Here is a 127,825-nt window from a genome sequence, read left to right on the forward strand (position 1 = left end):
ATTAAGAAGTTCCCATGTGGCAAAGGCCCACACAGAGGCTGCTGGACTGCAGGAGTAACACCCAAGATGGTGACTGTAAACCTGGTATCAACTGCTGTAAAGACCAGGGAAGGAAATCTGGCTTATCCAGTCCGGCCTACACGTGACTCCAGACTCACAGCAATGTGGTGGACTGTCCCTTGAAGTAGGCTTTGAAGCCACTCAGTTCATGGGGCTATAGGGACGGGCAACAAAATCTCAAAATCAGGACGGGCCAGGAGGGGACCAGTTGACCTGTCATCAGTTCTATTATTCAATGCTAATCTCCTGCCCATCTACAAACCCTACACACCACTGCAATCTATAAAACCATTCAAAGTCCCTCTCAAAAGTCTCCATTAACCTGCTCCCTCAACTTTTCCAGGTATTACATTCCTGACCCTAACTAGGTGGCTCAGTGGTTAGCACTGCTGCCTCACGGTGCCAGGGACCCGGGTACGATACCGCCCTCGGGCGACAGTCTGTGCAGAGTCTGCATATTCTCCCTGTGTCTGTGTAAATTTCCTCCAGGTGCTTTAGTTTCCTCCCACATCCCAAAGATGTGTGGCTGGGCGTATTGTCCAGAGATGTGCAGGCTGGATGGGTGAGCCATGGTGGGGGCAGGGGTCAGTGTAGACGATCAGAGAATCCCTACAGTGTGGAAACAGGCCATTTGGCCCAACAAGAGCACACTGACTCTCCAAAGAGCATCCCACCCAGATTCACTCCCCAGCTACTCTATACTTCCCACAGCTAATCTACCTAAACTGCACATCCCTGACACTATGGGTAATTTCCCACTGCCTATCCACCCTAACCTGGGTATCTTTGGACTGTGGGAAGAAACCGGAGGAAATCTGTGCAGACAGGGGGAGAATGTGCAAACTCTGCACAGACAGCAGTCTGAGGCTGGAATCGAACCCAGGTCCCTAGTGCTGCGAGGCTGCAGTGCTAAATGCTGAGCCACTGTGCTGGTCCAAGTGGCCTGCCTTCCACACTTTAGGGATTCTCTCACCTTGCCTTTGCAAGTCACTTTAAGTCTGTGCCCTTTGATTCGTGCTCCCTTTACATTTGGGAACGGTATCTCTTCACCCACTCTATCCAGTGCTCTTACCATTTTGAAAACCGCTATCAAATTTCCTCTTAGTCTTCTGCTCTCCCAGGAGAGCAAGCCCCGATATCCTCAAACTATCTGCAACCACTAAATTGCCTCTGCACTCTCTCCAAGGTACTGGCACCTTTCCTGCAGTGCAGCGAAATGCTGATTTTGTCAGCAACACCCACATCCCATTATAGAATAGAGAAAACCGCAAGAACTGCGGACGCTGCAAATCAGGAACAAAAACAGAAGTTGCCGGAAAAGCTCAACAGGTCTGGCAGCATCTGTAAAGGAGAAAACAGAGTTAACGTTCTGGGTCCGGTGACCCTTCCGCAGAGAAATTTGGGGTAATCTATCGTTCGATGAGCTGCAGCAGTCCTTAAACTCCTGAGCGACATCTCAGCAAAAGACAGCGTTTAGTGGAATTATTGTTGATGACTGGGGAGTTCAGAACCACGGGGGCCACAGTCTTAAGGAAATGGGGTGGATCATTTCAGCCTGAGATGAGGAGAAACGTCTTTACTCACAGAGTGTGCAATTCTCTGCCACGGAAAGCAATCGAGGCGAAAACATTGTATGGTTTCAAAGAGCATTTGGATTTAGCAACTGGGGATAAAGGGTATGCAGGAACGGCAGAAACAAGTTAATAAATTGGAACAAAAACAGAAGTTGCTGGAAAAGCTCAGCGGGTCTGGCAACATCTGTGAAGGAAAAAGAACAACCTTCCTCAGAACCTGGTCAGCCATGACTATAATGAAGGGTGGAACAGGCTCAATGGGCTGAATGGCCTACTGCTGTGCCAATTTTCTCCAGTGAGATACAGTTGGAAGAATTGAAGGACTAAGGTAAAAGAATTACCAGACATAGGGCTGTTCTCGCATTCGAGGGAGAAGACCCAGAGGGTCACCGCGCCTCAAACAGAGGGGAAGTAGTTGAAGCCGGTGTGGGCATTGAGCTTTGGGCATTGGCATTGAGCCAGCGTGCATTACAAAGCAGCCTTCCAGCCAACCGAGCTTACCCCCACTCAATGGTAGGACTACAGAAATAATACAAGTTAAATATAATTCTTTGGACTAAAGCAATCGAAGGATATGGGGATGAAAGCAGGAACGGGGACTGAGCTCGGTGATCAGCCATGGTCATGTTGAATGTTGGAACAGGCTTGAGGGGCCGAATGGCCTTTTCCTAGAATCCCTACGCGTGGAAACAGGCCCTTTGGCCCAACAAGTCCACAATGACCTTAAGAGCATCCTACCCAGCTCCATCCCCCTATAAACCCACCTAATCTCCACATCCCTGAACACTATGGGACAATTTCCCACAGCCAATCCACCCTAACCTGCACATTTTGGACTGTGGGAGGAAACCAGAGCACCTGCAGGAAACATTCCTGCTCGTATTTTCTCCATTCTTACGTAGAAATATAATATAGCTGAATGGCAGAAGATCTAGCCTTGGTACTTCCTTAGAATAGAAATCTACAGTGTGGAAAGAGGCCACTTAGCCCATCGAGTCTGCGCTGACCTCTGAAGAGCATCCCACCCGATCTCCATAACACACACATTTCCCCCCCCCCCCCGCCGAGACACTCACCATCCTGACTTGGAAATGTACTTGGCCAAAATCCTGGAACTCCCTAATAGCTATATCGGTCCGTTTACACCACACAGACCGCAATAATTAAAGGTGGTTGCTGCCCTCTCAAGGGGCAACTAGGGACGGCCAACAAATGCTGACCCAGTCAGTGACACCCACAACCCGTCAACAAATATTATATCTGCCCCTCCCTCCCCCCACCAAATGTGCTGGAGGTAGCCTGCAGAAGAACCTCAAAGCTCGCCTCTATTCCCTCAGTTATGGGGCTAAGGCCAAACAATGTCTTCGGACTATCTCAAGGGATAGCTAAAGGGAATGCAGGAGACGATTGCAAATGATGACTTTAAATTAGATTGCGAGATTGGGTTAAAAGCTCCGAATTTAGGGCCGAAATTGAAAGGTGACACCTTCCTGCTCAGCATGACGACGTGGCATTGAAAATGTGTGGAAACATCAGGCAGCCCTGCCCAGCAGATGAATTAAGATGGGCTGAATTACCTTCCCTAACCTGCGAGCTGGTTACACAGGCAGGAATATTTAACTGCATGAGAAAACTGGTAGCCGATTTCAGCACCGCAAGATCCCGCAAACTGCAATGTGATTAAAAAAAAACTACTTTGACAGGGGGTTTGGAAGAAATCTTCCCTGTTTGTCATCAGCATCATCCAATTAACGTCTGATTCGCATCTCTGATAGCGTGGCACCCCCTTAGTATTGCACTGGGCATGTCAATGCGCTCGACGCTTCTGAAGCTGGGACAAAACTCCCCACTTCTATCTCAGAGATGGGGCCAGCGTTGCCAGAAAGAGGGCTGGGATGACAGAGATTCAGTAATAGTTTTCAAAGCAGCATCTCTCCTAGGGAAGCAATAACTGAGGCATGGTATAAAAATAGCAGTAAATCAGCACAGCCAGCAAACCAGCCAAAAAGTTTCAATACTCTCAGGGGACACGGTGGCTCAGTGGTTAGTACCGCCGCCTCACAGTGCCAGGGACCCAGGTTCGATTCCAGCCTCGGGCGACTGTCTGGGTGGACTTTGCACCTTCTCCCTGAATCTGTGTGGGTTCCCTCCCACAGTCCAAAGATGTGCAGGTTAGGGTGGATTGGCTGCATTAAATTACCCCCAAGAATGTGTAGATTAGGTGGTTTACAGGGGAATGCTTCAGGATAAGTGTGGACTTGGTGGGCTGAAGGGCCTATTTCTAGGGATTCTAATGTCGAGATGCAGAGAGATCTGGATGTCACAATACATTGACACGTATATCGTGTTTTAAAAGATGTGTACACACACACTTTAAAAAACAATCCTTTTTATTTCTCTTCTGGAAATAATTCTGTCAGTGATTCACCCTCCAATTTTTGGACACAAGCTCTGCTGATAAAACCCTTAAACATGATAATCTGTTTCAAAATTAAAAAAATTCTACCACCTGCCCCCAGACGATCACTTGTTGAGATAAATTACTGGAGTGTTCTGAAGGGCAGATGTACAGCAAGGAGCTCTACAGAGTCTGAAATCACAGCCCCAGGGACGTCGGGGCAAGGAAAGGAACCTGGACAAGGGGCTGAGGGGGGCACTTCCACATTGCTTTCCACGTTCCCCACTGTCTTGTTACTGAAGGGTCTCTGTGCACATGTGTACGTCAGCTTGGTCCCTCTGGGAGAGGAGGGTCCTGCACAATTCTTCCTCTTCCTGAGCGGTTTCCCTTCAGGATTCCCTCTCTCCACTTCTTCCTCGAGCAGCCCTGGCCCAAGTTCTGCTGTGGGCCTGGCACAAGAGGGTCCGAGAGACCCAGATCCAAATGTCGCCCAAGGAAGCATCAGCGCCTTCAGCGAGAGAGCAAGAGTGAGAGACGGAGACGGGGGGTGGGGGGAGCAGAGAGATGGTTGGGGAGTGGGGGGGGGAAGAAAGAGCCAGAGACAGAGAGACAGAGACTAAAGGATTAAACTGTGAGGTGACCACCCCTTGGTCAAGTCCCAAGAAATGCTAACTTGGAGATCTGGGCAGTCCCCAGTCACTTGCAGAGTGGTTGGCCCTCACTGGGCCTTGGTGAGGTTCCTCTGGTACTGGTTCGGCCCGATGTAACGTAACGGGCTGTGGGTGGGATAACTGATCAATTCTTTGCCAAGGTAGGGTTGGAGAACCGCTGGCACCCGCACGCTGCCATCCTAGAAGGCAAAACCAGAACTGTTGTGACTGTCAAGGTGAAGCATAACCGGAAACAAAGTTGATACGGCACACAGCACACCAGTCGGCTTTTCAGTCATGAGCTACATTGGCAGAATGAGGGGACACGCTGCCAGGGACGACAACATCTCTGGTAGGAAAACAACCCCTTGGCATGGCCATGAAGAACACCACTCTACCACACCTGGAGTCACAACATCTGGAGGCTAAAATCAAAACCCGGGTTGGTGGGGGGGGGGGGGGGGGAGAATAGAATTTACTGGGATGTTACTGGAACTGGAGATTTTGTGTTTTAAGGAGAGGATGGACAGACTTTTTCCCAGTGGAGCATAGGAAGTTGGAGGGGTGACCCTATAGGGGTTCATAAAATCATGAGGGGCATGGATAAGGTGAATGGCCAAGGTGTTTTCTCCAGGGTGGGGGGAGTCTGAAACTGGAGGGGCATAGGGTTAAGGTGAGAGGGGAAAGATTTAAAAAGGGCATCTTTTTCCATGCAGAAGGTGGTGTGTGTATGGAATTAGCTGCCAGAGGAAGTGGTGGAGGCTGGTACAGTTACAACATTTAAAAGGCATCTGGATGGGGACATGAATAGGAAGGGTCTAGAGGGATATGGGCCAAAGACAGGCAAATGGGACAGGTTTAGTTTGGCAAATTTGGTAGGCATAGACGAGTTGGACCGAAGGGTCTGTTTCCGTGTTACATAACTATGGCTCTAACAAAGCTGGAGAACTTGCGGCTCTGTCCTACACAAGTTTACAACTTTGTAATCAGCTGGAATTTTCCAAAATTAGAGAAAGGGAAGAAACCGTAGGGCAATGGGGAAATGGAACAAATTGGGCTGCTCTCTTCGAGAGCTAACTCCGGCGAGATGGGCCAAACAGCCTCCTTCTGCGCTACAGAGCTCTATGATAATGGAATAGTGTAGGTTAGATGGGCTTCAGATTGGTTTCACAGGTCGGCGCAACATTGAGGGCCGAAGGGCCCATACAGTGCTGTTATGTTCTATGATTCACATTCTCAAGCATTCAAAGATGGGACACTTTATGGACTGCCCGTCTGCGCCTGGGCATCTCTTGGATATGGAACACCAAGAACTGAGAGACTTACCTTGAGCTGGTTACATTCCAAGATAGCGATTAGCGTGCGGGGTACAGCACAGGCGGTGGCATTAACCTGGGCGCAAGCAGAAGGAGACTGAGATAAGCAAGTGATTTCCTTTCAAGGGGCAATTCGTTGAGAGCAAGCAGATGGGCTGTGTCTCGTAGGAAGGCATTAGGAGTATGTGGGCACACAGACTCGGACTGGCCAGGATACATCGTTGCCCAGTGATGGAAGGATGGTCTTTATAGCTCACCCTGGTTAGGGGTGTCACTGCAGAGTGCCAGGTGAGGGGGCAAATCCTCAGCATTCTGTACCTCCTCTTCCATCCCCAAGTGCTCGTGGAGGCTGGAACAGCTATATCTTCCTGTCACCAGAAGGGGCAGTGTGGCTGACTGGCCAACTCCCTGGTCTTTTTCACAATGTGCAACCTCGTGGGAGTTTCAAACTCAGTGGGAGTCATCCATGCACATGTGTCCTGGAGAGACCTATTGGATATTGGAGTCTCTTAGAAACCAAATTTGCTGGAGTATAGCACGAGATTTCATTTAATAGCTGTTACAATGGTAACTAAATTCCCAAAATCCTAGCATGAGGGAATACAGGGGCATGATACCCATCGAACAACTTATCTGATGCCAAATGTACTCTGTTGTCAGTGTATTGTTTTTGAAAACAAAACAGTTTTGCTTTTAACAGGAATGAAAGCTAACCTTCACACGGAGGTGTGCAAGGGAACGTTGGCCATCCAACGTGATGACTGATGTCCCACGGCCTTGGTCCGAACAGAGAAAACAACCTGCCCCTAAAAATGTGAAAATAGCTGCCCCCGGGGCAGAGGGGTGCTCTTGTTCACATGAAGCAGACCTCGTAGGCAGGTGTCATGTCATGGCCCATTGATTCTGCACTGATCCTCAGAAGAGCATCCCACCCAGCCCCCACCATCCTGCCCCCAGGGCCAATCCACCTAGCCTGCACATCTTTGGGAGGAAATCGGAGCACCCGGAGGAAATCCAAGCAGACACGGGGAGAATGTGCAAACTCCACACAGGCAGTAGCCTGAGGCTGGAATCGAACCTGGATCCCTGGTGTTGAGGTAGCAGTGCTAACCACTGAGTCACGTGGCTGTGCTTTCCAGAGTGGGAAATCATGCCTGACAAATTTGTGGGGAGAGAACAAGCAGGACAGATAAAGGCATTTCATAGGTACTTAAATGCTACTTAAGAGCCCATGGGAGTGGTATAGACACATGGAGGGGGGAATTGGTTAGTCAATAGAAGACCCATGAGATAAAAAGGAGGCATTTTCAGGATGACAACCTGTAACTAGTGGAATGCCAAAGGGATCAGTGCCAGGGCCATGATTATCTACAATATCGATAGACAGACAGAGAAATGGTTCCAACTTACAGTGTGAGCATATTTCAGCTGAGCAGCTTCCTCATAATACATGATGTTCAACCTTCTGCTCTGGTAGTCTGTGCAGTTAGATGCACTCGAAATCTTGTAGAATGAGAAATAAAATTACTCGACTGAAACAAAAAAAATTAAAACCAACAGAGTAGAAGAACTTAAAGTCTACACATCAGGAGCTGCTAAATTTATGTAAGATGACATCTGCAGGTGCTTTAATAAATTCATGCATGGGATGAGGAAGTCGCTGGCCAGGCCAACATTTATTGCCCATCCCTAATTGCCCAGAGGGCAGTTAAGAGACAACCACATTGCTGTGGGTCTGGAGTCACATGTGGGCCATTCCAGGTAATGATGGCACAAAAATGGAAATTGCTGGAAAAGCTCAGCAAGTCTGGCAGCAACTGTGGAGAGAAATCAGAGTTAATGTTGCAGGTCAGAACTGTGTGGGGATGGCAGTTTCCTTCCTTAAATGACTTGACGGGTTTTCCCCCTGACAATCGATTTCATGATCACTGTTAGACTCTTCATTCCAAATTTATTTTTTTATTGAATTCAAATTCCACCATTTGCCACGATAGGATTCAAACCCAGGGTCCCCAGAACATTGAGGTAACAAGGTGCAGAGCTGGATGAAAACAGCAGACCAAGCAGCATCAGAGGAGCAGGAAAGCTGTCGTTTCGGGCCTAGACCCTGCTACCTGGTCCTCCGGATTAACAATCCAACGATAATACCACTTGGCCATTGCCTCCCCTGCAAGCGGACTGTGGAAACTTTGCCAGGTCAGCACCACCCACAGCTGTAGTTTTTACCACCTGGAAGGGCAAGTGGACTTGGCTCCCCGAAAGATCCCCTCCAGGTCGCACCCCACCCTGAACAGGAAATATTCCTCACTGTCGCAGAGTCAAAACTCTGGAACTCCCTCCTTCAGGGCACTATGGATATCCCTAGTGCGCTCATTAGCAGCAGCTCACCACAAGCTTCTCAGAGGCATTCAGGCCTGGGCAGGGGGCAGGATAGACACAGATTTTTAATTGTCACATCTCAAAGATAACAATTTTCTTTGTTTAATTGAGCTTATGCCTGCAGTGTGGGAACTAACTCCCACAATGAATACAGATGAGAGAACTCATCACTAAATTGAAAATATTAAATTGCGTAATGAAAGACAAACCATGTTTTATTGTTTCCATTAATATCCAGCTGTCAGAATAGAATGCCAGTTTACAAAGAGATTGGTAAAAGAACCAGAAAATGCCACAACGAGAATAAGTGTTAAACATCTCTTGAAGTGCTAGGATTTCAGTAAGATGGTGGCTCAGTGGTTAGCACCGGTGCCTCACGGCACCAGGGACCCAGGTTCGATTCTAGCCTCGGGCAACTGTCTGTGTGGAGTTTGCACATTCTCTCCGTATCTGCGTGGGTTTCCTCCCACGGTCCAAAGATGCGCAGGTTAGGGTGGATTGGCCGTGCTAAATTACCCATAGTGCCCAGGGATGTGCAGGTTAGGGTGGGATTGGCCATGCTAAATTACCCATAGTGCCCAGGGATGTGCAGGTTAGGGTGGGATTGGCCATGCTAAATTACCCATAGTGCCCAGGGATGTACAGGTTAGGGTGGATTGGCCGTGCTAAATTGTCATACAGTGCCCAGGGATATGTAGGTTAAATGGACTAGCCATGGGGGATGCAGGATTGGGGTGGCGGGGGTTGTCTGGCTGAGATACTCTCCGGAGTGTTGGTGTGGACTCGATGGGCCAAATGGCCTACTTCCACACTGGAGGGAGTTCAATCATTCTAGTCGCTCTGGCTCCAGTCTGTGTGGTGTGACAGGGCCTGGGACATGCAAGTGCACTAGGATCCCAAGGAGACTTGAGCCATAGGTAGGCAGTCGGACCAGGGCTGCCATTTCTGTCAGAATATCCAAGGAAAGAATGGCAGCCATTGAATGTTACAGCAATGAAGGCCATTCAGCCCATTGCAATGGCACTAACTTTTTGATCTCACGTACTTTCTGTACAAATTTCCACACCCCCCCACCCCACCCCTACAATTTTCCAAGGGGAACTGGATGAATACAACTGACTCTATCTTTTCATTTGTTAAAAAAACATTCACAGGATGCTATGTCAGTGTACATTACCCGTCCCTAATTGCCCAGAAGGCAGTTACGTGTCAATCACATTGCTTTGGGTCTGGAGTCATGTGTGGACCAGACTGGATAAGGATGACCGTTTCCTTCCCTAAAGGACATCAGTGAACCAGATGGGTTTTTCTGATAATCATTGTTAGACTCTTAATTCCAGATTTTCTTTTTAAATTAAGTTCAAATTCCACCATCTGCCGTAGAAGAATTTGAACCCAGGTGCCCAGAACATAACCTGGGTCTCTGGATTAACAATCAAGTGATCATACCACTGGTCATCACCTCCACAGTTCCACCAGGCTTTCTGGCAGCCTGCAAGTTACCCCAGACCAACATTCACAGAGTTGGAGCTGACCCTTTGTCACACAACTGCATGGCAGAGCAATGGACCCTCATGCACAGCGCACTCTTCAGGTATATCCACAAGCAAACCCGAAATACTGCTTGGAACAGCCCATGCAGTGCTCATGCTCCTTCAATCTGTCTTCTATCCTAATACTGCAGAGTTGTTTGGGGAGGTCAGTACAGTCAACAATGATCCCAGTGACCTACCTCTCCATAATTACCCCTCCCGGGCATCCATGCTTCGATGTCAAATTTACGATAAGCCGGAAGCCCAAGTTCCTGAGTTGGCATATCCAACACCCTGTCAGAAATAACCAGATAATCAGACTCAGACACAGACAGACACACAAAACACCAGAGAAACTCAGCAGGTCCGGCAGCATCTGTGGAGACAGACAGAAAGAGGGAAGTAACAACACAGGAGCCTAGTTATGACTCTACTTCAGAGCGGGACATCAGCCAGGATCCCCCAAGGGCCGGGATCAGATGGGGTAGATGGGCGGGCTGGAGGGGATCACTAACACCAGGCCAGGAGAGAAGTAAGTCTTTATACAGAGGGTGTCAGGCAGTAAGAATGGGTTTGTGAACGGGCGAGAGATAAGCCCAAGACATGGAAATCCATTTGGGAGGAAGGGAGGTGTAAAGTGGGATTAAAGCACAAAGCTGAGAGCAGATGCATTTTGGGCCTTTTGAGGTTACAGAGTCACAGAAATAGGTCCTTTGATCCAACTGGTCCATGCCTGCCAACCAAACATCTCCAACTGACCTAGTCCCATTTGCCAGCATTTGGCCCATATCCCTCTAAACCCTTCCTATTCATGTCCCCATCCAGATGCCTTTTAAAATGTTGTAATTGTACCAGCCCCCACCACTTCCTCTAGCAGCTCATTCCATACACACACCACTCTCTGTGTGAAATAGTTACCCCTTAGGTCCCTTTTAAATCTTACCCCTCTCACCTTAAACCTATGCGCCACTAGTTTTGGACTCCCCTACCCTGGGGAAAAGACCTTGTCTATTCACCCCATCCATGCCCCTCATTATAAACCTCTATACGCTCACCCCTCAGCCTCTGAAGCTCCAGGGAAAATAGCCCCAGCATCTCCCTACAGCTCAAACCTGAAATCTCCCCAACATCCTCGTAAATCTTTTCTCACCAATTTCAGCAAGTTCAGGAGAGAATGAATCCAGGGTGTTCCAAATGATGAAAGGTTTCAGTAGAAGTACATTGAATGGCGAGGGGTCCACAGAAGGAGGGCCAATTTGGTCAGGAACCAGAAACAGCATTTTCACAGAAAACAAAACTGGAATTGTTGCTGAAGGGCCAGGAGGCATTTTCGACTTCCAGCTGAGCGAAGTAGACGTGATATAGATCAGTCATGACCTAATTGACTCGTGGAAGGGAACTGGAATAAACCATCTGGTCCATTCGGCCTACTCCGCCATTCAATCCCATCAGAGCCAATCTTCGGCTTCAATTCTTCTTTCCCATCCAGTACATCCTTTGATTTGCTGAGAGACCGAATATCTGTCCAGTCCAGTCTTAAATATGGTGAACTTCCTACAATCCTCACTGGGGCAGCTCAGTGGTTAGCACTGCTGCCTCACCGCGCCAGGGACCCGGGTTTGAATCCAGCTAGGGTTGACTGTCTGTGTGGAGGGTGCACATTCTCCCAGTGTCTGCGTGGGTTTCCTCCGGGTGCTCCAGTTTCCTCCCACAATCCAAAGATGTGCAGGTTGGGGTGGATCGGCCGTGCCAAATTGCCCTGTAGTGTTCAGGGATGTGCAGGTTAGTGTGTTAGCCGTGGGGAATGCAGGGTAGGGTACTGGTGGAACACTCTTTGACAGGTCAGTGTGGACTTGTTGGACAAATGGCCCGTTTCCACACCGTAGGAACTCTACTCTGGGGCAGAGGACTCTAAAGAACAACCTCTCAGTGTCGACTCTGTCAAAACCCTTCAGAATCTTTAACATATCAGTGAGATTGCGGCCCGCCCCTTTCCAAATTTCATAGAATAATGACCTGATTTACTCCGTGTTACACAAGGTCAAGCCCCTAATCCCAGGGAAAAGTCTAATCAGGCTTCATTGTACCATCTCCAAAACACATACATCCCTAGACATTCAATGGTGTTACCATGACTGAACACTCACCATCAACATCCTGGGTGTTATCATTGACCAGAAACTCCACTGGACTTACCGCATAAACACAGTGGCTACAAGAGCAGGTCAGAGGCTAGGAATCCTGCAGCGAGTAACTCACCTCCTGACCCGCTAAAGCCTGTCCTTCAACTACAAGGCACAAGTCAGGAAAGTGATGGAATACTCCCCATTTGCCCCGATTGAGTGCAGTTCCAAAAACTCTTAAGAAGCTTGACACCATCTAGATCAAGGTCAGAAATCACATAAGACCAGGTTATAGTCCAACAGGTTGATCTAAAATAAACCCCAGTCCATCACTGGCACCTCCATGCCATCCAGGACAAAGCAGCCCACTTGATGGGCACCACATCTACTCCCTCCTCCACCAAAGTTCAGCAGCAGTAGTGTGTGCCACCCATGAGATGCGCTGCAGAAATTCACCCAAGTGTCCTCAGACAGCACCTTCCAAACCCACGACCTTCTTCCATCTAGAAGGACAAGGAACATCACCTGCTGCAAGTGTCCATCCAAGCCACACACCATCCTGACTTAGAAATATAATCACCATTCCTTCACTGTCCCTGGGTCACAACCCCGGAATTCCCTCCCAAACAGTGTTGTGGGTCAATCCACAGCACATGGACTGCAGCAGTTCAAGAAGTTACCACCTTTTCAGATATATTTAGAGCCAGGCAATATATGCTGACCCACCCAAGAACTCCCACTTCCCAGCAGTAAATATCCTTCCGTAAACATAGAATCTAAAACTGCGCAGAGTGTTCCAGATACAATCTCACTAAAAACCTCCACAATTATAGCAACACCTCTTCATTCCTTACTCCAATTGGCCTTACATGATTGCTTTACCTGTTGTAAACACAATATAAACATCTTTCCACTAGTACCACAGGGCCCCGCAAGTAGTGGAGTCAGATATTTTAGACACTTGAGCGACTCTTGGATAGGCACATGGAGGATAGTAAAATGCAGGGTATGCAGGGTAGTTTGTTCTTAGTAGGATAATAGGTCGGCACAACATTGTGGGCCAAAGGGCATGTACTGTGCTGTACTGTTCTTATGTTCTATAACTACCTGCTGTCTGACAAAATGGTGGCGTTAAATCACTGATTCAGAAGGACATTCTGATCCTTTTTTTAAAAAAAATAATCCTTCACAGACAGAACCAACACCCACCTGCCTCTACTTTGAGAACCAAATTCCAAAAACGATAGATACACGTACCTTTTGTTACGTTCGAAAACCATGATGTACCTTGTTGAAGTGCACTTACCATAGGAACAGGAAGGTTACAGGAAATGTAGCAGCCAAGAGAAGCAAAGTAAGCTCCCAATGTCTCGGTAAGAGACCAACAATACTGTAGTTGGTGGTATCTAAAGTAGACAAACAGGAGACTGGAAGAGCACAAGCCAGGCAGCATCTGAAGGAAAGGAGCAGTCATTTCAGCTGTTAACATTCTTCAGTCCTGAAGATGGGCAATACTCAAAACATTGGCTTCTCCATTCCTCTAGATGCTGCCTGGTTTGCAATGTTTCAGTAATGTTGATTTAGGGATCAATATTTGCAGAAGATGGAGAATCCCCTGTTCTTCATAGAGTGGCCACAGGATCTAGTACCAAAAGAGGTAGGAGCAGAATTAGGCTTTTCGGCTCATCAAGCCATGGCGGGTATGTTTCTCAACCCCATTGTCCTGCCTTCTCCCCGGAACCCTCCTAATCAAGAATCTATCTCTGCCTTAAACACACTGTGATGTGGCCTCCACAGCCCTCAGCAGCAATGAGTCCGACAGATTTCCCAACCTCTGGCTGAACAAATTCCTCCACATCTCAGTTCTAAGGGGTCATCCTTCATTCTGAGGATGTGCCCTTATTTGTCTCCTAACGGAAACATCTGCTCCACATCCACTCTATCCAGGCTTCTCAGTATTCTGTAAGTTTCAAATTAGACTCCTGCCTCCCCCCAATCAAGTACAGACCTAGAGTCCCCAACCCCTCCTCATACAATGAGCTCTTCAGACCCGGGATCATTCTTGTAAACCTCCTCTGGACACCACCCGCCACCCCTCCAGTACCAGCACATCCTTCCTTAGATACAGGGCCCAAAACTGCTCATTATCCCTGCTCTTGTATTCTAGCATTTCCCTTCCTAACTGCATGCTAACCTTACGAGAATCCTGAACCAGGACACCCAAATCTTTTTGTCCGTCAGATTTCCGAAGACTTTCCCCATTTAGAAAATAGTCCACACGTCTTTTCTTCCTCTCGAAGTGCACAAGCTCTCTTCGATATCTCGTCTGCAGGGCAACACTTCAGATAGTGCAGAACTCCCTCAGCATGGCACTGCAAATTTTCTTGTTTGTACCCATGTCATTGAGGCAGTGTCGAGGGGACAGCTTTATCCCCACAGCCACACATCAACTGCCAGATGTGGTCTGGGCTAGGGCCTAGAGACACTCGAGGAGCAGCACGTCTGGGAATGGGAAATGCCAGCTGTGGGAGAGAGGGCAGCGAGTCTGGGAATGGGAATGCCAGCTGTGGGAGAGAGAGAGGCGAGTCTGGGATTGGGAAGTGCCGGCTGTGGGAGAGAGGGGGGCGAGTCTGGGATTGGGAAACGCCGGCTGTGGGAGAGAGAGAGGGGTGAGTCAGGGAATGGGAAATGCCAGCTGTGGGATGGTGGGGGGAGGGGGGGCGGTCGAGTCTGGGATTGGGAAACGCCGGCTGCGGGAGACAGGGGGCGAGTTTGGGATTGGGAAACGCCAGCTATTGGAGAGAGGGGGCGAGGCTGGGAATGGGAGATGCCAGCTGTGGGAGAGGGGGGGGGGAGGTGAGTCTGGGATTGGGAAATGCCGGTTGTTGGGGGAGGGGGGGGTGCGGAGTGGTATTTGAGATGTGAGGAAAGTGAAACTCCAGCCACAGCAGGAGAGGGAAGGAAGAGAAAAGCCAAGCCACCCCCAACCGCCCACCAACAAATTAAGCAAACACCACATTCCTTATGTAACAAGTCAGCTCTCGTTCTCACTTGTAATGGAGTCCAAGATCAGAGAAGATCTCCTTCTGCAGCATCACAAACTCCTCCAGGAGCTCGGTGCTCTCACTCCCAGTCTCTGCTGCAGTCACTCCAAACATCTCAACCTTCAAAAAGAACACAAAGAGCTGAGGGCAGGCCAGGTCTCAGTGCGGCATCTCTGGTCTAATTGTGCCTGCGGGTTGCGTACACCAGGTTTGTATTTTCGTTACAGCAGAAAAGACCAAACGATAAATCTCAGAGATATTGAAGACACTCAAAGGATACACAGAGCGCGAGAGGGTGAGAGAGACACAGAGACAGAGAGAGACACAGAGACACTCAAGCCGGGATAGTAAAATGCAGCTTTCATAACCAAGTACTGTTCCCCGCTCCCCACAACAAATCAAAACATGCAGCACAGTCAAGGTGGTGGTACCTTGGCAAAATGGTGGACTCTGTAGAGTCCCCAGGCCTCCCTCCCAGTGTCTGTCTCTGCTCTGTAGCACGTACTGCAACACACCATCCTGTAACACAACAGATCAATATTCACTTCCATCACACTGCCTTCACTCTCCGCACTAACATTCAACACCAACGTATCTGTACAGAGGGCCAGGCTAATAAAACGGACATCAGAAGTTTACAGGGGGAGACAGGGTGGGGGTAACACAGGAGGGGGGGTGGATGGGGGGGCAGGGGTGAAACAGCAGGGAAGCGGGGGGGGGGGGGGGGGGGAGTGCTGGGGGAAGGAAGACAAAAGAGGGAAAGAGTGGGGGGGAGATGAGTTGAGGGGGGTGGAGAGAAAAGCAAAGCAGAGTGGGGGGGGAGGAGAGAGAAGCAGAGTGGGGGGGGAGGAGAGAGAAGCAGAGTGGGGAGGAGAGAGAAGCAGAGTGGGGGGGAGGAGAGAGAAGCAGAGTGGGGGGGGGAGGAGAGAGAAGCAGAGTGGGGGGGGGGGGAGGAGAGAGAAGCGGGGGGGGAGGAGAGAGAAGCAGAGAGGGGGGAGAGGAGAGAGAAGCAGAGAGGGGGGAAGAGGAGAGAGAAGCAGAGTGGGGGGGGAGGAGAGAGAAGCAGAGAGGGGGGGGAGGAGAGAGAAGCAGAGAGGGGGGGGAGGAGAGAGAAGCAGAGAGGGGGGGAGGAGAGAGAAGCAGAGTTGGGGTGGGAGGAGAGAGAAGCAGAGTTGGGGGGAGGAGAGAGAAGCAGAGGGGGGGGGGGAGGAGAGAGAAGCAGAGTGGGGGGGGAGGAGAGAGAAGCAGAGTGGGGGGGAGGAGAGAGAAGCAGAGTGGGGGGGGAGGAGAGAGAAGCAGAGAGGGGGGGGGAGGAGAGAGAAGCAGAGTGGGGGGGGGGAGGAGAGAGAAGCAGAGTGGGGGGGGGAGGAGAGAGAAGCAGAGTGGGGGGGGGAGGAGAGAGAAGCAGAGTGGGGGGGAGGAGACAGAAGCAGAGTGGGGGGGAGGAGACAGAAGCAGAGTGGGGGGGAGGAGGAGAGAGAAGCAGAGAGTGGGGGGAGGAGAGAGAAGCAGAGTGGGGGGGGGGGAGGAGAGAGAAGCAGAGAGGGGGGGGGGGAGGAGAGAGAAGCAGAGAGGGGGGGGGGGAGGAGAGAGAAGCAGAGAGGGGGGGGGAGGAGAGAGAAGCAGAGTGGGGGGGGAGGAGAGAGAAGCAGAGTGGGGGGGGAGGAGAGAGAAGCAGAGAGGGGTGGGAGGAGAGAGAAGCAGAGTGGGGGGGGGAGAGGAGAGAGAAGCAGAGGGGGGGGGAGAGAGAGAAGCAAAGAGTGGGGGGGGGGGGGGGGAGAGTCGGGGGAGGTTTAGCGAAGGAGCTCTGGGGCTTGTTCCCATGTTGACAGAGAGATGCGAATGATAGGAAAGACTGTACAAAATTTTACAAGAATGATCCAGGGATGAGGAACTTCAGTGATGGGGCTAGAGAGAAGTCAGGACTGTTCTCCTTGGAGAGAAGGCGGCTAAAGAGGGGTTTTTCAAAACAATGAGCAGGAGTGGATAGGGAGAAGCTGTCGCTGCCTGTAAATAGGGCCATAGACCCCCGAAGGAGAAAATGTGACACAAGTAAGACCATTTTCACTCAACGAATAATTCGGGTCTGGAACATATTGTGTGGTGGAGGCAGGTTCGTCTGAAGTGTGCAAGAAGCGAGTGGCCAACTGTTTGGATAGAAATTACATGTGAGGGAACGGGGAGAAAGCAGGAGATGGGCACAAGGTCATGATGCTCACTTGAAGAGCTACTCCAGGCTGAATGGACTCCTCCTACGATTCTGAGCTTGGTGTTGATCAGCGGGGGTGATGGGCAAGTTTGGAGATAGTCAGCCTGATGAACCGGGGCGGGGGGGGGGGGGAACCTCGCAATGACCAGACACTGAGGAAAAGAGAAATGTGAAGACAGTGGTGCCTCATTTGGGTTTAAGCTGCACTGCCCATGCAGCCTGTGGGAGGTGTCGGGTAGGAACTGCTCCGAGTGTTACAATGGGACTGGGCGGCCACACGCCTGGGAGTCACCAAGGCTGCTGGACAGCATGGTCACAGCTGCTGGCTGATGCCTTCCACAGTCAAATAGCTAGTCAACACTTCAACTCTCTCAGCTTGTAGCCCAACATCGGGCTCAACTATGAGTCAGAAGTTGTGGGTTAAAACAAAAAAAAACCACTGGTTTTTGCTGCAGTACTGAGGGAATGCTACATTGGTGGGGTGCCTGTCTTTCGGGATTAGATGTTAAAACTTGGCTCTGTCAAACAACTCCACAATTTGAAGAGGGGAAGGGGTTTCCTTCCAGAATCTGAGTTAAATTTCATCCATAAACTATCACCAGAAAGGCCATTAGCTGGTCACTGGCGGGGCGGGGGGGATGATGGCCCAGTGGTATTAACACTGGAACGCTATTCCAGAGACCCAGATAATGTTCTAGGCAGATTGAGACATCGAGACAAAGGACGGCGATTTCAAAAGCCAGCTTTCCACGCTTACGCCACGCTCCTCAATAATTCATGTTACCTCACAGGCAGATCCTGCAGGTTTACAGCATGGTCCATGAAATAACCTGGAAAACAAGAACATCCTTCAACAGCGAGACAGCTTCCTGGAACAGGTTACAAATTATTCACAGCGTGGAAAGACATCTACATGAGCCTCTGTACATCTGTCAACATATCCTTTTCTCCCTCCTGTTTTTAACCCTATAGCTTCCCTATTAATGTGACCTTGTTTTGTTTTGGTTTAACTGTTTTTCACAGGAGCACCTTTCACACTCAGTGTCCATCAGGGAGAGGAATTCTGTGTTGGGTTTAATAGTCTATATCTCACATCTGTAGGTTGGAACGGGGCAAGGGGGCATCTTGAGACTCAGTGACTAGCGTCTCCGATTCTGTGCTGGAAGCTCTGTGTTCGAATCCTACTCTGGGACGCAATGTGTGTTTATGACATGATCCAGTGTTACTCTACAATGCTTCCTACACATGCCAAAAGCAGGTGGAAAGAGGGGGAGGGGGAGGGGGAGGGCTAAAATGTAGAATGTACAGAACAGGAACAGGACCTCTGGCCCACAATGTTGTACCAAACATGGCACCGAACAAAACGACTTCCTTCCCTCTGCCATTGGTCGAAACCCCCCCATCCTTAGCATATTCACGTGCTAACCTAAATGTCCCTTAAAACATTCCTATCATATCTGCCTCCACCACCACTCCTGGCAGCTCATTCCAGACAACTGCCACAGTAAAACAAAAATTTGCCCCTCATATCTCCTTTGAACTCCTCCCCTCTCACCTTAACGCATCCCCCTAGAACTAGACATTTTGAATCTGGGAAACTCCAGGCTACAAAATGCACTTAAAATTGTCTGTTACTACAAGCAACACACACTCCGAGAGGCCAGTTAGCTGTATGGCCCATTTGGATCAGACTGGTGCCAATAAGATTCAATCCCCATTCTAGTTGGTGTGAATCAGGACCTACTGCCTGGTTCACCAGCCCTTGGACAAAGGCCTTAAGAATAATTAATTCAAGTAAAGGTGCTACATTACTGCAAATAAAGCTGTTGCTGACAGGCATGAAGTAAAAACCAGAATATTTCGACAAATTAAACTGAAATTAAGTCACAGAATCTCAACAGTGTGGGAGCTTGCCATTTGGTCCATCAAGTCCACACTGACCCTCCAAAGAGCATCACACCAGAACCACCACACCCTGGTAACTCCTACATTTCCATGACCAATGGATGGTGGGAGGAAACTAGGGCACCCGGAGGAAACTGGAGCAGACATGGGGAGAACGTCTGTGTGGAGGGTGCACAGTGGCCCGAGGCTGGAATCGAACCCAGGTCCCTGGCGCTGTGAGGCAGAAGTGCTAACCACTGAGCCACCGTGCCGCCAAAAGGTGGGAAAGACTATGCTCTCAAGTTTGAGTGCATTCACGTAAGGCAACTTCACAGTTCGCAGGGAACAGCTCAGTTAAGTTGCACTTAAAGATTTGAGATAGAAGGGCAATTTCTCTGCTTTTGAGTCCAACAAACACTGTTGGGAAACAGAATGAGGTTTTGTTTTGTGGGGTGTTTTAGGATCTATGTTTGAGATATCTTGATATTATATTGTTTCTTTATGTGATAAAGATCTGTTATCAAAGAAATGGCCTTCTGCAACTGTGCTTCAGTGCATGACTACTACACTAACACAAACAATTAAAAAAAGAACCACACGATCTATCAAGCCAGATTTTATTCTGGAATTCTGTTTTCCCAGTAATACTATCAGCTGGAATCATAACACCTCACAGATGGTGAGTGGCTTGCTGGGGTCTTGGAGCTGGGTCTGGAAACTGCAATATATCTCTCTCTGCTACCCTGTCTCAGATACACACAGTTTTCTCTTGATGATTTTCTTCCTGGCCTGGAGAATTGCCCGCGAGACAATCTATTTTACTAAATTTGCTTTTGGCAAGGGTGCATTTGCACGATGTTGCTACAATGGAACAGTCACTGTTTGGTCGTTAAATTATCTCTAATTCTGTTATGTTTTCCAACAGATTTAAGTTATTCTGATTCCTTCTTTATAACTATAGTGAATGAATGAAGCGCACTTTACTTTAAATCTGGTACTTTGACATTGCATCTGGAATGCAACACCTCACACTTGCTTTTATAATAAAAACAAGTTAGGGTCCAGGCTAACATCTAAATATATTTTGAAGGGTTTTGGTCCAGAACACAATAAAACAACCTGGTCTCAATCTTGACTGATAAGCTCCTACACTGTAACTTTAATGTTCTGTCCCTTCTGTTGGCAGCCAGCCTCTCCTCAGCTGAGATCGCTCTTTCCTCTCCATCTTGCAAACGCCTTTATCCAGCTTAAAGATGTCAATGAGATTGAGGGGAATCACAAGCCTTGTTTATGTCGCTTTAACCCGAGCTCGTACCCCACCTCCCCCAACCACACCGGCCACCCCCAACCCCAACCCACCCGTGACAGATTTACCTGCGATGCCAACCTCAGCTGTACCTGCCAGGCACAGATCCTCAAAGCGAGTTGGATTGAGCTGGTAAACCTGAGAGGCTTTGGCATTGGGCTGCATCCCGCAGCCTTCCTGTGAAAACAGGACATTGACATGTCAAAGCCCCACGTTTAACAAACGGGGTCAAGGATTTACAATTGATCGGCAAAATTGGTGGGAAATGCAGAGGAATTCCTTCAGGTGGGGCATGGCTGGGATCTGAAAGGGGAGTGGAGAGAACGCCAGAGGGCAGCTTACAAAGTCGACTGGTCACGTTCCGTGTGGAGGGTGAATTTGCAGAGTTCTGGGGGAAAAGGTTAGGGTGTGAGACAGTTCCTTCAAGGAGCTGGCCTGGTTACGATGGGCTGAATGGCCTGCTTCCATCATTAAGTGTGTACTGCAGAGGTGATTGGATCAATTGCCAATGCAGAGGCATTTGTTATACAGTCAAGTCCCTCAGGAATCTGCTCCATATCAGCCAATTCCACTTGTATTTATAGGGCCTTGCGTAGTGTTGCAGATCATACAGACCTAAGGGTTCAGACACATAATTCTTTGAAGTTTGCATCACCGGTAGACAGGGTGATTAAGGCAGCGTTTAGTGCGCCTGTCCTCATTGCTCAGACCTCTGAGTATAGGAGGTGGGACATCATGTTGAGGCTGTACAGGACATTGGAGGGGCCTCTTCTGGTGCACTGTGCCTAATTCTGGTCCCCCTGCTATAGGAAGGAGATTATCCAGCTGGAGAGGGTTCAGAAGAGATTTACCAGAATGTTGCTGGGAATGGAGGGTTTGAGTTATAAGAGGAGGCTGGGACTTTATTTCACTGGAGTGTAGAAGATTGAGGGGTGACCTTATAGAGGTTTATAAAATCATGAGGGGATTAGATAAGGTGAGCGGCAGGTGCCTTTTCCCCGGGGGGGGGGGTATTTGAAGACCAGGGGGTGTATTTTTAAGGTGAGAGAAGAAAGATTTAAAAAAGACAAGGGGCATTTATTGAACACACAAGGTGATTCACGTGTGTAATGAACTTCCAGAGGAAGGGGTGGATGTGGATTTAGTTACAACATTTGGACAGGTACATGAATACGGAATGTTTGCATAGATATGGGCCAGCAGCAGGCAGGTGGGACTGGACCACTTTGGGATTATGTTCAGCCTGGACCAAACGCTTGTTTCTGTGCTGCGTGACTTTAACTACGACTCCATATAGCACCTCTCATAACCTCAGGAAGACCCAAAGTGCTTACTAAAACATCTTTCACAAGGAATGGGTGCTGTTACTCTGCTGTCACTCGTTCTCCATCCCTAATCACTCCTTGAACTGTCTGCCACACAAGACCATTTCAGACGGCAGATGGGGCCCATTTCAGGGCATCTGGAGCCACTGAATTATAGGACTTAGGAACGGGAGAAGGCTAGAATATACAGCACTACAGCACAGAACAGGCCCTTTATTCAGTCCTTTAAATCTGCTCCACCATTGAATAAAATCATGGGTTATCAGAGACAAAAGCAGAAGTGGCTGGAGAAACTCAGCAGTTCTGGCAGCATCTGGCAAGGAGAGAAGAACAGTCTTAACATTTCTTCACTGGACTTGAAATATTAACTCCACTCTTTCTTTCTCTCTCTCTCTCTCTCTCTCCCCACAGAAGCTGCCAGCCCTGCTGAGTTTCTCCAGCCATTTCGGTTTCGGATTCCCAGCATCTACAGTTCCTCGATTTATTTCAGTGACTCATCCGGTTGTGGTCACTTTCCTTTCTGGGACACCTCAATAGCCCTTGATTCCCATGTCTGTCAAAAATCTATCTAACACAGCCTTGATTGGATTCATTGACACAGCCTCCATTGAGAAGAGAACGCCACAGATTCAATGAACCTCCGACGATAAAGTTTGCCTCCCCCTGTCTAAAAAAGGAAGCTCCTGTGTTCTTTAATTATGTCCCTGCTTCTAATCACCACCCACAAAAGGAACATCCTTCTACAGGGATATGAATAGGAAAGGTTTAGCGGGATACGGGTCAAGTGTGGGCAAACGGGACTAGTCCAGTTTGGGGACTTTGGTCGGGACGGACAAGTTGGACCGAAGAGTCTGTTTCAGCTAAGTCTTTGTCCCAGGAACAAAAGCAGGTGAAATTCTCAAAACAGTTTCTAAAGCACTGTTTCCTTTTTTTAAAACCAGAAAAAGACAGCAAAACTTGGCACAGTGCTCCAGGTCTGATCTCAACAAGACTTTGGATGGGATACAGAAAGCTTCCTGACTTTTATATTCCATGCCCCTTGCAGTAGGCATCGATATTCCATTTACCTTCCTGAAGACTTGCTGCAGCTGCACACTAACTTTACAGGGATCATGTAGCCACACAGGCAGCGCGGGGAGAGTATGGAGCTCAGTACTAACAGCTTTGTAAACAAAGGAGGGGGTGAGAAATAAAATGATACACCAATGGGGTGTAACAATGCTGTCACTTTGAGGTTATAGTGATTTTTTTTGAAGACAGGTTGTACAGCAGAGATGGAAGTCTGTCTCTAAGAAAGTAAATAATTTATGAGGCCTTGGGTTTTATTTTAGAAAGTTGGAACAATGGACGCAGCCTAGGAGTGGCCAGATCTCCCAGAGCAGGCTTTCTAGTTTCTGGGTCTAACTTTAATCAGGAGCCTTTGGGGTGTCAACAGAGTTGGAAGCTTCAGTGACAGTGCTGCTATTCTCTCTGAATCTTCGATATTATTTTCCTCCTGGATTGGAGAACTGCATGTGAGAATCTGTTCTGAGGAAGGGTCACCTGAACCAAATGTTAACTGACATTTTTTCCTTGCAGATGCTGCCTGAGGTTTTCCAGCAACATCTGTTTTTGTTCCTGATTTACAGCAACTGCAGTTCTCTTGGGTTTTATTGTGAGAATCTTGTCTGACTTGCCTTTTTGCCAAGGGGTGTGTTTACGGGATGTCACTATATTGAAACAGTTCATTAGTAATAGGTACTATATCTATTATTCAGTTGAGCTTTCCAGTAGTTAACTTGTTCTAAAATTTCTCTTGCTTTTGCTTGTATTTTTATTATAGCATTTAAATAAATTACGTTTTGCTTAACGTCAAGTAGTTTGATCAGTCGCATTGCATCTGGAACACGGCACTTCACGTCTACCTTTAAGGTAGGAAAAAGTTAGGACCCAGGCTACCTCCTTAAATTATGTTAAGAGAATCTGATCTGGTCCATAACACTGATGGGATGAGACGCGACAGGGAAGGACGATGCTTGCGTGGGGCACGGACGTGATGGGCCGAACAGCCTGTCCCCAAGCTGCACACGCTATAGAATCTTGTACTTACAAACACAGCGCCTCTCAGCATATCTGGCACAGTTATTGGTGTGAAGCCCTGAGGGAGAGGAAACCACAGAGACATGAGAAAAACACCGAATCCATCTGTCAGCACAATTAAAGAGCCCATGACGGAATTGCTAATTACAGTAAAGTTCTGTCACACATTAATAATTGCCACGGCAATCACTCATGCTCTGTGTAATCACATTTTCTGTCTAATCCCTAAGGTGTAGGAGACAAAGACCGTGTTATGTTGCAAAGATTTTAAACAGTCGGGCACGGTTACTTTTGAAAACCGGCTTGGGAATCGGAAATATAATTCCTTCCAACTTTTCTCCAACTATTTTGTGATTGTCGACAGTGTTCTGGGTCTCACGCTGCAGTGTGACTTCAGGGCGCAACCACGTCGGCACTCCCGTTTCAGGCTTCCCCACCACCCCTGCGCCCCCAACCCCCTTTTGAGGTTCGCCGTGCCGAGCCGTCCAGCTCTCCCGTCCGACATCCAGCCCCCTCGACTGCTGTCACCAAAGAAAATGGCATCGCTGCGCACGGGATCTTTCTGTGCGTGAAGTGGCAGCCACCTTACCCTACCCCCACCGCGACGCATACGGCTTGCGTGCAGAGTGCTTCGACTGAGGTCAGCGAGGCTTGGCAGAAGCTGGCATCCGCATAGCGCCTTACGGGGGCTGGAAGCAGGCACAAAGGATCCCACGGCACCATTTGGCAAAACAAAGTGCCTCTCAGTGTGTGACGGCTATTCACAAATTCTTCCTTGGGCGTCGCTGGCAAGGCCAGTATTTGTTGCCCGTTACTAATTCCTCCCTGAGCGGAGTGGTTTGCCCATCCATTTCAGACGGCAATGAAAAGTCAACCACATTGCTGTGGGTCTGGAGTCACATGTAGGCCAAACCAGGTAAGGATGGCAGATTTGCTTCCTTTGAGAACAGTAGTGACCCTGACTAACAGACGTGAGATGGTCACCGTCACTGATACTAATTTCCACTTCCAGGTTTAGGAATTGAATTTGCAGGAAACTTTTTATTAACTGGCACCAGGAGTGTTTCGGTTAATCAAATATTCTGGTTGATTAAGAAGTCCACATAAATCAATGTAAAAATGTATGATAAGTAATAGAAACATAATGCAGGGGGTATATACATTATTCTTACTCTTCACTCACAGCATAAATCACTTAAATAATAATGCAATTTGTCTTCAAATAAAACATACCAGCAGCCAGCCTTCGCACTCACACAATCAACAGACTACCTAGAAATTGTGGAGATTGCAATAATAAAGTAAACTTCCAGTATTTCAGGTACACAATTTTCTTCAGGTGACCAAAAAAGCCGGTTCATCGGGTTCCGGTCAAAACACGGTGGCTCAGTGGTTAGCACTGATCAGAGAATCCCTACTGTGTGGAAACAGGCCCTTCGGCCCAACAAGTCCACACAAACCTTCAGAACATCCCACCCAGACTCATCCCTGTAACCCACCTAATCAACACATCCTTAGACGCTATGGGGCAATTAGCATGGCCAATCCACCCTAGCCTACACATCTTTGGACTGTAAGAGGAAACCAGGTTCTTGGATCTGAGAGGCAGCAGTGCTAATCACTAAGCCACCGTGCCTCTCAGCGCCAGGGACCCAGATTCGATTCTACCCTCGGGTGACCGTCTGTCTGGAGTTTGCACATTCTCCCCGTGTCTGTGTGAGTTTCCTCCGGGTGCTCCGGTTTCCTCCCACAGTCCCAAAGATGTGCAGGTTAGGGTGGATTGGCCGTGCTAAATTGCCTCTTAGTGTCCAGAGATGTGCAGGCTGGGTGGGTTAGTCATGGGAATTGCAGAGTTATAGGATAGTGGGGGTGGGGTGGGACTGGGCAAGATGGTCTTCGGAGGGTTGGTGAAGACTGAATGGGCCGAATGGCCTGTTTCCACACTGTAGGGATTCAAAGATCTATTTATGGTCTAAAACCTTTGCTGTAATTTCAACCAGCTGCCGCAGTCGGATTTAAACTCACATCTTTACAGCATCATTCTGGGCCTCTGGAGTACTAGTGCGGTGACCATTTAATCAAATCACAATCATTCCAATTGCACCAACATTTATCCTTCAATAAAACAGTACATCCCAGTTGGTGGGTGCTTCCTGTGTGCAAATTGGGCCCAACAACGGTGAACACACGTTGAAAATCTCTTCATTGGCTGTGACACAGATTAGGTTATGCTGAGGCTACAGAAGCTGCTACAGAAATCGCGGGATTGGAGAGATTTGCGGCACAGAATGAGGCCATTAGTCCTTCTGGCCCATACTGTTGAAAGAATGCCGTGTAATTTCACAATCTTGGGTCAAACTCATGGAAAAACCCTTCCTCGCAGCCCGACAGTGTCCCGACAACAGAAGGAAAGCAGCGGTACAAGGTGACGGCTCATTCCACCTTCCCCGAAACTGGGCAATAAATGCTGCCCTACACAGCGAACCCCACACCCCATGAACAAATATTGTGGAAAAAAAGAGAATATTCACTTTTTTTATCCTGTAACCCTGTAAAAATTTCTCAGGTCTTAATCGCCTGCCCAATGACCTTTTCAAAGCAGTTACAGGATCAGCTTTCAGCAGCATTAAATGCAAGGATTCTCCACTTGGTTCATAGTTCCTTGAAAGTGGAGTTGCAGGTAGACAGGGCAATGAAGGAGGCATCTGGTACGCTTGGTTTTGTTAGTGCATTGAGTATAGGAGTTGGGATGGTCACATTGTGGCCGTACAGGACGTTGGTTAGGCCAGTTTTGGAATAGTGTGTTCAATTCTGGTGTCCCTGCCGTAGGAAGGATGTTGTGAAACTTGAAAGGGTTCACAGAACATTTACAAGAATGTTGCTGGGTTGGAGGGTTTGAGCTACAGGGAAAGGCTGAACAGGCTGAGGCTATTTTCCCTGGAGCATTGGAGGTTGAGGGGTGACCTTAATAAAATCATGAGGGGGACGGATAGGGTGAATACCCAAGGTCTTTTCCTCTGGGTACAGGAGTCCAAAACTGGAGGGGCATAGGTTTAAGGTGAGAGGGGAAAGATTTAAAAGGGACCTGAGGGGCAACATTTTCACAAAGAGTGGTGAGTGTATAGAACGAGCTGCCAGAGGAAGTGGTGGGGGCTGGTACAATTACAACATTTAAAAGGCATAGATAATTAGGAAGGGTTTAAGAGGGATGAAGGCCAAATGATGGCAAATGCAACTAGATTAATTTAGGATATATGGTTGGCATGGATGAGTTAGACTGAAGGGTGTGTTTCCATGCTGTATGACTGTGACTGTAACGAATTTCTGTTGGGATCAGTATGTGGAAGGGGAGGACACACTCAGAACTCACACAACACCAGGTTAAAGTCCGACAGGTTCATCTGAAAGCACAAGCTTCCTGAAGCACTTCACGTGAAGAAGGAGCAGTGCTCTGAAAGCTTGTGATTTCAAATAAACCTGTCGGACTATAACCTGGTGTTGTACGATTTCTGACTTTGTTGGGAACAGGACTGTGCTGCTGTTGAGGAGGGGAATGTGGGATGCAGACGTACCAGACATCACAGTAAAATATTCTACTGATGTTCACTGTGTGGGTTCACATAGAAAAGTGGGTACCTGGTCATTGAACACAAGTGCGGCCAGTATCCAACAGAACCGTAAGAGATGGGGGGAGGGGAGGTAGGCACTAATGTTGCAAAAGCTGTGTCAAGTGGGTACGTGTTTGCACAGACTTCAGTTGTGGTTTGTAACACCCGGCACTGACAGGGAAAGGAATATATATTTCATCCTGTATCGACATAAAAGATAGATAAACTTCTTTCCACCCATGAAGAGCTGTTTTGTGATCCCCAAGTTCTACTTATTCTTTGTGGAGTATTGAGACTGAATGCTCTGGGGAAACACACCCCAGGTCTCCTGCCTTTGCAGGATGAACAGGTGGTGGAATTGGGGTAAGGACAACTCAGTAGCACTAAGACTGCAAGGCCTCACCTTGTTGAGGAGCTTGCTCATTGTAAACTGGACCAAGGCGTGCTGCAGTTCACTGCCTGCTCCTCGCAGGTAGTATGATCGATGGCCAGAAACATGAGAGAGTCGGCTAGCGAGGAAGAAAAGCAGACAGGTTTAGTTTAACACTTGAAACCAGCAACTGGTTCTTTTTAACCAATATTTAGGGTTGCAACTTAGTGAAGGATCTTAAGCATTATAATTGAGAAACTGTTTCCCTGGCTTGTTGGGGGGGTGGCGGGGGAGAAGAGAAGAGACAGAAAACACAAGGGATACAGTGAGAGAACTCAATGGGGCTTTGCCTTACTATCAGTCCAGCTGCTACAATTTTATTTTCCTTCATTTTTTCATTGGACATGGGTGTTACTGCTAAGCCCAGCTTTTGATGCTCCTCCCCCTTTGTCCTTGAACAGAGACGCTTGCTCAGTCATTGCAAGGGGCAGGTAAAAGACACCCACGTTGCTGTTAGCCTGGAGTCACATACAGGCCAGACTGGGTCGGGTCGGTAGACTCCCCCTCACGACTAGCATTCGGGAACAGCTGCTGTGGCCGGGCTTGAACCCACGGCCCCCAGTCCCTCTGGATTGCTGGCCAAGTGGCATGGCCACTAACCACCGTGTCCTCAGTGAGGTGATGTCAGGCAGCCATCCTTCACACAAAGGTTACAGAAATCTAGAACAATCTCTGCAATCGGCTTACAAAACTAGGACGTCAACTGGAATGTTTAAGGCTGAGATTGATTAATTTTTGGATTAAGGGTCACAGAATAAAACTGGGTGAAAATAGTCAAGAATCACATCCACCGTGATCTAACAGCACGGCTGAAATGGCTCTCTGGACTGAATGGCCTCCTGTCATCCCTATGGAGCTACCAATGGCACAGGTAGTTCCACAGTTAACAGAAATCCAAGGTGGGCCCAGCATTTATCAATGCGTGGGACTGACTTCAGAGTGTCACAGGTTGAGTTTTAAGTACAAAACAGCCAGAGAGTCATACAGCATAGAAACAGACCCTTCAGTCCAGCCAGACCTTAATCCCAAACCAAACCAGTCCCACATGCCCCCACTTGACCCATATCCCTCGGAACATTTCTTATTCATGTGCCTATCCAAACATTTTTTAAACGTTATTAACGGTAACCACATTCACCACTTCCTCGGGAAGTCCATTCCACAAATGAACCCCCCCCCCCCCCCGGATAAAAAAAAGTAAACGTGCCCCTCAGGTCCTTTCGAAATCTTTCTCTTCTTACCTTAAAAATATGCCCCTGGTCTTGAAATCCCACACCCTGAGTAAAGACACCTGCCACTCACCATATCTATATTCCCTCATGATTTTATAAACCTCTAAGGTCACCCCCTCAACCTCCTGCATGCCAGTGAAAATAGTCCCAGCCTATCCATTTAACTCAAACCCTCCAGTCCTGGCAACATTCTGGTAAATCTCTTCTGAACCCTCTCCAGCTTAATAATATCCTTCCTTTGGCAGCATGACCAGAGCTATACACGGTACTCCAGAAGAGGCCTCACCAATATCCTATACAACCTCGACATGACGTCCCAACTCCTATCCTCAAAGGTCTGAGCAATGAAGGCAAGTGTGCCAAATGCCCTCTTAGCCACCCTGTCTATGTGTGACACAAACTTCAAAGGATTATATACCTGAAACCTTAGGTCTCCCTGTTCTACAACACTGCCCAAGGCCCTACTTTTAACTGTATAAGTCCTGCACTTCTTGTTTTACCAAAATGTAAATACCTCACATTTATCCAAATTAAACTCCATCTGCCACTCTTCAACCCATTGACCTAAACAATGACGATTCCACTGTACTCTTAGATAACCACCTTCACAGTCCAGTATACTGCCAACGTTGGTGTCATCTGCAAACTTACTAACCATGCCTCTATATTCTTATCTAAATCATTTATATAAATGACAAACAGAAGTGGACCCAGCACTGATCCCTGTGGAACACCGCTGGCCTCCAGTCTGAAAAGCAACCCTACACCACCACACTGTCTCTTGCTGTTAAGTCAACTGTGTTCCAGTTGGCCAACTCACCCTGAATCCCAAGTGTTTTAACTTTACTAAGCAGCCTACCATGTTGAACGTTATCAAAGGCTTTACTGAAGTCCAAGCAAACAATGTCTACCTCATCGATCTTCTTCAAAAAAACACTCAAAATCAAGTTTGAGAGACATGACTTCCCTCACACAAAGCCATGCCGACTATCCCTAATTGTTCCTTGGCTCACCAAATGCATGAAAATCCTCTCAGTTCCAACAAGTTATCCTCCACTGAAGTCAGGCTCCCAGGTTGAGAGTTCCCAGGCTGCTCCTTATATCTGTTCTTGAACAAAAGCACACATTGCCCTCTCTCCAGATATCCAGCACCCTTACTTGTGGTTATAATGTTTCTGCAAGAAACCCTGCAATTTCCACTTTAACTTCCTACAATGTACTGGGATACATTATTTCAGGTCCCAGAGATTTATGCACCTCCAGAATGTCCTCTCCTGTAATGTGAATTGTCTACAAAACATCAATATTTACTTCCCCCAAGTATCTCTAGACTCATTTCTTTCTCCACAATAAACACTGACCCAAAATATTCATTTAATATCTCCCCCATTTCCTGAGGTTCGACACAAATCCTTCTGGTATCCGTTGAGCCCCTGCCAGAAGAAGCGGTAGAGGCAGGTATAGTTACAACATTTAAAAGACACTAGGACAGGCATATGATAACACAGTGTAGGCCAGGCAGCATCAGAGGAGCTGGGAAGTTGACATTTCGGGTCGGGACCCTTCTTCCAAAAAAAAAAAGGGTCCCAACCTGAAACGTCAGCTTTCCTGCTCCTCTGATGCTGCCCAGCCTGCTGTGTTCATCCAACTCTACACTGTTACCTCTGACTCCAGCATTGGCAGTTCTTACTAGCTCTGGACAATTACATGCATAGGAAAGGTTTGGAGGGACTTGGTCTGAATGTAGGTAAATGGGACTAGATTTTTTATTATTCATTTGTGGGACTAGGGCATCGCCAGCTGGGCCTATCAACCCTAGTTGCCCTTGAGAAGGTGGGGGTGAGATGCAGTCTTGAACCACTGCAGTCCACCTGCTGGGAGCTGACCCACAATGCCCTTAGGGAGGGAATTCCAGGATTTTGACCCAGCGACACTGAAGAACGGTGATATATTTCCAAGTCAGGATGGTGAGCAGCTTGGAGGGGATTTTGCAGTGGGTGGTGTCCCCACACATCTGCTGCCCTCGGCCTTCTAGATGCAAGCAGTTGAGAGTTTGGAAGGTCCTGTTAGAGGACACCTGGTGAATTTCTACAGTGCGTTTTGTAGATGGTACACACTGCTGCTACTGAGCGCCAGCGGTGAAGGTTTAGTTCAGTTGAGGAAACATGTTTGGCATATCCCCGTGACTTAGAGACAATAAGGACTAGAGATGCTGGAAGCCACAGTCTATAGGCGTGAGGCTAGAAAAGCACAGCAGGTCAGACAGCATCAGAGGAGCAGGTACGTCAATGTTTTGGGCCGAAACCCTTTGTTAGGACTGGCAAGGGGGAGGGAAGCCCAGAAATAAACAGAGGGAGGGCAGTGGGAAAGGTAGGAAAGGAGGGATGGTGATAGGTGGATGTAGATTGGGGGTTATTGCGACTGGTCCATGGGAAGGATGTAGCAGATAGCGGAGTAGGAAAACGGACGGGTTAGGTCAGGTCAGGAGAGAAGGGAGAGGGCTGGGCATGGAGGGATTTTGAAGCTGATGAAATCATTATGGAGGCCATTGATAAAAGTGAAATCTCAGGTGTTGCTCCTCCAGTTTATGTTCAGCCTCACTCTGACAGTGGAGGCAGCCAAGGATGGCCATGTCACCGGGGGAATGGGAGGGCGAATTAAAATGGATGGCAACCAGAAAGTCACGGTGCATGCAGAGCACAGATGCTCTGCAAACCAGTCCCCAGATCTGCCCAAAATACAGAGACCACATCGGGAGCAACGGATACAATATATCAGGAATCTTCCAAGGGTCCCTAGATTCAAGAGAGCATTGAATGATTATTTGTATAAACAATGCGCAAGGATGTGGGGAAAAAAAACGGAGGATTGGCAGCAGGTAATGATGCGCATGTAACAAGCTAGTACAGGTACAATGGGCTGAATGGCCTCTTTCTGCACCGTACTTTTCCACAACCCTCAAAAAGCGCTGGAGTATTGGAAAACTGCCAATGCAACATCAGTAATCAAAAATGAAGGAAGACAATAAACAGCTTACAACAAGCAAGTCAGCTTAACATCTGTCATTGAGAAGACATTAGAGTCCATAATAAAGGATCTAATAGGTGAGCATTTATAAATAAACAATACAACCAAGTATGATTGATTGGAACTGCAGGGTTTGAGTTATAGAAAGAGGCTGGGACTTTTTTTTCCACCAGAACGTAGGAGGTTGAGGGGTGACCTTATAGAGGTTTATAAAATCATGAGGGGTATAGGTAGGGTGAGTGGCAGGCGTCTTTTTTGTAGGGTGGGGGAGTTCAAGGCTAGGGGGTTTATAAAGGTGAGAGAAGAAAGATTGAAAATTGTGTGTAGAATGAAGCGAGGAAGTGGTGGATGCAGGCACAGTTATAATATTTACATGACATTCAGAGAAGTACATGAACAGGAGAGGTTTGGATAGGATATGAGCCAAGTGCAGGCAGGTGGGACTAGTTTCGTTTGGCATTATGGTCAGCATTGACTGGTTGTAAAGAAGGCGTATGGTGTGTTGGCTTTCATCGGCAGGGGAATTGAGTTTAGGAGCCATGAGGCTATGCTGCAGCTCTACAAAACCCTGGTTAGACCACACTTGGAATATTGTGTTCAGTTCTGGTCACCTCATTAAAGCTTCCACATCTTTCCTGTAGAGACAGTGCAGAGGAGATTTTCCAGGATGCTGCCTGGACTGGAGGGCAGATCTTATGAGGAAAGGTTGAGGGAGTGAGGGCTTTTTTCATTGGAGTGAAGAAAGAGGAGAGGTGACTTGATAGAAGTGTACAAGATGATGAGAGGCATGGATAGAGTGGACAGAGACTTTTTCCCAGGGCAGAAGTGACTATTATGAGGGAGAATAATTTTAAGGTGATTGGAGGGAGAAAGGTATAGGAGAGACGTCAGAGGTAGGTTCTTCACACAGAGAGTGGAGTGTGTGCGGAATGCACTGCCGGTGTTGGTAGTGGAGTCAGATACATTAGAGACTTTTAAGCGACTCTTGGATAGACACATAGAAGATAGTAAATTGTTGGGTATGCAGGGTGGATTGATCGCAGTAGGATAATAGGTTGGCACAATATCGTGGGCCGAAGGGCCTGCACTGTGCCGTACTGTTCTATGTTCTACGAAAGCCAGCAGCTTGCTACATTCTCTTGGATTGTGTTTCCTTCTGCATTGACCTCCGACACCAGAGTATGGCAGTGACTTTCAAAACTGAAAATCAACGTTGGGAATGGCTTTGAAATGCTGCTTGGCAGCGGGCAAACCTTCGGAGAGGCTGTGCACCCATTAGTGGAGCACTGGCTCCAAGGTGTGCTGAGTCTCTCCAGCATTTTCTGATTTTATTCCAGTTGCCTCGTTTGGTAACATGTCAGGGATTTCAGTCGAAACGTGGTTCGTCGCTTTCAAGTGAACTGACCCCAGTTGCAAAGAGATATGTAAATAAAACACTGCCTCACTTTTCACGTGGAAATGGTGCTCATGCAGCTTACATTGAAGTTTCTACAAATTAAACATCCAAGATCCTCTGTGTAAAAAGGAGCACATCCCTCACAGACAGTGCGGACTTCGAAGACTGAATTTTTTTTTATTAAGTAAGAAAAACCCACAGCTAAGTAAGTGAAGCAATTAATCTCCAGCTGATAAAAGCATCCTAAATCTTTGTCATTCATTTATCTTACAGCCTCCCTGAAGATTCAGTCAGTAATCACAGAGAAACAACTCTTGAATTTAATTAGATCGCAGCACAAGTGTTTGAAGCGAGTCTAAGTGACCTAATACAGCTTCAGCAGGCCGTAACAGAAAGCTGCTGGGCTCACTCATTCCACAGGATTATTTTTGCTAACTGTTTCCCCTAACCCCGAGGTAAGGGGCTGATATCTGCTGGATCACCATTTTCAGGGTAACAGTCGAGTTGCTGCTGCCATCCATACGTGCAGACATTCAGGTTCTGAGGGGGGTGTGGGGGCGTTGTGGCGGGGGCAGAAAGAGGGAGAGCGAGCGGGCGAGAGTGCGAGGGCAGAGTGAGAGAGAAGTTTCCTGCAATGCCTTTCACAAATTTTCCAAAGTACATTTTCAAAGTAGTGTCTCTATTGAACAAGATCTCGTGACACAGTGGATAGTGTCCCTTTCTCAGAACTAGAAGCTCCAGGTTAGAGTCCCTTTCCAGGCCATGTTGGCCAGGGAAGATACGTTCATTTAGTGCGTGAACCCAGGTCCAAAACCGTGCTGGAGGAAAGCAGCAACTCCCCAGTAACAGCAAGGAAACAATTAAATGTTGCACAATCTTTACTGTCACTGTTCCTGGTTCAAACTTCTCTACATCATCTCAGTCCAATTTGCTTTGATGCAACCTTGAATGACAATTATACTAAAAAAAAAGATGCCAATGGGAATCATGGAATCAATGGCAACTCAAGCACAGTTTCAGGATTCAGGTCTCAAACTCCTGGATCAAATCTCTTCCCTGTTCAATACGACCAGCTACAGTTTCAGTGGCACAGTCTCATTTACTTCTAATGTTTGGAATCCCCACTGAATAAATCCAATCACGTTCACTCCCTTCGTGCAAAATTCCGTACCATTTCCATGTAAATTCCATACAAAATCAGAGAATCCCTAAAATGTGGAAGCAGGTCATTTGGCTCAGCAAATCTACACCAACCCTTCACTTACATCCTACCCAGTCCCAGCTTCCCACCCTATCCCTGTAACACTTCACTTCCCATGGCTACCCAACCTAGCCTACCTGGAAACTATGGGGCAATTTAGCATGGCCAATCCACCCTAACCTGCACATCTTTGGACTGTGGGAGGAAACCGGAGCACTGGGTTTTATATCCTTCTCCTCTTACCTTAAAAAGATATCCCTCGTCTCGAAATCCCACATTCTAGGGAAAAGACACCAACCGTTCACCTTATCTATACCCCTCATGATTTTATAAATCTCTATAAGGTCACCCCCGAACCTCCTATATTCCAGTGAAAAAAGTCCCAGCCTATCCATATAACTCAAACTCTCCATTCCTGGCAACAATTCTGGTAAATCTCTTCTAAGCTCTCTCCAACTTAGTAACGTCCTTTTATTAGCTGGAAGGCCAGAACTGGTCACAGCACTCTAGAAGTGGCCTGTACAATGTTAACATAACATCCCAACTCTGATACTGTATACTCAATATTCAGATAGTAGGGAATCTGTGTAATCCTTCACTGCAGAGGGCTGTTGAAGCTGGTTGGTTAAACTTATTCAAGGCTAGGATTGGCAGATTTTTAATCAGGAAGGGCATCAAGGGTTATGGGGAGAAGGCAACAGAGCGGGGTTGAGTGTTATCAGACCAGCTACGACCCCCGTGAATGGCACAGCAGGATCAGTGGGCTGAATGGCCTGCTTCTGCTTCTACATCTTGGCGATCCACAGTTTTGAGGTCTTACCGTTGTCTGATGATGTCCAGGTCTTCACCAATTTGCAAATGGCCCTTGGATTTAAAATCAAACACTGGAGGAGAACAGAACAGGAGAATGGTCAGCAGACTTGAGAGTTTTCAGACACAAATTAGAGTCTTTTCTGGTACTGGCGGATCTGCCAGTATCAATCACAAACGGTTGGTTACTCACAAATGATATTCTCCACCTCCTGACTGCTGACGATGTATGTTGAAACAGTGCCCACCCCTCACCCCACCATTCTAAATTCTTCTACATCCACAATGTCAAGACCCTACAGGATCTAACCTATATCAACCAAGCTACTTCTCGTCCCCAGTGGATACAAGCCTAGCCTGTCCAACCGCTCCTCATGAAACAACCTATTTCAGACATCTACATAAAAACCAAATGAACTGCTGTAAATCAGAGACAAAAACAGAAATTGCTGGAACAGCTCAGCAGGTCTGGCATCATCTGCGGAGAGAAATCAGAGTTAACGTTTCGGGTTGAGAAACCCTTCCACAGAACTGATGGTAATGAGGAAAATAAAAGTGCTTTCTCGGTTCTGAGGAAGGGTCACTCAATCCCAAATGTTAAATTTGATTTCTCTCCACAGATGATGCCAGACCTGCAAATCTCTGCTTTTGTTTCAGGCATTGGCATCCTTCCTTTAGTGAAGAGGCCAACGTTGTGCACTGTACTCCTGACGCAGTCTTCACCATCTCATTTTCAGTACCATTTTCCTGATTACTTCTTGTACTGCATACTAATTACTTTTGATTCGTGCACAAAGAAAGCCAGATCCTTTGCAGTTCCGAGTTCTCTCAGCATGCTTCCCTCCTGCTGAACGGACCATCTCACATTGTCCAACATACTGTCAGACCTTTGCCCACACACTTAACCAACCTCTTTATAGCCTGCTTACGCCCTCTTCACAACTTCCTTTCCTGCCCATTTTTACATCATCAACAATTTTAACCATCATACTTTTGGTTCCTTCAGCCGAGTCAGTTTTATAAATTGTAAATGGCCTAGTCAGCGATGTTCGCATCCCGTGAAATGAATAAGAAATGACAAAAAGAAATGTTGAAGCTCAGCGTTGATTCCTGTGATGCACTGCTCGTGAGAATTGGTCATCTCTGTTTTCTGTTGGCAAACCAATTTTCCATCCATGCCAGTATGATACCCCGAAAATAGGGACTTTTATTTTCGACAATGACTTTTGATACGGACCCTGATCCGATACCTTCTGGAACTTTACATAAGACCATAAGACATAGGAGTGGAAGTAATGCCATTGGGCCCATCAAGTTCACTCCGCCATTTAAATCATGGCTGATGGGCATTTCAACTCCACTTCCCTGCACTCTCCCCGTAGCCCTTGATTCCTTGTGAGATCAAGAATTGTTGATCTCTGCCTTGAAGGCATCCAACATCCCGGCCTCTGCTGCGCTCCGTGGCAATGAATTCCACAAGCCCACCGCTCTCCGGCTGAAGAAATATCGTCTCATTTCAGTTTTAAATTTACCCCCTCTAATTTTAAGGCTGTGCCCACGGGTCCTAGTTTCCCCGACTAACAGAAACAACTTCCAAGCGTCCACCCCTTCTAAACCATACATTATCTTGTAAGTTTCTATTAGATCTCCCCTCAACCTTCTAAACTCTAATGAGTACAATCCCAGGATCCTTAGCCGTTCATCATACATTAAACCTACCATTCCAGGGATCATCCGAGAGAATCTCCACTGGACACGCTCCAGGGCTAGTATGTCCTTCCTGAGGTGTGGGGCCCAAAATTGGACACAGTATTCTAAATGGGGCCTAACTAGAGCCTTATAAAGTCTCAGAAGCACATTGCTGCTTTTATATTCCAACCCTCTTGAGATAAACGACAACATTACATTCGCTTTCTTAATCACGGACTCTACCTGAAAGTTAACTTTTAGAGAATCCCGGACCAACACTCCCAGATCCCTTTGTACTTCTGCTTTACGAATTTTCTCACCATTTAGAAAATAGTCCATGCCTGTATTCTTTTTTCCAAAGTGCAAAACCTCACATTTACTCACATTGAATTTCAGCCATTTCCTGGGCCACTCTCCTAAACTGTCTAAATCTTTCTGCAGTTTCTCCACTTCCTCAGTACTACCTGCCTGTCCACCTATCTTCGTATCATCAGCAAACTTCGCCAGAATGCCCCCAGTCCCTTCATCCAGATCATTAATATATAAGGTGAACAGCTGCGGCCCCAACACTGAACCCTGCGGGACATCATTCATCACCAGTTGCCATTCTGAAAAAGAGCCTTTTATCCCATTTACTGGTGGTACATCCACTGTCTTCCTTTATCAACACCATATGTTATGATTTACTTCAATTCACTTGTGGCACGTGGACGCTGCTGGCTGGGTCAACATTTATTGCCTATCCCTAATTACATGAGAACATAAGGAAGAAGAGCAAGATAAGGCTCATCGAGCCCACTCCGCCAAACCATAAGATCAAGGCTGATTGTTTCATGGACTCAGTTCCACTTACCCACCCACTCACCATAACCCTTAATTCCTTCACTGTTCAAAAATCTATCTTTGCCTTAAAAACATTCGACAAGGTAGCTTCAACTGCTTCCTAGGGCAGGGAATTCCACAGATTCCCAAATCTTTGGGTGAAGAATTTCCTCCTCAACTTGGTCCTAAATCTGTTCCCCCGCCTTATTTTGAGGCTATGCCCCCAGTTCTAGTTTCACACTCCAGTGGAAACAACCTCCCTGCTGCTATCTTATCTATTCCCTTCATCATGTTATGTTTCTATATTCCCCCCACCCCCCTTCTGAATTCTAATGAGTATAGTCCCAGTCTACTCAATCACTCCTCATAAGCCAACCCTCTCAATTCCTGAACCAACCTAGTGAACCTCCGCTGCACCCCATCCAGTGCCAGTACATCCTTCCTCAAGTAAGGAGACCAAAATTGTACACAGTACTCCAAGTGTGGTCTCACCAGCACCCTATACAACTGCAGCATAACCTGTTTTTAAATACCATTCCCCTAGCATTGAAGGACAATATTTCTTGTTGGTAATCTTCAAGTTGTGCCTTGAGAACATGGCAGGGAGCTGCCTTCTTGCACCGTTGCAGTCCATGTGCTGTAGGGGTCCACAATGCCTTTCGGGGGGGGGGGGGGGGGGGGGGGTGGTATTCCAGGATTTTGACCCAGTGACACTGAAGGAACGGCGATATATTTCCAAGTCAGGATCGTGAATGGCTCGGAGGGGAACTTGCAGGGGGGTGGTCTTCCCATACGTCTGCTGCCCTTGTCCTTCTAGATGAAAGTGGTCATGGGTTTGGAAGGTGTATCAGTGAAAGGGTCTAGGCCTGAAACATCAGCTTTTGTGCTCCTGAGATGCAGCTTGGCCTGCTGTGTTCATCCAGCTCCACACTTTGTTATCGTGGGTTTGGAAGCTGCTGCCTGGGGATTTTTGGTGAACTTTTGCAGGGCACCTTGTAGAAGGTACATACTGCTGCGACTGAGCGTCAGTACCGTATGGAGTGAATGCTTGTGGTTTCGATGCCAATCATGTGTGCTGCCTCATCCTGGATGGTGCCAAGCTTCTTCGAAGAGTGCAATAAATTGATTCAATGTGATTTCCTTACACAATATTACGTTGACTCTCCATGAATACCTTGAAATTTTCTAAGTGCCTTTTTGCATGATCTTTCATGATAATGTCTAACATCTTCCCAATGGCAGAAGTTAAGCTAACTGGCTTGTAGGTACCTTCCCAGGAATTTATGGTCAGAAATGAGCAGGAATCTCTCCCGCTCCTACCACCAGCCATCAGCTTGTTTTTGGAAGGATTTGCACATTATGAATACACCTTCCTTGGCCCAGAGCCGAGAGCCGTGGACATTACGCACTGCATCAGAAGCAGCTCCTTGGAACAGAGCTCTTATGAATTGATTTTATAAACTTCATTCAGTTACCCCTCAAGAGGCCTCACCAGTGTCTTGTACAACCTCAAAATGACGTCCCAACTCCTATACTCAAAGGTCTGAGCAATAAAAGCAAGCGTGCTAAATGCCTTCTTCCTTTATTCATTCACAGGATGAGGGAGTCACTGGCCAGGCAGCATTTATTGCCCCATCCCTGATTGCCCAGAGGACAGTTCAGAGTCAAGCACATTGCTGTGGGTCTGGAGTCACATACAGGCCAGACCAGGTAAGGACGACAGTTTCCTTTCCTAAAGGACAGCCATCCTGTCTACCTGTGACACAAATTTCAAAGTCTCATGTACCCGAACCTCTAGGTCTCTCAGTTCCACAACATATTACGAATACACCTTCCTTGGCTGGAACTCGATCCCAGGCCGAGAGCCATGGGCATTACACACTGTAGCAGAAGAGCTCAGCTCTGAGGAGCGTTGCAAGCAATTGAAAAATCAATGTTTTTTGGAAATTTCAGGCTATTCCAAGAATAAAAGAAACAAAGTAGATTGAAACTCTCTCATGTTTTTGTCGCTTCTGGATTGGAGTTGTCAAACCTACCCTCTATAAATCTAGGTGTCATCCAAAAATCCGCTGCCTGTGATCTAACTCCTGCCAAGTCCTGTTATTTTTGCGTTTACTGGTGACGTATTTAAGATTAAAGCACTTTTGACGCTTTGTAACTGTGAATCTACACTCCGATCTGTTTGCCAGTTGGTTTTCTACAGTCCACTGTTAATCTTGACTGAGTCAGAAATCACACAACACCAGGTTATAGTCCAACAGGTTTATTTAAAATCACAAGCTTTCGCAGCGCTGCTCCTTCGTTAGGTGGCTTCACCTCATGTAGTAGCAGTGCTTCAAAAGCCCGTGACTTCAAATAAACCTGGTGGACCATAACCTGGTGTCGTGTGATTTCTGACCTAATCCACCCACAGTCCAACACTGGCACCTCTACATTATGGCTACAGTCTTGACCAAGGGCACGCAAGTCTTCATTTTCCTCAGATTCCTGTCTTTCATCAGGAGAAGATATTACACAGGCCTCAGTTTACCCATCATTTCCATATTCGCCAACCTACACCGGCTGACGGCTAAGGTAAGCCTAGATTTTAACATCTTCATTCTCGATATCAAATCGCTCACCCCTCCTGGTGACCTGCACCCTACATCCCTACGAGATCTCTGCTTCTGCTCGTTAAGCGGCCCAAACTTTAAACTCTCCACCAGCGACAGATATCCCTTACGGCCTGGGCTATAAGCTCTCAAGTGCCTTCCCCAAACTGCTTTAATCGTTTAAGATGCTCCTTCCGAACCTACATCTTTGACCAAATTCTGCTCCTTCAACATCTGCTTGGGGGACTCAAATTCTATTTGACTGATAATGTCCCACAGGACATTTCACTGCATTAAAGGGTGCTACAGAAACGTGCCCGTTATCATGTACATTCTCTGCACTGTCGTTATCGACAGCTGAAGCGTCTCACCTGGCTTCTCACCGACGATTTCAACCGCACGAGCCTGGGTCTCGTCACCTACAGGCTACAAAGAGAGAGACAGAGAGAAAACAGGTAAGCCGACAGAGAAACTGACCTGAACCAGTTAAAAACGGGTGGTAACTGGGCCAGATTTGGTGCTTGTTCTTGCCTTTATTCATTCATTCACTAACAAGAGCAACCCATCACCAACTGCAGTCGCTTGCTATTTCAGAAATCTGTTAACAATCAACTGCTGGGGTTATATAGAGTTACACTCAGACCCCCTACCCAAAAGAGTTACTGGTCAACCCAATGACCTCTGAGTTTTTTTTTAAGAAAAATCAATACTAGCTGTCAAGGTCACTGTTTACTAAGACAAACTTTAAATCCCAGTTTGATTTGTTGAATTCAACTTCTACCAGCTGGTGTGCTGGGCTTTGAGCCCACATTTCCAGACCATTAGCTGGCACCCGTGGATATTGTGACATTGTCAAAATGTCAACACCCTACCACCCAAAAGTAGCAAAAATGGAGAAAGCAGGGTTCCTGTGGGTAGTCTCTGGAATATTGAAATCAGAGACAGCAACATTCAGTACTTAAGTCAATCTCATAGAACATAGAACACAGAACACTACAGCGCAGTACAGACCCTTCCGCCCTCAATGTTGCATCGACCTGTGACACCAATCTGAAGCCCGTCTAACCTACACTATTCCATTATCATCCATATGTTTATCCAATGGCTATTTAAATGCCCTTAAACTTGGTGAGTCTCCTACTGTTGCAGGCAGGGCATTCCACGCCCTTACTAGTCTGAGTAAAGAACGTACCTCTGACATCTGTCCTATATTTATCACCCCTCAATTTAAAGCTATGTCCCCTTGTGCTAGCCACCTCCATCCGAGGAAAAAGGCTCTCACTCTCCACCCTATCTAATCCTCTGATCATCTTGCATGTCTCTATTAGGTCACCTCTCAACCTTCTTCTCTCCAATGAAAACAGCCTCAAGTCCCTCAGCCTTTCCTCGTAAGACCTTCCCTCCAGACCAGGCAACATCCTGGTAAATCTCCTCTGCACCCTTTCCGATGCTTCTCCATCCTTCCTCATACAAGAACAGTCTACCAATTGTAGATCAATGTCAAGATTTGACAGTGAAATCCACCTCTCAGTCAGCGTGGGTAATGGCGAATCAGTAAAGAGCTTAAAAGCCAGGAGGACTGTGGAAGCTGGAAATCAGAAACTGCTGTGAAAGCTGGCAGCATCTGTGGAGAGAAATCAGAGTTAATGTTTTGGGCCCAGTGACCCTTCCTCTCAGTTAACCTGAAACGTCAACTCTGATGACATTCCAAGGAAGGATCACTGGACCCGAAACGTTAACTCCGACTTTCCCTCCACAGATGCTGCCAGACCTGCTGAGCTTTTCCAGCAATTTCTGTTTCAGCAAAACGTTTGTAAGTTTTAAGCCCTGGATCAGAAGCACCAAGAATAAAAGGAATGGTATTTGTCTGAACCATCTGGGATGCCGTGGATAGATTCACTGCAACCAATCATCATTCTCATAAGACCACATGGGGAAGGAGGCTCATACGAAGTCTTCCAGGAAAAGACAGATTCAACCTTGATAAACTGAAAAGTACTTAACAGCTAACTACACCACATCTGAGACACGTAATGACCTCTTATGAGGCATCAGGGCTCATCTTAAGAACAAGTACAAATCACTATGAACTGCATGGATTTAACACTTGCAACAGGTGCTGCAAAAGTGGAACACACAAACACACTGGTTAGCTCATCCCGGGAACACAGTCCTTTCTACCCTGATGGAAGGAACTTATTCCATTCAATAAGATCATGGCTGATGTTTTTGGGCTCTCAGCTCTACTTAGCTGCCCACTCACCCTTAATTCCTTTCCTGTTCAAAAATCCATCTATCTTTGCCTTAAAAATAAAAACATCCAACAAGGTAGCCTCATCCTTTCCTCTGGGTAGGGAATTCCACAGATTCACAACCTTTGTGTATACCTGCTGCACCTGAACTTTTGGTGATTTATATTCCACGTAGTTAACCCTTTGAAGCAGAAACTGGCTTATCTAACAGATACCCGTGCAAATGTCAGCAGAAGAGGGGGAAACTTGCGCTCCACATCTGCCTGTGGTAAATCCTTCGCAGGATTTATGCGCCAGATTTTTCCACTATCCCAACAGATAAAGGAACTACACCATCTTTAGGCTGACGACTCAACACCAGTAATCTGACAGAACAATGAAATGAATTGATTTTGACATTAATGAGCGCACGTTTACAAAAGAAAAGCAGAAAGATAGGCTGAAAACTCCGAAGAAGCGAAGAATTTGAGAGTTCCGACACTCTAGGTATGGAATGCAGAAACCAAACTCAACGACACTCTTGCAGATTCACTTAAGAGACAAAAACAGAGCCAGGGAGGATTGGCAGGGGAAGAGGGCAAGGAGAGACCAAGTGCAGACGCAAACAGCGAGACAGAGACAGACAGATAGAGACAAAAACAAGGGATAGGAATAGAAAAGATAGGCTGCATTTAAATAACACCTACAACCCTGCAAAGCATCTTATGGCTCTTTGAATCACAGAAGCCTTTCAGCCCATCGAGTCTATACCAACCCTATAAAGACCATCTACAGTTCCCACAGCTAACCCACGTAACCTACATATCTCTGGACACATTGGGGCAATCTCCCACGGACAATCCACCCTAACCTGCACATCTTTGGAGAGTGGGAAGATACCAGAGTGCTGGAGGAAGCCCACGCAGACATGGGGAGAATGCACCAACTCACTAAAAGCACAGCTTCCTCTGCTGAAGCAATTATAATCAGACGAAGCTTAAAACCCAAGCACAATCACAGAGTGGAGACAGAGAGAAGAGAAGGAGAGGGTAAATGATGGGAAGAGAGGACTAATGGGAAAAACAAAGTGAAACAGGACAAAAAAAGGATGCAGACACACCCGCAGTAGAGTAAAAGTAATTTTTATTTACCACACTTGGATGAGTCCAGTTGGGTAGCTTCAAGGCCTTTAGATAAAAGTGCTCATCCAGCTGGTTCTCTTGATCATAAAGAAAATTTAATTCCAGGCGAATTTCCTTTCCTCGGTTTCGCAGTCTTGAGAAGTCAGGATGCTGTTTTCAACATTTAAAACAGAGCTCTAAAATCATCCCCAGCTTTCCAGCATCTTGTCAATCCTCTCAACAGGTCACTGTAGCTGATTTGTCAAATTCAATTTACAACCTGAAGTCCCCACAGTTTTACTGCGTGCACAGTACAGACTATACAACCAGGTTACACTTGATGCATTGCATTTATCCCCTTACTGTGTCAGTCATGGCCCAGTGACTAGCACTTGCGCCTCTGAGTCAGAGAGTTCAAGCTCCATTCCTAACGCCCCAGCACAGGAAATGACCTGCATCTTTCCAGTGCAGCACCAAGACACTTGCATTAACGGAGATGGCATCAAGTCACACAGCACAGAAACAGACCCTTCGGTCCAACTTGCCCATGCTGAGCAGATATCCTCAACTGATCTAGTCCCATTTGCCAGCATTTGGCCCATATTGAAACCTTTCCTATTCATGTCCCCATCCAGATGCCTTTTAAATGCTGTAACTGTACCAGCCCCCACCACTTCCTCTGGCAGCTCATTCCATACACACACCACCCTCTGTGTGAAAAAGTAGCCCCTCTGGTCCCTTTTCCCCTCTCACCTTAAACCTATCCTCTCTAGTTTTGGACTCCCCCACCCTGGGGAAAAGACCTTGGCTGTTCACCCTCTCCATGCCCCTCATGATTTCATAAACCCCTACTAGGTGTCACCTCGGCTTCCTACACTCCAGGGAAAATAGCCCCAGCCTATTCAGCCTCTCCTTGTAGCTCAAACCCTCCAACCCTCACAATATCCTTGAAATTCTTTTTTGAACTCTTTCAAGTTTAACAACATCTCTCCAACAGCAGTGGGACAACTTTTACATAAGAGACAATAAAACAGGGGCTTTCTTTGGCTTTGCAAGTGTTGAGACCTTTTCTGTTTTTTTTTGTATTTTTGACAATGGACTGTTGGTGAGGTCTCTTTTGGAGTTCTGCGCCCAGTTCTGGTCCCCCCCGTTATAGAAAGGATGTTATGAAGCTGGAGAGGGATCAGAAGAGGATTACCAGGATGTTGCTGGGAATGGAGGGGTTGAGTTATAAGGAGAGGCTGGGACTTTTTGCACTGGAGCGGAGGCGGCTGAGGGGAGACCTTGTTGAGGTTTATAAAATCATGAGGGGCACGGATAAGGTAAGTGACTGGTGTCTTTTCCCTAGACTGGGGAGTTCAAGACTGGATGTGAGTTCGCTCGTGAGCTGGAAGGTTCATTATCAGACGTTTCATCACCATTCTAGGTAACATCATCAGTGAGCCTCCGGTGAAGCGCTGGTGTTATGTCCCGCTTTCTATTTGTGTGTTTAGGTTTCCTTGGGTTGGTGATGTCATTTCCTGCATTGGTGATGTCGTTTTCTCAGCGGGTGGTAGATGGGCTCCAAATCAATGTGTTTGTTGTCAACGTCTGAAAACGAACCTGCCAGCTCTGCGAGCAAACTCACATCCAGAACCTCAACCTGAGCTACAAATCTTCTCAAAACTCACTAGTTCAAGACTACAGTGCAAATTTTTAAGGTGAGCGGAGAAAGATTTAAAAAGAGACACAAGGGGTAATTTCTTTTTTTTTAAAATACCGCAAGTGGTTCACGTGTGGAGTGAACATCCAGAGGAAGTGGATGTCGGTACAGTTACAACATTTAAAAAGACATTTGGATAAGTACATGAGTAGGAAGTGTTCGGAGGGACGTGGGCCAGGCCCAGGCAGATGGGACTAGTTTAGTTTGGGATTATGGTCTGCATGGGCTGGTTGGACTGAAGTGTGTCTGTTTCTGTGCTGTGTGACTCGATGACTGAAATGGGAGAGGGGCTGTTATACCCAAGGATTGTGGAAAAGGATTGTGACTCTTTTTAATGACAGATTACCAACATTCACTGTAAGCGGCTGTTGTCTTGCTCGCCGAGCTGGCTTGTCCTTGTTCAGACATTTTGGCTCAGTGACATCATCAGATATTGAGGTGACTGACCAATGGGGAGTTCCAAACGTCAGTATACAGTAAAGCAACCCATTTAGATCAAAACCCCAACTTCCATCACAACCAGTCCAACGCCCACAAACAAAGCTGCATTAGGACACTCTTTCAGCGGGCCAGGGCACACCGCAACACTCCAGGATTATGCCGGGAAGAGGAAGAACGCTTATACAAAATCCTGGCTTTAAACGGATATCCCCGCAACTTCATCCACAGCTGCCGACGTGAGAGACAACAGGAGGACACAGTATGCCCTAACACACTGACCACGCTGCCCTCCATCAAGAACACATCAGAACTGACAATAAGACTCCTAAGGCCACTAGGAATCACGGTGGCCCACAAGCCCATAGCCACTCTATGACAAACACTTACAAGGATTAAAGACCCCATTCCCACAACATGCAGGGCCAACATAGTTTACAAAATACCATGCAACGACTGCCACAAACATTACATTGCACAGACAGGAAGGAAACTAGCCATCAGAATACATGAACATCAGCTAGCAGCAAAACAGCACGATGAACTCTCCTTAATATCTATACATTTAACTGGAACAAAGTAACCATAGTCGCCCAAGCCAAACATAGACACGCACAGGAATTCCTAGAGATATGGTTCTCCACTCATACTTCAACCAACACGCACATACAATTGGACCCCATATACAAACCCATACAGATCTAAACTGGAAATGACAGTACTCACCTTAACGGACCAGGCAGTGTAAGTTCCAAACCGGAGTAGAATAATATCATTTCATTGGAGGCTCCACTGATGATATCACCGAGCATGGTGACAAAACCTCTGAACAAAAACAAGCCAGCTCGGCGAGCAAGTCAACAACCTCATTCACAACCCGAGCTACAGATCTTCGCCAATACAATACTCACTGTAAGTGCTGTTTACATTGCTTTTGGTTCAAGCTGGGGGAGAATCGTGGAGCCCGATTTCTAGCATGCTACCCAGTGAAGTAGCAGATTGTAAAAAAAAAGTCACGATTTAAAAAGAGCAAGGAGCTCTCCCCAGTGTCCTAGCCAACACTTATCCACAAAAAAACAGAATTAAAACAAACAAACTTATTTTATTATATATAACACGGTGTGAAGCTGGATGAACACAGCAGGCCAAGCAGCAGAGGAGCAGGAAAGCTTGACGTTTCAGGTTGGGACCCTTCTTCAGAAGAGTTGTAAAGAGCACTGAAGCAGGAAGAAGCCATTCAACCTGTGTCAGCTTCACAATTCAACACAAAACTGCAATGCCTTTTAACCACGCTTCATTTGATTTGATTTATTGTTGTCACAAGTACAGTGAAAAGTTTTGTTTTGCATGCAGTACAGTCAGCTCATAACACACAAAAGATCATGGGGTGATGGAACAGAGCCAGGGATACAATGTTATGGCCGCAGAGAAAGTGCACAAAGAGTAAGATCAACATTAGATTTTAAATTTGAACTGAAGTTTAAAAATGCAGAACGGTTGTGAGAAATGCGAGAAGAAATGTGCTGTACAAGAGAAACCCTGTGTCAGCACCATTTTCAATCCAGTTTTGGTCACTGATGATCAAAAACCGATTAAACTGCTGCGTTAAACTTACTCAAACACAAAACTTCCACAGCCCTCTCAGGCAGACTGCATTCCTAATGCTCTATCCTAATCCCCCAGCAAGCCTTGCAATTTCCTTCCCTTAACGTATTCAACCAATTCCATCTTTTAAAAAGTTACTCAGTGTAACACAAGTCATTTGGTTGGTTTGCTCAGTTGATCGGACGGCTACAGTGTGATACACTCACAGCGTGCGTCCAAACCACATTCCACCAGTGTTTGTTTATAGAGGTCCGATTCTTTGGTTTAGTGTGGAGCAGTGCTCTTCAACATTTTTTAACCAATTGTCTCTTTCCTAATGGTAAGAGAGGCCTCTGTTCCTTCATAAACTTACCGTTACTTTGAATAAACGATAAGACTAGCCTAGTATTTATTTGGGACAGAGCGGCCTTCTGTGTTAATTGCATATCAATTAGGTGGGCATTAACTGAGAAAGCAGCCATGTTTGTACATCTTTGCTTACTGTGAGAGCACGAAAAGTATAAAATGCAGTACTTCACTGGCAATAAAAACTAGGCTCCATTATTCTATCCTTTGCCACTTGGTGTCTTGAATCTGGACCATATTATCTTAAATGAAAATTATTGGTGTCTACGGGAATTGTAACATTGTCAAAACTCTGATAGCCAAGCTAGATGAGTCGTAACGCGATGATTGGAATTTCCTTGATAATTCTTGTCCCGTATTTGACCTGGCCTTTCCAACGTAGGATATTTAGCCACTCAAAGCATAGCATGTAATTTCAGTTGAAGATAAGAATGATGGAAAAAGAATCACAACTGCAGGAGACAGAGTAGATGCACCAAAGGCTCCATTTCTATGTATAAGCTTTAAAGTTTTGGAGTAGATTTGTAGCTTGGGTTGTGGGTGTTGAGGTTGGTTGGCTCGCCGAGCTGGTCTGTCCAAATTTGTCTAGCAGGGTAACGAAACGTCTGTGGAACAACAAACTAGCTTGGCGAGCCAGCCAACCTCAAGTTATAGTGTATACATAATCACCAGACCCACACCCTCTCTGGAGAGCAGATGACAGAGTCAGTACTTACAGATTTAAGGGCTTCTTTATTGTGCTTGTCCTGCAAACAATAAACCAACCAAGTCAAAATGTTGTATTTTTGTTCAAAGAAAGAAGGAAGCATATTTATTTGAATTTTGCTGAAGACAGAGGCAGGCCCCTGAAGATTATTGCTTTGCTGTCGTCAGGACAAATGCAAGAATTTCACATTTCAAAAGTGCAACAAATCTCTTTCAACGAATCTCGGGTATTGCTGAAAAGAGAGATTTGTTGCACTTTTGAAATGTGAAATTCTTGCATTTGTCCTGATGACAGCAAAGCAATAATCTTCAGGAGCCTGCCTCTCTTTTCAGCAGTACTCAAGTTAACATTTACTTTGATAACATTTTTTAGATCAACTTCTTGTGTGTGGTCTTCAGAAATCTAAATCCAGGTCATCCTATCATTTTTGCCCTGTCTAGACAGCTTCTTGCCCTTTCACCTTCATCTGATACTTGCAGAAAACCATCATTGGACATCACACACAGGTAACGCCTCAGTTAACTCAATATTCTCTGATTGTATTCACTGATGCTGTTGCATGTCCTCAATGTCCTTAGAGTCCGACATTTGTATGTCTCAGCCCCGCTCCAGGGACTTGGCTACAAAAATCAATGCTGACACTGCTGCATGCTCTCTCACTCCAATGTCATTTTTCACATCATCCATTTCAAAGATGGACAGAAGTGTTTGCCCAGACTAAGTTAATAATTATTGCAAGCAAAATTACAAAGGATATCATTATCATCACAATGCTACAAATGGGATCTTGTGGTGAACAAATTTGCTGTCATGCTTCCAATAGTGCCCGCACTTTGGAACTAGTTCCATCGGCTGTAACCGTTAATTGTAACAACTGGATACACACTCAACTCGGGTTTGTAAGCTCCGGCACCCGAGAACAAAATTCAAGGCTGGCACTCCAGCGCAGTACTGAGAGTGTGTGCTGCACTGCCAGAGATGCTACCCCTCACAGGAGGTGATAAATCGAGGCCTTCTCAAGTGGACGTTAAACATCCCACTGCACTAATTTTCAAAGAATATGAGCAGAATTATCCACTGTATGTTCTGACCAACATGTATCCCTCAACCATTTGCCACAAAATCAAAAATAGTCCGGTTGCTGCCACATTGAGCTTGTTTTGCTCAAATTGGCTTCACTTCCGGCAGTAAAAGAGACAACACTTCATAGAAATACTTCATTGTTTGTAAAGCATTTTGAGACATTCTTTGTGGCTACTTCAGAATTTGAATTTTTTTTTCCCAAAAAACTCACCAGGAGGGCTTTAACTGAATCACTGATTCTATTTTTCTCATTTTCTAATTTCTCGATTTCCACCTTTGTTTTCACCAATTGTTTCCATGTAGAGACCTGTTGGGAGGGAATAATTGAAACCAAATTCAGACCACTTCATCTCATTCATCAGTTTTACTAGCTTTTCTCTCTGGGTTCGAAACATATCATTGTTCCTTCACTGTGGATGGGTTAAATGTGGGTTCATGATGGTGAAAACAGGGTTAACTCCTTAAGAGCTCCCTACAGCAGATCTTGTTCTTACGTTTCTTACAATCGCCCACACTTTTAAGCCTAAATTCTATGGTAATTTTTACAGACTTAACGTTCTTTCAAATCTATCTACAGGTCTGAGGAATGTTGAACTTGTTTTGCGTATCTCCTGTGCAGTGCCACCTGTATGCCTCATTTCTGTCTAAGCATTCTATGATCTTTATGTCCTTGCTCACTCTGATCTGTCTGTACTGCTCACAAACAAAGCTTTTCACTGTACTTAGGTACACGTGGTGATGATAAATAAAATCAAAGTTCTAGAACTCCTTTAACAACAATATGTGTCCCCCAAAACAACAAACTGCAGCAGTTCAAGTTCATAACTCACCAAGGGACAAGGGACAATTAGGGAAGAGTAAGAAATGCTGGCCAAAGCAGCAAAACTGAATGAATGCAGAAAGAAGTCAGACAATGAATGGAAGATGAAGCCATCAAAATACTTCAAGATCAACATCAAGTTTATCAATTTTGAAGCACAAACACTCCCTTCATTGTATATTACCCACCTCAACATCTCAGGACCTGTCATGAAATGGGTCACTTTCAGCACGGCCAACCCATTTGCAATGGCTCATCATTCCCATTATGACCTAACTCCTCTCCTTCCCTTGCTTACTATCAACAATCCCTTTCTCTCAGCTCCTCCACCTGCCTGCTCACTCCTTCCCTTCCCCCAGCATCAGCGTAAATATTTTTCATAGCTGCTATCAGTTGTGGAGTCATACAGCACAGAAACAGACCCTTTGGTCCAACCAGTCCATTCCGACCGTGTTCCCAAACTAAACACGTCCCACCTGCCTGCATTTGGCCCATATCCTTCCAGACATTTCCCATTCGTGTACTTATCCAAATGTCTTTTAAACATTGTAACTGTACCTGCATCCACCACTTCCTCTGGCAGTTCATTCCACACACAAACTACTGTGTAAAGAAGTTGTCCCTTATGTCCTCTCACCTTTAAAATATGCCCGCTAGTCTCGAAATCCCCCATCCTTGCAAAAAGACTCTTGCAATTCACCTCATCTAAGTCCCTCACAATTTTATAAACTTCTGTATGGTCACCCCTCAACCATTTATTCTCCAGTGAAAAAGTCCCAATATTTTGAGTCTACTTTCATATCTCAAACCCTCCATTCCCAGCAACATCCTGATAAATCTACCTCTGAACTCTCTCCAACTTAATAATATCCTTCCTACAACAGGGCGACCAGAATTGCACACACTACTCCAGAAGAGACATCTCCAACGTCCTGGGCAATGACAACACAGCGTCCCAACTCCTACATATTCACGGTCTGTAGAAGGGTCATGGGACCTGAAAATGTTAATCTTGCTTTCTTTCTTCACAGATACTGTCAGACCAGCTGAGTTTCTCCAGCAACGTCTGAGATACTGAAACCTGGTACTGTTTAGATGATGTTTCAGGGAGGGCAATATATAGAGAAGTCGGGGGGGAGGGGTAATAGTTAAGGATCCAAGGGAACGTGAGAACAAAGGCGAGGAGCACTTACGATGTCAGCCACATCCTCCCCAGTCAGCTCGCCCTTGCGATTCTGCACATTATCGAGCACAGCCTGGGTGTGACTGCAGACCAGCCCCATGTCCAGCTGGGGCCTGTCAGAGTACCCGTCCCTCACGTGGTCATACAGGCTGCTCTTGCGGCAGTAAGCCCGCAGAAAGAGGAAGCAGACGGTACTCTCCAACCGGGTAGCCCTCAAACGGCTTCCGCTCCGCAAGGCCCCGGGGATGGAGCCCGAACAGCAGACCCACCACTGGAGGAGCCGCTTACACCAGGGCGCCGCCATATTGCTGGCCTTTGACCTCATGTAACGCGATGACGCAAGTAAATGTGCGCGCCAGCCCAGCTGCCCCGTCACGTGACGGGTTCCCCTACACCTCAGCGCTCTGCAAAAGGCAGCTTTGCACTGACTGTTTAATCCTAACGGCCTCATTTACCGTCTCCTAAGCCCTTTAAAAATAATGTTTTCCAAGCACAATGCGGAAAATATTTATATCATTGAAGTACAGAAAGCTTACAGCACCAAAACAGACCATTCAGCCCACCATGTCCATGCCAACTCTATAAGAATACCTTATCCGATGTCAACACTATGCCTGTTGCCCTAGACCTGAAACTTTTAGTTTCTCTTAGAACATAGAACATAGAACAGTACAGCACAGAACAGGCCCTTCAGCCCACGATGTTGTGCCGACCATTGATCCTCATGTATGCACCCTCAAATTTCTGTGACCATATGCATGTCCAGCAGTCTCTTAAATGACCCCAATGACCTTGCTTCCACAATTGCTGCTGGCAACGCATTCCATGCTCTCACAACTCTCTGTGTGAAGAACCTGCCTCTGACATCCCCTCTATACTTTCCACCAACCAGCTTAAAACTATGACCCCTCGTGTTAGCCATTTCTGCCCTGGGAAATAGTCTCTGGCTATCAACTCTATCTATGCCTCTTATTATCTTGTATACCTCAATTAGGTCCCCTCTCCTCCTCCTTTTCTCCAATGAAAAGAGACCGAGCTCAGTCAACCTCTCTTCATAAGATAAGCCCTCCAGTCCAGGCAGCATCCTGGTAAATCTCCTCTGAACCCTCTCCAAAGCACCCACATCTTTCCTATAATACGGTGACCAGAACTGGACGCAGTATTCCAAGTGCGGTCTAACCAAAGTTTTATAGAGCTGCAACAAGATCTCACGACTCTTAAACTCAATCCCCCTGTTATTGAAAGCCAAAACACCATATGCTTTCTTAACAACCCTGTCCACTTGGGTGGCCATTTTAAGGGATCTATGTATCTGCACACCAAGATCCCTCTGTTCCTCCACACTGCCAAGAATCCTATCCTTAATCCTGTACTCAGCTTTCAAATTCGACCTTCCAAAATGCATCACCTCGCATTTATCCAGGTTGAACTCCATCTGCCACCTCTCAGCCCATCTCTGCATCCTGTCAATGTCCCACTGCAGCCTAACAGCCCTCTATACCGTCAACGACACCTCCGACCTTTGTGTCGTCTGCAACGTTGCAGACCCATCCTTCAATCCCCTCATCCAAGTCATTAATAAAAATTACAAACAGTAGAGGCCCAAGGACAGAGCCCTGTGGAACCCCACTCACCACTGACTTCCAGGCAGAATATTTTCCTTCTACTACCACTCACTGTCTTCTGTTGGCCAGCCAATTCTGTATCCAAGCAGCTAAGTTCCCCTGTATCCCATTCCTCCTGACCTTCTGAATGAGCCTACCATGGGGAACCTTATCAAATGCCTTACTGAAGTCCATATACACCAACCACATCCACAGCTCGACCCTCATCAACTTTTCTAGTCACATCCTCAAAAAACTCGATAAGGTTTGTGAGGCATGGCCTACCCCTCACAAAGCCGTGTTGACTGTATTTGATCAAGCCATGCTCTTCCAGATGGTCATAAATCCTATCCCTCAGAATCCTTTCTAACACCTTGCAGACGACAGACGTGAGACTTACTGGTCTGTAATTGCCGGGGATTTCTCTATTTCCTTTCTTGAAGAGAGGAATTACATTTGCCTCTCTCCAGTCCTCAGGTACGACTCCAGTGGAGAGCGAGGATGCAAAGATCCTCACAAGTGGCGAAGCAATTTCATTTCTCGCTTCCCAAAGCAGCCGAGGACAAATCTGGTCCGGGCCTGGCGACTTGTCAATCTTAATGTTTGACAAAATTTTCAGCACATCAGCTTCCTCTATCTCTATCCATTCCAGCATGCACACCTGCTCTTCAAAGGTTTCATTCACCACAAAGTTCGTTTCTTTCGTAAAGACAGAAGCAAAAAACTCATTAAGGGCTTTCCCTACCTCCTCAGACTCCACACACAAGTTCCCTATGCTATCCCTGATCGGCCCTACTCTTTCTTTGACCATTCTCTTATTCCTCACCTAAGTGTAAAATGCGTTTGTGTTCTCCCTGATTCCTTCTGCCAAGCCTTTCTCGTGCCCCCTCCTGGCTCTCCTCAGACCATTTTTGAGCTCCTTCCTTGCCTGCGAGTAATCCTCTCTAGCTGAACTTGACCCTAGCTTCCTCCACGTTACGTAAGCTACCTTCTTCCTTTTCACAAGAAGCTCCACCGCTCTTGTCATCCAAGGTTCCTTTATCTTACCCCTTCTTGCCTGTCTCAGAGGGACATATTTACTCATCACTCGCAACAACTGTTCCTTAAACAGTTTCCACATGTCTATAGTTCCCTTACCATGGAACAATTGCTCCCAGTCCATGCTTCCTGACTCGTGTCTAATCGCATCATAGTTTCCTCTTCCTCAATTAAATATACTCCCATTTTGCCTAATCCTCTCCTTCTCCATAGCTATGTAGAATGTGAGGCAGTTATGGTCACTATCACCAAAATGCTCTTCCACCACGAGATCTGATATCTGCCCCGGCTCGTTTCCGAGCACCAAGTCTAGAATGGCCTCTCCCCTCGTCGGCCTGTCAACGTACTGCGTTAGGAAACCCTCCTGAACACACCTTACAAAAACAGCTCCATTCAAATCTTCTGCTCGAAGCAGGTTCCAATCAATATTAGGAAAGTTAAAGTAACCCATTACAACAACCCTACTGCGTCCACACTTTTCCAAAATCTGTCGACCTATGCTTTCTTCAATCTCCCTGCTGCTATTGTGGGGCCTGTAGTAAACCCCTAACGAGGTGACTACTCCCTTGCTGTTCCTAATTTCCACCCATACTGACTCAGTAGGCAGATCTTCCTCGACAATGGAAGCTTCTGTAGCTGTGATCCCCTCTCTGATTAGTAGTGCTACACTCCCTCCTCTTTTTCCCCCCTCCCTATTCTTTTTAAATGTTCTAAACCCTGGAACATCCAGCAACCATTCCTGCCCATGAGAAACCCATGTCTCTGTTATGGCCACAACATCATAGCACCAGGTACTGATCCATGCTCTAAGTTCATCACTTTTATTCCTGATACTCCTTGCATTAAAGCAAACACACTTTAACCGATCCCTTGGTTCCTTTCCAGGAAAATCCTTCCCACTAGCTGGTCTACCTCTTGCTACTGCCTCACCTGCATCAACTCTCACCTCCGGTATACAGCTCAGGTTCCCACCCCGCTGCCATACTAGTTTAAACCCTCTCGAACTACTCGAGCAAACCTTCCACCCAGGACATTGGTCCCCTTCCAGTTCAGATGCAACCCGTCCATCTTGTACAGGTCCCACCTTCCCCAGAAGGCATCCCAATTATTTACATATCTGAAGCCCTCCCTCCTAACCAGTTGCGCAGCCACGTGTTCAGCTGCGCCCGCTCCCTGTTCCTCGCCTCGCTATCTCGTGGCACTGGTAGTAAACCAGAGAACACTGCTCTGTTCGTCCTGCTCTGCAGCTTCCATCCTAACTCCCTGAAATCACTTTTTATATCCTCAATCCTATTTCTGGCTATATCATTTGTGCCAATATGTAACACAATTTCTGGCTGTTCGCCCTCCCCTTTTAGAACCTTATACACCCGATCAGAGACGTCCCAGACCCTGGCACCAGGGAGGCAACATACCTTCTGGGAATCCCGATCCTGACCACAAAATCTCCTGTCAATTCCCCTAACTATCGAGTCCCCTACCACGAGTCTTTTCTATTCTGCCCCCTTCCCTTCTTTGCCACAGTGTCAGGCTCAGTGCCAGAGAACTGACTACTATGGCTTTCCTCTGGTAGGTCATCCCCCCCAGCAGTATCCAAAACGGTATACTTATTGCTGAGGGGAATGCCCACAGGGGATCTCTGCACTGTCTGTCTGTCCCCTTTCCTCCCCCTAACTGTAACCCATCTATCCTTGTCCTGAGCCTTAGGAGTGACCAACTCCCGGTAACTCCTCTCAATTACCCCCTCTGCCTCCCGAATGATCCGTAGTTCATCCAGTTCCAGCTCCATTTCCCTAACACGGTTTTCAAGGAGCTGTAGCTGGGTGCACTTCCCGCAGATGTAGCCAGCGGAGACGTGTGCCACGTCTCCCAACTGCCACATTCTGCAGGAGGGCCAAGCAACTGCCCTAGCATCCATACCCCACTTATCTGAACACCCACTCAGTACTAAAGTAGAAAGCTTACTTCTAATGATTATTTCTCTTTTGAAAGCCTTATTGAATCCACCTCCCTTTTTTAGACAGCTTATTCTAGATCACAACCACTTGTGCAGTTATAGACAATGTACAACAGGAAAACAGACCCTTTGGTCCAATTCATCCACATCGACCAGATATGCTAAATTAATCTAGTCCCATTTGGCAGCATTTGGCCCATGCCCCTCTAAATACTTCCCATTCATGAACACATCCAGATGCCTTTTAAAAGTCGTAATTGTACCAGCCTCCACCACTTTCTCTGGAAGCTCATTCCATATACGTGCTACCCTCTGTGTGAAAACGTTGCCTCTTAGGTCTCCTTTAAATCTTTTGCCTCCCAGCTTAAACTTATGCCCCTCTAGTTTTTGACTCCTTCACCCAGGGAAAAGACTTTCTCTATTTACCCTATCCATGTGCCTCATGATTTTATAAATCTCTGTTAAGGTCACCACTTCTTCCGACAGCTCATTCCATACATGCACTAACGTGAAAAAGTTACCCCTCAGGTCCTTTTCACTACGCCTTCTGGTTTTGGACTCTGCTAACCCAGGGAAAACACTTTGGCCATTCACCGTATCCGTGCCCCTCATGATTTTATAAACCACTATAAGGGACCCCTCGGATTCCAACGCTCCAGAGCCCCAGCCTCTCCCTACAGATGGGTATTCTATGGCAATCAGTAGATTCGCGTTCACCAATACTGAGAATAGCCTTTTATTCCAATTTTATTGAAATAAATCAATTTCCAGATCAATGGACCCAGCCTCTGAGTTGGCAGTCCTGTATCACAAACATTAATCTACCATTGTCGATTTGCAAATGGAGGTGAGATTTTGATCACCTTATTTCGAATAAAACAATCTCTTCCTCTTGCAGCAGACTGCACAGAAAGCTGAGGATGCTCTGAGCAAGTCTTCCCCACCCGGGGATCACGTGATGGGGCGGTGGCCCGGGGCGGGGTTTAAGGGCGGCGGAAGTGACGTCGGGAGAGTGGTCGCGGCTGGGGCTCGAGCGGCGATGGACAATTCGGCCAAGGAGCGGGAGGCAATGGGCCTGATGGCCGAGGCCGAGAAGAAGGTCCGCTCGGCCCGATCCTTCATGGCGTCCTTGTTCGGGTGAGTGGTTAATAAACATGCCGCCTCTTTGCGGGATGGTGTCTGAGCTGGGCCGGGCTGACCAAAGCCTGGGGGGGTGTCCCGGCCAGGGGCAGGGGCAGGGCTGACCAAACCGACCAAACCCTGGGGGGTGTCCCGGGCAGGGGCAGCGCAGGGCTGACCAAACCCTGGGGGGGCGGTGTGTGTGTGTGTGTGTGCGCGCTGGGCCGGGCCGGGCCAGGCCAGGCCAGGCTGAGCTGACCAAAGCCCTGAGGCGACTGGGCAGGGGTTTTGGGAATTTGGGGAGTGTCAGTGCAGGGGCTGGTTAATAAACCTGGGGTGGGTGGGGTGATGTTCCATGTAAGGGCCTGGTTAACACCCTCTGGGGAGGGTGGGAGAGAGATCTATCCAGGAGCAGGTTGATAAGTTTGAGGTGAGGGGTAGTCCTTGCAGGGCTAGGCTAATAAACACTGGTTGTCTGTTCTTGAACTGGTTAGTAAATGTACAGCCTACTGTGGGTCCTACAAGGCTGGTTAATATAAGCTTGCTGTTACTTTTTGAGCCTGATTTACATAGAACATTACAGTACAGTACAGGCCCTTCAGCCCTTGCTGTTGTTCTGATCTGTGAAACCAATCTGAAGCCTATTTAACCTACACTCTTCCATTATCATCCATATATTTATCCAATGCTCTTGAAGTTGGTGAGTCTACTATTGTTGCAAACAGGGCATTCCATGCCCTTACCACTCTGAGTAAAGATTTAACAAACACTAATGTCAGGTGTGGTTATTAAGCCAGGCCTTCAGTGGGTTATCTCATGTTTGCCTTTAGCTCTTGAGCCAGTAATCTAATCTGACAGGTCAACATTGCATATTGAGCAGTGTTGTTTCTTGTCTACAGTGCACACCCTAAGTTTTGTCTGCACAGTCGGATCTTCATGTTCTAATGGTGTGAATCGATCTGTAATTCCTATTTATAATGCTAATTGATCTTGTGTCTTGCTTTCTGTCTGTGTTGATTGTTGCTTCCATATGCTTGAGTGAATTCTTGGAAGTAACTGGTCATGAAATGCCCTCAAAGATGTGATACAGTTTGTTCCTGCTATAACAAATGGACTCAATGGACTTGAGTTCAGAAGCTCCTACGCATAATTATTGAAAGGCCCAGTGCCCCTCAAGCTTGACAGTGACAGGCTGAGGTTAGTGTGATAAATTCAGTAATTTGGATTAGGTTCATCTGTGGATGAATCTGCTGAATGCTCCATTTTGCAGCTGATCTGTTCCATAAATAAATTGTCTAATTTTTTTAATCCAGCCAATTTAGTTTAATAAACATCTTATCCCTTCAGGAGCCTAAAATCAGTGAGTGCCTTTTAAATAAAGTTGTATTTTATTGCTAAAACATTGCATTGGACAGTTTACCTAGGGAGAAGTTTTAATGATGATCAGGGATTAATTTGACGTCTCTTTTTTCCCTGACTACCTTGCAATAAACAAACACTTCAGCTCAGTTGACAGCCTGCATCAATGCTAGAGTTTTATTTGACAAGGAAATGTTGCAATTGTAGGGCTCCTATGACTTCTGGATTTATCAAAGAACATGATAGCCAACAACTGCTTTGTAGTGGCTATTGCAATTTTGGTCATGTAGCAGTCAATTTGCACACAGCAAGTCCCATTGCCAGAGGCAGTGGTTAGGTAGTAACATCATTGGACTAGTAATTAGTAACCCCATGAGCATTCACTAATGGCACCACACTGATGTGTATGTCCCCTCAGTGCTGCAGAAAAGTGCCTATGAAGATTGGATGGCCATGTCTCTAGATTGGGACACCTGTCCGTGATCTTTTGACTCTCCCGTTAACATGTTACAATTTTATTATGTGAACTTTTAAAGGAGCTTTGAACAGTGTGGAGGCCACAAGCTTTTGGTGATACAGTGGTGCAGCTGTCCTGTAATTCTGTCTCTGTCTCCTTCACTATATTGTCACTGAATCCATGAGCAGGTTGAAAACTATATGGAAGCTAACTATGAAAATGTAATTTTTGTCTAGTATTCAAGTTCCAAGTCTTTGGAATGTTGTGTACAGGAGAGATGCTGTATGAATTTACGTTGTGGTTTCAACAGTTTGGATGAGCCATGAATATAAGCTTGTATCTTGTTATTTGATTTGCAATTTTAGGACTGGATTCATCTCCTGAAATGTCAGCCATAATTATTTTTAATCTGTTACAACACATCTCCAGGCCGGTGAAATTTGAACCTCTTTGCCCAAAGGTAGGGGTGCTACCTGTGCATTACAGTGACCCCTAAAGTGAATTATATTCTTTTGTTCTTCTGAGTTGTCATTGGGGCACTTGGGACCAATGAGTTTGACAACCATTGTTTTGTTCTGTAGCAGTTATTGTCATATTCCAGTTTGTTTCTGCAGTTGAACAGTGATTTTTGAAATGGTTTTAAACAACTTTTCAATGGCCATCATTCCAATTAGCTAAAGTTGAATGGCAAACACTGGGCTGACGTTCATACCCACCTTCAATCATAAAGCACTGGCAGCAAGTTACATTTCATGGGCTACCATTCACCATCCAGTGTTAACAAAGTGTGGAGCTGGATGAACACAGCAGGCCAAGCAGCATCTTAGCACAAAAGCTGATATTTTGGGCCTAGACCCTTCATCTGATGAAGGGTCTAGGCCTGAAACGTCAGCTTTTGTGCTCCTAAGATGCTGCTTGGCCTGCTGTGTTCATCCAGCTCCACACTTTGTTGTCTCGGATTCTCCAGCATCTGCAGTTCCCATTATCTCTGATCACCATCCAGTGTTACCTGAATTGAGCATGTGAGGACACACTACAGTACTTAGCTGCTTTTGAATGCTGGTTACTTTTGTTACAAAAGGGCCCAAAGGGGGAGATTACTGTTTAGCTTTGTAAAAAGGTTTTGTCTGTTGAATTTACCAAGAATCTTGACTTCAGAACAATCTGTATTTGCAATGTGTGACCTTGAAGAAACTGCCATCATTTGGTTTTCCTTTTTGAATAATTTACCACCAGAGTGTAAACAAAATATACACAATTCCACAGCAAGGGAGCAGATTTTTTTTGCCATTTAATCTTGTCCTCATATATGGTGGCTGATCTGTAACTTAATTCCATAAATCCAAATTTTCTGCACTATTCCTTTTATCTCTCAATTCTAAAATTAACAATTGTTAATCAGTTGCCGTTGAAAGCCTCCCACTCTTCGTGTGGTGTTCTCTGAACAACTCCTGAAAAGTTTGCCAGTCTCATCAAGACTGTGCTGCCTGAACCACTATGACCCAAACAGCCAAAATGAATGTGGTCTATTATCACTAATATCTTGATGTAACAAAGTCATTGAAACCAACAACTGACAAGACAACAGTGTGAAGCTGGATGAACACAGCAGGCCAAGCAGCATCTCAGGAGCACAAAAGCTCCCTTCATCAGAGAGGTCTGAAATGTCAGCTTTTGTGTTCCTGAGATGCTGCTTGGCCTGCTGTGTTCATCCAGCTTCGCACTTTGTTATCTTGGATTCTCCAGCATCTGCAGTTCCCATTATAACTGAGACACTTCTTTTGTAAATTGAAACTTCCTGTAGCCATCCCTAACAAATAGATGGTGCAATGGCCCCATGGTGTTGTCTCTAGACTGTTGATCCAGAGACACAGGATAATGTTCTGGGGTGCTGGGTTTGAATCCCAACATGGCAGATGGTGGAATTTGAATTCAGCAAGAAAAACCTGAAATTGTCTATTGACCATGTAATCCACTTAATTGTTGGGTGGAGGAGGGGGTGGGGAGAAGAAACCCATCTGGTTTACTAATTTCCTTTAGGGAAGGAAATTTGCCATCCTTAACTAGTCCAGCCTACATGTGACTCCAGGCACACAGCAATGTGGTTGACTCTTATTGCCCAGAGGGCAGATAAATACTGCCTAGCTAGCGAAGCCCTCTTCCCATGAAAGAATTTTTAAAAATCCAGCAAATTACGCTCATGAGGGCCTTCCACTTCACTTGCTCTGAGCTCTCTTGATACCCTTCTTCCTTCATGCAATCTCCTCTGCTGTTTAGCGTTCTAATACAGCATGCTTATACTTCAGATGAATGCTTGGCAAAGGCTGTGCTCTTTAATTAAGAGCTGGCACCATCACTTTTGACAAATGCTTGAGTAGCATTGTTTGTGCCACATTGCTGTATCAGCTATTGAGCTTATTAGTCTGCCTGAGTTGGCAGTCACTTGGCTCAGGAAGTCTAGTTGAGCGTACTTCTGGCTAGAAGTACACTTTTTTAAATTTTTTTTTCTTGCATTCTTTAGCATGCAAGCAGCAAATGGTCAACCCCTAACATTCCCCCTGCTCTGCTCTGTAATGAACTGATATTGCTTGAGCTGTTGTGTTCTTTTGGTCTCATCTGCCTCCTCCCTAAGCTGTGGAATTTCCCCAGTCATCTCCATTTCTCTAGCCAGCTTTAAAATGCTTTCTAAAACCTGCTCCTTTGAGTTTCTAAGCAACTGTGCTAGTTTAAAATTTGTGCTTGGAGTTTTCTGTTAAAGGAGCCACATAAATGCATAAACAAAATGTTTTAAAAATTGCTAGAAAAACTAAGATCTGGCATCATCTGTGGAGAGGAAGTAGATTTCATGCTTCTGGTCCAATGGGTACCCCAGCCCCATCCCTCAGAACTGTAAATGTCTCTTGTTTTGAAATGTTCTAAAGTGAAACTGAGCTTTGGGCACTTGTACAAAGTCTATGTTGGTGCTTCAGTGCAGAAACACCATACATTACTGAAGCTGCTATATTTCAGATGAGGCAGCATCCATATTCAAGTGGATGTGAAAGATCCTTGATTGCTATTCCAGGGAGGTGACAGCCCAGTGATACTCATCACTGGACTGTTAATCCAGAGACCAAAGTAACTTTCTGGGAACCTAGGTTTGAAACCTACGATGGCAGATGTTGAAATTCGAATTCAATTAGGGGGGTGGAAATCTAGAATTAAGCCTAACAACCATGGATCCATCGTCAGGGGAAAAAAAACCCAACTGGTTCAGTAATATCCTTTAAGAAGGCAAACTGCCATCCTTACCTGGTCTGGCCTACATATGACTCCAGACCCACAGCAATGTAGTTGCCTCTTAGAGATGGGCAATAAATGCCTATCTAACAAGTGATGCCCACATATAACGAATTTTAAAATTTCAAGTGCAGGAAAATGTTTGTGCTGACATTCCTTAGCCAAACAGTTAAGCTGCTTTATTTAATTACTTTGTGGGGCTTTATTGTGTACAGATTGGTACATTTCCTTGCATTACAGCAGATGGATAGGCAAAAAATGCTTTGCATGTGTTCCATGAAAACTTTCAAACTGTTTGACTGTTAATTGCTTCAGGCCATCTGTTTGTTTTTCATGAAAATGCAAAGCCTGAGAACAACATTTTGTCTACTATTTTGGTTAACCTGGTAATGCCTAACTAGGGTCAGGAAAGAAGGACAATATTCCCAGTTTCTGTGGTGCTTCAGGTAGTAGAGGAGTTGTGAGCAACAAAATGCAGTCAATTTTTGCAATACTTTGCCTTATTGCAAGTTCAATTTATTGCTGGCATCTTGGATTTGCTTTCTTTCATGCCTCCTACCAAAAGAAATTGATTGAGGCTTCAGCTAGAAATCTTCATCAATTTGTTCCCTCCCCATACCCTCCAGGTTTCAGAATAGCATGGGAGATTGGTAGTTGTTCCAAATTTGTGTTAATAAAGCTGAAAAATGGAGATGGAAAAGTTCAGAAACAAACTCATGTTGGTTTTTATTATGCAATGTTCACTCAAGGTCCAGCTGCCTTAAATCCCTGAGGCCAATGTCCAGATTCACTATGTTGGTTGCTGTTGCTAGAAGCTGAATATAAACTGCTGCCTATCCAAATGTGATGGGCCTGATATTGTCTCATGACATTTCTCATGCTCTGTCAAACGTTCAGCAAAAAAAAGTGTGCTATTCTGTTGAGGATAACTTTGGAGGGCCATCTGAAGTGTGTAGGAGTTGGGGTTATTTCTGCTTAACCCAGAAGCGGTAACTGCCATGTTATCCTTTTTTATGCTTGCTGTGTGCAAGTTGCAGAACTAGGAAGTTTTGTACCTAGGTTTAATTTTGCAACATGTTGAAATACTTCTACCGCCTGACAAATGATTCTTTTGAAATTCTATTAAAACCATTTTCCACTTCAGGAAAACTGCTGTCTGCCAACAAAGGGAATACAATTGTATAAAGTCACAATCTCGGGAAACCTTAAAGTGCTTTACAGCAAATTAAGCACTTTTCAACACTGAAGAGATTTTTAATGCGAGGAGCATGGCAGTCAGTTTGTGCACAGCAAGATCCCACATCAGTGATTATAACCATGACAAAACGATATGTTTTGGTGGTTATTGGCCAAGAGGGAAGTATTGAGCAGAACACTGGAGAGACTGTCCCTGCTTTACTTTTAAGTGTATTATGCGATCACTGAAATATCATTTGGACATGGGCACAGGTCCCTAACAACCTCTGTGCTCTAGTTCTTCAGATGGTCTGTGGAAACAGCAAACTGCAAGAAATAGACTTTGCTCAGACCAATTATTTCCAAAATGTAATCACAATCGAACTCCATTTGTTCCTTTTCTAAAAGAAGTCCTGAGATCAAACAGTATTTTTTTTTTAAAGAATTCAGGTTTACCTTTCAGCAGTAAGTGTTGTGATGATTACACACTGCTTTGATTTCTCAAAATATTCATTCAGTTCCAAATTGTGTATTGCAGAATCACAAAATCTCCACAGTGTGGAAGCATGCCACTTGGCCCATCAAGTGCACACTGACCCTCTGAAGGGCAACCCACCTAGACCCACCCCATCCCTGTAACCCTGCATTTCCCACGGCTAATCCACCTAGCCCCACATCCCTGGATACTATAGGCAATTTAGCTTGGCCAATCCACCTAATCCACACAGACACAGGGAGAACATGCAAACTCCACGACTGCCCAAGGCTGGAATCAAACTGTGGGAATGTGCAGGAGTGCTGACCACTGAGCTGCCATGCTATGCATATATTTGGGAAATGTGACGTAGTACCTATGTTCTTCCTGTGGTAGTGGAAGAATTTTGCTATCTTTTGATGCAAGCCTGTGTTTATAGGGGAAGGGAAGCGAAGTTTACTGTTCTGTGTTAGACCCCTTCATACAAGTATGTAGACAAACTTTTATAAAATTTGTAGGATGAAAAGGATCTTTGTTTTGAAGCTGATTATGTGGACCACTTTAGAAATGCAAACATGTTTGAGAGAGTGGTCATGCACTGAGATGACATCACTCCCAATAAGACTAGTCCTTATTTGAACAAAATACTTTAATTTCTACTGGACAAAGGGCTGATTATCATCCAGTTGCAAACGCCATCTCGGATTGTTCCTGTGCAAAGATCATTGTCCCATGCAGCCTGCTGTGCCAGAACTATTTACCTTGTTCGCTTCTCTATTCAAATTTTTCCTCCAAAGCAATCTCAGCACCTCCAGCAATCAGTTTCCTGAGAGGGTTATGTAACATGTATGTATTTCCCACAAGAAATGGTGATGAAATGTCAGAAGACCTTGTTTGTCATTGGACAATCACAATTTCTTGTCTTAATTGGATTTCCAGCCAGGTGTTGAATTATGAAGCTGGATGTTTAATTTATGCAGAATCTCAGGTCTGCCTCCTGCCTACTGTCCCAACTGTCTGTCCAGGAGTCAGATATTCTTAATCATATGTTCTGGGATGTTGGAACACATTTTTGGAGCCTAAAGGTAGGAGCACTACCAACTAGACGCTAAACTTGTGTTATACTCTTTAAGCTATCAAACTGAATCAATTAAACAAGTCAATCCCTAAAAGACTGTATATGCTCTTTGATCAGCCAATTGATGTATTCATTTTATCCCTATAATGCTTAAAGGAACATTGTAACCAAAACACAACTTTAATGCAAACTTCAATACAAATATCATTTTAGAGCTGATGTACTTCCAACCTTTGCCACACTGGTTGTAGAAGACTTGCAGCAAATTGGGCACAGCGAGACACTATGAAAGAGATCAAAATGGAATCTACAGGCTTAAACTAATTGTTTCAGGGAGGCATTTATTCATTCCAGCTCTTGGTTGTACCCAGTAACCATTGAAGTCTTTCTTTATATGTGCACAGAAACCTAATTGATGCCCTTCACCTGCATATCCTTTAAATGTGATTATTTTATTTTTAAAAAAACCTTCTCCTTTGCATTGTTTTACAGCTGAGCGACTGCCAACTCCTGAAAATATATTTCCTGGACTGAGAAAACAGCTATCCTTGGCTGTTCAGAAATTCAGTTTTTGAAGAGTGTTGTAGGTAAAGGTTTGACATTAGGGAGTCAGTTATAGTTATGTTTTTAAGATAACGTTGCCAGCTCACTTGTTTTCAAGGGCAGTTTTGCAGAAGTCGCATGACTAATAGTTATGGACCAGACCAAACCCCATTAAATTGCATAAAGGAGATAGGACAAAAGTTAGCCTCGACCCTATTTTAAGGCAAGTATAAGGTGCTGCATTGCAGAGTTGATTCAATTGATCAAACTATAGGCTTTAAGCAAAACACATCTTACAACACTGCCAAAATACAAACAAAAAATGTAACTTTAATTCTATCAATAATATATACGTCAAGTACTACCTATGAAATGTTCGTGGGCAACATCCAATAAACACATGCTTGGCAAAGGCAAATTCAGCAAACAGATTTCCCTCACTTACAATTTCTCCAGTCCAGGAGAAAGGAAAAACAGAAAACATTGAGAGATGTATCTGAGTTTCAACTTCAACTGAAATCAAAATGAAATCCCTGGGTCTGTGAGCCTGACTCCACCCACTCATGCTTTTGTCTAGTTTTTTTTTAAGAAACTCAAAGCTACTTACTCTAATGGAGCAGACACCTCCGCACCACATTTACAACATGCTAGACTAGAACAAATCCATCTTTAAAGGAATACTTCATCACGCAATAAACAGCCTTCTCCTAAGGAAAGAAAGGACTTCAGTCATTATCAAGTGTTTGTGAAACTGACTGTGTGGAGGCCTTTCTAAATGAGTTTCCACGATCCTAGATAAAGTTAGTTGGTGTTGAATATTAAAATGCTTTCTATTTTGATAGCATTTTTATTCCATTCCAGGATCCCCCAGATTATATTTGCTGTAGTTCAATCCTTCAGACTTAAATTTCAAGAATGCAAACACTTCTATATATTGTCATAAAGTCCCAAAGCCCTTTTACAGCCAATAAATACAATGAAATGCGGTGACCATTGCAAAGTAGGATGTAAATTGCATGCAGGATACCGCAAACTGCAGTCAGTAATCTTATCAGATGATATTGATTGAGGGATAAACTTTAGCTAAGACGTTGGGGAGGACTCCTGGACTCTTGAGCTATGACCAAATTTTTTTGCCCCCATCTGAGGGGGAGCAACAAACTGGGTTAACATCTCCAAGACAGTGTCACTACTGTTAGTGCAGCATGCCCTCTGTATCTTCGTTAAGTGTCAGCTGAATTGTACAATAAAGTATCCAGAGTAGGATTTCAGCTTGGAGCTTTTAGCAGTGTAGCTGCTACCATGGATTTGAGGCTACTACAGCTCCTGCTCACATTTGAAACATTTTCTAGTCTCTTTATCCTAAATGTCTTGAAGCTCCCAATCTAGTGACAATTTCTTTGTGGACTGGAGACTAAGTTTCTTCCACCTTGTGGCCTTGTTCAGATTTTAACATCTTTCTTGCTTTCTGTTCAGGGGATCGTCTAGATTAGAAGAAGCATGTGAAATGTATGCCAGGGCTGCAAACATGTTTAAGATGGCCAAAAACTGGAGTGGTAAGTTTAGCTACTGAACAGACCATTTGGGCTGCATTGTGATTAGTCTAGCCAGTTTCTAATGTTTCTTGGTTTCCCTTTTTAAATTTTATTTGACTGCTGACTTCACCAAGAAATTAATTATCTGCTGTACCAGGAGCAGGGACCCAGCTGGAACAAGCACACATCATGTTTACATATCCTTTTAAAACATCAAATCCATTGCTGACCTTAAGTGGAGAGAAATGTCAATTGGGTGTTATGCTCAATATCCTAGGATAATCTTGGCCCAGGAAGGGAAGTGTTGAGCTGGCAAACACCAAACATCTATTGGTACTCCACCATTTTGGTGTTGGAGGGTGTAGGATGGGATGGGATGGGATGGTATGGTGTTAATGGCTCTGGATTGGTATTTTTGGTAATCCAAAGGCCTAGGCTGGGGGCATCGGTTCACATGTCACCATGACATGTGGCATTTAAATTCAGCTGACAAAAGTTAGTTTCAACATGGACCATGAAGCTATTATCGTTAGTTGTAAAAACCCATCTGGTTCACTAATGGCCTTTTTAGGGAAGGACATCTGTCGTCTTTACCTGGTCCGGTGGTCCAGACCCACAGCAATATAGCTGTCTCTTAACTGCCTTCTGAAATGGCTGAGCAAACCACTTGCTTCAAGGACAAATAACGACGGGAAACTAGTGGCAGCCACATCCCCTGAGACAAAAGGACTGGAGCCTTGAGCACGTGTAAAGCCTGTGGGCTGGTCTGTCTTTGTGATCTTTGACTGCTCACAGAGTTAGGATACGATTTATTTATCAAACTCAGACCCAGAGCCAACTGCATAGCAGCTGGCTACTTGTTTGATAAATGTATTGGGGCACCTTAGCAACTGGGGTCACTTGATTGTGCAGTGAGCATAACCAGCACATAGAAACACAAGCATCATTCTTTTATTTCCTGGACCTTGAGGGCTAGGTTACCAGAGTTAATGTTTTGGATGCTAAGCGTTAGCATTTAGATTAAAAATAAGAAACCCTGGATGTTCCCATTTGGATTTTAATGTAGATAAAATTGCTTGATCAATTCAATTTATATAAAATGCTTTTTCCTGCACTTTCCTGGTCTGCATATAATCAGGGATAGGAACAAAATTTTTACATGTGAACTGCAATGCCAGCATGCATGCATGTTGTACGCATTTGCTGTTATTTAACAAAGATTATTTGCAGACCCCTCTACACTCTTTGGTCATATGTACTGTTTTTAGTTCTCCTATAATTCTTCACCCCCCCCCACCCCACCGCTTCTAATGTGTGCAAGTTTCTCTTTAGCTGCAGGTAATGCCTTCTGTGAGGCTGCTAAACTCCACCTCCACTTGCAGAGCAAACATGATGCAGCTACAAACTTTGTGGATGCAGGAAATGCCTTCAAAAAAGCTGATCCCCAAGGTAAACACACTCTGCCTCATATTACAAAGTGACTCTATTTGCAAAGCAAAAGTTTTCAAAATAAATTCTAAACACTCATTGCTTAAAATTGCACTTTAATTCACATTCTGATTGTATTTCAATGCCATTATGTTCCTTGCGACCTGAAGTGCAATCTAGATACCCTGCCTTTCTTGTATTTTATTTAAGAAAAGTAATTATTCTGTAAATTTTGAAGCTGTTTTGTCAGGGCATCAATAATAGCAAGTTTAGACAATTAAAATGAGCCTAACTAGCTGTGATTGAATTATTGTACAGGGTCATATAAATGAAGACTTGTTTACTGACATCCAGACAGTAATAGCTGGCTTTAAAGAAAATGTTCCTCCATTTTTGTACCAGCTCAACAATCTCTTCATGTGACTGAGATGAAAGGTTGGAGAGGGAGCTGATTCTAGAGGCTGTGTAAACAGAACAGCGTTACTGGAGAGATTGTTTGTATGATGACGTAGTCCTGGAGTTCTCATGCTGACTAGTGGGGAGTTGGAAATCAATGTTAGGAAATAGGAACAGGAGTAATCCATTGCTTGTTCCGGCCTTTAGCTAGATTGTGGCTGATCATCTACCTTGGCACTCTTGCCCCACACTTCCCTTGATGTTTTTAGTACCTAGAAATCTGTAAATTCCTTAGTCAGAGAGTAGCTTCAAGTCAAAGCTTCCACAGCTACCTGGGTTAGAGAACTCCAAAGATTCACCATTTTCCAAAGAATTTCCTCAGCTTGGTCTTAAATGGTCTATCTCTTATTCTGACATTGATGGGAACCATGGGTGCAGCTGGGAAGTGGGTGGAGAGGACTGGTCAAAGGGGTTATTGACCAGTGTGAGTTGGAGGGGGTGGATAAACATCTCCTGTCTTTGTGGTGTAAGGAGTCTGGGGGAATTGTGGTTAGTGTGAGGGATAAATGTGGGGTCAATCAATTAGTTACTTGGACATTAGGTTATGTAAAAATGATAACTTCTCCTGAAGTTAGTATTTTACTTGATTTGCATTAGAACCCTCAATTCTGGTTTAAAATGGAGATTTGCATGGACTTCCAGGCAGAGAAACTGCCAAGTGGAATCTTCAATTTTCCCAGGGAATTTCTCCGGAGTCTGCTACAGTGGGGTCTCTACAGAGTCCCTTACTGCAGCTCCCATTTACAGTGTAATGATGACTGGCCTTTAAGAAATCCAGGCTTTTGTTCTCCAAAACCGAGTCTCCAGGAACATTGTCTTCCTGCCAGCCCTGTATGGCCAGTGGGGCCAAAAAGGTTTCTAGTGCGTTTGACATTTTAGCCCCCTTTGTTTAATGGAAGAATCCAAACCAGGAATGGACACAGCCGCACCAGTCAGATTAGAAATTCAACTGCCTTGTCACAAGTGCAATCTGGGTGCATGTTCCTCCACCTCTCAGCTCAGTGCTAAGAGAACTTGGTGCCAAATTTTGACAGGCAAGCAATATGCCCTTGCATCAGAAAGAGCAATAACCCTACATCTCTCATGCTATCCATTTAATGTTGGAGAAATTGAGAAGAAACTGACAAATTTTAGTAACGTCAAATGACTGTCAAGCAAACAATTCCTATCAGCTCAGTTTGAATGTTTGCAAATGTTTTACCAGCCCCCTCCAGCTGAATGAGTAACAAAACAGCACGGAGAGAGCAAGATATACTTTCGGGTGAAATTGCTAATTTTTCTTTTTAATGTGATTTGTTTTTTTCCCCCTTCCAGAGGCCATTAATTGTTTGAACAGGGCTATAGAGATTTATACAGATATGGTAAGATATTGAGTTTAAACATTTGTAATGTCACAAGTCATCTGCGTGCCCTCAATCAGAAAACTATGTTCAGGCCCCCACTCTAGAGACCTGGAAGTCAATTCAAGTAGCTTCTAGTTATTCTAATGCACGTACAAATTGGGAGTGGGAGTAGACCACAATCTTTTGAGCCTACTCTGTAATTCAATATGATCGTGACTAATCTGATTATTATATGTTCCTGCCTACACTGGTGACCTTTCACCCCCTTACTTAGTAAAAGCTACCTGCTGTTTTGGAGTGGATCTGTAGCTCAGATTATGGCTGAGGTTGGTTGGCTTGCCGAGCTGGTTTGTTCTGCAGATGGCAACAGCATCTGAGATTCTACACACCCCGATGCACTCATCACACTACCCTACGTCAGGAACACATAAGAACTCAGCACAAGACTCTACGACCTCTGGGCATCAGTGGCGCACAAGCACAAATCAATCCTACGACAACTGCTCATCCAAATTAAACACCCACTTCCCGTCACGGATAGGACCAATGTCATCTAAAGATCCCCTGCAGAGACTGAGAATTACTACATCGGACAAAGAAGAAGGAAACTAACAACAAGAGTACACTGAGTACCAACTGTCTACAAAAAGACAACCAATACTCACTCATCTCAATCCACATGGACCAGGAGAACCATGACTTTGACTGGGACAACACCAAGATCCTGGGACAAGCTAGGCAGAGACAAGCATGAGAATTCAGGGAAGTGGAGTTGAAATGCCCATCAGCCATGATTAAATGGACTTGATGGGCTGAATGGCCTAACTACCACTCCTATGTCTTATGGAGAATCCCTGGAAGCCTGGCACTTCACGAAGCACACTATTAATAGACACTGGGCTCGACTCCGTGTACATTCCACTACGGAGGAAACCCCGGAGGTGAGGCAATCCATCGCAACGGACCCCCAGAGTTTAAAAACCAGGTGGGGAAAACGCCGACACTTCAGAAGCTGCACTGAGGATGTTACAAGCGCGGTAACAAAACATCTGTGGAACAACAAACCAGCTCGGCGAGACACTCAACTTCAAAAGCTATCTACCTCTGCTTCCTGCTCATAGTGGCAATTGAGCTTTGGAATTCTTTCACAAGCAGCAGTGGCTGCTGTACCAGCTATTTTTAAATTTGTAAAGATTCTGTTAAGCAAAGCTATTGAGCCTTTGGGCCAAAAGCATGTTGTCCGGAGTTAGGCTGCAGTCAGCTGTGATCCCAATGAATGATGGGACAAGCTCGCTGAATGGCCTGCTTCTGTTCCTGTGTTAATATTCAAAGACACTGCCCTCATCACCATTTTTAAAAACAAGTTACAAAGACTTGTGACGCTCAAATTTCTCCTTTTCTCAGTCTTAAAGGGGTGCCCCTGGTTTTTGCTCTTCCCACAAGAGGAATGATGCTGTCCACATTCACCCTGTCAAGACCCCTCCAACCTTGTTTCAACCAAGTCAGCTCTTGCTCTTTAAACTGATGGATACAAGTCTGGCCTGTCATCTTCATAAAACGACCTACCTATCCAGATGTTAGACCAGTACACCTGCTTCTGCCACAGTTACGCCCTTAAATAACATGACCAATACTCTGTGCAGAGTTCTAGATAGTGTTATCAGTGTCCTGTGTAACTGATGTGAAACCTTCCATGTTTATATCCCCTCGCAGTAAGTGATAACTTTTCATTAGCTTTTCTAATTATGTGCTGCACCTGCATACTAACTCATCCTCAAGGCCATTGAAACAAAGAAGATAGAGCAGGAATAGGCCATTTGGCCCCTTGAGCGTGCTCCACCATTCATTACAGTCATGACTGATTATTAAGCTCAGTACCCCAATTTAACACCACCTCCCTCACCAAACATCCTTTAGCCCCAAGGTCTGCATCCACCTCTTTCCAGAAAACAATGTTTTCGCCTGCACCACTTTTCTGGGGTAGTGAATTCTGCAGGCTCGTCACTCTGGGTGGGGGTGGGGGGGAAACTCTCCTCTCCTCCTCTGTCTGAAAACATTTACCCCTAATATCTCAACTATGATCGCTTGTTTTGGACTGTCACCACCATCAGGAGCATCCATTCTGCCTCTAACCTGTCTCTACCTGCTAAAATGTGTTGGGTTTTGATGAGATCCCCTCTTCGAAACTCTGAATACAATCCTAACTAATTCGACCTCTCCTTGTATGTCAGTCCTGTCATCCAGGATTCAATTTGTTAAACCTTCACTGTATTCCATCTATAACAAGAACATCCTTCCTCAAATAGGAGACTAAAACTGCACACAATATTCCAGGTGTGCCTCAGCAATGCCCTGTATAACTACAGCGATACATTATTGTACCTGCACTCAAATCCTCTCGGTAACATATAGTTTGTCCTCTTTACTTCCTGCTGCACCTGCCTATTTTCAGTGACTGGTGCATGAGAACACCCAGGTCCCTTGAGATATTCCTGTCTCTGTTTACAGCCATTCAGGTACCTGCCTTTGTGTTTTTGCTACCAAAGTACGTAACATCCTCATTTATCCAGATTATACAGCATGTGCCATGCACTGGGTCTCTGAGCTCTCTAGTCTTAGTGTTAAATGTTTTTCTGTTTGTCCTGCCAAAATGGGCAACTTCACGTTTTCTTGTACTCCATTTGTCAATGCCTGGCAACTTGCCAACCCTTCTATATCTCGCTTTAGTCTCTGCTGTCCTGTTTACAACCTAGCTTATTTTGTCATCAGCAAATTTGACAAACCCATCTCCTGTCCCTTCATCCAAGTCACTTTGAATTTCAAACCGAGGCCAGAGCACTGATCATGTGATATGCATCTTGCTAACCAGAAAAGTCACATTTTCTTGCTAATAAGAAATGGTATGCAAATATGTTACCTCCAGTGCCATGAGCTTTTGTTCCTTTGCAATAGCATTTGTGGCTCCTTTATCACATGCTTTCTGGAAAGCTAAGTACAGTACATCCACTGGTTTTCCTTTGTCCACAGCATATCTTTTTTCCTTGAGGTACTCCAATTAAATTGCTTTCCCTTTCTCACAACCCTACTGACTCTATATAATTATCTTTAACTTTTCAGAATGACTTGCTTTAACATCCTCCATGTGCCTATCTTAAGCTAATGGCTGTAGTTTTCTGCTTTCGCCAATTTTTTTTCTGAATTAAAGTTTTAGCAAGAATACATCCAGTTCTGATGTTAACCAAATGTCACATCTAGGAGGATAATCTTGCTGGTGTTCTAAGCCTAGCCTTTTGCATCTCGTCCTGCTTGTTTTCATGGTTTTCCAAAATGCTGATTTATTTGACAGCAATGTTGTTTGTTTAGGGTCGGTTCACAATTGCAGCGAAGCATCACATATCAATAGCGGAGATTTACGAGAGCGAGTTGGTGGACATCGAGAAGGTAGTTATCCAATTGGCCCTAAGGAGTAGAGCTAAACTTGTGCTGACTGTTCTGTTGATTATTTGTAATAGTCTTTTTAAGTGTCAAACTAAATTTCCATGTCCCTATTCTGTTTCTGTTTTAATGGCTTGAGGACAGAAGATTCCTGGGTGGCTGATGTTTGTCTGTTACTGAAACTTGGATCCAGAAGGCTCCTTTAGTCTGTTACGCACAGATAATGTATAGAAGAACATGTGCTCTTAATGGGAACATAAAATTATCTTCTACTGAAGGACTTGATTCTAGTATGTTCTTCACAGCAGCTGATCAGAAGAGCTTGAATTTGTATAGAGTCTTCAATAAAACATCTTCTGAAGTGTTACCAAACACAATTTAACAGCGAACCATAAAGATTAAGGCTGATGACCAATCACCTAATAAGACTTAAAGCTGATGCATGGGACAGAACCTTCTGGTGGAAATTTCAGGGTTTATGACGTTAAAGACAAATGCCCATGGTGCACATAACCTGAGATGGCCAAGAGACGAGAATTGGAAGAATGCAAATCTCTTGGTAGACTATAGGGCTGGAGGAAACTACTTGAGTGAGGAGGTGAGGGAATGAAGGAAGTTATGAACAAATCACTGACTGCAATGTCATTGAGTAATAGATTGTCATGTGAAGTTGACTGAATCAGCAGGATAATTGAATGAATGGACTGCCCAGGAAAATCCAAGTCTCATGACCTTTTTTAAAAAGTGTGTATGCTCCACATTCCTGAAAAATAGGAAGGACTTGTTTATTGTTTCAAAAGTGTGCAACTTGTTAACTGCAGAATTTCAATCCACTGTGGTCTTGACTGAGATTTTTATTTGGTTGCTTCTGTGAAAACAGCTGAATTCTACCTTTTGCAGGCAATTGCACATTATGAGCAGGCAGCTGATTATTACAAAGGCGAAGAGTCTAACAGGTGAGCAACATTTTCATTACCAATAGGTGAGTTTACAAACAATTTGGGTGAAGCAGTGCCAAGCTGGTAGCATGATGGCTCATAATCCAGAGAACTAGACTGATGCCCCGGAGACTAGTGGTAATTAAATCCCAATAAGAACTCTGGAAATAAAAACCTGTTTCCTTGGTCACCCATATTGAGACTATCATTGGTGTGTGTTGTTTTTTTTTGAAGAAACGGCTATTTTCTCTGGATCAGCGGAGGCTAAGGGGATTGAGATTCATAGATAGGGTTGATAGTCAGAATCTTTTCCCCCACAGTTGAAATATCTAATACGGGGGCCATGCATTTAAGGTGAAGGGGTGCAAGTTCAAAGATATGAGCGGCAAGTTTCCTACACAGTGGCAGAAGTGTGGAATGCACTGAAAAGGGTGGTGGTGGAGGCAGATACAATAAGGGCATTTGAGGGACTTTTAGATAAACACATGAATGTGCAAGGAATGTAGGGATATGGACTAAGGGCAGGCATTTTGGATTCGTTTTGTTTGGCATCATTTTCAGCACAGCATTGTGGACCAAAGGGCCCATTCCTGTACTGTACTGTTCTATTTCACTGTTTTACTACAAGTTTAAAAACCCTAATTCACTAATTTCCTTTTGAGGTTGGAAATCTGTTGTCCCTACCCAGCCTAGCCTGAGACACTGGATCCATAACCAATGTGGGTGACTCTTAACTGCCTCTGACTTTGTCAGAACGTAAATCGGTCCATTTTGGGGGTGGGTAACGAATGCTGGCTTTACCACCAATACCCACATCCCATCAAAGAATAGTAAGAGCATGTGCCTCACTTAGTGTTCTTCAAACCAATTTGTTCCAGTTGCATTCGTTTATTTGTTCTCATTTATTATTACAAGAGTGGGCTGACGGAAGGAACTTTGTACAAAATTATTTTGCTTTGGCTGTCACTGGGAATTTGTACATTGAATGTTCAGTGTTAAGTGCTGACTGAGAGAATGACCAAAAATTATAACATGTGTGAATACACTGCCTGAGCTTGGCTTTTACTTTATATTGAAGCTAGAGGTCATCTGGAGTAGTCCATAAGATATTTTAGCCTGTTATCTTTTGCTCTGCAGTTCTGCAAACAAGTGCTTACTGAAAGTCGCTACATATGCTGCGCAGCTTGAACAGTATCCCAAAGCTGTAGAGATATACGAGCAGGTGAGTGAGTGGCTTCATCCAGACAATGCTCAGGAGAGGAGCTCCATCCTGTATTCATTCCAGCTCTTGTGATAGGTAATTGCTTTTGCTGTGCATTGTAGGAATATAGCAGCAGGACTAGGTCCTTTCACACACTATCCCTGTTTTTCCTTGATCTTGTTGTGTGTTTGTCTCACCACAACGAACTTCCTGTTTCCTTTGTGTTGGGTCATAGCTGGTCTTTCTTCTTGACACCTTTTCTCTAATCTCACCCCTTCCCACCTTGCCTCACACCTAACAAAGATTTACTAGTATAAGTGTGCTGTATGTCATATTCATTGTGGCATTTCACTGTGGCTTCTCTGACAGCGCCTTGCAAACCTGTGATCTGTCATCTAAAGTGATCGGGCTTGTAAATACATGGTACATTACCACCTTCAAGTTGCCCTCCAAGTCACTCCCTTTTTTTTGGGTTTGTTGGGCCAAAATCCAGGAACTCCCTCCCTAACACAATTGTGGGTTTACTGATACCACGCAGACTGCAATTGCTTAGGGGGGCAGTTCCGGTTGGGCAGCAAATCATCCAGTGTCACCCACATCCCACAAACACACTTTTTTAAAAGTACGATCCACTGTGAGAATGTAATCCCTGACATCTGCCGTATGTGTCCCTTCCCGATTACAAACCCACTGACATTTTTTAAAATTCTTTCTTGGGATATGGATTTCAGTGGTGAGGTCAGCATTTGCTGCCCATCCCTAAATGTCCTTGAACTGAATGACTTGGTCTGAGAGGGCACTTTGAGTCAGCTACACTGCTGTGGGTCTGGAGTTACATTGAGGCCAGAATTAGTAAGGACAGCAGACTTCAGTTCCTGAAGGACATTAGTGAACAAGATGAGTTTTTAAACAACAAATAAACGGTGGTCTCTCAGCCACCATTTAGGCTGGACTTTGTTTTCTGGGCTTTTTTTAACTCCCTTAATTTCTCCATCTGCTGTAATGGATTTCAAATCCGCATATCCACAGCATTGGCCTGGAGGTTCCGGTTTACTAGTCTGTGGCAACTTCACTATGCCACTAACTCCCCAAGTGAGTATTTGTTTGGAGAAGTTGTTATAATCAAACTGGATTGATTTGCACTCCTGCCTGTTGTCTTCATCAGTCTATTATATTGACATGTGATCCTTGCGGTGAATGTGTGAATTTTACACCATAGGTAGCCACTACAGCCATGGACAGCCCGCTCCTGAAGTACAGTGCGAAAGAATATTTCTTTAAAGCTGCTCTCTGCCACTTCTGTATTGATATGTTAAATGCTAAGGTAAGTTGGCATCAGAGAAGTAATGCTTTTATCTTTGGCTGCTTTGTATACAGATTGACAACTTTATTGCTGGTATAGTTGGTGGTTTAGTGCTAGTGGAAACGGGAAATGTCCCATCGAGTAACTGGAATGAGACTGAAGACTTGATCTCAATTTCTTTTTTTTTGTATAACTGTTTCCTGTGCTTCTCTCTCTTTGTAGATGGAAAGCATTAGAGCAGTCTGATTTTGTTGTGTTTTTTTTTTGAAAAGCAAGGATAGAAATTTCAACTTGCTGGGAGGTGATGGTTCTTGTGGACTCATACATTTGACACATTTGCTGAAATCTTGCAGGAAGCTGTAACTTATTTTCTTCAAGGTTAACAGTTTGCGAATAAGGCATGTAGAAATCTCTGGCAACTGAGTCCTATCAACATCCACAGGTAGTCCTTTTGAGATAGTTTAATATGGTAATTAAACATCTGCAGACCCATTGTCTTCCTTGCACCAGGAAGAACTACCATACTCTTCTGTCCTTTGTCACTTTGCACTGTAGGTGTTTCTGCATCTGTTGAGAACAGCCCTATCTAGTAGTATGACTGTCTCTGCTTTTCATTAATTCCACAGTTGGCAGTTTCGAAATATGAGGAAATGTTTCCAGCTTTCTCCGATTCCAGGGAATGCAAACTGGTCAAGAAGTTGCTTGATGCTTTTGAAGAACAGAATGTCGATGGCTACACCGATGCAGTAAGTGTTAAAGACTTCAACCAAAGCCATACAGAGGTTGAGGAGTAACCTGATAGAGGTCGATAATTGAGGCATAGATAGTGGATAGTCAGGCTTTTTTCCTAGGGTGGAAAGGTCATCTACAAGACGGCATGTCTTCAAAGTGAGAAGGGGGAAAAGCTTTCACTGGGTGCCTGGAACATGCTGCCAGCAGATGTGCCTGCTTCCACCACATTTTGATACACCTAAACATTGCTAGACACATGAACGTAACAGAGGGAGAGATGCTGTACATGGGCGATAGTTAGTGGATCTAATTAAGTATTAGGAATCTGCATAGGCTTAGTGGGCTGGAGGTGGTGTGTGTATGATGCCTACCGATTCAGTTCATTAATGTCTGAAATGGGTATGCTAAACAGCACAGATTCAATGATGGCACTGTCAAGCCAGAGGGATGAGTGCTGAAGTCCAGCCAAATCTAAAAAGATATTTCAGCTGAGTGCCAAGGGACTGGGTCATTGCCAGGGATGTTAAGCCAGCAATACAGCTATTGAGAATTTGCTGCATTTCAAACGATCCAGGATTATGACATATTTCTATGGTGTTCTATTTTGACAGACCAGTTCACCTCTTGGAATACTGTTTAGTTTGTGTGTGTGCATTTGCCAGGTCCAGAGGACAAATGCTGATTAAATATTTATAACACCTTTCTAATGTTGAGACTGCAAACTGTGCCATAGTTAGAACTTCATACTATAGGAGCTACAACACACTTTCTGGTTGGGCACTTCAGAGCCTTTTGGGGCTTAATATTGTTTTGAACTTCACACAAACACTGGTTTTAATTGTAAATTCCCCACCTTGTTCCCAGTATCTTGTTTTCTCTGCTAACAGCATGTGCACTTTGACACTTACTGTGTCTGTATGGACTTGTATGATCATCAACACTGCCTTTGTCTCTTTGCACTGAGCATTCTTGCCATCTGTTACCATTGCTTCTCCCCCTGCTGTTATCAATTGTATAAAATTACAGCTTCTCAGTCCCCATCGTTTCTAAAGTAGTGTCATACTGGACTTGAGACACTAACTGCTTCTTTCTGTCTCTGCAGGTGCTGGCTTGATTTTTTTTTTCTCTCCAGTAATTTTTTTCTTTTTGTTTGTTTAAATTTCAGATCCTTGGTGCTTTGTGTTTGATTCAAATTTGAATCAAATTTTAAATTAAAATCTAAATTAAATGTACCAGTCTTCAGGGGCTTTGAGTTTCACGTGAGACTGCTTTCTTCTCACTGGTCACTGGAAAGCATGCCAAGTCAAACAGATTTTGACTGTTGTATTTGATAGGTGTAGAACTGAGCTCCAAATCCAGAAATCAAGGGCATTTAGGTATTTATCACCAGCATTTTATTGTAAAGCATTGTTAACTGGCAAAGGCTTTTATTTCCAACAGTGTCGTACAGGATGCTGACAAAGCAGTATAGATGTCCTCCGAAATGTACTGAGGAGTGAGGGTTATATCAACTTGAGGATGGCAGCTTAATTCACATGAAGAGTTCGATTCCATGATACCCAATGTGTTTCTCGAACCTGCATGACCCTGTCCTTGTTTGTCCACTGACTGCAATATTGAATGCAGGACTTGGCTTTTTAATGTCTTTCGCTACTGTGATGTTGTAAAGCCATGTGATTGCTGTTGCACTGGAAAAAGCACGCCAGCCACACTGTGGTAGTATGATAACAATGAGATAATCCCTCAATTTAAGGGACAAAATATTAGCCCAGGACACAGATATCTCCTGCTCCGTGTGAATTTGTGCCTGAAGTGTTGTTTATGCCTGCCAGATGGAGGAAGATGGGCTTGAAGTTTAATTTGCCATCCAGGAGTCAGTGATGTGGTGCTCCCTCTACTGGCTGGAGTTTATCAACTGGCCTAAGAGACAGAGCCTCTGACAGTGTAGCACTCCTTCAGTAACTGAGGGGAGTGTCCATCTGGAGTGGGACTTGACTCCCTAGCTCCAAGGTTAGTGTTCCGTATGAAGTCAAAGAAAAGCATTGAAACTGACTTTGTTCTCTTTTTGTAGGTGAAGGAGTATGATTCCATCTCTCGGTTGGACCAGTGGTTGACTACAATGCTTCTACGCATCAAGAAGACCATTCAGGGAGAAGAGAGTGATTTGCGTTAAGGAGTAGCAGTTCATTATACATGACAACTGAAGCGGGGGGAGAAACGTCAAAACCTAACCAGTGAGGGGGTGGGGAGTGTAGGATGGATAAAAGTTCTAAAAATCAAAAACTATAGAATGCCAATCAGAACTGCAGTGTCCTTCCAAAATTGGAAGTGTTTGGACAATTGTTTTGCATTTACCAGTCATGCTCCCAGATTCACTGGGCACGTGCTCTGCTTCCTGAAACAATCCTGTTGTAAGCTAAACTTTCGCTCCCCCTCTTTTTTTAACTCTCCTTCTCACCAAATTTGTGTATAAATGCTGTTTGCCTGTTTTAAATTTATAGCATTAACTTGACACATAACAAAAATAACTTTAAGCAAAGCTGAGGTCTACAGTGAAACTAGAGAAAGAGAAAAAATGCCTGGTGATTGCACAGTCCATCAGCATGTGTGTTTGATCTGCTAATCTATTAATAAAAATAACTCCTGAAATCCCACCTAAAAACTGGAGTGTGGGCCTTTGGGATTGTCTTTAGCAGTGATTCCAGCTGCAGTCATAGCTAGTTGTCCTTTGCTATCTAAGGCTCATGTGCATTCCTGCTGGGACTGGTTAGCCCAGAGAGTAAGAGAAATGATTTTTGGCGATATTGGCCCAAATAATGGGTGGTGTTGAGGGGAGGGGTGATATTGTCCTGGTGGTAAATTAGACTGCACCCATGTTTTAACCTGAAATTTCTTTGTGTGCTACTCAGCGAGTGCTATTGAATATTTTCTCCAGTATTTAATTGCTCTTTTTGGGTGCATTTAAGGGCAGCAATTTTTCCCAGCCTGTGCAGACATGTCTGCACATTACTTAGAGCCCTCAGGGCAATGTACATTTACTGTGCAAGGGAGTTTAATGGGTGAAGCCCAGATCTTAAATGGGGAAGTGTATGTGTGTGTGTGTGTGTGTGCCGGTTAGACATACAGCTGATTGCAACCATTGTAAAAATGCACAATATCATTATAATTTTTAAATCTGAATAAATGAAGTTTTGCCCAACTCTTGCTTTTTTTTGTGTAATGTTCAGTTCATTCTAACCAACAGCATTAGGATTTTGCATGCCTGACCTGTGATCTAACTTTTGCTGGAAGTAGTTGGACTCGGGAGCTATGAGGGGCCTGGTGGTAGGGAGAATGAGCTATGATTCTCAACCCCCCCCCCCCCAAATGGCTGAAGTAAAATGGAAACCTTTGCAGATGTTGCTGCCTTGATGCCATGGAATCCATATCTTTGATCAAAACAAGTACCAAATTCTGCCAAGACAACAAAGTGTGAAGGTGGATGAACACAGGCCGAGCAGCATCTTAGGAGCACAAAAGCTGACGTTTTGGGTCTAGACCCCCCGAAATGTCAGCTTTTCTGCTCCTAAAATGCTGCCTGGCCTGCTGTGTTCATCCAGCTTCACACTTTATTGTCTCGGATTCTCCAGTTTAACAGTTTAAAATTAAACACGGGAGCGTGGTTGTGGAAAGTGTTGGATCTGCCATGATCCTGAGAATGAAGGAGTATGCTCAAGGGGCTGAATGGCCTAATCCATTCCCATTTCTTACGGTCTTAACCACTTCCAGGCAAGGCACTGTAATTTTCTTAGCCGTCTATTGCACTCATGTAACAATCTGAACAACTTGGTATGTGCATAGAGAAACTGTAATTGATTCCCCATGCGAACTAACAAAAAACTCCTTTCAAAAATTAACAAACACTGGCATGCAATGATGTGGACGAGTCAGACAGAAGTCAATTTCCAGATTGTATTTGTGGAGCAGGCAGACAACGATCTCTTCAATTTCCTAATGTCGTCCTCGTTACACTGAGGTTCAATGAGATGTTTTTGCGACTATCTAACCAGAAGATCTGCATCATATGTCACACTTACCTATCTTGTACTGTCTTCCTTGGGACCAGAGTAGGCTATTCAGCCTGTCGAAGTGGCAGAGCAGGCCCAGAGTTTGGAAACAGACCCAAGCTGACCAGATATTCTAAATTAATCTAGTCCCGTTTTGTCCATATTTCTTAAATCCTTCCTATTCATGTACCCATCCAGATGCCTTTTTAAATGTTGTAATTGTATCAGCCTCCACCACTTCCTCTGGCAGCTCGTTCCATACACATACCACCTTCTCTTGTATAAAAAGATGCCTTTTAAATCTTCCCCACTCTTACCTGTAAACCTATATCGTGTGGTTTCTTTTTGGACTTTCCCACCCTGGGGAAAGAGACATTGACTGTCCATGCCCCTCATGATTTTATAGACTTTTTTCAGATCACCCTTCAGTCTCTGTGCTCCAGGGAAAGTAGCCCCAGCCTTTCCCTATAGTCTGAACTCTCCAACTCCGAGCAAAGTCTTTAAATCTTTTCCAAACTCTCATGTTTTGCAACAGCTTTGCAAAAGGGGAGACCAGAATTCAATGCAGTATTCCATAAGTGGCAAATTAAGTCCTATACAGCAGCATCACAACTTCCCAACTCCTATATGCAATGCACTGACCAATAAAGGTGAGTACCAAATGCCACCTTCGTTACCTTCATTACCCTGTTTACTAGGGACTCTGCTTCCTAAGAACTATGAACCTGTACCCCAAGGTCTCTGGCAACACACCCTAGGACCTTACTATTAAACCAGTCTTGCCCTACCAAAATGCAGCACATCAGTTTTATCTAAATTGAACTTCATCTATCACTCTTTGGCACATCTGATCAAGATCCTGTTGTACTCCTAAGGTAACCACCTTTGCTGTCCACTACACTATCTATTTTGGTGTCATCTGCAAATGTACTAACCATACATTCTTAAGATCATTAATTAATGGCACATCAATGCTCTCTGTACCCATGCTAGTCAATTAACCTTTATGCATCAGCAATCTGGTATCTATTAATTGCTACCTTTAAACATACTCAAAGGATGAGTTTCCACAGCTGTGTAGGCTATGGAATTCCAGTGATGTGCAACTGAGCAAAAAGGGATCTCGGAGATAATAGGAGCTGGAGAATTCCAAGATAATAAAATATGAGGCTGGATGAACAGAACAGGCCCAGCAGCATCTCAGGAGCACAAAAGCTGACATTTCGGGCCTAGACCCTTCATCAGAGAGGGGGGATGGGATGAGGGTTCTGGAATAAATAGGGATCTCTCGAGCTTCAACCTGAACAGTGACTCCTTTAGTTTTAAATTTGTTGCCTTAGTTCCAGAATTCCCAACTAAAAGGAACATTTTGCCCTGATCTATCCTTTATCCTTCTGAGTGTCTGGTTGGTTTCAATGAGATCACCTCTTCTTTCTAAAGACAGGTCCAGTTTGCCCAAACACTCTCTGCAGTAAAGCCCCATCATCCTGGGAACAAATATGATGAGCTTTTTATAGGGCTCCCTTGATGGTAGGAATATCTTTACTGGAATAAAGAGTAGTTTTGTAGGTTGAACTTGTGCTCATTGGAGTTGAAAAGAATGATAAGAGTCACACATCAAGTGCGGGACTTGATAGATGGATAAAACTTGTTTCCCTTTATGGGAGAGTCTTGGACATCATCTCAAAATTAGGAGTGACCCATTTTGGGCACACGAGGAATTTTGAGGGTAGTGAATCTGTGGAGTTCTTTGCCATGGGACTGTAGAGATTGGGTCACTTACTGTATTCAAGGCTGAGATAGATTTTAATCTTTTAAGCGTATTGAGGGTTAAGGGAATAAGGCAAGAAAGTGGAGTTGAGGGCAATCAGATCAACGGTGATCCCATCAAATGGCCGAGCAGATTTGTTGGTCTGAATGGCTTACTTCTACTTATGGTGTTGCAGATATATCAGGTAACCAGAGTGTTCGAGATGGGCAGTCATCTGGCATCTCCTGGAATATATCTGACTGGAGTTAGCACCCCTGTTCTGTCGATTGTTTAAAAGGTGCCATTAGCGACAGCTCTGAGAAAGGGCCACGAACCTGAAACATTAACTCTGATGCTGCCAGACCTCCTGCACTTGTCCAGCAATTTGTATTTTTTTCTGATTTACAACATCGGCAATTCTTTCAAGTTTTTGTCGTGTAAGTTCTGTTGTGTTATGGGGACAGTGGAGGGAGGGAACATTGCATGTGATGGGTTCCAATAGGATGTGGAACAAACTTTGCAAAGACTTTCTCTCCCCTGAACCAGTTTGTATTTAATAGAAACGATAAACTGAGAAGTTTGTACTATTTTTTATGAAATGGTGAGGAAGCCAGGGCATTCGATTAAAAAAATCATGACTGTCCCACAGCAAAATCTCAGATGTTCAATAACACTACTCTTAAAGGCTGATCATAAAGTGAGAGAGCAGAAACAGGCCATTCAGCCCAATGAGTATACCATTACTCCAAGGCTTCATGAATGAAGTGGTAGGAGTTTGGTATTTGTTTAGAAGAAATTAAACCATTCATTCACACTAAGGAACATGCAAAACAGCTTGCAAAAATAGGTTTGCTTATAATTGCATAATTGCTGCAATTTTGTCAAACTTTACATTGTAAGCATAACTGGAAAAATAAAAAGATATTTGAACAGTCCAATTGCAGGTTGTAGACCCAAGGACAAAAAAGGTGTGTGATTTCTAAATTTATTTTAGAATTTAATTGTTCAGTCTCTTTGTCCATTGTAGGAAGTCTTTTATTATAAACACTCAACATTTAATGGAACAACTGTGATCATAAATGATCACCTTACTGGAAGTTTACTATAGCACCCCACCCCCCAGTAATCAGCGAGAAATTGAGAAACAGATATCTGTAAGAATAATAGGGTTGTAATGGTAGGGGATTTCAACTTTCCAAACATAGAGTAGGACTGATGTAGTTTTAAAGGCTTAGATGGGGAGAAATCTTTTAGTGTGTACAAGAAAACGTTCTGATTCAGCATGTGGATGGACCTACAAGAGAAGGAGCAGATCTCGACTTTCTCTTGGGAAATAAAGCAGGACAGGTGACAGAGGTGTCAGTGGGAGAGTACTTTGGAATCAGTGATCATAATTCTGTTAGTTTTAAAATAGTTATGGAACAGGATAGACCTGATCTAAAAGCTAGTTCCAAACTGGAGTAAGGCCAATTTTGATGTGATTAGGCAGGAACTTTCAGAAATTGATTGGGGGAGGCCATCTGCAGGTAAAGGGTCAGTCAGCTCACTTCAAAAATGAGATGACAAGAGTTCGGAGACAGTATGTTCCTGTTAGTGTGAAGGGCAGAATGGTAGGTGTAGGGAATGCTGGATGACCAGAGAAATTGAGACTCTGTCCAAGCAAAAGGAGGTGGCAAATGCTAGTATAACAGCTGGGATCAAATGAATTCCCAAAGGAGTAGGAGGGCAGTAGGGGTATACATATGTGGGAATTCAGGAGGGCAGAAAGCGGACTCGAAACAGCTTTGGAAAATAGAGTTAAAGAAAATCCAGAAAGATTCTACAAATACATAACAAGGGAGAGAACAGGGCCCTTTAGGGATCCACAGGAGATGGGTGAGATACTAAACAAATATTTTGCATCAGTATTTACTATGGAAAAGAACATGGAAGCCAGGGAACCTGGGGAAGTAAACAGTGATGTCTTGAAAAGTGTTAGTATGATAGTAGAGGGAGTGCTGGAGGTCGTAAAACACACAAAGGTAAATGAATCCCCAGGAACTGATCAGGTGTATCCCGGAACTTTGTGGGAAGCTAGGGAAGAGATTGCTGGGCCCCTTGCTGAGATATTTGTCTCATGGGAAGACTGGACAGTGATTAATGTGCCATTAATTACAAAAAGCTGGGAAGGAAAAGTCAGGGAGCTATAGACCGGTGAACCTGACATCAGCGGTGAGTAAGTTGTTGGACAGGAATTCTGAGGGACAGGATTTACATCCATTTGGAAAGGCGTGAGGGGTGATCAACATGGCTTTGTGTGTGGGAAATCCTATCTCACAAATTCGATTTGAGTTTTTCAAAGTGGTAACAAAGAAGATTGATGATGGCAGAGCAGTTATGTGGACTTCAGCGAGGCTTTCGATAAGTCATGGTAGACTGGTTAGCACAGTTAGATCACAGGGAATGCAGAGGGAGCTAGCTAATTGGAGACAAAATTGGCTTGAAGGTAGGAGACAGAGGCAGGTAGCAGAATATTGCTTTTCAGACTGGAGGCCTGTGACCAGTGGTGTGCTGCAAGAATTAGTGCTGGGTCCACTCCTTTTTGTCATTTACATAAATGATTTGGATACATATATATATAGAACAATACAGCACAGAGGTATGGTTAGTAAGTTTGCAGACGACACCAGAACTGGAGGTGTAGTGGACAGTGAAGAAGGTTATTTCGGAGTAGAACGGGACACAGAAGCGTGGATAGGAGCAGGAGGAGGCCATTCAGCCCTTCGAGCCTGCTCTGCCATTCTTCATGATCATGGCTGATGTCCACCTCAATAGCCTAATCCTGCTTTCTCCCCATATATCCCATTCACCTCAAGTTCGATATCTACTCGTCTCTTGAATACGTTCAATGTTTTGGCATCAACTACTTCCTGTGGTGATGGGTAAAGAAATGTCTCTTCATCTCCGTCCTAAATGGTCTACCCCAACTTCTAACAGATGGGCCAATGGGCTGAGGAGTGGCAGATGGAGTTTAATCTAGATAAGTAAGTGTTGCATTTTGGAAAGGGATACCAGGGCAAGATTTGTATGCTTAATGGTAAGGCCGTAGGGACTGTGACCTAGGGGTGCAGGTGCATAGTGGAGTCTTGAAAGTGGAGTCAAAGGTAGACAGGGTGATGAAGAAGGCATTTGGCATGCTTGCTTTCATTGATCATAACCTTGAGTATAGGAGTTGGGAGGGTCATGTTGGGGCTGTAACAGGACATTGGTTGGGCTACTGTTGGAGTACCGTGTTCAATTCCAGCCTCCCCTCTATAGGAAAGATGCTGTGAAACTTGAAAGGTTGCGAAAAAGATTCGCAAGGATGTTGCCGGGATTGGAGGGTTTGAGCCATAGTGAAAAGTTGAGTAGGCTGGGGCTATTTTCCTTAGAGCATCGGAGGCCGAGGGGCAACCTTATAGAAGTTTATTAAATCATGGAGGGCATAGATACGGTGAATAGCCAAGGTATTTTGTCACAGGGTAGAGGAGTCAAGAACTAGAGGAAAGAAGTTTAAGGTGAGAGAGGGGTTAGACTAAAAAAGGAGCCAAAGAGTAACTATTTCACCCAGAGGGTGGTGCGTGTATGGAATGAGCTGCCAGAGGAAGTGGTGGAGGCTGGTACAATTACAACATTTAAAAGGCATCTGGATGGGGACATGAATAGGAAGGGTTTAGAGGGGTATGGGCCAAATGCTGGCAAATGGGACCAGATTAGTTTAGGCTATCTGGTGAGCATGGATGAGTTGGACAGAAGGGCCTGTTTTTGTGCTGCACATCTTTATGACTAATTCTTTGATGAAATAAGGACACTTGTATTTAAAAACCTATATAATTGTCTGATTTTAACTTCTTAACAATCAGTGCAAATATTTTCAAAATGTTCATTTTTCCACAATATCTAACTTGAATAAGAATCTAATTTAGATTAGAGTGCATGGGTAGGCCATTCAGGCCAATGAATCTCTACCATTTAATCGGGCCATGACTGATCATACAATTCAACGTGTCTTTCCATATTCTCATAATCCCATTACATCTTTAATGTTTAGAAATCTGTTCATCTTTACTCTTAACATATGATTGAGCTTTCACAGCTGTTTGGGAAGGATTCAATTCTATTCTAAAGACTGTGCAGCAGCAGCAACACCTGGGTATATATGTACGTGGGTATATAAAAGGTAGTAGGACGAGAGTGGGGATTTATCAATGAAGCATTTGTATTAAACACGGAGGGAGCCAGCGGGGGGGTTTATGATGAAGTTGGCTAGACACTGGTTCGACTTCAGCTGGAGTGTTACATCCAGTTGTGATCACTGTACAATAAGAAGGATGTGAATGCATTGGAGCGAGTGAATGTTTCTTGGGATGAGAAACTGATGAGTGAGGATTGGATAATGTTTTCCTTGGAGACGACAAGGCGAACAGAAGATTGGATAGTTCTGAAGAATCTGAGCAGAGTACAGGGGGGAAAATTGCTCTCGCTCATATACGGATTAAGAATCAAAGGGCACCATTTTAAAGTGTTTTGCAATGGAAGCAAAAGCGAGTTAAGGATTTTTTTTTCAAACAATTAATAGTTTGGGTGGAAAACACTGTCTGAAAGTGTGCAGGCAGGTTCAGCTAAGTTTTCAAGAGGCCAAAGGATGATTATTTAAATTTAAACAATACAAGGTTACCAGGGGGATTCTGGAAACCTGAAATGAAACTACTGTCTCAAGCCAGCTGCAGTGAGGTTCAGCACAAGCTGAAAGAACAGCATCTCATTTTCCATTTGGGGAGCCTGCTGCCATCAGGATTCAATATTAAGTTCAATAATTTTGGGGCCTGAGCACCTTCCATGTCCTTTACCCACACCCACTCCTTGTCATCACATGGTCTTCCCATCACAGCAAACCCACTTTCAGCCACTTTGTCTGCTCAACTGCTCTTCTCTCTCTCTGGGCTCCATATTCCTTCCCACGTCCGGTCTTCAGCACAAAAACCACCCTTTCCTAGCTACAATCAGTTTTTAAGAAGGGTCACTGGACTTGAAATGTTAACGCTATTTAGTCTCGACAGATGCTGCCAGACCTGAAATACTCCAGCAATTTTTTATATTGCAAGGTATCTGAGAAAATGTTGTAACAGCAGTACAGTCACAGTGAACCGAACGGCCACCTGCATTGTAATGATTTTGTGATAGGGAATTCCAAATATTTAATTTGCAACCTGCTCATATGTTCCAAGACTAAAATAAATCCAAACAAATCAGACAGCATCACCCTCCCAGGGCCTAAACAGTATTTACAGGTGAAGCAGCATTTCACCTGTGCCTTCTCCAATCTTGTGCATTAGCTTCACCCAATGTGGCCTACTTTTCATTGGAGAAATCAAACACAGACGGGGTGACTGTTGTCAGGAAAACCTCTGGTCTGCGCACAAGCACGACCCCGAACTTCCCATAGCTGGTCATTTTAACACAGCGTCCTGCTCACATGCCCATCCTCAGCATGCTTCAATGCTCCAATGAATCACACCACAAACTGGAGGAACAACATCTCACCTTCGGACCAGGAGACAGTAGGAACTGCAGATGCTGGAGTCTAAGATAACAAGGTGTGGAGCTGGATGAACACAGCAGGCCAAGTAGCATTAGAGGAGCAGGAACACTGATGTTTCAGGTCTGAAGTTTCTGTAGAAGAGTACAGATCCAAAACGTTAGCTTTCTTGCTCCTCTGGTGCTGTCTAGCTTGCTGTGTTCATCCAGCTCCACACCTTGTTGACTCACCTTCAGCCTAGGTATTTTCAACCTTCTGGACTTAAAATATTGGAGTTCAATACCTTCAGACTGTGAACCCACTCCAGTTCCTTCTTTTTATTTTAGTTTTACTTGTTACACTCTGTCACCCTTTCTCCCCCTACCCCAGTGGGGCTGTCTGTTCTCTCCTGTCTGAGAGTTAGACACCTCATTGTTCTGACATTCTCACTTTCCAATCACTTAATCTGAACTGACAACATCCTGCATAATTTACTGCATAAATGCTGTCCCCTCCACACTACACTTCAGCTCTGATGAAGAGTCACCCGGACTCGAAACGCTAGCTTGCTCTCTCTCTCTCCAAGGATGCTGCTTGACCCACTGTGATCTCCAGCAACTTTTGCTTTGAGTAGAGATTCCATCATTTTTGTTTGAACAATAACAAGATGCCATCTTTGTTAGGGTCATCTAACCGGGGTTGGTACAATGCCAGTGATAATGGGAACTGCAGATGCTGGAGAATCCAAGATGATAAAATGTGAGGCTGGATGAACACAGCAGGCCAAGCAGCATCTCAGGAGCACAAAAGCTGACACTTCGGGCCTAGACCCTTCATCAGAGAGGGGGATGGGGAGAGGGAACTGGAATAAATAGGGAGAGAGGGGGAGGCGGACCGAAGATGGAGAGAAAAGAAGATAGGTGGGGAGAGTATAGGTGGGGAGGTAGGGAGGGGATAGGTCAGTCCAGGGAAGACTTTAGATGACATGCCCATCATGGGCCTCCTGCAGTGCCACAATGATGCCACCCGAAGGTTGTAGGAACAGCAACTCATATTCCGCCTGGGAACCCTGCAGCCTAATGGTATCAATGTGGACTTCACCAGCTTCAAAATCTCCCCTTCCCCCACTGCATCCCTGAACCAGCCCAGTTCATCCCCTCCCCCCACTGCATCCCAAAACCAGCCCAGCTCTTCCCCCCCACCCACTGCATCCCAAAACCAGTCCAACCTGTCTCTGCCTCCCTAACCGGTTCTTCCTCTCACCCATCCCTTCCTCCCACCCCAAGCCGCACCCCCAGCTACCTACTAACCTCATCCCACCTCCTTGACCTGTCCGTCTTCCCTGGACTGACCTATCCCCTCCCTACCTCCCCACCTGTACTCTCCTCTCCACCTATCTTCTTTTCTCTCCATGTTCGGTCCGTCTCCCTATTTATTCCAGAACCCTCACCCCTCCCCCCTCTCTGATGAAGTGTCTAGGCCTGAAACGTCAGCTTTTGTGCTCCTGAGATGCTGCTGTGTTCATCCAGCCTCACATTTTATCATCTTGGTACAATGCCATCTTTGATGGGGGCACAACGTGGCAACGGACGTGACGCCATATTTGATAGGGGCACACTTCCCGTGTTGGCGGACGCCGTCATTGTTAGGGTTATCGATAATGGGAACTGAGATGCTGTAGAATCCAACATAACAAAGTGTGGAGCTGGATGAACACAGCAGGCCAAGCAGCATCTTAGGAGCACGCAGGCTAACGTTTCGGGCCTAGACCCTCTATCAGAAAAGGCCCAAAACGTCAGCTTTCCTGCTCCTCTGATGCTGGGCCTGCTGTGTTCATCCAGCTCTACACCTTGTTATGGTTATATGCCGGCCACGGGCCCCGCCGCCATATTTCATATGGGCGCGACTGCGGACCATGTAGGGGCGCGTCGTACATGCCAAATGGACGCCATCTTTGATGCGGGCAGAAACAGAGCCGCTGGAAAAGTTCAGCAGGTCTGGCAGCACCTGTGGAGGCAAAAACAGAGTTAACGTTTCGGGTCCGGTGACCCTTGCTCAGATACGGGCACAGATCCCGGAATTGTAAGGGTCGTGTCATAGGCACCGGCCGGTTGCCATCTTTGATACAGGCATACCATGGGCGCCGGTGTGGCGCCATCTTTGATGGAGGCGTGTCACGGATATCAGTGAGGCGCCATCTTTGATGGGGGAGTGTCACGGAAGCCGGTGATACGCCATATTTGATAGGGGCGCGTCACGGATATTGGCGAGGCCGCCATCTTTGATGGGGGCAGGACCGTCGTGTTGCAGCGAGAGTGAAGTGGATTTGCGGTCGTCCTGCCAGAATAAGTAGGGTGAAGATGGCTCGGAAGCCGAGGTTGATCTAACTCTCCTTCCTTCTCCCCCCACCTTGGATATGGAGGGGCCTCCGAGCAGTTTGTACGGCTGTTGCCCCTTGGTGGAGGACAGTTTCAGCCGCCTGTCCTCCCAGAGCAACATCTACGGCCTGAGCGCCTTCCCCAGGCCTGAGGGAGGCTGTGACCTACTGACCGCCACCCTCAAGGGGAAAGTCATCAACTTCAGGTACCAGACCCCCCGACAGAAAATCCGGCCAGTGGCCAAGGAGGTACAGTTCACCTACATCCCAGGTAATGGAGAGTGACCACCTCCTCTGTCCCTGCACCTTGGTCAGCTCAGTTACCCCCACCTCCTCAACTGACCACTCCCTGTCCTGGCAGGGCTGGCCAGAGGGGCATCTGGACATTCAGGTGGATTTGATAGGTGCAGAGAAGTAGATTCCCCTCATGGGAGAGAGCCTAGGAACAGGGGACATCATTCAGAGTAAGGGGTCGCACGTTTAAGACAGAGATAAAGAGGAATTTCTCATGCCAGAGGGTAATGAATATGTGGAATTCTTCACTGCAGAGGGTTTTTGAGGCTCAGTCATTAAGTGTATCCAAGGCTGAAATGATGTGGAGGTGCCGGTGTTGCACTGGGGTGGACAAAGGCAGAAGTCACAAAAGCAGGTTATAGACCAACAGGTTTACAGATAGTTCTCCTGTAGCATGATAGTTGCATTCTTGTGTGACCTTGCACTATAGAAAATTGTGTTATGGGGAAATCGCTACAGAAAATCCCTATACCCGTACAGCAGAAAGTTTGCATTATCCAAACAGCATACACTATTCATCAACTGCGTTACAGCCAAATCAAGTTAATGAAAGATGCATTACAGCAGGAGTAGGGTCCAGACCTGAAACATCAGCTTTCCTGCTCCTCTGATGCTGCCTGGCCTGCTCTGTTTATCCAGCTCTACACTTTGTTATCTTAGACCCTAGCATCAGCGCTTCCTACTATCTCTTATAGCAGGACTACCTGTATTCGAAATCACAAGCTTTCAAAGTGCTGCCCCTTCGTCGGCTGAAATGGACATAGCACGGTGTCTCAGTGGTTGGCTCTGCAGCCTCGCAGCATCAGGGACCCGGGTTCGATTCCACCCTCTGGCGACTGTCTGTGTGGAGTTTGCACGTTCTCCTCGTGTCTGTGTGGGCTTCCTCTAGGTGCTCCGGTATCCTCTCATGGCCCAAAGATATGCAGGTCAGAGCAGACTAGATGGGCTGATTGGCCTCTTATCTGCACTGTAGGGATTTTTAGTCAGTAAGAGAATCAAGTCAAGGGGAAACGGTGGAGTGTTGATTTTTTTCTGCTTCAAAGCTCACAACCTCAGAATCTCAGCTTGTGAATCCACCTGAGGTCCAAGTGCTCACCTGGGAGAGCTCTACTTCAGACCCTCCCAGCTCCTGCCTGTGAATTCCCAGGACCCTCCAGTCTACAGCTCCCTGTGCTGGAATGATTTAAAATGGGGGGTGGGGCACGTGGCAGGCCAGAATTAGAGGAGTGCAAGAGGGTTGTAGGGGTGGAGGAGATTAGGAAAGTCGGAGGACAGAGAGTGATGTGAAAATGAACATCTCAAAATTAAAATGTTGCCTTGACTGGGAGTCAGTGAACTAAGCAATGTTAACAGAGCAGGACTTATTGTAGGTTAGAGCACAGACAGCAAATTTTGTATAGTTTCCCTATGGGAGACCAGTGAGGAGACTTGCATTTATCTAGCACCTGTCATATGCCAAGGTGCTTTACAGCCAGTGGAAACATAATTTTTTCTTTAAACTGGGATTGCTGTTGTAGTATAGGAAATACAGCAAGATCCCACTAGCAGGAATGGGATAAATGAGCAGTCTGTTTTAGATGTAGTTTGAGGATGCGTATTGACAGGGAATGCTCTCCTGACTGTACCATGTGGTCTTTTACATTCAGCTAAGAGGCAGACAGATTCCTAGGTTTAATATCTCTTCCAGAAGAACTGCATTGTTGGTAGAATAAGAAGGATTGTCATGGACCTCAAGGCTTGGGACTAAGACTGAAAACATCGGAGAGTGTAAGTGAGAGAGCACAAAGAACAAAGAAAATTACAGCACAGGAACAGGCCCTTTGGCCCTCCAGGCCTATGCCGATCCAGATCCTCTATCTAAACCTGTCACCTATTTTCCAAGGATCTGTATCCATCTGCTCCCTGCCCGTTCAGGTTTCTGTGTAGATACATCTTAAATGATGCTATCGTGCCCACCTCTGCTGGCAACACGTTCCAGGCACCCACCACCCTCTGCGTAAAGAACTTTCCACACATATCTCCCTTAAACGTTTCCCCTCTCACCTTGAAATCGTGACCCCCTAGTAATTGAGTCCCCCACTCTGGGGGAAAAAGCTTCTTGCTATTCACCCTGTCCATACCTCTCACGATTTTGTAGACACCACTCAGGTCTCCTCTTGACCTCTGATGAAGGGTCTAGGCCCGAAACGTCAGCTTTGGTGCTCCTGAATGCTGCTTGGCCTGCTGTGTTCCTCCAGCTCCACACTTTGTTATCTTGGATTCTCTAGCATCTGCAGTTCCCATTATCTCTGACCCCACAACCTCCGTCTTTCTAATGTAAATAATCCCAATCGACTCAACCTCTCTTCATAGCTAGCACCCTCCATACCAGGCAACATCCTAGTGAACCTCCTCTGCACCCTCTCCAATGCATCCATATTCTTTTGGTAATGTGGTGACCAGAACTGTATGCAGCACTCTAAATGTGGTCGAATCAAAGTCCTATACAACTGTAACATGACCTTCCAACTCTCTACTCAGTGCCCCTTCCAATTGAGGAATGCATGCCATATGCCTTCTTGACCACTGTATCGACCTGCGTTGCCACCTTCAGGGTACAATGGACTTGAACACCCAGATCTCTCTGTTCATCAATTTTCCCCAGGACTTTTCCATTTACTGTATAGTTCACTCTTGAATTGGATCTTCCAAAATGCATCACCTTACGTTTACCTGGATTGAACACCATCTGCCATTTCTGCACCCAACTCTCCAATCTATCTATACCCTGCTGCATTCTCCGACAGTCCCCTTCACTATCTGCTACTCCACCAATCTCCATGTCACCTGCGAACTTGCTAATCAGACCTTCCTGCAGATCATTTATGTGAGAACATCATAGACAACCTGAAGGAGGTAAGGGATGGTCAAGGGATTTACAGTGTCTGAAAACATGAAGCAGGAAGTGTGAGAGTCTTGGGATTTGAACCCAGGATGGATGCAATCTGCCCAAAATCTGTGCCGTGGATCCAGAGAGGAGTGTAAGAGATTAAGAGCTGGATGTGTACTATTGCGGAAATTCTTAAAATTAATGTCTTCTGTTCCCACCTTAGTGGATGCAGAAATCGTCTCTATTGATGCTTTCAACAAATCCGCTCCAAAACGAGGCCTGGTTGTGGGAATAACTTTTATCAAGGTGCGGTGCTATCAATCAAAACTCTACACTAGGTTCAAGAGAAATGAACTATATAATTAGAAATTGTTTTTTTAACAAGTGCTCCTCAATGTAAGAAAATATTAACTTTGTTTATTCTTTAGTGGGATGTGGGCGTCATTGGGAAGGTCAATCTTTGTCCCCCATCCTTTTTTTATAATTTCAAAAATTTACTTTACTCATAAAATCAACTATATACATACATAATCATGATAGCAGTGAAACCCAAAAATGCTGGAAATCACAGCAGGACAGGCAGCGTCTGTAGAGAGAGAGATAGCAAGCTAACGTGTTGACTCAAAATGTTAGCTTGCTCTCTCTTCATAGATGATGTCTGACCCGCTGTGATTTCCAGCATTTGTTGTTTTCGGTACAGATTCCAGCATCTGCATTAATTTGCTCTGACATAGTCACTAAAGCAGTTTGGTTCTGTACAGTAGCGCATGAAACAAGTGAGTGTTGGGGTTTGACATGATCCAACGAACAAACCCAAGGCATTTCTTACTTGTACAATTAAGGCACCTGCGGATCTGATAACTATTTCACAAAAAAGACCCTGAGCTACCTGTTGCCTGCCACCTTAACGCACCACCCTGCTCTGTGGCCAACCTCTGTCTCCGGCTTGCTACAGTGTTCCAGTGAATCCCAACACAAGCTGGAGGAACAACACCTCAATTTCCGCTTGGGGACCCTACAGCCCTCCGGACTCAATACTGAGTTCAATGATGTTAGGGCCTAAACCCTCCCATGTCCCAGCCCCCTACCCCACACACCAGGCCTTGTTACCACACAGCCTGCCACTACACACCCCTGTTGTTAGTCACTAACAGTCCCCATTAACAACTATTCACCCTCCCAGCCTGATCGTTAGCAACTCCTTTGTTTTTCTCTCTGGGCTCTATCCTATCGTTTACTCCCTACCCCATCCACCTCACCTATTTTCTGCATATAAACTGACGTTTTCCCAGCCACCATCAGTTCTGAGGAAGGGTCACCAGACCCAAAACGTTAACTCTGTTTTCTCCTCCACAGATGCTGCCAGGCCTTTCCAGCAACTTTGTTTTTGTTCCTGATTTACAGCATCTGCAGTTCTTTCGGTTTTTATCTGATAACTAGACGTTGCCCATCCCTAACTGCTGTTGAACTGAGTGGTTTGTTGGGGCCATTTCGGACGGTCAACCACATAGCTGTGGGCCTGGAGTCACATGTAGGCCGGGCTGTGTGCCCCTCCCTAAAGGGGTTTAGTGAGTCACAACAAAATCATTGATAGTGGGGACTGTAACCGTTGATCATGGTTACCATTTACTGAGACTAGCTTTATATTTACTGTTTATTAATTTAATTTACATTCTGTCTGTTGCCCTGGCTGGATTTGATGCAGAGTCACTTTGCCACCATTTCTGCTTCTCATTGGAATCTGCCATGATCTCAGCAGGTCACAAAGTGATGGTCAGTGAATATAGTTGTGTGCTCAATTAAGTTAAATGTCTGGGATCCTGGGCTACAATTCCCTGTGAGGTTGACGTTTCCACTTGCTTTCCCACAGGACTCTGGCGATAAAGCAAGCCCGTTCCTCAATATCTATTGCGACTATGAGCCAGGATCCGAGTACAATTTGGATTCCATTGCCCGTGAGTCAGTGGCCGTGTTTGAATTGTCTTGTGGGTCTTGGTCAAATTTAAGCCTTTAGCATCTGGGCCCGATGGTTTCATATCCAGGCTGGAAGATTGCGCCTCTGAACTTCAGTGTTCTGCAGAGATCCACGACCTCTGACTACGGTGGCTCAGTGGTTAGCACTGCAGCCTCACAGCACCAGGGACCTGGGTTCGATTCCACCCTCGGGCGAATGCCTGTGTGGAGTTTGCACATTCTCCCCGTGTCTGCGTGGGTTTCCTCCCACAGTCCAACAATTTGCAGGTTAGATGGAATGGCCATGCTAAATTGCCCCGTGGTGTCTAGGGATGTGCAGGCTAGGTGGGTTAGTCACGGGAAATGCAGCGTTACAGGGATAGGGGAGGGGGATGGGTCTGGGTAGGATGCTCTTCTGCGGGTCGATATGGACTCGATGGACCAAATGGCCTGCTTCCACACTGTTGGGATTCTATGATTGTACACTGAGTGCGAGAGTGCAGCCACTCTTGATGCTTTCCCTGTAATAGGTTGTGAAGAATATGGTGGATGAGGGTGAAGGTCCCTGAGATAACCTGGTAGGGGGGCACTGGGCAATTTTAACTGTTTACTGTAGTGATGTTCTTTGCAGACTGTGGACACTAACCCTAGATCCTACATTTACAGAAAGCTGCCTTAACCTGGAGCTCCAGTTCACTCCCTTCCAGCTTTGCCATGTCGAGTAAGTACCTGAGTTCTGCCTCTTTGCTTCACTTCCTGGTGCGCCCCCTTTCGAGTTAGAAAATAAACCCAAACAAATGCAAAATAATTCTGAGTACACTGCCTTCCCATAACATCACAAAATACAGGAACAGAATTAGGCCGTTATGGGATGTCATGTTGTGGCCATTGGAATACTGCACACAGTTCTGGTCTCCCTTCTATGGGAAAGATGTTGTGAGACTTGAAAGGGTTCAGAAAAGATTTACAAGGACGTTGCAGAGGTTAGTGTTAGACGTCTAGGGAGAGGCTGAATAGACTGGGGCTATCATCTCTGGAGCGTCGGAGGCTGAGGGGGATGTTATTAGAGGTTTATAAACTCAAGAGAGGCATAGAATGGGGGGCATAAAAAGACTAGGTCTTTTCCCCTGGGTTGGGGAGTCCAAAACTAGAGGGGCATAGGTTTAAGGTGAGAGGGGAGAGATTTAAAAGGGACCTGAGGGGCAACAGAGGGTGGTGCGTGTATGGAATGAGCTGCCAGAGGATGTGGTGGAGGCTGGTACAGTTACAACATTTTAAAAGGCATCTGGATGGGGACATGAATAGGAATGGGTTAGAGGGATACGGGCCGAATGCTGGCAAATGGGACTCGATGAATTTAGGATATCTGGCCGGCGTGGATGAGTTGGACCAAAGGGTCCGTTTCTGTGCTGGACATCTCTATGACTTGTCCTGTGCAGCAGTGCGTACCACAGACACAGGGAAGGTGATGGCCCAGGAGGTGTGCTATTATCACTGAACTGTTATTCCAGGTACCCAAGGAATGTTCGAATCCTGTCACGGCAGATAGTGGAATTTGAATTCAATGAATTGATTGTCTGGAAAAAAACCATCCTTACCTGGTCTGGCCTACATGTGACTCCAGACCCACAGGCATGAGCTCGATGCTGAACTGCCCTCTGGGCAATTAGGGATGAGCCAGCAACACACTCATCCCATTAATGAATAAAAGATTCACCACCTTTGGCTGAAGAAATTCCCCCTAAATCTCAACGCTAAAGCAGCACGATGGGTCGGATCTGCCTTCAGGCCTGAACACTCCGGAAGATATCCCAAAATGTAACTCACAAGGAGCAAGAGCAATGTACGCTATTGAAACACTCGGGCTGTGTTACTTCACAAAGTTCACTTGATGACCCGTGCTGCTACCGTAGTGACACCATTAGTCGCCCGTCTTGATAAACCCGAGGCTTCCCAAAGTGGACGGTCGGAACCCCAAGTGGGATCACGAGCTGAAGTTTCGGGAGTCTGCAAATTCCCAGCACGACCCAGTAAACCCGAGAACAGGTTGTCCTGGAGTACAGTATCGGCCATTTCCAAGTTTTCCTAGTTTTTTTGCCCTCCCTGTGCCCTGCTCTTGTATGCCCTCGCCTGCTGCCCGCTCCACAGGTGCTGCGCCAACTTTCAGTGTTTGCGAAGCATCGCCCTAAGCTACAACAATCAAATGATTAATTGATGCCTGGTGCCCATAGGATTTTGAAGGAGCGAACCCCTTACCTCAATGGCCTATTGTGTGAGGAGCACCCTCTTGATTTCTCTTGAGTAAGCCAGTGTTGATAGCATGGCAGAGGCTAGGCAGCTGTTGTTTATTCTCACCAGGCCAACTTCACGTCTCTGTTTTCCACATTCAAGGATCGAGGAGAGGCAGCAACGTGAGACTGTATTCCTGCTCAGTGGCCACGACCACCAGATACACCTGTACAAAGAGGTGAGCCCCCACTGATCAAGCTGTAGCTCACTTTCAGCTCTCTTTCAGCAATTCCACCTGACTGTTTTTTTTTCTCTCTCCCCCTCTCCTTTGTCTCACAGAACGAAACGCTGCATCAGTTTGAAGAAAGGCCAACAGGATTAATATTCCCCGAGTTAACAGGCCTCCCCAGCCAGTAGGACTTCCAACTGCGGTTGCACTGTTACACTGCGCGTGAGAGGCTAGATATTGGGATGTCACAGCTCTGTGGCTCTCCATGTGCTGCTCACAGATCCTTTCTCTCTCCCTCTTCTCATCTGCTCTCACAAGAACCACGAGCAGGAGGAGACTCCTCGAGCCTGCTCCATCTTTCAATACAATCATAGCTGATCTCATCTCAGCCTCAATGGCCCTTTCCTGCCTGCTCCCCATAAACCTTCAACCCCATTACTAGTTCAATATCTGTCTGTCTCCTCCTGCCCTCCTGCTACCCTTAGGGGTGCCATAGTGGCTCAGTGGTTAGCACTGCTGCCTCACAGAGCCAGGGACCTGGATTTGATTCGGGCGACTGTCAGCGTGGAGTTTGCACATTCTCCCCGTGTCTGCGTGGGTTTCCTCTGGATGCTCCAGTTTCCTCCCACAGTCCAAAGATGTGTAGATTAGGATGGATGGGCTGTGCTAAATTGCCCTGTAGTATCCAGAGATGTGTAGCTTGGGGGGGCGTCAGCCATGGGGAATGCAGGGTTACAGACATTGGATAAGGGTTTGGACCTGGGTGGGATTCTCTTCGGAGGGTCAGCATGGACTTGATAGGATGAATGGCCTACTTCCACACTGTAGGGATTCTATGATTAAATTTACTCAGTGCGTGACCATCCACCATACTTCTGGGATAGTGAATTCCACAGATTCATGACCCTTTGAGAGAAGTACTTTCTCCTCATCTCTGTTTTAAATCAGCCATCCCTTAGCCTAAAACTATGACCGTTCTCATTCCAGATTGCCCACTATGAGAAGCCATTCTTTCTACATCCCCTTTTGTATCTCATATGCCACCTTTAAATCAATTTACTCTTCTAAACTCCAGAGAGTATGGTCTTGAACTGCTCAATCTGTCTTCATGAGACAAAACCCTGAAGTCAGTCTAATGACCTGCCCTTCGATTGCCTCTGTCTGTCTCTGAGTCTCACGCGCTGTCACTCTCTGCCTGTTTGTTTGCTGACTCACTATGTGCATGTGAGAAGGAGTATGGGATGTGAGTGCTAACACCTGTTTATCTTTGTGTCTGTTCATTACAGTGTCCTCTGGCTTGATGTGGTCAATATTCCGGATTCTACCAGACGTTTGACAGCTTTTGGCTGTCAAAATGGATTTGTGGGTATTTCTCACGTGGATCAGGAATCTAAAGGTCAGAAATAGCCCGCTGCCGGTAGCGAGAAAGTAACGAGCCCCCATCCCAGCTGTTTCCCCAGCATTGTCGGCCGTGCCTTCAGCTCCTTACGTGTCGGGGTCTGGAATCTCCTCCCAGCCCGCTCTGCTCGCTATCTCCCTTCCCCATGCCTCAGCCTCTCGCTTCCCTTCCTCCCTGTCTTTGTGTGGGTTTCTCACCTGCTGTCTCTATTTTAAGTCCAGTTGTTCTGCAGAGTTGGAACGTACAACAGGATGGGCCGATTTCCACTGTCCTGCTCTTCAGGCTATCCACTGAGTTCAGCGAGGCCTATTCAGCTGGAGACGGAGGAATGAGGGTCGGTGAGTGCATGCGGGTGGGCCTGAAACGTACAGTGTTCAATCTATAATGGTTTGTTTTAATGCAAGCGCATTGCTATTATCTCTGTCCTTCTGTAAGATGCTTTTTAAAACCTATGTGGTTTTAAAGTGGCTCAGTGGGTTAGCACTGTCGCCTCACAGTATCAGGGACACTGGTTCGATTCCAGCCTCGGGTGACTGTCTGTCTGCAGTTTGCACATTCTCCCCGAGTCTGCGTCGGTTTCCTCCGGGTGCTCCAGTTTCCTCTCACAGTCCAAAGGTGTGCAGGTAAGGGTGGATTGAGCTGTGCTAAATTACCCCACAGTGTTCTAGGGATGTGCAGGCTAGCTGGGTTAGCTACGGGAAATGCAGGGTTACAGTGTAGCAGGGTGGGATGCTGTTCGGAGGATCAGTGCAGACTCAATGGGACGAATGGCCTGCTTCCACACTGTAGGAATTATATGCCTTTGACCAAACATTTTATCCATCCCTAATATTTCCTTTAACAGCTCAGGGAGTTCATTCCATGTGCGAACCACTCTCTGCGTTAAAAAAAATTCTCTCCTTGTGTCTTTTTTAAATCTGTTTCTTCTCGCCTTAAAAATGTGCCCCTTGTCTTGAAATTCCCCCACCCTAGGGAAAAGGCAACTACCATTAACTCTACCTACACTTCTCATTATTTCATAAACTTCTATAAGGTTGCCTGTCAACTCCTGTGCTCCACTGAAAAAAAGCCCCAGTCTCTCCAGCCTTTCTTTATAACAGAAACCTCCCACACTCGGCAACATCCTGGTAAATCTCCTCTCAGCCCTCTCCAGCTTAATATCCTTCCTATAACCGGGCGACTTCTTCAGAGATGTGCCATGGAGTGTTTTTGGAGGCTGCACACATGAGATGCTAAAGTGTGTGGGCGTGTGCTCATTGTGCACGCCCTGAAATATTGAGACCAACACAGTTCTTTGGAGCCAACGACAAACTGAAGTCACCAGGTACCCTGTCCCCGAGACCAAAGCCAAGATTTTTCAGTGTCTAGTTTTGTTCAGCAGGTTTGGTGAGAAAGGATCGTGTGTATGATCGGGTTGAGATGTGCAGTTAATAAGGCTATTAACAAGGAGGAGACCCCCCCCCCACCTTAATAGACCACTCGCTGAGGCAAGAATCTCATCTCGGCACCCAGGACGTGCATAGAAGGTGTGAAAGGGCCTTGGGGAATGTAGGAAAACAGAGACACCTAGGGGTTCAGGTACATAGTTCTTTGAAGGTTGTGTCACAGTATTCAGAAGTCATTTAGCACCTAACCTTCATTGCTCAGAGGATTGAGTATAGGAGTTGGGATGTCATGTTGAGGTTGTACAGGACGTTGATGAGGCCTCTTCTGGAGCACTGTGTCCAGTTCTGGTTTGCCCTGTTTCAGGAAAGCCATTATTAAGCTGGAGAGGGTTCAGAAGATGTTTACCAGAATGTTGCTGAACTGGAGGGTTTGTGTTTTAGGGAGAGGCTGGGACTTTTTTTCACTGGAATGTAGAGGGTTGAGGGGTGACCGTTTAGAGGTTTATAAAATCATGATGGGCATAGACAAGGTGAACAGCCAAGGTCTTTTCCCGGGGCTGGGGCAGTTCAATAACTAGTGGGGCATAAGTTTAAGGTGAGAGAAGGAAGATTTAAAAGGGTCTTGAGGGACAACTCTTTCACACAGAGTGATTTGTGTGTGGAATGAACTGCCAGGCAAAGTGGTAGACGCGGGTACAGTTACAGCATTTAAAAGACGTTTGGACAGGGACACAAATAGGGAAGGTATGGAGGGAGGTGGGACTAGGTTAGTTTGGGAAATTCGCTTGGCATGAGTGAGTCAGACCAAAAGTTCTGGTTGCATGTTGTGTGACTCTGGAAAGTTATGGCTATTTTTCTTGGAGAAGCTGAGATTCAGAGGAGATTTGATTGAAGTTGTCACAATCGTGAGGAGTCTGAATAGCGTAAAGAGTGAGATACAGTTCACAGTGGGTGGATGAATTGAGAACAAGAGAACCCAGATCATAGATGATAGACAGAAGAGGAGATGGAGTTATCTGTGAATTGTCACCGGTGAAACTGCATGATCATGTCTACACAGCTCTCCTTCACATAATGCTGTTCTCCTGCCTTCTCCCCAAAACCCTGCACGTTCTTCCTGCTCCGTTAACACTTGAATTCCCTTCTGAATATTCCACTCAAACCTGCCTGCACCGCGCTCTCAGGTAAGTCCACTCCAGCCGCTGCACAAAAACATTTTCGCACTTGTCAGTTTCTTTGCCTGTTTTATCAGTGTCTTCAATTTGTGCCCTCTCGTTCTCAAGTGAACTATCAACGACAGCCCCTGTGATGTTGATGATTAGTTGATTGACTGACCGCAGTAATTTGCTGGATTGGATTTGTCCTGCTCCAAATGTATGGGACAGACCAGATGTTCTGGTCGCCTTCTTGTTCTGCAGCAGATTGGCTTGTCCTAGTGAGATGGCTGTTTCTGGAATGCGAGGTTTTTAGCCTTTGTTGTACCCAGTGTGTCGATACACCTTCTGAGAGTACAGTCTGTGTACTTGCTATGCTCAATGCTTCCTGTGGTTGGTTGTTCTAAGAGTTATACAGCACAGAAACAGACCCTTCGGTCTAACCATTCCATGCCGACCATCATCCCCAACTAAACTAATCCCACCTGCCCGCATCTGGCCCATATCCCTCCAGACCTTTACTGATCATGTACTTATCCAAACGGCTTTTAAACATTGTAACTGTACTCACATCCACCTCTTCCTCTGGAAGTTCAATCCACACACAAACCACTCCATGTGTAAAAAGAAATTACCTCATGTCTTTCTTAAGTCTTTCTCTCACCTTAAAAATACACCCCCTAGTCTTGAAATCCCTCGCCCTAGGGTGAAGACGCCTGCCATTCACCTTATCTATACCCCTCATGATTTTATGAACCTCTATAAGGTCATCCCTCAACCTCCTACACTCCAGAGGAAAATGTCGCAGCCTATCCCGCCTCTCCTTATAACTCAAACCCTCCAATTCCGGCAACATCCTGGTAAATCTTTTCTGAACCCTCTCCAACTTAAAAAATATCCTTCCTGTGCGAACAGAACTGGACACAGTGCTCCAGAAGAGGCCTCACCAACGTCCTGTACAACGTCAACATGACGTCCCCAGCTCCTACACTCAGAGGTCTGAGCAACGAAAGCAAGCATACTAAATGCTGCCTTAATCATTCTGTCTACCTGCGATGCAAACTCCAAAGAATTATTTCACTGAACCCATGGATTCATCAGCTGGGGGTGGGGTGGGGGGAGGTGTTGTGGGGGCACATTATGGGAGGTGATAATCCACAGGACGTGAGACCTCGTGCCTGTGCTAAGGAAGCCCAGCACCGCTATATCCCAACCGTACACTGCAGTGCTGAGCCACTGCTGGGTAGGTGGGTAACCTCAGGGCCGTGGGCTGTAAGCTGTGGTTTGGTGAGTGTGCCGATGTCAGGTTGCTCTTTGACTAGTCCGTGGGCAGCTCTCCCAACATTGACGGTAGTCCCCGGCTGTCGCGGGAGGGAGACCTTTTTGCACCGTGGTGTAGGTGGGTCTGGAACGTGCCCCCGCGAGTGTGTGGCAGAGGCAGACTCAATCGGGACTTTTGAGCAGGAATCTGAAAGGGAACAATGTGCCGGCGCTCCGGGGAGAAGGGCAGGGAATGATAGGATGTTGCTCCTTTTGAAAGGCAACACAGACACCAATGGTTCGAATTACCACCTCGTGGGACTCTTTGGAGGTTGAGTTTGCTCAGGGCAGTAATCTTTCCCTCGGGTTGTTTGCAATTTAGTGTGAGGCCTCCCTTCCAGCCCAGTGTAAAAATGAAGATTTTCCTAGCTAAGATGGACATGGGAGAATTTTTTTTCTCTCTTTCAGGAGTTTGAGAGTCTTTGGAATCCATTCCCAGTGATCATTAGATGGGTTTTGGTTGGATTTGATTTATTATTGTCACACGTACCTAGTTACAGTGAAAAGTTTTGTTTTGTGTGCAGTACTGGCAGATCATTCCATGCAAAGTACATTAGAGTAACAGAACAGAGTGAGGAATACAATGTTACAGCTGCAGAGAAGGTGCACAGGGAGCAAGATGAACATTAAGTTTAAAATTAGGGAGCTCCATTCAGAAGCCTGATTACAGCAGGGAAGAAGCTGTCCTTGAATCTGTTAGTGCGTCTGTTTGCGCTTTTGTATCTTCTGCCCAACAGGAGGGGGTGGTAGAAATTATAACCAGGGTGGGAGGGGTCTTTGATGCCTTCCTGAGGCAATGAGCAGTGTTGATGAAGTCAGTGGATGGGAGGTCGGTTTGTGTGATGGTCTGGGTTGTGGGGTCATCAAATGGTTTTGAAGGCCAAGGTAGATAGATTCTTGATGGATGAGGGATGAGGGGTGAGGGGTAGGCAGGTAAGGGGTGTAGAGACCACAACCCAAACAGTGGTAGAGCAGGTTCGAGGGGCTGAATGGCCTACCTTGCTCTTAATTTGTATTTCCTTAGGCGGGTCAGAAATGGGACAACCTCCAACTCTTCCATTAATCTCGCTCTGTTTCCCTCGTTCTCCCTGATCGTTGCAGGTTCTGACACGGCCGAAGGTAGCGACTCTTTGGAGAACTATAACCTGCTCGTGACCTCCACAATCGAGCTCTCAGTCGTTTATAGGTTAGTCACCTTGGCGTTCGGGAGGGACGGGCACCGGGGCTGCCGCACCCACCCTTGACTGTGCCACAGCGGGGCACCCGTCGCGGTAAATCGCCTCAATTCTGGGGGTCGGGGCCCTAATACACCGCGGCCAATCCAGCAGTGAAATTCCTGGAAATTCATCCCTCATCTCCCCGACAAGGAAGCTCCCGAACGTTTTGCTGCTGCTGGTCACGGGTCACTCAACAGTCCCTCCTCCCACCTTGCCCTGTATTCCTTGACCGACCACCCAGCCCTCAAAGTGCCCAATAATGTCAGGAATTCTGCAGACATTTACCTTTCAGGACAATTGCAATCCACCTTGGGACTAACCTACCCACGGTTTTATTCTTAGGGTACCCGGGTCAGTTTATTCTTAAAGACAGGTTGGGCCCTGTACCCATTGGAGTTTAGAAGAATGAGAATATACCTTCCATATCTTAATGTCTTATCTGTGTTTTATGGAAACATAAGCTAATCCTGAGGCAAGTGGACAGGGGGAATGCAGAGAAGAAGTTTCCACATCCACACAAACTAATTCCACGCATCCCCAAGGATGTTGGATGGAGGGGTTGAGCTACGGGGAGAGGCTGAAGAGGCTGGGGCTGTTTTCCCCGGAGCATCGGAGGCTGAGGGGGTGATCTTATAGAGGTTTGTAAAATCATGGGGGGCATGGATAGGGTGAATAGACAAGGTCTTTTCCCTAGGATAACAGAGTCCAAAACTAGAGGCGCATATGTTTAAGGTGAGAGGGGTAAGATTTAAAAGAGACCTGAGGGGCAACTTTTTCACACAGAGGGTGGTGTGTGTATGGAATGAGCTGCCAGAGGAAGTGGTGGAGGCTGGTACAGTTACAGCATTTAAAAGGCATCTGGATGGGTACATGAATAGGAAGGGTTTAGAGGGATATGGGCCAAATGCTGGCAAATGGGACTAGATTTATTTAGGATATCTGGTTGGCATGGACTGAGTTGGGCAGAAGGGTCTGTTTTGGTGCTGTACATCTCTATGATACTACGACAGTGGTCAGTAGCAGCAGTGTGTACCATCTAAAAGATGCACTGCAGCAACTCACCAGGGCTTCTTGGACAGCACCTGACTTGGAAATATATTACCATTCCTTCATGTTAGGAGCTAAAATTCCTGTAACTCCCTCCCCGATGTTACTGTGGATCACACGGACTGCAGTGGTTCAGAAAGGCAGCTCACCAGTACCTTCTCAGGATGGCAGTTAGGGATGAGGAATAAACGATGGCCCAGCTAGTAGCTCCCACATTCCATGAATGAATGAAATAGTGTTGCTCCATTATAGCTGTTAGTCTGATTAATACAGAACTTGGATCTTGTTGAAAAGAGAGACTAGGTGGTGAGGTGAACTCATCAGGACCAATGGAAGAATGCCAATTCTTTTTAAGCAATTACAGTTTATACTGTGAGATGTTAATTGGTTAGCAAGTTAATGCCTTGCTTTAGAGAAAGTAACATAGGTGTTTCAAAACCATTTTGAACATATACCAGCTCATTGAAGCTTGGTAAATTTGTTTACCGGAACCCGTACTCTGAAACCAAATGGAATCAGTGTAGTCTTGTGCCTATTTTTGAATTTCTAAATTGTTGTGACCAATTGAAATTTGGCATTCTTGCATTTGTCCTGAGGAGTGCAAGTCATCGAAACTTTCGCCAACACGACCCACTTTTTCACCAGTATTTTCAAATGCACTGTGTAAATGCAGGCTGTTGGGGGAAGGTGCTCCCTCAGAGTCAAGTAACCTGCTCATGTTTGTGCATGCTGGGCAACTGCATGCAACAACAATGATTCACCTTAACGTAGCACCTTCAACATAGCGAAGGATCCCAAGGGTGTTGTAAACGAGACAACAGATGGCTTTCAGAGATAATGGGAACTGCAGATGCTGGAGAATCCAAGATAATAAAATGTGAGGCTGAATGAACACAGCAGGACAAGCAGCATCTCAGGAGCACAAAAGCTGACGAAGGATCTAGGCCCGAAACGTCAGCTTTTGTGCTCCTGAGATGCTGCTTGGCCTGCTGTGTTCATCCAGCTCCACACTTTGTTATCAACAGATGGCTTTCACTCAGATAGAGATATTTGGTTAGGTTTGATCAAGGAAATGGAGAAGGGCTCCCAAAAATGTGGCCAAAAGTTGGGATTATGAGTTCCCAAATGAGTGCTAACAGCAGCGAGGCCCCTTTAAATCCTTGCATTTTTAAAAAATACTAGGTATGATCCCAAGAGGACTGACTTCTATCCTGAAAATCCCAGTAAGAAGCTAGGTGTGGTTAATTTAAACACTCAGCGGCATAAACAGCTTCTACCAACCCACACACCTCATTCCCAACCCCGATCTCAAAGGTCTCCCACCTCCCCTTACCCTGCTTCCCCTTCCATCTCTACACCCACCAGGTCGAAGGGGAATGTTTAAGCACTAGGAGGGTGTTGAGAAAAGTGTTTAGAAGCTCAATTGAGGGTTTGAAGAGCTCATAAAGGAGGAAGGAGAGGTTTAGGGGAGGGAATTCCAGGGCTCGGGCCTACCTGAAGGAGGGGAATGGTGGGAGGAGAGGCCACAAATGGATCAGCACAGATTTCTTCAGGAAATTGTAGGCCTGGGGGTGATTACTGAACTAGGGAGGGGGAAAGACTCTAGCTGGATTGATGAAAGTAGTATTTAACGCTGAAATAACTCTACAGAGGCTGGTATCCCATCACTAAGTCACTCTTTATTTGTACTACAGTACCGCCTCATACAGGGTCAGACACCAGATGGTCAATATCTCTGACACTCCCTTTTTAGCCATCAGCCAGGGCTCCTTGATTGAATCAGATTAACAGCCCCAATCAGGGAGCTGCTATTCTCCGATGTCCAGCTGGCAGACCTCGACACAGCCTACTGCACCACTCAATAAGAATTCATTATGGTCTGAATTCCCACCCCAATGATTCTCTGATCCTTCATCTACTTGCCCTTTAAATGACCCCACTCCCACCGCTGCTTTCTGAAGGAACAGACTGCCACAAACACACACAGTCCTCTGCAAGGAAATAGAAATTGTCCTCATCTCTGTCTTTACTGGCTGACAGCCCCTATTTTTAATCTACATCCCCCTTAGTCCTGACCTCCCTCACAAGGGGAAACATCCTCTGACCATACAGCCTATCAAGTCCTCCCAGAATCTCCTAAGTCTCGAGAAAATCTCCCCTCATTCTTCGACATAGCAATGGATACAAGCACGGCCTGTCCACGCTTCCCTCGTAAGGAAATTCCCTCCCCAGCGCATCGGGGATCAGACCTTTCGAAGACAGAGGTGATTATTTTAAACAGCGGATGTTTCAGGGGCTGGGAGCTATACTGGGGGTGAATGGGATTTACCATTAGCGATGGCAGCACGGTGGCTCAGTGGCTAGCACCGTTGCCTCACAGCAGCAGGGACCCGGCTTCAATTCCACCCTTGGGCGACTGTCTGTGTGGAGTTTGCACGCTGTCCCCGTGTCTGTGCGGGTTTCCTCCGGGTGCTCCAGTTTCCTCCCACAAGATGCGCAGGTTAGGGTGGATTAGCCAAGGGAACTTGCCCCATAGTATCCAGGGATGCATAGGCTGGCTGGGTTATCTATGGGAGGTGCAGAGTTACAGGGGTAGGTTAAGGGTGTGGGTCTGGGTGGGATGCTGTTGGCAGGGTTGGTATGGACTTGATGGCCCAAATGGCCTCTCTCCACACTGTAGGGGTTCTGTGATGAGGGCGGCAGAGATTCAGATGAATTGGGATTAGGGACAGCACCTGTGAGAACAAACCTGCGGCCAAGTGAGGGGGCTGGGGGTGGGGGGGGGAATTCCGGTCTGGTGCAGTCTGATTCTGACTCTGCTACTTTTCAGGAGCCAGTGCATTGACCTCACTTACCCTCTGAATACAGGGACGTGCTGAGCAACGGCCTCAGTGACCAGGCCATCCTGCCAGAGAGTGACCAATATGACAGCGTCCTGTGCGCATTGGTAACTGATGTAGACTTCGATGGGGTAAAGGAGATTCTCCTTGGCACCTATGGGCAGGTAATGAATGAGATGTCCCCCTGATTCTGACTTTCTGTGCAACCCCACCTCACCAACTCTACCACCATTGGGGGTGACATCCTGAGGGTTACCACTGACCAGAAGCTCAGCTGGACCGGCACAGAAACACAGGGGCTACAACAGCAGCGCAGAGTATAGGAATACTGCAGTGAGTAACTGACCCCCTGACTCCCCAAAACCTGTCCCACCATCTACAAGGCACAAGTCAGGAATGGGATGGGATACTCCCCACTTGCCCTGAATGGGGGCAGCCCGAACAACACTCAAGAAGCTCAACACCATCCAGGACAAAGCAGCCCCCACTTGATTGGCACCGCATCCACAACCATCCCACTCCCTCCCCCACCACCAACGCTCAGTCACAGCAGTGTGTACCATCTACAAGATGCCCTGCAGAAATTCACCAAAGATCCCCAGGCAGCACCTTCCAAACCCACGGCCACTTCCATCTAGAAGGACAAGGGCAGCAGATACATGAGAACACCACCCCCCTGCAAGTTCCCCTCCGAACCCCTCACCGTCCTGACTTGGAAATATATCGCCGTTCCTTCACTGTCGCTGGGGTGGAATCCTGGAATTCCCTCCATTGTGCAGCATGGGTCCCTACAGCACATGGATCACAGAGGTTCAAGAAGGCAGCTCACCCCCACCTTCTCAAGATGAACTAGGGATAGGCAATAAATGCTGGCCCAGACGGTGAAACCCACATCCCACAATAACATGTGCCATCAGCTGTCTGGACCGTAAGCTCTGGAATTCCCTCCCTAAACCACCTTCTCTCTCTATCTATCTCTCCCTCTTCCCCCTCGCTCTCTCTCGCTCTCTCTCCCCCCTTCTCTCTCTCTCTGTCTCCCCCCCCTCTCCTTTAAGACTCTGCTTAAAAGCTGCAGCTTTGACAAAATGTTTAGTCACCTCCCCTAATATCTCCTTGCGTGACCCAGTGCCTTGGAGTTTTTACTAAGTTAAAAATGTTATTTCAATGCATATTGTTAGTGTTTAACTCCCACGTGGCCCTACTTCATCGCTGGAAGATAATGTCACTTCTCATAATACGAAGCTCCCTCGATGAAGCTGAGGCTACAGAGACATCTGATCCTTGTAACATCCCTTGGGTGATGCCCAGTTCAATCACAGTTGAGTTTCCAGGTTTGAATTTAATCAATTAACTAATGTTTCAGTGCAGATCAGTTGGCGTTTTCTGTTTTCCAAATTGCTGTGTCCTTTCTAAGGTTGGTTTTCTTGTGATTCTGTCCTGATGACCGTAAAGTTTAAAACAAATCTGCCCCTTCTTAGGATGGCTGTCAATTTCTGCCAGGATGGAATGGGTGAGGTCAGCTGACTGGTCCAAAATGTGCCAGTCCTTGCCCTGCTGCCAGCAGGCACTGTGGGCAGCCTGAGCTGATGGAGAGTGGGAACTCAGCCCCTCTCCCTCTGACTAGCCAGCAACTCCCACCAGCCCTGGCCCTGCCACCTCAGCAAGGGCTATGGTTAGTTTTGCCTTTTGCCTGAGCTTGAGCTTGCTTCTCTTGACAGGAGTTACTGTGTTACAAATCCTGCACCGGGGGGGCCCCCGACCCAGAGGCCGTGGAGTCAGGACTCGCCCCCCGTCTCCAAGGTGAATTCCGGCTCCTGTGGAGAAGAAGTTTCCAGAGCCCTTTGCTCTCTATGGCCTATGTCGACCTAACGTGTGATGGTCTCCGTGAACTCGCCATCGAGACCCTGAAGGGGCTGCATATTTTGCAGGTAATGGACCCGTCTCCCACCAACACGTTTGCAAGGATTCCTTCTATGAAGGTAACATTTGAGCTAGAAATGGTTTCTTCCAGCTCAGAAAGTACGAGCTGAAAGGCCTAAGTCCCTCACAGATTTTATATTCTTCTAATTGAATTTATCGTTGTGAGTGAGAGAAATGTGGTCAAGTTCATTTGGTCATAGATGAGGAGGTCGCTCAGATTGCGGAAGGGGACATTGGGCTCGGAACTTTGGGAATGATAGTTTGCTGTGGTACAGGGGCCCATTGGCGTTATGGATTGTTATTGCACTTACCAGAGAGATTAACTTTACCTAAGTGTATTGGGACGTGGGGAGGAGCCGGGACCATTACACCATTTGAAGGGAAGTTGAATCAATGTTGGAAGGAAAGGGACAGAGCTATTAGAGTGGCAGTGAGGCACTAGGATTCATTTTGGATTGCTTGAGCAAAGTGTGGAACCTGGCTCGATGGGCTGAATGGCTTCCTACCATGTTTTAAAGCTCCCTGGTTCGAAATGTTAGTTGGTAAGGCAAGGAACTCTAGGATGTGAGAGGAATGGGCATCAAATTCATGGGATCATGGTGGCTTAGTGGTTAGTACTGCCACCTCACAGCACCAGGGACCCAGGTTCGATTTCAGCCTCAGGTGACTGTCTGTGCGGAGTTTGCACATTCTCCCCTTGTCTGCGTGGGTTTCCTCCTGGTGCTCCAGTTTCCTCCCACAGTCTAAAGGTGTATAGGTTAGGGTGAATCGGGCAAACTAAATTGCCCCATAGTGCCCAGGGATGTGCAGGCTGGGTGGGTTAGCTATGCAGGTTTACAGAGATAGGATGGGGGTCTAGGTCTGGGTAGAGTGCTCTTGGAAGGGTCAGTGTGGACCTGATGGGCTGAATGGCATCTTTCTGCACTGCAGGAACTCTGGGATTCCATGAGATCAGCTCTTTCACTGTCTCAATCTGGATGGCTGTTGTGATCTTAATGGGGGATATGTTGGAACAAGGGGAGTTCATTCAGTGTGTGCTCTGCAATCTGTTAGACCATGGGAATGGGAGCAGTCCATTGAGTCTGTTCTGCCATTCAGTGAGATCACGGCTGATCTGATAATCCTCAACTTCACTTTTCTGCCTTTTCCCCCAAACCCTTGATTCCCTTTCTGACTAAAAATATTCTATCTCAGCCTTGAGAAACTCAATGATCCAGCCTCGAAGATTCCATAAATTCAGCCCTCTTTGAGAGAAGAAATTCCTCATCTCTGTCTTAAATGTGCGACCCCTTTTTCCATATGAGTTTTGCTACAGCAGTAGTGCGATGGTCGCCACTAGCTTCCAGTTCCAGTTTTATCAGCTCTTGTGCTGGGTTTCGAACTAATGTCCCCAGTGCATTAGCCTGGAGCCTCAGGAATACTCATCCTATTACAGTGTGGAAGCAGGCCATTTGGTCCATCAAGTCCACATCGACTGTCTGAAGAGTGTCCCACCCATCCCACCCCATCCCTGTAACCCTGCATTTCCCATGGCTAATCCACCCAGCCTGCACGTCCCTGGACATTATGGTGTGATTTAGCATGGCCAATCCACCCGAACCTGCACATCTTTGGACTGTGGGACGAAACCCACACAGACAGAGGGAGAATGTGCAAACTCCACACTGTCGCCTGAGGGTGGAATTGTACCTGGGTCCCTGGCACTGCAAGGCAGCAGTGTTAACCACTGAGCCACCGTGCTACCCCATTACCTCATTCCACCATCTCCCCATGTTGCAGGTCAGCCATGATCCAGTGGAGTGGGTGAGATAGGTTTGAGAGCCTGCGTGACCTTTCCCTTTCCCTGGGGGCCTATTCTCCCATTTCAAACCTACTTGGTCAACACCCTTCCCTGGTAGGTGAGCTGTGAAGTGACGTACCTTTTTCCAAAACAGAAACGCCATGTGTGTCTCCTTCTGTTTGTGTGTTGCAGCACAGTCTAACCCAGACAGCCAACCTGGTCTTACAGAGGCTTCGTTCCCGAGCATCAGCTTTGGGGGAGAACGCATCTTCGAGGCCGGCGACCGCGGAGCTCGCTGACACCGGGACGGAAACACAGGAGGCATCCGACATAGAGGTAAATGCCAAATGTGATTGAGAGGAAACCACCGAGAGGGCACCCAGCTCAGTCACATACCCCTTCAGATTTGACTCCCATTCGACCCCCACTTCTCGCACCCACCCTTTGAAGCGAAAGCAGCAAGTTTTGTTTCTCGTTTTGGCTTGGGGAGCAGTTTTCTCGGTGAGAGAAGCCTTTGGGATCAGAAGAGCTTAGCAGAAGAGAGGGAATCAAACTCCAAGCCTTCTGAAGTCTAGATTCTGTCGCTGACCATGGTGCCTGGAATTGTGGAACGGAGTTCTTTGAAGTTGCTCAGTGGGGGAAAAAAATGGATTTCAAATCCTTCCATCTTGTATTTCAGCTGCTGGGTTACTTTAGCTGGAAAGCTTGCAGACCAGCTCCTGTGTCCCAGGGGTGCTGAGGGCTGTGTTTCAGTATTCAAACATCATCATCATTCCGAATGACGTGGCTGCCTGGATGGCTTCCTGGCAGTTTTGGAGTCTGGCAGTGTTGCTTAATTCATGGATGCCAGCATCTCTCTGGAAACTAGCACGAGTGTCAAAACAAGAGACCTTTCCAGTGTCATTAGAGACGGAGTGCTGCACAGTCGCAGGAGCTGATGTTTGGATGAGATGTCAAAGCAGTTTGCCCTGTTGTCAGACATAATGATCCAACTTCTCACCCTCCCAAGAGGGGTGTCTTCCCCAATCAACACCACACCCCCCCCTCCGCCACCCGGTGTCCCAGGCCAATATTTCATCTCTCCAACAGCATCAGGTGATCCATTCATTATATCCCATTGCTGCTTGTGAGGCCTGCATTTCCCACAATTTACGGCCATGGCCAAAATGTTTTTAAGGAATGTCTTTCATTGGCTGCAAAGCATTTCAGGATGCTGCAGAAATGCGACTCATTCTTTTGCCTTGTAACATTTCCGAAGTAATATTTGCTTCACTGTAAATATTAGTGTGTTTAATTTAAATAAATAGATTTGTGGCTCTTCTGGGTACATTGCAATAAAATAAAAATGATCCACAAATGTTTGGTTTTTTCGGAGCACGAGGGTTTAAAATGCTTTATTCCTGAAGAAGGGTCTACGCCCGAAACATCAGCTTTTCCTGCTCCTGAGATGCTGCTGGGCCTGCTGTGTTCATCCAGCTCTACACCTTGTTATCTTGGATTCTCCAGCATCTGCAGTTCCTACTGTCTCTCTACACCTTGTTATCTCTTATTCCTGAGGTCTCTGGTTTGTGTTTGACACTGGGTTCTGGACTGATAGCCCCTGGGTCTGCAGTCAACAGAAAACTGGGAGCCGCAGGACACAGTAACTTCAATCGATCCAGCAGAACATACTCTGACCTGAGCTGTGCCACCTCTTCCCAGCAGCAGGTGGCGCAGTTATTTCATTGTTTCCACAGAACCAGGAGGAGTGCTTTATGATTTAATAAGTGCTTGATGCATGGCATTTAGTCAATGCAGTGAAAGCCACAAATTAGGCTATTCAGCCACTTGAGCCTGCGATGCCATTCATTTAGATCATTAACTGGGTTACTTCTTCAGTCTGGTGGTTCAGTGGTTAGCACTGCTGTCTCGTACCAGTCAGGACCTGGGTTCAATTCCAGCCTCGGGTGACTATCTGTGTGGAGTTTGCACATTCTCCCCATGTCTGAGGGATAGTAGGAACTGCAGATGCTGGAGAATCTGAGATAATGTGGTGTGGAACTGGAGGAACGCAGCAGGCCGAGCAGCATCTGAGGAGCAGGAAAGCTGACGTTTGGGCCTAGACCCTTCTCCCCATGTCTGCGTGGGTGTGCTCCGGTGTAGTTTAGCGTGGATTAGCCATGGGAAATGCAGGGTTAGGGGGTGGGGTCTGGATCTGGGTAGGATGCTATTTGGAGGGTCAGTGTGGATTTGGTGGGCTGAGTGGCCACTTCCTCAGTGTAAATAAAGTTATATTATCACCGCATTACTGCTGCCCAATTTTTAAATAGGTTCATTGATCCTGCACTTCCAAAGCACTTTTACAAAACCTCAGGATTTTCAAATCATTTTGCAGCCAATCGTGTGTTTTTTCTTTGGAGTATAATGATTGCTGAAAAAAAGTTGCATTTTGTTGAAGCTCAATGCCATGTGCTCTCTCGGACATTCACAGGAATGCGCATTTAAATTTGCACTATGTGGGAAGAGAGTGCTGGCTGTAGCCAGGGCGGCGAAGAAGGCATTTTGATACATTTGGTCAGGACATTGAGTGTGGGCGTTGGGAGCATCATGTTGTGACTGTACAGGACACCAGTAAGGCACATTTGGAATTCTGTGTTCAATTCTGGTCTCCCTGCTGTAGAAAGATGTTGTTAAACTTGAAAACGTTTTTAAAAAAAAGTTCCAAGCATATTGCCGGGACTGGAGGGTTTAAGTTTTAAGGAGAATCTGGGACTTCTTACCCCGCAGCATCGGAGGCTGAGGAATAATCTTATAAAGGCTTATAAAATCACGAGGGGCATGGGTAGGATGAATAACCAAGACCCTTTTCCAAGGATTGGGGAGTCTCAAACTAGGGGGTGTAGGTTTAAGGTGAGAGGGGAAAGATTTAGAAGAGACCTAAGGGGCAACTTTTTCAAACAGAGGGTGGTGCGTGTATGGAACGAGCTGCCAGAAGAAGTGGTGAAGTCTGCTACAGTTAGGACATTTAAAAGGCATTTGGACAAATATATGACATTTGGGGCGGCACGGTGGCTCAGTGGTTAACACTGCTGCCTCATGGCGCCAAGGACCTGTGTTCGATTCCTGCCTCGGGCAATTGTCTGTGTGGAGTTTGCATGTTCTCCCTGTGTCTGTGTGGGTTTATCAAGATTAGATTAGATTACAGTGTGGAAACATGCCCTTTGGCCCAACAAGTCCAAAGATGTGCAGGTTAGGGTGGATTGGCCATGTTAAATTGTCCCTAGTGTCCAAGGATGTGCAGCCCAGCTGGGTTAGCTGTGGAAAATGCAGCATTACAGGGATACAGTAACAGGTCTGAGTGGGATGCTCTTTGAAGGGTCGGTGTGGACTTAATGGGCTGGATGGTCTGCTTACACTATGGGGATTCTATGCCTCTATAAGTAGGAAGAGTTTGGAGGGATATGGGCCAAATGCTGGAAATGAGACTATTTCAATTCAGGATATCTGGATGAGTTGGGCCGAAGGGCCTGGTTCTGTGCTGTACATCTGAGTGATAGAGGCATTTTTGGGGACAAAGCATCAGTTTGCTGATGACTGATAGTTGCCAAACTGCTCAAACTTAAACCAGACATTAATGTGAGGGATGACTGATGTGATGTAGTTAGTAACCAGCTCGGGCTCAAAGGCGAATGCAGTAATGAGCAGTTTATGCTTTGTGCTGTCGACAGGGGTAAATGTTGGCCAGGACCTGCGGGAGGGGGGCACACCTCTGATTGTGCCACAGGGTGCTCTAATGCCCAGCAGAGGTGTCGATTTGCACGGCACACCTAAAAGTTGGCATCGCTGACGGTGCAGCTCTCCCTCAGCGCTGGCGCTGGGATATGTGCCATGTTGCAGGTGGTCTAAAGTGTCAGTGTTCTGGAGCTGGAGACAGACAGAGACCTGTGGCCTTGCCTTTTAATGGATGGGTTCCAGGGCCCAGCGTGCAGCCACCAGCTGGTCCAGTTTGAACAGGAAGTGGTGACTGTGGTTTGGGTGAGGGGCTGTTGCGGAAGAGGGAGAGAACAGGGAAACTGCAAATGTTGCAATTTGAAGAAACCGGGGCACACTTGCTCAAAGTCTTTTGAAATAAAAATACGTTAAATAAAGGCGCAGACAGAAATGTTGAGCAATTCCATATGAGGTCTAGAGTCACTCAGTTATTATTGCTGCAATAATTATTGTAAATTCCTATGTAAAAGTCCCATTTTTCTAACGTTTATTTGTTCCATTTTTTCTCCCTAATTTTGGGGCTTCCTGCTGATCCATTGGTACAGCCAGCAGGGATCAGCCGCTGCTGTTTGACTACAGGAGGCATCTCAGCTATTTCTGCATCTGTCCATGTCTACTCACTCTGCAGTTGGACTCTCCTATAGCTGGCAGCTCCACTTGCCCTGGGACCACGATTTCTCAATAATACTCCCAACCCCAGCCCTCCTCTAGGGACCAGTCGAATGGGAGGCAGTGCACAACCTGCCTCGATTGTATAGGGCCATGAGGAATGGAGAGTAACAGTTGTTTAGATTAGATTACTTAAGTGTGGAAACAGGCCCTTCGGCCCAACAAGTCCACACCGAACCTCGGAGCATCGTGCCCAGACCCATTCCCTTATAACCCACACAACCCCTGAACACTACAGGCAATTTAGCATGGCCAACCCACCTAGCCTGCACATCTTTGGACTGCGGGAGGAAACCGGAGCACCTGGAGGAAACCCACGCAGACCTGGGGAGAATGTGCAAACTCCACACAGACAGTCACCTGAGGCTGGAATCGAACCTGGGTCCCTGGGGCTGTGAGGCTGCAGTGCTAACCACTGAGCCACCGTGCTGCCCCAAAATACAAAATAGGATCTAGGTAAGTGACTAAAGGAGTCCCTGATTGAATTATAAAGCAACCACATCCATGTTTGGGTGCCAAAACATCAGGGTAGGGACAGTCAGTAAGTGTGCTTTAATTGATCAGCCTGGGGGATATTATCTGCCTGTTGGTATTATCGCTGGACTGTTAATCCAGAAATCCAGAAAACATTCCGGGGACCTGGGTTCAAATCCCACCATGGGCAGATAGTCGAATTTGAATTCAATAAAAATATCTGGAATTAAGAATCTAATGAGACCATGAATCCATTGTTGATTGTCGGGAAAAACCCATCTGGTTCACTAATGTCCTTTAGGGAAGGAAACTGCCATCCTTATTTGGTCTGGCCTACATGTGACTCCAGACCCACAGCAATGTGGTTGACTTTACTACCCTCTGGGCAATTAGGAGCGGGTAATAAATGCTGTCTGGCCAGTGATGCCCACACCCTGTAAATTAATAAAGGGAAAAAAGAACAAAATAGCCAAAGAGCCGAACTGCTTTCTCTTGTATGAGTGGTTTGAACTGGTTTTGAGGATAAGGATTTGCACGTGCTGTATTCAAAAGCAAACATAAAATAAAGAACTGTAGATGCTGGCAATCTGAAACAAAAGCAGAACTTGCTGGGGAATCTCAGCAGGTCTGTCCAATATCTGTGGAGCGAGAAATCGAGTTAGAGTTTCGGGTCTAATACAACTCTTCTTCACAACAAACCGTCCCACGGGGATCATGTGTACAGTGGGTCATCAAGCTCACTGCAGCACTGAGGGAGCGGGGACACAGTGGGTAGAGCTATTGGATTACAGAGCCAGACGTCAGACCATCAGGTGTAGGAGCAGAATTGGGCCATTTGGCCCATCAAGTCTGCTCCATCTTCGATCATGGCTGATATGTTTCTCAACCCCATTTTCCTTGATCTCCTTACCAATCGTGAACCGACCTATCTCTGTCTGAAAGTGACTCAGCGACTTGGCCTCCGCAGCTCTCTGTAGCATTGGTTTTCCCACTCTGGCTGAAGAAATTCTTCTTCATCTTCATTTTAAAGAGTCGCCCTTTCACTCTGAGGCTGTATCCTTGGGTACTAGACTCTCCAATTAATGTCCGCTCTATCCAGGCCTGTCAGCATTCTGTAAGTTTCAATGAGAATCCCCCTCATGCTTCTCGAGTACAGACCCAGAGTCCTCAAACGCTCCTCATGTGACAGGCTCTTCATCTCCAGGATCATTGTTGTAAACCTCCATCAGACCCCATCGTAGGCCAGTGCCTCCCTCCTTAAACATGGGACCTGGAAAAGTTCCCAATATTCCAAAAGTGGACTTACCAGAGCCTTATACAGCCTTGGCAGTACATCTCTGCTGTTGTATTCTAGCCCTTTTGAAATGAATGCTTGCATTGCATTTACCTTACTATCTGCCAACTGAACCAACATTAAGAGAATCCTGAACCACCACCCTTCGGTCCCTTTCAGCTTCAGATTTCCGAAGTCCTTCCCCATTTAGAAAGTAAACTTCTATTCTTCCTACAAAGTGCATAACCTCATGCTTTCCCACATTGTATCCACCTGGCACCTCTTTGCCCACTCGCCCAGCCTGTCCAAAGTCCTTCTGCAGCCTCCCTGCTTCCTCAGCCCTCCCTGTCCCTCCATCTATCTTTGTGTCACCTGCAAACGTAGCAGCAATACCCCCAGTTCCTTCATCCAGATCATTAATGTGTAATGTGAACAGTTGTGGCCCCAACACTGTGGAACTCCACTGGTTTCCAGCTGAAAAAGACCCCTTTAAACCGCACTCTGCCTTCTGCCAGTCAGCCAATCCTCTATCCATGCCAGTACCTTGCCCCTAACACCATGGGCTCTCATCTTATTTAGCAGCCTCCTGTGTGGCACCTTGTCAAAGGCCGTCTGGAAATCCAAATATATCACATCCACTAGCTCTCCTGAATCTAACTTGTTCATTAGTTCCTTGAAGAATTCGAACAGATTTGTTGGGCATGACCTCCCCTTACTGAAGCCCTGCTTTACTGTGCACTTCCAAGGACTCTGTAGTCACATCCTTCATAAAGGAGTCTAAAATCTTACTAACAACTGAGGTCAGGTTAACCTGCCTATAGTTTCCTGCCTTCTGCCTCCCTCCCTTCCTAAACGCGGGGGTCACATTGGACATTTTCAGGGATCCTCCTTGACTCCAGTGATTCCTGAAAGATCACCACCGATGCCTCTACAACCTCCTCAGCTACGTCCTTCAGAACCCAGGGGTATAGTCCATCCTGCCCGAGTGATTTATCTACCTTCAGACCTGTCAGCTTCCCCAGCACCTTCTCCTGAGTGATGGTCACTACACTCACCTCTGTCCTCCTGACTCTCCTGAAGTTCTTGTATGCCGCTGTTATCCTGCCCTGTGAAAATGGACACATAGTCCCACATTTCTTTGGTTCCCCATTGCTACTTCACCGGCCTCGTTTTCCAGTGTCCACTCTTGCCTCTTATGGATCTGAAAAGGAAAGCGCTTGCAATCTTCTTTTATGTGACTAGCGAGCTTATCCTCATGTGTCTGGTTAAAGAGGGAAATCCACTGCCTTTACCCGATCTGTCCTACACGTGACTCCAGACCCACAGCAACATGATTGACTCAATTCTAGACTCTGAATGCCCTCTGAAATGGCACTGTGCAGTGCAGTTAGAGATGGGCATCAAATGGAAAATATTCTGCCTGGAAGTCAGTGGTGAGTGGGGTTCCACAGGGCTCTGTCCTTGGGCCTCTACTGTTTGTAATTTTTATTAATGACTTGGATGAGGGGATTGAAGGATGGATCAGCAAGTTTGCAGACGACACGAAGGTTGGAGGTGTCGTTGACAGTATAGAGGGCTGTTGTAGGCTGCAGCGGGACATTGACAGGATGCAGAGATGAGCTGAGAGGTGGCAGATGGAGTTCAACCTGGATAAATGCAAGGTGATGCATTTTGGAAGGTCGAATTTGAAAGCTGAGTACAGGATTAAGGATAGGATTCTTGGCAGTGTGGAGGAACAGAGGGATCTTGGTGTGCAGATACATAGATCCCTTAAAATGGCCACCCAAGTGGACAGGGTTGTTAAGAAAGCATATGGTGTTTTGGCTTTCATTAACAGGGGGATTGAGTTTAAGAGTCGTGAGATCTTGTTGCAGCTCTATAAAACTTTGGTTAGACCGCACTTGGAATACTGCGTCTAGTTCTGGTCGCCCTATTATAGGAAAGATGTGGATGCTTTGGAGAGGGTTCAGAGGAGGTTTACCAGGATGCTGCCTGGACTGGAGGGCTTATCTTATGAAGAGAGGTTGACTGAGCTCGGACTCTTTTCATTGGAGAAGAGGAGGAGGAGAGGGGACTTAATTGAGGTATACACGATAATGAGAGGCATAGATAGAGTTGATAGCCAGAGACTATTTCCCAGGGCAGAAATGGCTAACACGAGGGGCCATAGTTTTAAGCTGGTTGGTGGAAAGTATAGAGGGGATGTCAGAGGCAGGTTCTTTACACAGAGAGTTGTGAGAGCATGGAATGCGTTGCCAGCAGCAGTTGTGGAAGCAAGGTCATTGGGGTCATTTAAGAGACTGCTGGACATGTATATGGTCACAGAAATGTGAGGGTGCATACATGAGGATCAATGGTCGGCACAACATTGTGGGCTGAAGGGCCTGTTCTGTGCTGTACTGTTCTATGTTCTATGTTCAAATACTGGTCTCACCAGTGATGCTCACCTCGTGTGAGAGAATACATTTAGAAAAGCTCTGTACTCAATCAGCAGACACTATCTTGGCTCCGTGCGTTTGACGTTAATCCTGAACTTAAGTGGCACGTTTAACGCAGCGGTGCAATTCTGGAGCGTTAGCGGATGAAAATTTGACACCAAGACAAAAACAGAGATTGCTTGAAGGGATCAGACGGGCCTGGCAGCATCTGCAGACAGGAATCAAGAGTGACCGTTTCAGTGTGAGCGACTCTTCCTCCGAACTTCTGTTTATGTTTCTGATTTTCAGCATCCCATCCGCAGTTCGATCGGTTTGAAGCTATCCTTTCTACAGGCACACAGACTAAAGCGCATAGAGGAAGCCTCGCTGTCAGAGGGACTCGTGCACACACTCACACACACTCACTTATATACACACACACTCACACTCATACACACACACACTCATACACACACGCACACGCACTCACACACACACTCACTCATACACACACACACGCACTCATACACACACACAAACACACTCACTCATACACACACACACACACACACACACTCACTTTTATACACACACACACACTCATACACACACACACGCACACGCACTCACTCACACACACTCACTCATACACACACACACGCACTCATACACACACACAAACACTCACTCATACACACACACACACACACACACTCACTTTTATACACACACACACTCACTTATATACACACACACACACACACACACACACACTCACTTATATACACACACACACTCACTCATACACACACACACGCACTCATACACACACACAAACACACTCACTCATACACACTCACACACACTCACTTATATACACACACACTCACTCACTTATATACACACACACACTCACTCATACACACACACACTCATACACACGCACACGCACTCACACACACACTCTCATACACACACACACGCACTCATACACACACACAAACACACTCACTCATACACACACACACTCACTCATACACACACACACTCACTCATACACACACACACGCACATATATACACACACATGCAGACTCACTCATGCACACATACAGACACAGACACACGCACTCACTCAGACACACGCACTCACTCACGCACACACACACGCTCTCACACACACACATGCACACTCACTCATACACGCACACACACACATGCTCACTCATACACACTCACGCATACACACATACATGCACACTCACTCATACACACTCATTCAGACACACACACTCACAAACACACACACACAGGGACACACACACAAACACAGACACACACAGACAACACACACACACTCATTCACGCACACACACACAGACGCATTCACACACACACACACACACACTCATTCACTCACACACAGACGCATTCACACACACACACACACACTCATTCACTCACGCACACACAGATGCATTCACATACACACACGCATTCACATACACACACAGACACACACACAGACACACAAACTGCACAGTGGCTGTACCCCGAGGATATAATGTACTGGAGAACAGTCTGTGCCAGGAGTCCGCCTGACCCTCCGACTGGAGGTTACTGTGATAAAAAACTCTCAACGTCTCGAGCATGGGAAACCGTGATGGGACAATCGATGGATGTGGGTGAGAGTCTACCCCTAGCAGGGACATGGTTTTAAAAAATACTCCAGAATAGACACCAGCAATGCCCCGGTGAGGAGCATTAACCTGTGGGCAGCAAACGGGGCATGGGGGTGGGTTTCCAGCCAGTCTGGGTTTTCACTGAGGCCTCCACAGTGTGGCAGCATGGTTGGTCCGGGTCCAGCTGCGAACACTATAGACAGCTTCGGTGGCTGCTTTCATCAGTGTCTGGTCTGGGGGTCTCCAGTCAGTGGCTCCATTTGGCCTTTTCTTCAGCATCGTGGTGACTCCAGCCCAGAATTCCAACAGCAGATCGGATCCTCAAGCCCAGAGCCATGTTATGGACTCATTGGACTTTGTCTTATATTATCTTCTTTCCTTTACATAGAACATAGAAAAGTACAGCACAGGCCCTTCAGCACACGATGTTGTACTGAACTTTTACACAAGACCTAAGGTCTATCTAACCTCCACCCCTACCTTGTACTATCATGCATATGCCTATCTAATAGCCGCTTAAATGCCCCTAATGAGGCCGACCGCACTATCCTCTCCGGCAATGCACACCACGCCCCGACCACTCTCTGAGTAAATAACCTACCTCTGACGTCTCCCCTATATCTACCTCCTTCCACTCTAAAACTATGCCCCCTCATAATAGCTACCTCCACCCTAGGAAAAAGTCTCTGGCTGACCACTCTATCCATACCTCTGATCATTTTGTACACCTCTATCAAGTCACCTCTCATTCTTCGTCGTTCTAAAGAGAAAAGCCCTAGCTCTCTCTCTCTCTTTCCTCGTAAGACCTTCCCTCCATTCCAGGCAACATCCTGGTAAATATCCTCTGCACCTTTTCCAACGCTTCCATATCTTTCCTGTAATGAGGCGACCAGAACTGGACACAATACTCCAGATGTGGCTGAGCCAGGGTTTTGTATAGCTGGAGCACAACTTCATGGCTCTCGAACTCAATCCCTCTATTAATGAAAGCTAACACACCGTGCGCCTTCTTAACAACTCTATCCACCTGGGTGGCAGCTTTCAGGGAACTGTGGACATGAACCCCGAGATCCCTCTGCTCCTCCACACTGCCACAAATCTTTCCGTTAACCCTGCATTCTGCTTTCAAGTTTGTCCTTCCAAAATGAATCACCTCACACTTTTCAGGGTTAAACTCCATCTGCACTTCTCAGCCCAGCTCTGCATCCTATCAATGTCCGTTTGTAACCTAGAACAGCCCTCTGCACTGTCCACAATGCGACCCACCTTTGTATCATCCACGAACTTGCTAATCCACCCTTCCACTCCTTCATCCAAATCATTTACAAAAATCACAAATAGAAGAGGACCCAGAGCATATCCTTGTGGTACACCACTCGTAACTGAGCACCATGTTGAATACTTTCCATCCACTACCACCCTTTGTCTTCTAAGGGTCAGCCAATTCTGAATCCAATCTGCCACATTTCCCCCATTCCATGCCTCGTTATAATGTTATGGTGGAAAGACTGTTGACCAGAATCCCCACCCTAACTCCCCAACTACACTCACCCTTACTGGGTCCACACTTGCCTCCTTGATCTGCCCATCTCCTCTCCACCTACTTGCTCCTTTATCCATCTTCCATCCACTTCCCCTCTCTCTCTCTATTTATTTCAGAATCCCACTCCCCTCCCCCATTTCTGACTGGAAACGTCAGCGTTCCTACTCCTCTGATGCTGCTTGGCCTGCTGTGTTCCTCCAGCCCCACACTTTGTTATCTCAGATTCTCCAGCATCTGCAGTTCCTACTGTCTGTGTCCAGAACTTATTCTTTTATCTCTCGGTTTCTAATTTATTCCCATGATCTTGAACTTCTGTAATGCTGGACTTGTTATTTCTTTATTCTCTAGTCTTTTTCCTGAGAATTTGTACTCGCAAACCTGTACCTAGCTACCTGAGATGGCACATAACTATTGACTTGTACACTTTTCACTGCTCTCGTGTGTACATGCGACCATAAAGCTAATTCAATTCAATTCGACTCAACATTATGGCTATGATATGGAGTTGCAGTGTTGGACTGAGGGAATGGACAAAGTTAGAAGTTGCATGACACCAGGTTATAGTCTGACAGGTTTATTTGAAATCACAAGCTTTCGAAGCGCTGCCCCTTGGAGAGGTGAGCTCTCCCCTCCTCAGCAAGGTTATGGGACTGTGTTCCTGTCCGCTGCTGCCAGCAAGAGGATGCGAAACTTTTAATAAGTTTACTGCCAGCAGCCAGTGTTCCTTCAGTGAAGATCCCAGACAAATTACATCGAGGGACTTTCCCCTGACCACTGCACGAGGGAGGAGTCAACATAGAGCACTCGGCCCCTCGATCCTGTTCCGCCATCCAACGAGACCACCACTGACCTGAATGTGACCTTAACTCCATATCCCTGCCTTCTCTCCCCTCTGATCTTTCACTGTCTGATCGGGAGCTGGTTCTAACTTCCTTGGATCGTCTGTGCAGGGCTGTGTAGGTTGACAGGTTTTCGTTTTACAGAATGTGCTGGCTGTAAAATTTACAGCTTTGAGTTTAGTTTCATTTTATTGGTGCGAATGGTAACATTTATGGAGACTGGTGCAAACATCAGTAGCAAAGCAAGATTTCTAAAAACATGCAGCTTGCTACACCAGACCCGATTTGTAGCATTTCGCTTTATTCACGTTAATACAGGAGGGCAGAATAACAAATCTTGTGCTAAAGTCCAAATGTGTTCTCTCTCACTTCATCTGTGGGAGGTTATTTCTGTAATTGATTTTTCCATTCACCTAATAGAGCATGGTATTTCCAATATGTTGTGTTGAGACATGACACAATTGTAGGGTTGCAGGTGCAAACAGAATGACATGGGGACGTGGTGCGATATCATTCAAAACTTTTATTTCCATTTACAATTTAATCACTGCAGAGCTCAGTCTGCCTACAGCAGTGTTTTGAGGTAAATAAGAACCTACAAAGTTAGTTCTGGTTGGTGCTTCCTGAGAGACAGCGAAGCTGGTACAAAATGAATCTCCAACAGCAGCCAAATAAATTAACAGTGGGAACTGCAGGCAGTGGGGTTAAAATTGTTTCAGAAAGGAGAGGGCATTGTTTTCACAGTCTGATGCTGTATTTAAATGGTTAGGAGGTACAAAGGCAGACTCTGATCGCTCAATACCAGTACCGACCACAACTCCCGATTCAGTTATGCCTTGGTTTTAAAATTCTAATCCTTCTATTGGACTTGTACAAGATTTGGATTCCCAACAGATGGAATATTGCTGACAAACAGCGTATTTCATTTTATGCGTATTAGACCCATTCATATTTGGATAAGGAAGATTCAGGGTAGTGATCACAGGATACGCGAAGCTGCTATTTTACTAAAGACCTGAAATGTTTCACTTCTTTTCACCAGGACAACACCTTTGAAAACTCAGGTGGACGAGGGCAGCAGATGCATGGGGTCACCACCCTGCACAAGTTCACCTCCAAGCCACTCACCGTCCTGACTTGGAAATATATTGCCAATCCCTCGGTATCACTGGCTCAAAATCCTGGAACTCCCTCCCTAACAGCATTTGTGTGTGTTTTCCTACTGCACATGGCGTGCGGTGGCTCATGAAGGCAGCTGAGCCCCACCTTCTCAAGGGACAATTAGGGGTGGCCTAAACCAGCGATGCCCACATCCTATCTATTAGTCATTTTTGACTAGGGGATGTTGTACAAGTTTTCCAAGGCTGTGGACCCACTGAATATTGAACAGTTGCTGATGAATCAGTGTGGAAAGGGGAACACAGACAGAGGACCATCACAGGACAAATGAGAAGGCAAG

The 127,825-nt window shown here is 46.0% G+C and overlaps 3 protein-coding genes across 6 annotated transcripts; 2 read left to right on the forward strand and 1 right to left on the reverse strand.

Moving 5' to 3' along the window:
* Nucleotides 1-4,006: 4,006 nt before the first annotated feature.
* Nucleotides 4,007-52,226, reverse strand: sars2 (seryl-tRNA synthetase 2, mitochondrial). 2 transcript variants are annotated; one of them, XM_048522665.2, is made up of 16 exons: nucleotides 51,930-52,226; nucleotides 50,128-50,223; nucleotides 48,844-48,873; nucleotides 44,068-44,208; nucleotides 41,057-41,111; nucleotides 35,594-35,657; nucleotides 27,891-27,996; nucleotides 23,890-23,937; nucleotides 20,544-20,652; nucleotides 18,070-18,115; nucleotides 15,508-15,595; nucleotides 15,084-15,196; nucleotides 10,110-10,203; nucleotides 7,409-7,501; nucleotides 6,009-6,074; nucleotides 4,007-4,882 (listed from the first exon to the last, which is right to left on the reverse strand). In XM_048522665.2, the coding sequence occupies exons 1-16, from the start codon at nucleotides 52,221-52,223 to the stop codon at nucleotides 4,751-4,753; spliced, it is 1,575 nt and encodes a 524-aa protein (XP_048378622.1). In that variant the 5' UTR covers nucleotides 52,224-52,226; the 3' UTR covers nucleotides 4,007-4,750. The 2 variants fall into 2 exon arrangements, with proteins under 2 accessions (XP_048378622.1, XP_048378623.1); XM_048522666.2 differs by lacking the exons at nucleotides 48,844-48,873; nucleotides 50,128-50,223.
* A 5,277-nt stretch (nucleotides 52,227-57,503) lies between these two features.
* Nucleotides 57,504-81,574, forward strand: LOC125447792 (alpha-soluble NSF attachment protein). Its single transcript, XM_048522516.2, has 10 exons — nucleotides 57,504-57,655; nucleotides 67,481-67,560; nucleotides 68,872-68,988; nucleotides 70,738-70,784; nucleotides 74,130-74,207; nucleotides 75,102-75,157; nucleotides 76,277-76,361; nucleotides 77,560-77,664; nucleotides 78,270-78,389; nucleotides 80,447-81,574. Exons 1-10 carry the CDS (start codon nucleotides 57,558-57,560, stop codon nucleotides 80,546-80,548), a joined length of 888 nt encoding a protein of 295 aa, XP_048378473.1. The 5' UTR covers nucleotides 57,504-57,557; the 3' UTR covers nucleotides 80,549-81,574.
* A 10,411-nt stretch (nucleotides 81,575-91,985) lies between these two features.
* On the forward strand, nucleotides 91,986-116,004 carry kptn (kaptin (actin binding protein)). 3 transcript variants are annotated; one of them, XM_048522566.2, is made up of 12 exons: nucleotides 91,986-92,355; nucleotides 95,471-95,553; nucleotides 97,118-97,202; nucleotides 97,867-97,921; nucleotides 99,559-99,667; nucleotides 99,769-99,842; nucleotides 100,945-101,054; nucleotides 101,279-101,395; nucleotides 106,018-106,102; nucleotides 110,049-110,184; nucleotides 111,739-111,948; nucleotides 113,913-116,004. In XM_048522566.2, exons 1-12 carry the CDS (start codon nucleotides 92,124-92,126, stop codon nucleotides 114,075-114,077), a joined length of 1,461 nt encoding a protein of 486 aa, XP_048378523.1. In that variant the 5' UTR covers nucleotides 91,986-92,123; the 3' UTR covers nucleotides 114,078-116,004. The 3 variants fall into 3 exon arrangements, with proteins under 3 accessions (XP_048378523.1, XP_048378524.1, XP_048378525.1); XM_048522567.2 differs by having other exon boundaries at nucleotides 99,592-99,667; XM_048522568.2 differs by lacking the exon at nucleotides 111,739-111,948.
* Nucleotides 116,005-127,825: the final 11,821 nt, after the last annotated feature.

The sequence above is a fragment of the Stegostoma tigrinum genome, chromosome 39, assembly GCF_030684315.1.
Source record: "Stegostoma tigrinum isolate sSteTig4 chromosome 39, sSteTig4.hap1, whole genome shotgun sequence".
NCBI classification, from domain to species: Eukaryota; Metazoa; Chordata; class Chondrichthyes; order Orectolobiformes; family Stegostomatidae; genus Stegostoma; species Stegostoma tigrinum.

What these genes read in the sequence shown, in the direction of transcription:
- LOC125447792 (XM_048522516.2), top strand. Translation starts at nt 57,558, where the DNA reads ATGGACAATTCGGCCAAGGAGCGGGAGGCAATGGGCCTGATGGCCGAG. An exon ending in AGTTGGTGGACATCGAGAAG is followed by an intron (nt 74,208 to 75,101) that starts GTAGTTATCCAA and finishes TACCTTTTGCAG; the next exon opens with GCAATTGCACATTATGAGCA. An exon ending in AAAGGCGAAGAGTCTAACAG is followed by an intron (nt 75,158 to 76,276) that starts GTGAGCAACATT and finishes TTTGCTCTGCAG; the next exon opens with TTCTGCAAACAAGTGCTTAC.
- kptn (XM_048522566.2), top strand. Translation starts at nt 92,124, where the DNA reads ATGGAGGGGCCTCCGAGCAGTTTGTACGGCTGTTGCCCCTTGGTGGAG. An exon ending in CAATTTGGATTCCATTGCCC is followed by an intron (nt 97,203 to 97,866) that starts GTGAGTCAGTGG and finishes CTACATTTACAG; the next exon opens with AAAGCTGCCTTAACCTGGAG. An exon ending in CGTGGATCAGGAATCTAAAG is followed by an intron (nt 101,055 to 101,278) that starts GTCAGAAATAGC and finishes TTTTAAGTCCAG; the next exon opens with TTGTTCTGCAGAGTTGGAAC.
- sars2 (XM_048522665.2), bottom strand. Translation starts at nt 52,223, where the DNA reads ATGGCGGCGCCCTGGTGTAAGCGGCTCCTCCAGTGGTGGGTCTGCTGT. An exon ending in AATCGTCGGTGAGAAGCCAG is followed by an intron (nt 35,658 to 41,056) that starts GTGAGACGCTTC and finishes GTTCTCCTCCAG; the next exon opens with TGTTTGATTTTAAATCCAAG. An exon ending in TGCTGAGAGGCGCTGTGTTT is followed by an intron (nt 20,653 to 23,889) that starts GTAAGTACAAGA and finishes CTGTTTTCACAG; the next exon opens with GAAGGCTGCGGGATGCAGCC.